The following is a 128,499-nucleotide window of genomic DNA, read 5'->3' as shown; positions in this document are numbered from 1 at the left end:
TCATGAACTTAAACATGTACTAAATACTAAATAGTACCTAGTGAACTTTTAACTATGTCATGTTATAATATTTGTTGATTTCAACCTATAATATAATATTAGATTAAAATGCCATGTGTTATATATTAATATGAATTAAGATTGTAACATATGAATTAAACTTTAATAATATGTATTTAAAAGATTAATTACATTTAAAAGTTATGAAAGAATGTGAAAAAAGTTTCTAGTAAAAAGAAACGAAATAATTTATTTTACATGAGAATATTAGATTGGAGAACATTTCGAAGAAGAGATTAGAGCCTAAAAACTTGAGCTGAAAATACAAACCAGATGATATATTGCCCAAACAGTAATTGTGGAATTTTGTGATGTGTTTTAACGTAATACGAGGGTTTGCGTATTTTGCTCTAGGCGATATGTTGCTTGGAGCTCTTTTTGCAAGAAACGTGATGAAATCGAAAGCATCGATGAGGGAAATTTCCACTTTTTATTTCAACGTTCTTCTGATCTTAAAATCTTTTCTACACGTTTGGTAAGAGCCTTGGGTGAGTAGGATTTGAATTTTAAAGTTTGGTTCCTCCTAAACACTGTAAATATGGACCTAAGGGCAAGTCGACCTTATGTTAATTTGGGTCTTAGGTAAAAATAAAAATTGGGACCCATTGAAAAAGTGAGGCTATTGACATTTGACCTCTCAACCTCTTAATTGTTAAACTAATCAAATTACTACTAGGCTACAACACATATTTAGCATTAAAAGTATTATTATTTATTTTATTACTAACTATATTTTAAATTTTTTTTTTCGAAATGGGACCCTGATCGGTAGGGGGCCTAAGGCGACTTCCTCCTTCATCTCACCTCAGGGCTAGCCCGCCCTAAGGGTTTTATTTTGAGAAAACTTGTGAGTTTCTATCATTGAGAGCACCTTACTAGAAATTAAAGGTTTGATAAATCTAAAAATCTATTTTCATTTTTCTTCTTCCCTAAGTGCTTGTGGTAAGAGAAATTTACTTGTCACTTGGTGTTTATCGTGTTAAAATTATTCTCACACATATATATATATATGAAAGCACTAATATTTCTAACATGCCAATCCTCACACACATTAGAGTTTGATTGAGAAGTCATGATGTAATTAGAAGTAATTACATAATTTGACATATTTATTTAACAATGTAAATGTAATTACACTATAAATGTGTAATTGAAGGTAATTGAGAAGTTCCATGTTGCACTCTAATTCTCATAGCCTCTACGAGAATTGAGTGTAATTATAGTATGTAATCACTAAAAAAATTTCTATTTTAAATATTAACTACTAAAAAATATTATTTTATAGTGTAATTACTAATTATTTTACTAAAAAATGTTAAAATTTTATGCAAAATAAATATTAAATTATACTTTACTCTCAAATATCATTAAACTTCACTATCCAAAATAAAAAAAAATAAATAAATAATAAATTTTTAAATTGGTAATATACAACACGTTAATTGTAAATTTAAAGGCACGTTTGAGATGCCAATTGAGTATTAAAATTGAGTATAATTGAAAGTAATTACACATTTTTGCGAGCTTGTCTGATCACATAATTACACTCTCATTATATATATTAGAGATAATTGAAAGGTTTTTATTACACTTTCTAATTCTAATACCCTATATAAATTGTGTAATTATTAAAAAATTTAAATATTAAATGCTAAAAATTATTATTTTCCAATATAATTACTAATAATTTTATCAAATAAAATATTATGAATTAATTTATCTCTAAACATATCTTATATTTTAAAATATAATTAATTACTATATTGTATAATTACTACCATAATAATTATATATTATTAAGAGAAGTAAATGTAAGACTCCATTGTTTGGCTTTGAGAAATTTTATTTTTAATGCTTAAAAAAAATACCTTCTAATAAAATTTAGACTCCTAATTAATTTATACAATTAAATGCTATTGTTTTTAATTTCTACTCAAAATACCCTCTCTTTCATTTTCCTTCTCTCTCTGTCTCTTTCTCTTCCTCACTCTCTCTTGCTTTTCCTCGCACCACCGAAACCAACCAGACTCAGGCACCGAGACCACCCAACCACCACCACCACCGAATCTCTTTTCCTCTACCACTGAACCTCCTCATCTACCCAAAAACCCAGACGAAACCCAGAGGCCCAAGACCGGTCGGACCTCCATAGCACTCAAGCATCGAAAAACCCAAAGGCCCCGAACCTCTGTCTTCGCCTTCATCTTCATCTTCGTGTTTATTTTTTTTTATTGGATTTTTTTATTAGATTTATCGATAGGTTATCGATAGTTTATCGATGGCATTTATCGATAAGTTATCGATGATTTCTGTTTGCCCTCAAAAAAGCAGTGCGCAAACAAAACCATCGATAAAACTATCGATAAAGTATCGATAACCCATCAATAATCCCATTTTGGCCAACAAATCATACCCTCCACCACCATCTAATGTCTCAAACAAATACGAATTCAATGAGCTTTTGGTTGGGGGAGGGTTAGGTGGGCGGTGGCGAATGGCGATGGTGGTTGAGAGAAGCCGAGGAGGAGGAAGAGAGAAGGATTTGGGTAGGTAAGATTTGGGGGTTGTCGGATTAAGTTTTAGTTAGATGAGGAGGTTCGGTGGTGGAGGAGAAGAGGTTCAGTGGTGGTGGTTGGTGGTCTCAGTGTCTGAGTTTGAGTGTCTCAGTGGTGTGAGAAAGAGAAAGAGAGAGTGAGGAAGAGAAAGAGAAAGAGACAAAGAGAGAAAGAAAATGAAAGGGAGGATATTTTGGGTAGAAATTGGAAATAATATTAGGAGTCTAAATTTTGTTAGAGAGTATTTTTTTAAGCATTAAAAATGAAATTTCCCTTACCTTTTATGATTTTTCTAAGATTTAATTTTTTCACAACAAGATAAAGTTTGCTTTTCAATTTTCTTAAAGTATTTATATTTTATGGGCTATCATAATTTAACTGTACATACATTTATGATAGATTATACACTTTTTTTTAATAACTTGATAGATTATACACTTGATTGGATAAATATTTTAAATTGATATATGTTCATTGTTAAAATAATAAAAATAAATGTAAGGTTTAGGTTTGTTTGTTTGCTATTTTTTTTTTTAATTTTTTGGTTAATGAAAATATTTACAACCATTTTTATCATTCAAAAGAAAATTTTTGAAAAGAAAAGTTTCAGAGGATGAGAATCGATAAGTTAATATTTGTAGAGTAAAAGCAAAGTATTTTATTCAATATATTAAAATCTAACAATTCCTAAAAGAAAAAAATATCTTTGATATTAGATACCTAACACTTATCTTCATAATAAATGAGAAGAAATTAAGTATGGAACTTCTTTATCAGAGGATAGACACTCAAGGTGTACCATAACATAGGTCACTATAATTTGAGGCTGGCAATATGGGTCAAGATATTATGGACACCAATCTTCCACAGGTAGCATTCCACAATTGATTAACGATATTTTTTATTTTCGTAAGTTATATAGGACCCGATACTTAATTATATCAATAGCGGTATGATACTGAGGAGAATGCTAGACACCGATGATACTTTTAGTAATTCTCGTCAAGATATGATAGCACAACTTGAAAATAACATGAAATAAATGAGTTTTTGACAAGTTTAATAATTGTGTCGTGTTTGTGTTTACCTCAATCGTATGTCATAATCATATTGACAGGAGATAATTATAATTTCCATAGTTTTATTAATTTTTTCTTTTTCTTCACAAAAATCGTGTTTATCTAGATAATTGTGTTATTATGTCATGTGACACACTAATTAATCGTGTCGTATTCCGTTTTTGAACTTTAATTTTTTACATACCATATAAACGTGTTGTGTTCGTATTTATCTTAATCGTATCGTATCGTATCTAAATGTGTTGATTAAGGTCGATCTTGAATTGAAATGGGCCTTAAGAACAAAAAATTGAGCACTTATTATAAGAATAAATAGTATTTTTAAAAATTATTACAAATTTTGTATATTTTTTTTAAAAATATTTTTTTTATTTAGGCCTCTAAGATTGGTGAGCCCTAAGTGCGGATCTAACCCGCTTTTATCTAGGGTTAGTATTGGTGTTAACACAAACATAACACGATAACACGAATTGTCAATCCTACTATAATTAATTGAAGTTTTTTAAATATAATCTATCTTACACTTTTTCTTTACTTTTTTCTTGTGCACTCTCTTAAATCAATAAATAACACATGTACTAATAATTTGGATGAGGTGTGTAACACCCTAACGTCTAAAGCACGTTACAATATTCTTAAATATTGTTTTACCTTTCCTAATCAAAAAATTTTTAAATTAAAAGTTCATTTAATAAATTTTATGATAATTAAAACTTTCCTTTAAACAAATACTTAGTATTGTTCCCACAATACAAAATAGTTGATATTGTGGCCAAATAGTGCAAGTAAAGAAAAAAAAGTAAGCAAGTGAAAGCATGTTTGGTATTGTTTTCTGTTTTTTGTTTTAAAAAATTGTTTTAAGAAATGAGAACAAAAAATAGTTTCTGAAGTTTTTAAAACACAAGTCATGTTTGGTTAGTGATTTTTAAAAACAATATTGACCAAAGGTGAATTAGTTTTTAGAACAGTTTTCAAAATTCTTGTTTTTTGTAACTTTGTTTTCTGAAAACTGTTTTTAAAAAACAATGCCAAACAAGCCAAATTGTTTTTATTTTCTACTTTTAAAAACAAAAAACAGTTTTTTAATTATGATGCCAAACATGCACTAATTTTTAACAATTTATAAGATGTAGGTATACAATAATAATCAAGTTTGACTATAATAGTATTGTTTCTAAGCAAAGTCCAAAGCAGTGGTACTGTAAAGTTTGGGGTAGAATTATTTGGGAAACTTATAAAAATATTGTAATTTTAGTTAATTTTTACAGAAATACTGTTACACGAAATTTTTTTCAAAAATACTGTATTTTTATAAAACAACAGTAGAACACAAAACAGAACAACTAAAAACAACAGTAGAACAACGGTTAAACTTACCACAGTACACAGTGTTTTTGAAAAAAATTTCGCCCACAGTATAAAAGTAAAAAAATTTAAAATTTCATTATGTGGTGTAATTATCCCATTTATTATTCCAAAACACATGTTTGATGTGTGAGTTAGAAGCAGAAACAACTACACATCTGTTTTTATATTACAATTATAGCAGAAAGAAGTATGGAAGCCATTTCAAATTGGCTTTGATGGAGGAGGAAAGCAAATAACTTGCTGGAGGTTCTACAAGCTGTAAAAGAAATGGAGGAAAACTAACCTCAAACAATAGGTTATTGCTATAGTAGTGGCAGCCATTAATGTTTACAATGTGTGGAAATGTCGAAATGAGTGTTTATGGAATTATTGTATACCAACATTGAAAAATACATTGATTTATAGAGTAAACAAGATGTTAGGTATAGAATTTTAAGGGTTTTGCCAAAAAAAAATTGTCTAGAATAGTGGTTTGATAGTTTGTAAAGATTACATGTTTAGTAAAATTTCTAGCCTTTATTTGGAGTGATTGTAGGATGTATAGGATGGTTAGTGAAGTTGATTTCTCAAAAAAAAAAAAAGTATAATTTGGGATACTGAAAATCTAGCTATAAGTATTTTACATCATAAGATACTAAAAGTGTCGTCTAACGATATTTACAAAAGTATGCTAGTGGTTGTCCCGAGAAGAGCATCCTCTAGGTTTAGACAACCAGACATGTTCAATCTTTACCAAGCTCCCAATTCACTACTTACTATTGTTCAACTTTAAATTTTCCTTAGCGTATACTTAGCAATATATGTGAGTCAACAGACTCAGTAAGAAAAGAATACATATAAATACAACATACATGACCTGACATGTAACTGAGATTTGAACGTTCATACATATAGTATGATTATAACCATCATACAAACCTAATGCCAGTACTCTAGCTATACTGATGTTGGTAGCATTAATCCATATTATCTGATACCCTATCAGTATCTAAGTACAACTCTATGTAAATCCATACTACTATTTCTAGTATACTAGGTAAACGGTATCATAAAACATGTATAGTTAAATATGTGCATACGTGCATCTTAATCTTAATTCTTTCTTACCTCAATTCTAAATTCAAGTGTAATGTTCAACTTGAATAGAAATATCTGTCAGTGAGTAATGGCCCTAAGTCACATTAGCAGTAAACTTAGTAAGTGTCTATTCTAAAACACTCTCTAATACATGTATACAATCTAAAGTTTTTTTTTTAATCAAACTACATGGTGAAAATACCTTAAAATAAAATACATATTTTGGCTCTTAAGTATGTACTATGTTGTAGAGCTTTTCACAAGCTTTCTAATCATATATCGAACGTCCAAAATAGACATCGCAATAAAAAGTTATATAGCTAAAATACAATAATTAGCCTTTCCCAAAACTGTGCAACCTCACTTCTAATTGTTATAGCCCTATACCAACCAGACTTTCGATTGTCTAAACAAATTTTTCTCAAAAATTTATGAATTTAAAGCTCTCAAAACCTACTCAAAACTTTTATTACTACCAAACTTTCCATAGCAGTTTTATATCATCAATACAACATATTCTATAACTTAAAACACATTTTAACACAAAGGATCAAATTCTACCATTGAAACTCTATGTTCTCAAACATAAGGCTCAAAATCTCATTCTAAAACTTGATCACAACAACTAATTCAACTAAGTTCAACTTCTTAACCCAATTCTATGACTCACATAATCGATTAAAACAAAATTATTTACATTTTATGTATCTGTTTGTAGGGGTGCACATGGGCTAGGTTAGCTGAGTTAGAGATATTTTAATAGGCCAACCCAATTATTACGGTTTGGATAAGCTATAAACCATTTAAATTTTTTTATTGTACAACTCAAGCCTACTAAATTAGTACAATAATATAGGGGGTGGGTTGGGTTCATTGGATCGAGATGAATATTTTAAACTTTAATATTTATGTTACAAACAGGATAAAATTATTTAACCTAGTGCATACACAAAAAAATAATACATATTTATGTGTGTGTGTGTGTGTGTAATATAGTGCTTTAAAAATAACTCAGGTGGTAGTGGTATCATTTTGTGAGTAGTAAAGTTAATAAGTGATTGATTCTCACATTAGGCTTGTTGGTAGAAGTAGTAAGGTAACTATAAACTACATGTTAGTGATGTGTTTTGGTTAATTCACTTTCTAAGGTTATCACAATATAATTTATTTATGTATGAAAACGTAAAATATATATTTCTATATATTTTGTGAATGTCAAATATATTTTATGTATGAAAGTTGTCTCAAATTTGAAACATCTTTCAAGAAATGAGCTGGTTTGGGTTATATAGAATTCAAATGTGTCCAACCCATAACTAATCCATAATTATATGGCTTATCACTTTTCAGCCCAATGAGTCATGACTTACTATTAACATAACTTTTTACTACAAAAAAATAAGTTGGATTGGCCGGGTTGAATGGTTTGACCCATATTTTGTGCACCCCTATCTGTTCGTATTAAGAATTGTCTTTAAGTTAGTTATATTAAAAAAAAAATAGTTGCCAAAAATTAAACTAAGGTTCTTATTTTTACCATTTTGGACAATACATGGTCTATTTTATCATTTACCAAAACAGATAGTCTAATCGATAACTTTTACAAAATACAATCCAAAATAATTTTTATCCTATAAAATTTCTTATTTATTATATTTTTTTTTTGAAAAAAAAGCATACTCTAATAGATAAAATTGGCTAAATCTCACTATCATTACATAATATATTTGTCGCAATAAAAGTTAATAGGATAACTCCAAACCTCTTGTGGGTAAATGTTCACTTAGAAATAAAAGATAAAATAAAGATCACATAATTAGAGCAAGAATAAAATTTCTTATGAGTCTTTGGAACTTTGCAAGACATAGAAACAAAGATAAAATAAAGATCACATGTAAATATATAAAGAAAGTACAACCTGAGAGAGCAGAGAGTACAAGTAGTGAGAACACGTGGAGGGGTTCAGCTGGAACAAATAAAAAACAGTGAGTCGTAAGTGGGGCCCACTCAGTTCAAAGCCAAAGTCACAATAATACAGCACAGACAGAAAAGACTCTTTACTCCCTGACAAACAACGCCACGTCAGCACACACGTGAGAGTCCCCATCCCACTCCCACTTGTATTTTTACATTAATTAATTAAATGTGAGATTTAATCTACAAAATAGATTAATTAATTAATTCATTTCTATGTTTATGGTTAACCTAATCTTTTTGTCGAATTAGGAAAGCGTTCAGAATTTTTTTCCTTTCTTTATTTCTATTTTTCTTCTTTTTTTTTTCAAAAAAAAAAAACATTTATGCTATATAAAACTATTTCAAATAATTACACTAATTTAATGTAAAATCCACTCAATTTCATTCAAGTAAAGGCGGAATAAATCATTAAAACAATATAATATATAAATTAAGAGTGTCCATCCAATCTAATCCGCACTACTTTGCTCATAGTGCATTCAATCCGCACTAATGGCATGTTTACTTAAAGGGAATGGAAATGAATGGTATGGTATTGATTCCCATACAATTGTTTACTAAATTTTGGAAATGGAGAAATTAGTGGGACCCACACAAATTATGGAGAAAACAAAAGGAAAGGTTCTCCCCCCATTTTTATAGGGAATGCCTTTCCCTTTCCTTACTTAATTTATTTTAATTATAATTTTATTAATTAAAAATGAAAAAGACAAATATACCCCTTAAAAATCTATAAACAGAAAATAATTACATGTTCTAATATGACAATTTTGTCAAATTAAAGCATTCCGATTACCTTTCCTAGTTATGTAAACAAAATAATATGATTCTGGTTTTCATTCCGGACAGTTTAGTAAACATCATAATAAAATATTGTTTCCGATTATTTTCTATTTTAAACCGATACATTTCTTCCATTGATTATTCTGATTCCAATTACAGTTTAATAAACACGCCATAAGTGCGGATTTCATTTTTTGGATCCAATTCAATCCGCATAATAACTCAAATTCAATTCAATCCAATCCGCAAAAGTGTAGATTAATTGGATCAGTTACTTTAGATTGGTTTTTTTTTTAATATTAAATTATTTAATATTTATGAAAAAATATTTTTTTTTCACATAACTAGCAACAAAATAAAACAAATTATAATCATTTTATGTCTCCAACAACACATTAATCTAAATAAAATAACAAATTTAAAGAAAGAAAAAAAAAATTACGTATAAAAAATATTTTAATTTTATTTTAAATTGTATGTTAAAAAAAATATATAAGAATAGAATATACATTTGATCTATTAAGTTTTATAATATAATTGTATTATATGTATTAGACTTTTAAATTACTATTTTCTTTACATTAAAGGCTCATTGCTTGGCAAGAGACTCTTGTTTCTCTACAGGTTGTCCTCTTCAGTTGGACGATTGTTCCTCTGAGGTGCGTTCTATTGTTTCGAACGAGTTTATTAATTAATAAATCTCCCGATTAAATAAAAAAAAAATGTTATTTGTATATATAATTTTTTTATAAATATGTGTGGATTGGATTGAATCGGTTACTTTTACATGTCAATCAATATTCAATCCGCACAAGTACAAATATCCGCACTTTGCAGATTGGATTAGATTGGATCGTGCAGATTGGATTGGATCGACTATTTTATGAATACTCCTATAAATATAACTACATATGTTTATTTAGGAGGGGCGAATTACACCTATTTTATTCTATAGAATTAATTTAATTTTAATTTTTCTTTTATACATTAAGAAAAAAAAAAAAAGAGCATATGTAAGAGCCCAACCTAATCTTTCATTGGATCTCCTACTATTGGTAAAATCTACACTAATTTAGTGTATAATTTTTTATTTTTGATATAATAACTTCAATGATTCACATCAAATATTCTACTAAATAAATATATTTTACTTAAAAAATCTCATATTTTATATTATTTATATTAATAATCAAAAATAACATATTTATGACATAATTATATCTTCACAACTATTATTAAGAATTGAAACTCTTAAAATGACTTAGTAAATAAAATATTTATTAAATCAATTAAACATTACACATTTTTTTTAAAAGAAAAAAAACAAGAAAATTTAAATAAAATCACACCTAATATTTATTAAATTATTATTTTACTTAATGTTTATTTTTATTTATATTGTTCTTTTTAGTTTCATAACTTAGTGTTATGTTAATTTTATTTAATTTAATATTAATATTATTTTTATTATTATTATTTTTCTATTTTTCAGTATGTTAGTATTTAAATCAATTATTACTTTTGTGATAAATTTTAATTTTGAGGACTAAAATGTAAGATTATTTTTTAAAATAAATTAAATTAAGGACTAGAATGCAAAAAAAAAAAGTTTAACACAAAATTGGTGTAGAGTTAAAATCCAACACCATTAATGGTGTAGAATTTAGTGTACACCAATTGGTGTGTCAGTGGAGTAAAATAGTGTAAAGATTCCACACCAATTTGGTAAAATAATGTACCGTGGAGATGCTCTAAGACCATCTCCAATGGTTACACCAATTTGGTGAGGAATCTACACCAATTTAGCATAAAATCTTTTACATTTTGGTGTTTTTTTTTTTTTTAAAAAAAAATAAACGTATTCATGCATTAAAACAAGGAAATCGTTAGACCTCACGGTCATTACAAAGTAGTTCCTCCGGTACAGAGGAGATCAAAATGGAACCGTACAACTGGTGGGTGAAAGCCCACTTAGTCACATTATGGGCAACAAAATTACAATTCCTGTTAACATTAGAATGATTCACACCAAAATTTTTACATTTTGGTGTTACAACTAAAAATTAAATTTGAGTATTTATACCAAAAATTATTCTAATAATCACTACAAAAATTTTTACTTTTAGTCACAACAAAACTTGTGACTAAAAATGAAAAAATTGTGACTAATATTATAAATCATGATTCCTATGTTGTGACTAAAAGGTCCGTGTATAAAAGTATTAGTCACAAAAATTACAATTTGTTGTGACTAAATTGTTGTGACTAAAACTAAATTAGTGACAACTTGTAACTAAATACTATGTTTTAGTCACAAGTAACATTTTGTTGTGACTAAAAGCCACATTTAGTCACAAAAAAATTATGTTGTGACTAAAAAGTTGTCACTAAAAGTAACAGTTTTTTGTAGTGAATTTTAAGAATAAATATGATTATTTTCCCTTGAATAATTATTTGTGTAGAGTTTTTTATTTTTTAAACTTAATTTTGCTTTAAAAAGAATCACATTAAAAAGCTATCTATCAAAACAAATTTTTATTTTTTTAAATAATTTATTAATGTAGCACTAATTATTGTAGTGGACTGTCACCGCTTAATCCTCATTGTTAAACTCAATTCAGTGAGCAAGAACACAAGCAATTCAAACAAACATAACTAGAATTAAAACCAGTAATAACAAAACTAAATAAACCAAAAAACTTAGCTTGAATAACAAGAGATAATAAAGTGAATTGATCACCAGCACCAATTACACCAATTTAAAAAGATGTCACTAATTAAATATAATTATGTTTTATAGTGTAAGGAGGACATTTGCAATAGTTTGTATAATTAGAGAGGATTTATTTAGACACAAATTCCAATTCTATTTCTAATAATTTTAATTAATTAAATAATATACTCACAATATGTGATTGTGATTTTTATTAGGAGGATTTGTATTATCCACATCCAAAAATACAAGACATGCTATGGGGTTTCCTAAATAAGGTAGGAGAACCTCTTTTGAAGAGTTGGCCATTGTCTAAGCTAACACAAAGGGCTCTTCATACTCTCATGCAACATATCCACCACGAAGACGAAGACACCAACTATGTCTGTGCTGGCCCTGTCAATAAGGTGACAGGCGCAAATTAATAATATTAAATATTATATATTTTATTTAGCTAAATAAATTTATAAAATTTAATATTAAATTGTATCAATAACAAATACGATAATGTGCGCAGGTACTCAACATGATTTGTTGTTGGGTTGAGAATCCAAATTCTGATGCTTACATGTTTCATCTTTCCCCAATTAAAGATTATCTTTGGCTTGCTGAAGATGGTTTGAAAATGCAGGTCATTCTCTTTATTTTATAAGCCTACCTAGTAATGTCGAATGCTTCATGAATTATGGTAACTTTAACAAATATTCTTTATTTGATCGATTATGTTTATTACTTACTAATAATAATTTCTTATGTAGTTATAAGAAGCCCATTAATTTGACTTAATGATTAAGTCTAACCTAATTATTTATTAGATTGGATCATTTTCTATCAAGATATATTTGCTTTATATAAAGAATATAATTAATGTTTGTGACTGGAGTCTTTTTATGTATATATTTCAGTATTTTAATGGGTCTCAGCTTTGGGATTGTGCTTTGGCTGTTCAAGCCATCATGGCAACCCATTTGGAGGACGAATACACTTCAATGCTTAAGAAAGCTCATTACTTCATAAAAAACACACAAGTAATTAATAATAATATATTATTATATATATATATATCTATTCTATATAAAGTGTGCCTATATAACTAAAATTCTTGTTTTTTGAGAAATTTATGGGTGACTTTTAATTTTTATTTAATAAAATAATAAAATATTATTTATATATAATAAAATAATAATAAAACAAATCTCATTAATATTTGAACTGATATTTGTGTGACTTTTAATTTTTATTTAATAAAATAATAAAATATTATTTATATATAATAAAATAATAATAAAACAAATTCCATTAATATTTGAACTGATATTTGATGCTAAATATTCGAGAATCACAACACATTTAAAAAAAAAAAAACCCGGGATTTGATACTCTGAGACTCTCAATTAAAAAAAGTAATATGCTCATCAAATTTGTATTTATTTTTAAACATGGTGAAAAAATAAATTATCTTTCATATTATTCAACAGAGTAAAACAAGTTTTATATTGCTTTACTATTCAACAACCTTGTTAAGAATTCTTGTAAGTTGTAACCACAAAATTGCCAGGTCAAACCAACACTTTCATTGCAATATTCACAGACTAACTACAAAATTATTTCATAGCATTTACAGAACCGCACACCCCCAATCATCTTTAATATGGACGTATCAGAAGCCAGATCATTAACCTAAATTGGTTAGTTCTATTATGTTTTGGAACAAATCGTCTATAATATAAAAAACCCATCATACTTGTATCTTGAAACATTCTTCAGGAACCAAGATTTTAAAACACAATTGTTACCTCCTTAAGGTCAACCCACTTCCAAGTCTCATTTGTTGTATTTATATCATAGACCAAAGCATGCCGACCCTGTAAATAATAAGAAAATCAAACGTGGTTTAAATCTCAAGGCAATAGAGCCTTTTCCGTTAAATCTCAAAGATACATAAATATACAAGATAAAAAAGCCAATCTAAGAAGTGGGTGCCACGTTAAAGCTAAGGAAACATTAAGCAACTGTTAGGCTTGTTTTACAATTTATGGTGTTTTAAAAGAACATATCGAAACAGAAACACATAAAAAAACCTCCACATCATTTAATTTTTTTAAGGTAGTGTTCAACTAGGAGATCTAACGAGTTTCGCCCCTTCGCTAATGGCTTCTAAGAGTTCAAATTCCAGTATTGTATAAATCTTCAATTTGTTCTATTTCTTATATTAAATGAAATTTTGCTACTTTTTTTTTAATTTACAACTTTATTGTTTATATATTATTAGGGACATTCATGGAAATTAGGGTTTCTTTGAAATATACAATTAATGAGCATTACTTTTTGATCATAGTGTGTTTTCCATGGCTGAAAACCTCAATAATCTCTATCATTTGATATCAAATAAAATAAAATTATCATGATGTATACATTATGGTTATTTAATGAGTAATTAGTGTGTTGAAATTGTCAAACTGATATTTATAATTGTTTATAATTGAATTGTTTCTTTGTCAAAATTAATATTAAGTATATTTATATGTTTATAAGTTTATCTATTTTCTCTTAGATCAATTATGCTCATATACATACTCATATAGACATGTTATTTTCATTTTGTAATTTAGATCTTCTTAGTCATTATTTAGTTCACTTAAACCTTTTCCGATTATGCTAACTGAAGTTTTGTTTCTTTTAGGTACTTCATTACAAAGATCTGTATTACATATATTGTTTATTTTTGACTATGAGGAGGTGGATTTCTTTATTGGGAAACATATAGCGTGACAAATTATTGTTCATATATTTAATAATTCTTTTTGATTAATGAGATTCATATATATAAATGTGTATATTGAATTCTTTATTCAAATAATTATTTTTGATTTTTACGTGATTATTTATTGTTCTTTATTCAAATAATCTCACCTAATAACTAATAATGTTTTTTCTTTAATTTTTTATTGTATCACTTTCAAATAACATAGAAAAAAACTAGCATAAAATTTAGTATACGTGCCTCGCACGTAGTTTTTGCTAGTATATATATATATATAGACATATATATATATATATATCATCATCACATGCATACCCCAGGAACGTGCCTAGAAAAATGGGGCAAAATCTTGTGTATAGACATAGAGTATTGTTATTAAGTACTAGTGGTATCTAGTACTTTCTAAACGTGCTACATGCATTACGATTCATTAGTGATACTCTATAAAAATTATTATATTAAATTATATAGGACCCGTAATTTAATTGCATCAATAACGACCAATCGGACCCATAGTCCGACCATCGGACCTGTGACCTGTGACCTGTGACCAATTTCATGATTCGATGGTCGGATCATGGGTCCGATTGGTCGGACCCCATGGTCCGACCATCGGACATGGGACCAATTTTTTTTTTTTTTTCTGCGATTTCAAAGAGAGGAAGTGGGCTTTCGGGGTGCGACTTTTGGGCGGTCCGAGAGAGTGGGGCTGGGTCGGGGTGTTGGTGCGGGTGGTCGACGGTGAGGGTCGGAGGTCGGAGGATGGAGGTCGGAGGTGGTGGTGAGAGTGGGCGGTTGGGATGTGAGATAGAGAGAGAGAGAGAGAGATGATGCAGAGAGAGAGAATTGTGAGGGGGTATTTTTGGAGTTTTGAAAAAAAAATATAGTTTTTTTAGGGTTTAGATTTTTGGTTTAATAATAAATTTTTTTAATTTTTTAAGTATATAAAATCAAATTTTTCCTTTAATTTATGTACGGATAAAAATATATTTACTATTTAAATTAAAATAATTTTTTTATTTGCGAGGCTCATAGGATGGGAGCTTTAGGTACGAGTTTACTCTGCATATCCTTAGATCCGGTCATGATGCGCATAAGTTGAGAACTACTTTTTTTTATTACACATTAATTAAATATAAATGTAAAATAATTTTAATTGATAAATATATTTTTTATAATTAAAATACTAAATACAATCTCATATAATTTATCAAAATTAGAGTTACTAACGGATATGACTTAAAAATAGGTATAAATTAAGAGTAATAAAAAAATATAAAAATAAAAATAAAAAATAAAAATGAGTATACAATCTAATTTTTTATGCAAAATAATATGTATTCTTTCTCTTTTTTTACAAAATAAATTTCAATTCCTACAATGATATGACTAATATATCATATCTTGACTGGTTCTTTATATTATGAGTTAGTTATTAATTCATACTTATGAATTGGTTTATTTTTATTTTTAAATCTAACCCTAAAAAAATTAACGAGTCCGACATTAAATATAACAATTATATTAAATCAACTGATTAATAGAACTTTTATTCAACTATATATATACAATTATTTATTTTTGTATATATATATTTAAGTAATTTTTGTATTGTTTTTAATGATGAAGATAAAATCAGAAAACAGTGGGGGTAATCCAAGTAAGTGGTATCGCCACATTTCAAAGGGAGGATGGGCTTTTTCAACTCCAGACAATAGTTGGATTGTCTCTGATTGTACTGCTGAAGCTTTGGAGGTATATATTTATACATTTATGTATGCAATTCATATAGTTTTTGTTAGATGCATGCATTTTTGTTATTAATATAACATGTACATATATACATATATGCATATATAGGCAGCAATTTTATTATCAGAGATGCCTTGTGAGATTGTGGGAGAAGGCATAGAAGAGGATCATCTTAAGGATGCTGTTCATATTCTTTTATCTTTACAAGACAACAATAATGGAGGCTTTGCATCCTATGAGCTCATAAGATCATACTCTTGGCTTGAGGTATTCAAAATTTTATATATCCTTTATATATGATATTGATGGTTCGAGAATAAATTTGTATTGATTTTGTTTAAAATAAGTGGATATGTAGTTAATAGTTTGATGATGTTGACGTTGGATGATTGGTGGGACAAGGAAGAATTATGTAGTGTTTTAATTTTTATGTGTGTAGCAAGAGAGGAGACAAGGTAGTAAGTTAGTAGTAAAAGACTTGCTTTGGCTACACAAGCTTAGTTACAATTTAGAAACTTGATGGGGTATTTATAGTTGGTTACCCTTACATTTAATTTTTAGTAGATTATTCTAGTTCTACATGATTTATAGCTTTTCTAGACTTTTCTAATTGATTTACATTCTTCGTTACTTCTAGTTTTTTAAATTTTCTAGGTTTTTCTAGTTTATTTATTTTGCTAGGTTTCTAAAGTTTTTACTAGAATATTCTAAGATACAAATATTCTAAACATGTGTAGTACATTTTAAAAGATATGATGGTATATATATGTGAAAGAGAAATATGTTAAAAGACACTTTAATGTCTTAAGTACTCACCATAAAAAAAATTGGGACTTTTAATGATAACTTTTTAATCACAATATAAATTTTTTTATGACTAAATGTAATGTTTAGTTGCAACAAAAAGTTACTTATGACTAAAACGTATATACAAGCTGTCACTAATTTAATTTTAGTCAGAACAAGTATATTGTGACTGAAAACACATTTAGTCACAACAAATTATAATTTTTGTAACTAATATCTTTAATCATAAATATTTTAATTACGAATAATATTTTATAATTACTAAATAATTGCTTTATTTAGATCAAACTTCATATAACAATATACACTAATACATATGAAATTATTGGAAAATATTATTTTACATCGGGTTAAATGTAAAAATATTAAGTCATATATAAGAATACAGAGTAATTCACTCATCACTAATTAACACTACATTAATAATATGATATGATGTGAGATATGTGATAATATACATATTACAAACTTATAGTAAAAATTAGAGCATGAAAACTCTTATATATAGTTATAATATGATGTGTATATAGATGATGAATCCATCTGAGATATTTGAGAACATCATGATCGAACACAAGTACGTAGAATGCACAGCATCAGTGATCAAAGGGCTAAAATCATTCACAGAAAAATACAAAAAGCACAAAAAGAAAGAGATCGAAGAATGTATTCGAAAGGCAACAGAGTTCATAGAGAGCAAGCAAGAAGAAGATGGCTCATGGTATGGATCATGGGGCGTTTGCTACACCTATGCCACTTACTTCGCCGTAAAGGGCTTGATCGCAGCTGGCCGCACCTACCAAACCAGCCATTCCATTCGAAAAGCTTCTACTTTCTTGCTCTCTAAGCAACTACCTTCTTCTGGTGGTTGGGGCGAAAGCTATCTTTCATGCACAAATAAGGTATTACATACGTCTATGCATTAATAAAAGATGTTTTTACATTACATACTGAAATTTCTCACTTTTTTTTCTTTTTTACTGTGGGGCGATTTTTCTTTTTTTCTTTTTTTTTTCAAAAATATTGTGGGGCGATTTTTCTTTTTGACCCTTATTTAAAAAGATGGTATTTTTTAAAATCAATCAATATAAAAATGTATAATTTTAAAAGAAAAAATTTTATTTTTGGCATTAGATAAGTGGACTCTATATAAGTCTAACCTGTTTCTATCCATGGTTAGGCCAGGATAGCTGGTACAATTTAAGATATTTATATATTTTAAAAAAGAATGTATTAATAGTGAATTTCGATTAACCTTGTCATAGGAATAATATGTTTTAATCAACTCATCATTCATTATATATATAGTGTGTGTATTATTGTTTGTTTAATTTTTTTAATAATCTAATCCCATTTTTTAAGTGTGAGCTATATATTCATTATTATCATCATATGTTTATAATATATATTTATTTCAAGGTTTACACCAACTTAAAAGGAGATAAACCATCCTTCAAAAAAAAAAAAAAAAAAAAAAGGAGATAAACCACATTTGGTAAACACTGCATGGGCCATGTTAGCTCTCATCGAAGCTGGCCAGGTACGTACATCAATATCATGAATTAACCAATTATATACATTTATATATCATACCCTCTAAATATATATATATATATAGGTGCACATATATATTGACAGATCTTTCTTTATATATATATAGGCCGAGAGAGATCCTACACCTTTGCATCATGCAGCAAAATTATTGATCAATTCACAAATGGAAAATGGAGATTTTCCACAACAAGTATGTTATTCAATATTAAATTGTATCAATATATTTACACCTCATATATATGTCTAGGAGTACTAATACAATTATATATGTATATGTTAATTTATTATTTGGAGTTTACTTATTTATAGGAATTTGTGGGAGTGACCAATGGAAGCTTGGGGCTCACCTATTCTGCCTATATAAACATATACCCTATATGGGCTCTCGGACACTACTTCAATCGGGTTTTTTTTTTTTGAATAAAGATAAACTTCATTAACTCAAGAGCAATCGCTCAAAAGTACAACTTCAAGTTCCGAAGGGATAACATCCTTCGTGAACACACGATCAGCAAACAATCGAGACTGACGTGCAACCACATGTGCAGCTCGATTAGCAGAACGTTTAACAAACCTTATCGAAACATTGTTCAAAGACTCTAACAAAGACTTACAGTCTTGAATTATCAATCGGGTTTTAGTACCTTCTTCTAACAATTAATAATGTATAATACAATTTTTTTTTTTTTGAATAAAGGTAATAATGTATAATACAATTACAAATTTACAACCCCATGGAGTATTATTTGGTAATAAATCATTGGGAATTTGTCAATTGTTCAGTTTGTTATTAATTAAGATTATATAATGAAGTTGTCTTTATATATAACTCAATTATGTGTTTTTGGATATGTTAAATTTATTGGCCATGATTAACAAAAATCTTAAATACTCTTCAAGCATTTTCAATCAAGTGCTAAAAAAGTACTTTATTGTTATATTTTAATACATTTAATAAAAAAAAAATACTATTTTAATGATGTTCTAAAAAAAAGTATGTCAAATTTAGCGTATATCAAAAGATGTGTTAAATTTGACCATAATAAATTTTATTTTTTTATTTATTATAGTGTTATTAATTATTATGATTTTTTTTTATGAATAAGGTTCTTGTATTGCTCAAACAACATTTTTTACAACTTACATTTGATTACATTCAAGCTCTTTCTCTGCCTTCCCCCTCTGTTTTTTCCCTCTATATAGGCAATTACTTAATTACAATTTCAGCAAAAAATTAGATATTCACAATCTAATTTTCATCTACATCTTTAGTTTTCCTAGGTATAACTTCTATAATCCGGAGACATCATTTCAGTTAATGTGTCAGTTTCGTATTGTTATTTTTGATCTGTTTCAAAAATTTACAAATTTCTTAACTTGTGCACCTACAAAATTTTCAATTTTCTGATTTAGCCTTGTGAATTTCTTTTAAATGTGACATTGAGCTCTCTAACCAAATAAATTATTTCTTCTATTGCCAATATTCTAACATGAGCAATTAAAACCTAATCAAACTTGTCAATAGAAATAAAAAGAATATATCATGATGAATTGCCAATATCCTCCTCGTAGCTAAAAAAAAAATATTTTTGAAGGACTAATTTGTTAATATGTATATAGTTAAAGGTTATTTATGGTATAAGAAATTTATTATGGTCGTACAATTTTGACCAGGTTCCATTTTTTATTTCTGAATAAAGATTGCGTTTTTTTTTTTGTTATACGTTATTCACTTGAAACGAGAGAGGAAGAGAGTTGGGATCTGTTTGGTTCTTCGATCGTAGACTCTATACTTCGTCTTCAACCTCTGTCAGTTTTCTTTTCCATTTCTATTCTCAATTTACCTTCCTTATTTATTTATTGTTTGCTTTCCCAGAAAGTTTTTAGTAAGAAATATAGAATTTTGCTTTGCTTAGATTATGCTGTGTTTATTGGGTAACTCTTAATTAAGAGAATTTGATTAATTATTGATTCTGGGTCGGTTTTAGTCGATTGATCAGTCAATGGGTGCTATTTCATTCTGTATATATTGAATTAAGAAAAGTTAAAAATTGGGTCTTTCAGTCTTTGTTCTTTTGTGTCTCAAACTCATGACTTGTTTTTCTGTGTTTCCTTTCTAATTGATAACTAATCTCTGGTTGTATGAGACATTTTTTATTGTTAAAATGCTTAAGAAATATCAGAACTAAAAATAAAGCTTTGGTTAATACATTGTACAGTTAGCAAATTATTTGATGTGAATTTGTGTCAAGTGTATGAGAGAGATAAAATCTAGTTGAGACTTTGATTTTAGAATTTGTAGTGTTTATGGGATAAGAAGAAAAATTGTCAAAAACACCTATTTGTGACACTTTTCAAATGATGCAACTCTCTTCATCAACCTGTTAGTACCAATGAATCTAATCAGAGGAAGGGAAAAAAAACACTACAAAGATTTCACCAAACATATCTTCTCTATGTGTAGATAAAATTTTGATTCTCACTTGTAAAAATTTGTAGATTTTTTAGGTTTAACAGTCTGTCTTTTGGAGAAGGAGAACATATGTCTCAATACTTTCTTTTGTTTTGTTAAAGATCTTTCTGAATAATGTTTTGAACAAAGTTGCTGTTTAACACATAAGTAATGTCCTGGATTTAGATGTATATGCATGCCAAATTTGTATTATAAGACAATGTAAAACTTAATGGATTGTATTTTTGCTTTTTTCACAGGAAAATTTTCTTGAAGTAATCAACACATCATTAAACTTGAGATGGATAATGATAGTGATTTCACCTTCTGTAAGGCAAGTTCAAATCTGTTTTGAGTTTTGGCTCCTTCCATGTGCTTGATATAAGTATCTTAATCTTCCCCAAACTCATAAACTGTGTTCATACTTGTAGGTTGGCCCGCCGGTTGAACCAGATGGTCTTGAGACAAGGGAGCTTGCAGTAGATATAAACAATATCAGCATTAAAGATGGATTATCAACTGTTGGTGCAAGTGCTAGTGGTCAAAATGGTGGTTTGCTGTGGAAAAGCAATGTACCAAATACTACGGTATCTCAAAAACAAGATAAGGTTGGTTCTTTAACTTTTAATGTTATTGATGCCTCGTCTCCCAAACAAGCAAGTCAACCGTCGAAACAGCGAGTTTCTGGAGATGTTGGGAAGATAAAGAAGCCTGCAGCTCGTGCCAAGGTTCCTTTTGAGAAGGGGTATAGCCAGGTCGATTGGCTTAGGCTTACTCAAACGCATCCGGATCTTGCAGGTACTTACAAAACAACATTTGATGCCAAAGTTTTGTCATGTTTTTCAACATCACTGCCTATAGCTCTCTTGGTTTGTATTCCTTTGACCAACCATGGTTCATTCATAGTCTTTCATAAGGGGACAACAATTGACTCTGCTGTGTAGTATTTCTTTTCCTTTTTTGGTTGGGGAAGTTTATGTATGTTTTCATTTTGATTTGAACTTCTTACAAATTCAATTAGTTCAGTATCATAGCTGACTTTGAAATTCAGAGATACTTTTCGGTCATCATTGCTTCGAAAACTTTGTGATAATTGAGTTTACAGCTTAATGCATGCTTGCTTTGAGTTGAAGAGATAGTAAAATTGAGTTGATAGGTGTATTGTTGTATCGTGACATTGTTTCGAATTAGCTTTAACTTCATTAAACTTGGTTCAGATTTAAAGGGGCAATCAAATAAGAGGCTTATTTCCATGAAAGAAGTTAAACAACACCAAACAGAAGGTTCAATGTGGACTGTTCTTAAAGGCCGGGTATATAATTTATCTCCTTACATGAGATTCCACCCTGGAGGTAAAGATAATATTTTATACCAATCATATTTTTTATTTTCAGTGAAACCATATCTATTATACATGTCGATTCATCGTGCTGCCTTGCTTTCAGGTGTCGATATGTTAAAGAAGGCTGTGGGGAAAGACTGTACAGCTTTGTTCAGTATCCTTTTTTCTGCTGTCATCTAATTACCGAATAGAACTATATTCTTTCGATTTTGTCATTAGTAACACTTGTGCTCCTTCTCGTTTTCAACTAATCGAAAACTACTGCTCTACTATGAATTGTTTGTGATCCTTAATATTTTTCAGATAAATACCATGCTTGGGTAAATGCTGAATTCTTAATGGAGAAGTGCCTTGTTGGGCTCTTAGATGAGAGTGAAGTGAAGCAAGCAACACTGTGATAATAAGAAGCAGTTTTCGGCTTAATAAATACGCGAAAGAAAAACAAAGAAGCAATAATAAAGCATGTTAGTTCATCAATGTAAAACCCAATTTTTTCTAGACTTAATACTAGTTGTAACTACTATTATTTATACTTTGTGGCATATCTGTTGGATGTTGTACATCTCACATCAATATATGATTATTGAACATTACAGAATATGATATTATAGATTCTCAAGAGCTGTTTTTATCTTCCAAAAGTTGTTGAGAGAAAGTAGAAAAGAAGTGAGATTGGTAAACTCTGTTTCTTAAAGTAAAAACTAAACAGCAAGGTGAGGATTGCTTTATAAGAGAATCTTAAGTTAATTCCAACTTAAGTGGTGTAGTATATGCTCTTGTGAAAATATGTTGTATATTTATAATGTCATATGATTGTGAAATGATATAGTTTTATCACATAAAATCTTCTTAAAAGTCAAAGGTGTTTGTTGCATTTGATCTATTCATGGACAACATTTGTAAACAAGAACCGAAATGACAATGTCCACCCTCTTAGTTTTGCTTCTTGAACTTTTTTTTTTATTACAAAAGTTTCATTCGAATTACACAATTGGTTGCAAATATTCCATTCTTTCATTATGTTTATTTTTATAATAATTTACTTATATAGTTATGAGTTATAGATGGGAAATTTGATTTTCTATACTTAGAAAATCAAAAAAAATTTTCCCTAAACCAAAAATTTAAAACCTAAAAAAACTATTCTTTTTTTTCAAAACCCCAAAAATACCCCCCTCACAATATTCTCTCTCTCTGCATCATCTCTCTCTCCCTCTATCTCACCCCAACCGCCCACCCTCACCCGAACCACCCTCACCCACCCACGTCAACCCCAACGCCGATCACCACCCTCACCCCCGTCGACCACGACCCCAACCCCTCCGACCCCAACCCCAACCCGAAAGAGCAACCCCAGTCTTTGAAACTTTTTTTTTTTTTTCCTGCGATTTGAGAGAGGGAAGAAGGGTCGGACCTTGGGGGTCCGATGGTCGGACCCATCGGACCCCCAAGGTCCGACCGTCTTTAATTTTTTTTTCCGCGATTTTGGAGAGAGAGGAAGAAAGGGTCTGATGGTCGGACCTTCGGTCCGATGGGTCCGATGGTCGGACCCATCGGACTTAAGGTCCGACCCGCTTTAATTTTTTTTTTTTTTTTTTTCCTGCGATTTGAGAGAGAGGAAGAGAGAGGTCCGATGGTCGGACCTTGGGGTCCGATGGGTCCGATTGGTCGGACCCCATCGGACCCCATAGTCCGACCATCTAACTTCGGGGTGTGGGATTATTGGGACCGGCTAGATAGAGAGAGAAAGAGAGATAGTTTTAGTTTGGGGGTATTTTTGGGGTTTTGAAAAAAAAGGTATAGTTTTTTTAAGGTTTAAATTATTGGTTTAGAAATCAAATTTTTTTATTTTCTAAGTATAGAAAATCAAATTTCCCTTATAGATCTAGTTATAGTACAATAATCTATTTAATAACTTCCGGTACTTAAAATCGAGTATATTAACATTAAATATACAAACATTAATTTTTATATACATATTCTCATGGATTATTATTCATACATTTTTCTGGCTCTTCAATTAAACTAAACTAAAAAGTTATTTATAACAAATTTTATTTTTTCAGAAAGAAAAATTGCAATAGAAAATAGTTTACGAGGCAAAACTAGGAGACAAATCCTATTTATTCTTCTTAAAATTTGATATTGTGGTATATATGTATTATGATTGTGAAATGATTTTAGTTTTTATCATATAAAATCTTCTTAAAAGTCAAAGGTGTTGTTGCATTTGATCTGTTCTGTTCAGGGCAACACTTGTAAACATGATCCAAAATGACAATGTTTATATGCCCACAAGAACTAATTGAAAACTGATTAAAAGTAACTAAAATTATTCAATCCCAATATTTGGATTAGGACAATGTATAATTCATTCAAATACATAATTTTTTTTTCCATTAAAAGTAACACTGTTTGAAGGAAGAACCAAATTCACTCATAAAACTATAGCAGAACACATATGGTTTTAACCTCTCACCATCATCAAAGATCTAATATACAACTCTTTTTTTTGGACTTAAAATGTTCCAAAATCTCTACAATTTCATATTACGCAAGCTGCTCAACAAGATTATATCTATCTAAGCTACAGGGGCAACCTTAACATTATCAAGAACAGGACCACAAAGTGAACCAAAGTCATCTTTCTTAGTGTGGTAATATGAGCTGAAAAATGTAATCCTGGTTCTGTCACCAATGGCTTTGAACTTCAGAATTCCAGTCTTGAAAGCACCCTTTCCTTGAGACTCATGAGTAACTTTGATTGTGTCTTTGGCTGCGAAAGCTTCGACCATCATTGAACCGTGGCAGCCATTCTTGGCATCACCAACAATGAAAGAGAGAGAATAGACCTTGTTGGGAATAGTCCTGATGACTTGAGCAATGGCGCTTTCTCTTCCTGCAACGAGCTCAACTGCATACTTTCCTGATGGGACGTTGAAGTGTTTGGAATCGATGAACTTTACAGCTTTGAGAGACTCGATGATCCATCCGGGAAGTGGGGATGTGGCGTCTTCTTGTTTAGGAGGGATGAGTACTCCATTGGAAGAGTTAAAGAGTCTGTGTGGTCCTTCCTCAAAGTCAGCATTTCTAACCAAATTATCTGCAAAATCCCACAAACTCGTATGATCAAAAGCTGAAATTTTGGTGAGCATATTCAGTGTAAAAATCATCATTATTAAAATTTGTATGATTATATTAACTTGAACCTGTGTTTTGCAAAAGCAAAAGTAAATGATTGGACTCTCTAATTTATTAAATGACATGTATTTTTCAAAATAGTACTCAATAGTACCTGAGCTGATTTTTGTTAAAATAAAACTTAATAATAACTTGATCTAAAGGTTTTATACAATAATGGTTACGTTTTTGTATCTTGACGTGTTATGATCTTATTTGTACCATTTTGAAAAATATAAAATTCATTTTGTCATTAACAAAATAGATGATCCAATCAGTAACTTTTGCAAGGTATTAATGTTGTTAGCTTGACAAATTTTCAGCATATTCATACCAACAACATACACACATTCATTATATGATCACAAGAATAGTTTTCTAAGTTACCAAACACAAGTTTTTAATGGCACAAACTAAAAGATTGGTTACCTCTTGTAGGGTAAACAGGCAAAAGCTCCTTAATAGCAACAGCATCCAAGAGTGGGCCACAAGCAGGGTCCTCCTGAACACCAGGATTGTGGAATGTTACAGTAACATCACTGGAAGTGGCTCTGAATCCCCATCCATAAACATCACCACCAAAACTGTCATAAAGAGTTTGCAATGGAAGATCACCACTCTGAGAAGGCACTGAGACCCTCAAAACCTCATCTTGGGCACAAGTTCTTGAAGCACCAAAAGTTAGAGCATAGAAAGCTCCTGCTTTAACCTTTATGGTCTGAGAAACTGAAGCCTCATTGCCAAGTCTAACTGCGTGGACGCCATGAGCTACAGGGAAGTACATACCGCCTGGTTGAGGCCCTCCAGAGATGTACTCAACAAAGCCTTTAATTTCCCATTTGGGAAGTGAGTTTTTTCCAATGAGTACAGTTTTCTTGATGTCTTTTGGATTTGGTTCTTCTTCAAAGTTGCCATTGGCCAAGAGTCCTGAAGAAAAATGAGCAAAAGGGTTGGTAAGTAATGATGTTTAGTGCTCAAAGATCCCAACTTTATAAGAACCTAAGACAGAGTTAACAAAATCTCAAAAGAACAAGATTGTTAAAATGTAACAAAACACAACAAACAAAGATAATGTCTGAATAAACAGAACACAAAGATCCCAACTTTATAAGAACCTAAGACAACAACATCTAATAGACAAAGCACAAAGATCCCTACTTTAAAAGAACCTAAGACAGACCTAACAAAATCTAGAGAAAAAGATTGTTTTGATGTATGAAAACACAACAAACAAAGATACAAGCTCAGTGGACAAAGATCTCTACTTTACAAGGACCAAATATATAGAGTTAACAAAATCCAGAGTACAAGTTGGTAAAATTCCATTAATGTACCAAACCCTTCATTACAAAGCAAAAATAAAGTTATAAACTTTCAAAAGGAAAAATTAAAAAGAGCAAAGACAAAGATCTCAACTTTAGAATAGATTTGAGTTCACAAGATCCAAATGAAAATACTGTTTTTGTTTTCTTCCAACAAATGAGCTGTTGTACTTACTAAAACTATCATTAGCAAAGGATTAAGCATAGTATAATAGATCAAGGACAAGATAGTCTACACTAACAGCCAAAAGGGTAGTTCAGATTAGAAGCATTACCTTCATAAGGCACATATTTTGCTGCAAAGGCTGAACTTACAAACAACAAAGAAACTGCAAACAAAGCTGAGTATAATGTAGCCATTTTCAGGTCTTCAGAGCTTAGAAGAAGAAGAGAGAGAGCTGAGAAATGAAAGGGGTGTAGTGTAGTGTGTGTGTGGAGAGAGAAGAAGCTTTAGTGGCTATATTTATAGCAGAAAGGACAAGGGTTTAGGTTGAGAAAGAAGAGAAAGAGTGACTAGGATATATGGAAGGAAATGAGGAAGAAAGTCTCAGAATGAGCTGAAATCACGGCCATACCAAAGAGCCACCTGGATTTGTTTTGGCAAACACCCCACGATGAGCTTTGTCTACTTGTCTCGATTATTACAAACCGTCTTTTTCTGCACAATTCATGACAGTGGCATTCTTGTAATTTTACATTTATCCAAAGGCCAAGCCATAGCCAATCTAGGAAGGTAGACCTCCACTCACACCATAGCCATTTTTTCTCTCTCTCTACTATTTTTAGTAAAAAAACAAAACTTGGGTTTTGTTAAATTTTTCAAATTAAAATTTTGTGTCTTAGATTTTATGATAATACCGTTGTAATAGTGAACACTTTTATTTATTATTCTAATTAATTATGTACTTGTGTTCATTTGAATTACAACTAATGTTTTACATTTCTTTTTTTGTAAAAATTTCATAAAACACTACTATGTAAACAAAATTATGACTTATTCACGTATGTAAACAATAATATGATTCCTTCTAATAATAAAAATGTGAACTATTGTCATTGTAATGTTGACTTTCATATCCATAAGAGTTAGTAATTATCAGTAGCTGAATGTGGATGTATTTTCAATCTCATTGACAAAACTTAAAAACTCATATCCTTTCTGAGCCAAGTTTCAAATTTGGTTATTTGCTATGAAAATGGTTTAGATAGAAAATATTAAGAGTAAGCCTGTAATTGTGTAATTATTAAAATAGTAATTATATATTAGAATGATTATACAGTGTGTTTGAATGTTAAGTAATAATTATACATGAATTTTTATTTTTATAGTTAGTAAATGAATTAGTATTTACATAATTTAATAAAATTAATTATCTAATAATGATAATATTTTAATACACCTAAGAAATTTTTATTGATGCCTGAAAATTAGAGAATATAATTGAGATTTCTCAATTACCTCTAATTACATTACTATGTATCAAAACTTATAATTACTCCAAATTACACTCAAATACAATTACATAATTACTTTCTAAATGCCACACCAATAATATTTATAATACTTTGAAACTTACTATTTAAATGTTCTTTTTAAAATATGATATCACTAATGTTGTGCAGTAACATTCTTTATATTATCATATTTGAAGTAGATTTTATGAGATTTGTCATTAAACAGAACAAAATCAATATTTTTATACCATGTGAAGATTTTGATTATTATGAAAGAAGATTGATAATTGATTAGCTTTTATTAAAATTTATTCAATTTTTGTATGAAAATTAAAAAAAAAAAATTGTTGAATCATTTATTTAAGTAAGTAGCTGGAATTACTTTTTATTTTATCATCATAATTATTAATTTGGTAAAATAGTAAATGTAAGTAGATAGAAAGTTTAGTACTTTCAATGCTAGGGGTGGGCATCATCCAATCCAATCCAACCTTTTTTTCCTCATCCGATCCAATCCAATTAGTAATTGGATTTGAAAAAATCAACAGTAAAGTTAGTTAAGAGTAAAACAGAGTAAAGGGTATTATAGAGATATAACAATTATTATTTTAGGATAATAATACAAAATATAATTAACTTATACAATAATAGCAATAATTGTAATACTTAAGCTTAAATCACGCTGAAGATTGTGATTTCTTACAATGAAGGATCTGATTTATTTGGTTATTAAGACTTAAGTAAGATAATGTCAGATTCTGTTTGTGGAAATTAATTTATTTTAATTAAAAAAAATTAAAATGAAACATCTTGGCACCATCCTTGTAATGACTCCACAAGGCTTGGAATCACCAATTTACAATGTATTTTGTTTTGTTTATTAGATTTATATTAGGGTTGCGTTATTGGTATTATACAATATAGTACAGCACTAAACATAATTAAACTTTAGGTTTTAAAGAATAATAAATAATTAAGATTGGTCTAGTAGACTAGTACCATATATAGGTTACTTAAATGAATTAGTTGAGTAATTTAGAAGAGAAAAAGACAACCCACATGAGAATAATTATTGATATATTAAATCATATAGAACCTGGTGGCCACATAATAATGATATGGTTTGAGGTTGGCCAAACTCAACCCTCATATTTAATTGAAAATTGCTAAAAAGTACTTTGCCTAACACTTTTAAGACGTGTCGCATTACTATTAGCTAGCGATACTCCCTAAAAGCTATTATATTAAACTATATATGACCTGATACTAAATTAGACCAATAGCGATATTGACACGTAGGAAGGTGCTTGGCACCACTGGTGCCTTTTAGTATTTCTCTTTCTAATACTCTCCTCAGTGTTATGTAATTAAGTATTAAGTGGCGGTTTGGTTAGAGGTAATAAAATGAAATAGAAAGGAAATGAAATAATCTTTATTTCATTCCTTTGTTTGGTTGCATATTAAAAATGTCATTTTAGTGAAATGACTTTTCCACTATTTTGGTGGATTGACAATTCTATTTTGAAATAAAAGGAAAGACCATTCCAATGCATGATGAGAAAAAATTTAAAATTTTTTTATCAATTTTTTAAGCATTTTTAAATTTTATTCCATTCCATTATTATTTCTATTTCCATTTCCATCCTCATTCTTATATTTTCATTTCTTCCAACCAAACGCCACCTTAAATCTTATATAATTTAAGAAAATAACTTTTAAGGAATATCGTTAACCAATTATAAGACTTATAGAAGATATATATTGGGCATTCACCTATTTCCTGTAGCACCATAAAAGTAAATACATGTACAAAATAGATTTTGAATTCAATTTTTCTAATATAATAACTAACCTAAAATCAATTTCTACCACGAATAAAAATGTAATTAGTCTGGTCATAGTACCTCCAGATCATGTTATATTATTAAGTTTTAATTTGACAAAAATTAAACTATAATTTGTATTGTATTTTAAAAAATACACGGTCTGAACTGAATTATCACTTAATGAAATAAAAAGTCTAATTAGTAATTTTTATAAAATATAAGATCCAAAGAGATATTTAGTACTATTTAAAATATAGAAAATTCATGTATCAACCTATGATAGAAAAAATATTTGCATGTGCATATATGTGTTAATTAATTTTTATATAACATCATAAAATATTCTTATATAATTAGTATATTTTGCATATGTGCTGTAACGTGCATGAACATAATAAACTAATAATACAACTAATTAATAATGAGTACGTACGTGCATAATATGTGAAAAAACAATAGTCTATAGCATGAAATTATATGTAAATTTAATTAGATTATTATTGTTGGAAAATAGATAATGATGAATATAAAATTGTATTGATATAATTAATTATTGAGATTGAAAAAAGGAATTATATGAATAGATTGATATTGAAAATTAATAAATTCCAAGATATGAAATGGTGACCAATTTATTTATTTATTTATTTATTACCCTTATACAAAAGTTAAATCACCCATATATTCTACCCAAACAAATATTTTTATAAAATAATTAACAGGGAGATAGTGCAGTACGTAGGGTTACTTCTTCAACCAAAAAATAATATATAAAATAAAATAAAAATAACATAAGCTAATAAATAAAGTTGATATCTTTATTTCAAAGTTCAAACATCATCATATCACATGCTTCTTCTTCTTTTACCAACAAATCTTAAAAGCCTTTGTCTCATTTTTTTACACTCTTACCTCTGCAGTTTGAGAAACTTGTACACTTAATTTTCATTTATGTTCCAAAATTCTTAGCACAAAAATGTGGCTAATGCATGAGAAATATTGTTAAAGGGCATTATAGTACAGTTTGTCATCATTTGAATTCTCTTTAGATTTTTAGTTTAATAATATTAATTATTTTAAAAAAATTGCTAAACATTCCTAAGGTAGCACGGCTACTAATAATATTAACAATAATTTGATTTTCAATTATAAATAAATTAAAATTTAATTTTTAATGATAATAATATTTAATTTATATTTTATTAAAACTTTTGTAGATAAAAAATTAAACTTAAATATTTAACTGGAAATTAAAATTACTTAATTAAATAATTAGGCTATATGCAAAATACTCAAATATATATTAGCATTATTAGTATTACTGATGTCTAGTAGTAGTAGCAGTAGTAATGCTAGTGTTATATTGGTTCTAACTAAGTCTTTATGGTATCAATTTCGTGAGACAGAATTACATTACAGGTTTGTTTTGAATGAAGTAAGGTTTTGAGGTATAGTAATTAAGTATGAACAATATACATAAGTTATAAAGTGAGATGTCCCCCAGTCCCACCACGAGCTCTGTCGGTTCAATTCATAATTATACCATGAACTTGTGATTTGAATATTCATCTCTCTCAAATTTAAGATAACAAAAAATATATATATATAAATTTGTATTGGATAATGTGAAATGATTATGTAAGTAATTAATAAAAATGTATATATCTATCTCTGCATGTATGGCAAGATTGTCATGTTGCTAAAATCCATATTTTGTGGTATTCTTAATTTGTTGGATTGGATTAAATTACATATGCATGCATGGGGTTTTGTTTTGTTAGGCTAGGCCTAGCTAGGCCCCACTTCATCATGTTTTGCCCTAATTTCATTTCATTACTATCTTTAGCCTTTTCTTTTGGAATTCTGAACAAATTATCTACTTTACACAACTACACTATCACTCTACTTAAATTTAATATTTATGTAAATTTTGTATTTTACTTAAATTTTTATGTAGTTATTTTATTATAATATAATAGTCTATTTGTTATTATTACCAACTCAAAAATTAATGTTACATTAAATGTGTAACAGTTAAAATTTTACTATAAAAATTTACGTAAGAATTTAAATGTAACAAAATAAATTATATAAAAAATTTTACCGTTGAAAAATTTAAATAGTTAGGCATTCAAATACAATAAAATGAACTTACATTAAAAATTTTGTGGCAAATATGGTATTATGCATATGGATCTGTACTATCATTATTATTAGGTAGTCTCGATAGTCTTCTCATGTTGGTGGTGATGCTAAATTTTATATTTTTTTTCTTTCCTTAATTTAAGTATTTAAGTCACTATTAAGAGTGCTCTTATATAAGTTAATGAGATACAAACAGTGTCATCCATTTCATTTTATCATCACATAATTAAGATTGAAGATGCAAAAATAAATGACTTGTTAGTGGTGTTTGAGGCCTATATAACCACTTGAGGCTAGCTCAAGTGGCCATAGGTGGGTGTATGTGTCTTGGAAGTCATGAGTTCGAGTCTCAGGTAAAACATGGTTGTAATATATAAACGATTAAATCAAAATAAAAAAAAAAAAATTAAGGGCCTATGCACGAGTCTTATTGCAAAGAGATTATTTTTTTGGGTCCCACTTCTTTAAATTAAATGGAATGAAGAAAAAGGAAGGAAAAATGAATAAAGATTTGCGGGTTGGTATTTGAATTGAGTCCAAGTGATGAGGTAGGTGCATGTGGAAGCTAGAGTAGTGTAGTGGTCCCTAAAATCTAAAGATTATTGTTGTGATTCATTAATGGAACATTTGGGTTTTGGTGGTATATATAAAGTAGATTCAAACAAGTGCTTCAATCTACAAAGTTGCCAACTAGTATTACTATTAAGATCTTTCATACACAATACACAGTAAAACAATTCAAACAAATTGAGGGTTCACTCTTCAGTTTAAGCCACATATAGTCAAGTCCAACTCTAGTGTGTGTGCAAAACAAGTATTTGTAATTTTGTAGTGTAGAAAGTGTACATATCATTACTCTTTATAAACTAAAATATATATATATAGATGCACTCTTAATGGGTATTACCCATGAATGGGTAAAATTAGAAAATTTTGAGTTTTTATGCTTAATTTTTCTATCTAATTAAAAAAATCTGTTATTTTTATATCATATGGGCTGAGATTGTTCCATCGGTAAAAAAAAAATTAAAAAAAAAAAAGTTTTTTAACAAAAAAAATAAGAAAAGAATAAATTGAATTTGAGTTAAATATTTTTGTATGAACATATTTTTGAAATAGTGTAAAAAGAGATATTTTTTAATATTTTTTTTAATTAAGTAGTTAAATTAAGCATAAAAATTTAAATTTGTGATTTCATTATTCGTTATTATATCAAAATTTGATGGTTTGATATTTTTAAAACTAATATTTATAGTTAAATTTGTTTAGTAACTATTCATGGGTAATACCCATTAAGAAGTGTTCCATATATATATATATATATATATATCTATACATACACAGCATAAAAACAAATGAGTTTTCATATATAGTAAGTACAAGAGCTTTTATGGGGCCTCTCAGGTACATTGTATGCCATGCTATATATTGTATAGGTTATAGATTTTAAAAGTTCATTAGAATTTTTACTTTAAATTTTAACATGTATTAAGCTTTTTAGACCCTTGAAAATTCTCCTTAAACTATTGAGATTGTTGAATTCAAAATTTTTTATTCAATTTTACTAACAGAAACCTAATGTAGATAAAAATTCAAGGAGCACAAATTGATATATGTCAAAATTTGGAGTATCAAAATTTGAGGCACGCGATTTAGTACATGGACAATCGTCACGTAAGTGAAATTAAACATAATTGGACAAAAGTCTTTGAATTCAATAATGCTAATAATTCAGGAAGAATTTTTAACAGCCTGAATAAATGCCATAATTTGGTACATGTCAACGTTTTGTGTAGGCAAAATTAGCCTATGGTGTGTACTAGTTTTTTCCTTCAAGTTGTAGGGAACATGCATCATGCATGCCATAATACTATACCATCCAGGTTCACATTATATTATATTAATACATTTGATGTGATGTGACATGAATGTATATCTAGTTGTTACTCAACTGATTGTCACCATTTTTGTCCCTGCAGCTTGCAGCTGAGATCAGATACATTCATTACAAAATACTAAAATGTCATAACACAAGTACATTACAAACTCAACAAGCAGGCTTAACACAATAATAATAATAATTGGACACAAGTACATAGCAATTATTAATATATAATTAGATATGACTTAATTATGAGAATAAACAACTTTAAACAAACTAGCTAAGCCACCAACTTGGAGTTCCAGAAAACAACCTTTGAGAAGCAACAACATCAACCACTTAACCCAATTCCTCCTGAATACACGAAATTTTGAAAATCAATAATCAAAACATGATGAAGCTTGCTAGGAATGTTTTATCATCCAAGAACATTAATGTTAACCTTGCTTATCATATCATGAAAATAATTCTTTAGTTCAAATATATATGTCTTCATGCTTCAAAAGAATCTATAATTTTATTTATATTTCTTATTATTAAGCAGCCACACGAATTCATTCTTAGTCTAATAATCTTTTTTATCTTTCAATCTATCTGTTTATCTATCTCACTTATTCTGTTTGTGAGCTAATCCTTCTATCTGTGTTTTAAGATTCTTCTATCATTTACTCATGAGCCTTAAATCATGATAGACAAATATATAAATGAGAATGTTATAACTTTCAAAATGTATTTGGGGCTCCTAAGGATGTTTGTGTATGGCTTTAAGGCTTCAGGAGTAGTTAGGATCAGTATACCAATTATTGGAGAACATTCTCTTACACGGATTAAATATAAAAGTACTGAGCTATATATAATAACATGGGCTACTCCACTCATCACCAATTAATTTCGAGTAGAACCCCATATTTCTTAACATGTTATCAAATCCATATCCTTAGCTGGCTTTCGATCACACCTATCTAAATGGTTAGCTAGTCGCATGAGATCTAAATTTTAGCAAATGGCATGGCTTGTAATAAGGTAATTCAAAATTGGTGAGCAAAAATAACCACCATCTTGAGAAATATTGAGCCACATATAAGAACATGGGTTACTCCACTCATCGTCAATTATTTTTTAACACCAATAAGATGATTATTAACAGTTGCATGCATTCTTGTAAATGAATGCAGCTGTTAGTGCAAATGGGTGTTTAATTATGAATGGTTGCAACTGTAGTAATACAAATTTCTGTTAAAGTTAACATTTATATTAGTATATTTTGTTAAATAAGTCGTTAATTAATACTTGAAAGAGCAGAGGAGATTAAATTATTTACTGTATAATGGATCTTTAAGCATGGTTTCGAGGTGATAAACTTGAGGGCAATCTTCAATCTCCATCTTTCTTAAAGAGGTGATGAGGCTAATTCTCTCACGCGGTATCGTCAACTTAGGACAGAGCTTGATCGAAATTGTCCTAAGAGAATTAGAGTCGCTGATCCAAGTTGGGATTTCCTCTAAACTATCACAGCGCCATATGTGGATTTGCTGCAGACTGTTGAGTTCTTTAAGTTTTTCAAGATGAACATTTATGTCAGTAAGTTGATCCAAGGGACTTCCACATTCCTGGATCACCATTGGACATATCCATGATATGTTGTGTCCTCAGTCCATAGAGAGGAGCAACTGTGGTGGAACTTGATTCTTTCGAACAAGAGCTGGTGTACTTGATGTGGAAGAAGTTAGTTTAAAAAGAGATGATCTACTACTTGGGCGAAACTGGTGCGTTGGAGAGAGGAGAATTAGATGAAAAAGATGTTGATGCTTTAAATTCAGATGTAGTATGAATTCTTCTCACTCCTTGTGCTGCCATAATTGACCGTTTGAATGGCTCCCAACTAGTGTTTTTAAGCACTAGTAGTTCTTCCAGCCATGGAAACAGAGGCATGGAAGTGAGAGAGGGGCAATCCTCAATTACCAATTTAGAAAGACAAGTAAATAATAATGTAGCATCATCACATGAGTCATCTTTACACCATCTCTTTAGTTCTGGCAAATTAGTAAGTCTCAGCTCTTTCAAGGATGAAAATGATGTTTTTGATGATATTTGATCCACCACAATGTATTGAAGATTAGACAAGTGATCAAGTGGGGGTAGGCAATGACATCTGTTGCATCTAGATAATGATAATTTCACAAGATTTTCAAGTGATGGAAGCCAACTCGAAAACTTGGTACCACCATAAGTAGATATTGACAGTTCTCTGAGATTTGGGTGTGGCTCAAGATCTTCTAGCCCCTCTTCAATGTAATGTTTTTAGTACAAGAGTTTGTAATGAGGGGCCTTTAAAGATATAAAACTCACTAATATGTTATTTGCAAAATAAGAGATAAAACAAATAACCATCTAAGAGAGTTTGGAGACCAATTCCTGAAATTTATAAGTGAAATAATTAATTACATTTGGTAAGTTATTAACCTGACTCATGATTTAGTCTTTTTGGTAATTCATGACTGCACAGTGGAAATTAGTGATGCTTGTTTGGTTTATGAATTTGGGATGGTGATGATCATTTGTTACTGAAATGATTGTGACCAATCACACAAGCATGTCAGGATAAGAAACTGCAATAATATGTTGTAACAAAAGATTGGACTTAGTTACCAATGGGGAAAAAGCATCATTATTCATTACATAATAATCATGTGCTGAAAAAACCCCAAGGCACTATCCAATTTCATACACATTCATATCAAACTATGAAATCATAATACAATAACGTCATCAGAGATAAATAAACAAACCAAACATCAACCACACAAAGCAATGAAAAAATGGAACATTAATAATTAAAACCAGGGGAAGATAATATGATGAAGCTACTTTTTATTGAGTGTACTAGTTGCCAAGAACCAATCAACAGTACCTCAAACAACAGGGGAGCTTGAATGAATTATTGGATGTAGAGAGGATCTTTAAGCATGGTTGCAACGTGAGAAACTCCAGGACAATCCTCAATCTCCAACTTTTTTGAAGTTGCAATGAGGCTAAGTCTCTCACGCGGTATTATCAACTTGGGGCATAGCTTGATCGAGAATGTCCTAAGAAAATCAGAGTTGGTGATCCAGTTTGGAATTACCACTAAGCTATCACAGCGCCATATATGGAGTTGTTGCAGGCCCCTCACTTGTCGAAGTCCTTTGAGCTGATCATTTATGTCAGTAACATGATCCAACGTCACAGAATGGAGTCTTTCAAGGTACTGCCACATATTTGGATCACCATTGGACATATCCATGATATGCAATTCTCTTAATTTGGAGAGAGGAAAATCTGTGAAAGAACACAGTCAAGATCCTCAGTTTGGAATAATAACTTTGTATAAACTTTTTGATTACTTAGCACATAAAAAAGATTGAGAGAAAAGAAGTACAAACTTGATGATGATGATGATGCTGATGCTGGTGATGTTGGTTTTGCTGCTATAGTTCGTTTGAATGGCTCCCAACTTGTGTTTTTCAGCACTAGCAGTTCTTCTAGCCATGGAAACATAGGCATGGAAGTGAGACAGGGGCAATCTTCAACCACCAATTTAGAAAGACAACTAAATGTAGCTTTTTCTTCTCCTTCTCCTTCTCCTTTTGAAGCATCCTTTTTCCACCATCCCTTTAGTTGTGGCAAATTAGTAAGTCTCAGCTCTTTCAAGGATGAAAACCATGTTGTTGTTGATGATGGTGTTTCATCCATAATGTATTCCAGATTCATCAACTCATCTACTACCAATACTTGAAGATTAGTCAACTGATCCAGCCGAGGTAGGTAATGGCATCTGTTGCATCTCGACAGTGATAATTTCACAAGATTTTTAAGCAATGGAAGCCAACTCGAAAACTTGCGACCACCATAGGTAGATATAGACAGCCTCTTCAGGTTTGGATGTGGCTCAAGATCTTCTAGTGCCTTTTCATAATCATCTTGTTGATGAACTGATGAAGCCTCAATATCCCAGATCAAAATCAAAGATAAAAGATCATTTTTCTCTTTCAAGTTTGCTGCTGCTGTCTTATCATCTTTTGGATTGGTCAAATTTTTGATTTTGAGCTCGCCTCTCAGGTAGTTTAGACTACTTAGTTCGTCGAGCTTGCCCTTTGGCTTTGAGGGAAAATCAGTAGGCTCCTTACTCAGCCCGAATTCTGATAATGTTCGAAGATTTGATAGTTGATGTAGTCCTCGCGGCATCTGAGTCAAACAATAACATGACTTGTTTTCAAGATGTCTAAGATTGAATAACTTGATAATGCCTTTGGGTAGCTTCCGGAGATTACTGCAATGGTTGAGTATCAGAGTCTGCAGAAGTTGTAGCCTGCTAATAGAGTTTGGTAATGCCTTCATATTCACATTTTGAGACAGATCCAAATAAGACAGAAACTTCAACTCACCAATAGATTTTGGTAGTATCTTGATCCCTGTGTTATGCAAATCCAACATTCCAATCCACTTGAATTTCGGAATTACATCACAAATTGACTGACTTGATCTGCTTTCTATTGCCTGTGGGTATTGCCTGTGCAAAATCAGACTCCGAATCCCTCTCAAATTGGATGATGGGATTGAAATCTGCCATGATGAATCAAAATGAAAATCCACTGATACATGAAGAGGTTCTCCTTCAAATTGGCCTTGGTTTAAGCTTAAAGTAGCATAAGCTTTCCCAGCTATGTTTTTGGCAAGATCATGCATTAAATTGTGCATTTTGCATTTTGTTATATAACCCAACTCATTTCTCTGAATTACACGAAAGAAAGATCTTTCAAGTAATTCCACCACATACTCATAGCCTAACTTCTCAAGATATTGTTCCTTGTCATCTGACCCTATAATAAACCCCTGCGACATCCACAAACTTACGAGTGTGTCTACGTCAAATTCGTAATCTTTTGGGAAAAGAGCACAATAAGCAAAACAATCTTTCAAAGCAAATGACAAGTGATCATAACTCACCCGAACCGCTGCTAAAACATGATCTTCAATTTCTATAATATCTGAAAACTCCTTATCATAGAATGACTGCCACTCTTCCTTTGTACTTTTTAAACGCAACAAGCTTCCTACTACTTTTATGACAAGAGGGTTTCCACTGCAGCGTTTCACAATCTCTTCTCGAAGATTGATCATTTCGGGGTCAGTTACATAATTTCTTTCTACTACTGTAGTCACTTGGCAGAATAGTAAAGAAGAATCCATGTACTCTAGCTCCCCCAAATCAAAAATTTGGTCTTTTTCACCTGTAATCCATGCAACACTTCTATTACGAGTAGTTACAATAACTCTGCTCCCATTTCCACCAACAAATAATATGCTTCTTAACTCATCCCATTTGTCAGAATCCTGATTCCACACATCATCAAGAATAAGGAGAAATCGCTTGTGTATTATTTCTTGAAAAATAAGATTTCGCAGTACCTCAAGTTGGTAGACATCTCGGTAAGAGTTTGCTCCTGAGTTTTTTATAGATCCAACAATCGTTTGCATAATTGTTATCACATCAAACACCTCACCCACATACACCCAGATTCTCAGATCAAAATGATCTACAACCATCTCATCGTTGTAAATGATTTGAGCAAATGTTGTTTTCCCTATTCCTCCCAAACCCACAATCGAAATTACCAATATATTATTTACATCATCTTTCTTCAACAAAAAGTCTTTCACCTGTTGTTTTTCATGAACCCTCCCCACAACAATTTCATCAAATACATAAGAGCTACTTCCCATCCTAACTGCATCTCCGGTATCTTTTCCGACACTCGGAATTGGAAGATCATGAAGTGATGGTAATGATAATGAACCTGAAGTCAGTAGTTTCACCTTATCAATGACTTGGTCCATTTTGGAGGCCATGTAGAAAAAAGTACGGAAACTATGGCGTCTTCTCAAACTCACTACCAACATTTCTCTCAGTAAATCATCAACAACACGAAGTGCCATGTCTAACTCATCACTATCATCAATCTGCTTCATCAAATCAGCTTTATTAAATAAATTTTGAACCTTCTTTAACTCTTCCTTTATCCACGACAACTTACGGCGAAAGCTCCTGAGCTTGAATATTGTAGCTGTAGCTGCAACCTCTTCAAAATCTGAAGACCGCAACAGTACTTGAATCCTACGAAGAACGCCCACCGAGTTTCGTTGAGCCATCAGATCAGACAGAGGAGCCAACCAACAATATCCAAAATACTGAAACCAAGTAAAGAAATAAAAAACAATGGAGGTGGGCTATCAACTTATGAGAGAGCTGTTGTATCAAATTAATTAATTAAACTCTAGTGGCCGGAATGAAAATTGGAGGTAAATGTTTGGTTTATTCCAAATGAGATATAAGGAAAAATATGCAATTTTCACATTCTAAAGGATTACGGGTTCCAAATGAGATATAAGGAAAAATATGCACAAAGATTACGGGATACGAATAAGTTATGAAAATGCATGGAGGTGTAGAGAGAAGACACTACATCTAGCTCGGAGAACACCTGAAGATTCATACTCGAAATTACCTGGTTACTTACACATGCCAAAATAGGGGTGAGCAACGGTCAGTTTGGTCGGTTTTTTATACAAAAAAAAAATTCGAAATTCGGTTTTCGATTTTCATGGTTATAATCCGAAAACCGACCGACCATTATACAAATGTAAAAAAAAAAACCGACCGTTTTAATCCACGGTTTGGTCGGTTTAAATCGACCAAACAGAGCATCATTTTTTTAGAAAAAAAATAAGTTTTTAATTTTTTTTTATAATTATTTTAAACTAAAAAAATTAGAGTATTATATCAAATATCATATAATTTAAGAATGAAACTTTTTTAGTTAAATAAATAATGTAAAATAATTTTTTTTAAATTTATTCAAATTATTTGTGCTACTAATATGGTAATGAGTTATATTAAAAAACTTGTATTATTTTATGAATGTGTATATAATATGTAAATCCATCAAACAATAATAAAATAAAGCCATGAATAATTGAGACTTTAAATAAAAAAGATATAACTAAAACTAGTTTAATAAAATTATATTAAATATGTACAAAAATAATATATATATTCGGTCGGTTCTCGGTTTAATCGGTCGGTTTTCCATTGACACTAAAACCGACCATGTTAAGGCGGTTTTAACCGAATGCGATTTTTTTGATTTTCGGTTTTTTCGGTGTTCGGACGGTCGTTGTATTCGGTTTGGTTAGTTTTTTGGATTTTTTGCTCACCCATATGCTAAAGTTGAGAAATCTAGGTACCATCACGGATTTTGTGGTAGAGGATGGTCGCTTTAAGTATTGTTTCTTCTCTCTGGGTCCTTGTATCTGGGGGTTTAGGTTTTGCAGACCTGTTGTATGCGCTGATGGGTCTTTCTTGAAGACTAGGTATGGTGGGCAAATGTTGTGTGCAGTGGCACTGGAAGGAGGGAGTCATATCTTTCCGATAGCTTTCGCTATAATTGACAGTGAAAACCCCAATTCTTGGACTTATTTTATGAGAAAATTGAAAGAAACGATTGGTGATGTTGAAAACTTAGCCTTTGGGTCGGATAGGCGTCAAAGCATTGTTCATGTTCCCTGATGCACACCACGGTGCATGCTACCACCACATTATTATGAACGTCAACCACAAGTTCAAGACTGACGTCTTCACGAATCACATTTACACGTGTGCCTACACGTATTCAAAATCAGAGTTTCATAGAGAATTTGAGAACATTCGGGCAATGAATGTTGTGGTTGCACAATATCTTGAGAAAATTGGATTTAAAAACTGGGTTCAGTCATACTTTCTAGGGGTACGTTACAATGTAATGACAAACAACTGAGCTGGGAGCTTCAACAACACAACTAAGGACGCAAGAGGCTTCCCGATCACTGCTGTTGTAGCATTCCTGAGCTCCAAAGTCCAACAATGGTTTGCTGCACGAAAAGAAAAAGTTGACAAGTGGACGAAGACCCCTAGCACCAGAAATGGAGGAGGACTTGACATTGCAATTTGAAAAATCTCGATATTTGAACGTTGACACATGTGGACCATGTTGCAGGTTCACCCTGGAGAAACATTTGAGACCGGTGGCATAGTGGACTTGCGAAAACAGACTTGCACTTGCGGCTTGTTCCATTGCATGAAGTTTCCTTGTCCTCATGCATGTGCTGCAGCTCAGCATTGAAGTATTAGCATGTACACACTATGTTCGTCATATTACACAACAGAATATTGGAGGAGCACATATAAAGGTACAATTATGCTTGTTGGTGACGAGGATGATTGGGAATTGCTTGATGACATAAATAAAAAATTCATTAATTTCCAATCTAAAATACAAAAGTTAAGTTCCAAAGTATATATAATATATTACATATTGTTATTTTTCATATATTATCTATGTAATAAAAATAAAATGATTAGATTTTAGGTTTTTATTTTTATTTTTAATATATTATATATGTAATAAAAATTAAAATAAAAATGAAAAGTGACCGGGTTGGCGGGTGGGTTCGGGTTCAACCCGAAACCCAGTGACCATAAAAACCAACCTGTGAACCCGTCCGAAAGTGTACCGAGTTGAACCCAACCCGCCCGAACAAACAAATTTTTTTAATTTTTCGAGTTGATAGGGTTGGGTCTGGGTGGGTTGGCCAGGTCTAGGTCAAACCCGATCAATATGTTAAGCACTAGTGGGCGGTTAGGGTGTGGGCGGCCGAGAGAGAGCAAGAGAGATGTGAGAGGAAAAGAGAGAGGGCTGATTTTGAATGAGGAGGGTAATTTAGAGATATTGGATATGTTGACATATGTTACCAATATTAAGTATTTTAGGTTTAGGGAAAAAAAATTCCCCTAATATATGCATAAAAAATCAAAATTCCCTTAAAAATATATATATATATCTATTCTATATAAAGTGTGCCTATATAACAGAATTTTTAGTTTATGAGAAATTCATGGGTGACTTTTTATTTATATTAAAAATAAAATAATTTATTAATAAAAATAAAATGGTTTATGAGAAATTCATGGATCACTTTTTATTTATATATAATAAAATAAATAAAATAAATCCTTTTAAATCAAAAAAAATACGATTGGGTTTTTGCTGTTGTACATCTACGATTGGGTTTTCTTTAATTATTTATTGTATTCCTTTTCCTATTACAATTTGAACATTCTTATGGGATCACACATAATATTTCAATCCACACTTCTCTTTTTTCTTCTTCACAACTTAATAACAAAATATATAAGTAATAATAATAAAAAAAAAGCGTGACTTTTATCAAAGTTCACAAAACTAAGCATCAATGGCGAAAAAACCCAACAAAGTTTACAACTAACAAATGATTGTAAGTGCTTGGCATATGCATTAGTTTCCAGGAGCAAAGTTTTTTTAAAGTTACGTAATAATTTACATATATGTTGCAAACACAATATACAAAAAATAAAGAAAAATATGGAAAAAAAAAGAGACCATTATTCACATCTAGAAAGGCAGTAGAGATAATAATAGAAACTTTTCATTTTTTTTCTTTTTTTTTATCAATTTTTTTTTTCTTTTTGAATAAAGATAAATATGAAATTTTAATCGTATAGAGTTTTATTTTAATAAAATATAGTATTTTAAAATAATTTAATAGTATTTTGTTATAGAATACTATCACTTTTTGTTAAACATGGTTTTCACTTTTTTGTTGACACTACCATATTTAATTTATTAACGAAAAAATGGACAATCCAAATATATGCGGACCCGGCTAGAATAAAAAGTGCAAAATACAAAAATTACACTATTGTCTTTATCGAAACAAATGAAGATTGAAATCCACTAATGACTATCATTAGTTTTCTTATCTATAATTTTTAGACAAATGCTATCTTCAATTATCAACAATTTAGAGATTGATTTTTAATTTTCTTTTTATCTTACACCCATTTAAGTAATGTTTCTTTAAGTATTGGAACATCAATTTTTAATTTATTTTTGGATTAACTTAAGAACATATTTAAATCATCAAACTTTCTTAAACACTAATATATTACATTCAGTATTTACTAATAATTCACAACATTATAAACTATAATATTTAGATACACATAATAATAATCTCACTTAATAAATAATAATATTTTTTCTTTAATTTTTAATTGTATCACTTTTAAATAACATAGAAAAAATTAGCACAAAATTTAGTATACGTGTCTCGCAGGTAGTTTTTTGCAAGTATATATTTATATAGCTTAGGATCAATGTTGGTATCTAGTCATTTTCAACTATTGGACATCATGTTCTATTATTAAAAAAAACAACACTATACTACCAAACACATGTACAATTAGTTAGGACAAAGTGACCTAAAATGACAATTAAATAATAATAATAATTGATGAATTGTTTCACTAATTTAATAAGTACGAGAACATTTTGGTCTTTGTATAAGCATAAAAATTTGGTCTTTTTTAATTATTTGATATATATATATATGTTGGCTAAGTACAAACATATAATAGGACAAAAATAACATCAACTATAATAGAAAAAAATTGAAAATTGAAAGTAACCAACCACTCAACTATAATAACATCAATAATTACTAACTGAGGAAGATCATAGGGCCGGCCCTCAGCTTAGCATAGGCGGACTAGGCCTGTGCCTATAGCCCACCTAGCTTAAAGGCTCAAAAAAAATTTAATTCCTTTTAAAATTTTACGTTTTTTTTTATCAACTTTAAAAAATATTATTTTTTTTTTTAATTGAGGGTCCAAAAATATTTTTTTTTTCTATGGCCCACTAAATTTCAGGGCCGGCCTAAAAGGAACGTGTGTGAGAGGATGTGGGTGTTCAATACATGCTCTTGCGTGAGTGTGTTAAGAAAAAAGTGCCTCAACTAGTATTGTATTCCAGTAAATGAATTGAAAATTACATAAAAATAATAGTAGGACATTTTAGCATTAATTAATGAGTATAAATACTGTAAGAGCTTATTAATGGAAGTAAAGTAAAGTTTGGAAGAGAATGAAGAAGAGAGGAGATGAGAAATGTAGAGCATATTAGTAGAGCTTTAGAAATAAAGAGTGCTACCGTCAACCTCCTGTTACAACTTCTTAGTCAATCTCTATGCCCGAAAATATATGTCGGAATATTTCTTTTCAGATTTTTTTCGGAAGTGTTCGTTATGCTTACAACATCATTCTTGTAAATTTTTGAAAAATTTCGAATAGTTTACAGTACCGAAAATACGTTTAAAGTTTTTTGAACTCGTGTGGTAAACTGAAATATCAAGAACTCTGTTTTCGATACTGTAAACTATTCGGAATTTTTAAAAAATTTATAGGGATGATACTGTAACTATAACGAATACCGCTATGAAAAAAAATTGAAAAAAAATATTTCGGCATGTGATTTCGGACGTGAAGATTGACTAAGAGATTATAATAGGAGGTTGTAATTAGTACTCCTCAAAAATAAATTGCCAAAGAAAAGCTTAAACTATTCAGTTAGCTTGAGACCTTATTTATAAGCACAATGTTCAATACAATTCATTTACAAAATTAACTAACATAACAAATGACAAAAATATTTTTCCAACTAAACAATATAACTAACTACCGAACCAATATTTCATTAGTTTACATCCTCTCTCAAACAAAATGGCAAAGAAGCCATTTGGAGTTTGCTCTTCAGATAATGGAAATGATATGTAGTTAATTGTTTTGTTAGAGAATCAACAACTTGGTCTAAGGATGGGACAAATCGAACCGAAAGCTGTTGTGCAAGAATTCGGTCTCGAGCAAAATGAAGATTAATTTTGATGTGCTTGCACCGTGCATGAAATAAAGATTAGCAGCAAGTGCAGTGGCACTTTGATTATCAACCCAAAGCATTGGAGTGTGAGAGATAAGGACTTGTAATTCAGACAATAAAGAGATAATCCATCTTATTTCTGAAGCCGTATTAGCAAGTGCCCTAAATTCACTCTCAGTACTATATCGAGCAACAACTTATTACTTCTTTGCTGGCCAAAATACTAAGTTTTGTCCTAAAAACATAAGGTATCCTCTTGTTGATCTTCTATTATCGATGCAGCTGGCCCAGTCTGCATCACTCTATCCCTGAAGACTTTAATCAGTAGTTGGTTTAAGCCATAAGTATTCTATTAATGTGCCTTTGAGATATATGAGTAACCTCTTGCATGCTTCCCAATATTTGACAATTGGAGCACGTAGAAACTAACTGAGCTTGTTAGTGATGAAAGCAACATCAGGTCTTGTGAGGCTTAGATACTGAAGTACCCCTAGTGTGCTATCTTCAAAAGGATCACCATCAAGTAAGCTCAGTTTAGAAATAGAACTTGTTGGGTTTGAACAACTCTTTGCACCTTCCATATGCAATCTTAGAAGTAAGTCAATTATGTACTTGCTTTGACTCAAGTACATCCCATTTGCATCTTTGTATGTCTCCACTCCTAGGAAATAATGAACTGGTCTCAAATCTTGTAATATAAACTCATTATGAAATCCTGATTGACCAAGGATAAATTTGGACTTATTATTAGAATATCATCTACATACACAAGTAGATAGATCAAGTTGTACCTGCTGTAATCATCCAAAAAGTTAACACGATACTTGTAGCCTTGTTTTGATTGAACATGGGAAGGTTCCCATAAATCAGTGTGAATAAGGACCAAAGGTTGAGTGGCACATGTATTGGATGTTGGAAAGGGAAGCGTGTGACTTTTTCCTTGCTGACATGAAGTACAAAATTGGAGGTCTTTGTTAGGACTTAATTAGTATTATTTTTAAGTAGATTTTTAAAGTTTTTTTTAGTATGTTTTAGTTGTGTTTTGTGCAATTTTACACTTGTGGTTGTTAATATTTTTCAGGTTTAGTAGTAAAAATGAAGAGAAAAAATTTGAGGAAAATTGTTAAAGAAATGATGAATTAAATAAAGTCTTGTCACTAAAGCATAATGAGATGAATTCAAAAAAAAAAAAACTTCAATAGATTCGGTGCGATTGAAGCTTTTAATGTTAAAGAATTGGAAAATGTAAAGTAGCACCTCGACATGGAAATCTAATGTCAGGGTGCTAAAAGGTAAAAATTTGGCAAAAATGTCGTGATTTGGAAGTCTATAGGAAGGCCTCAACATTGGGATTCAATGTTGAGGCAGAAGGCCCTCAAAATTTGGAGCTTGCGACATGCCCTTGCAGTGTCGTGGCTCGCCTCTTGTGTTTGGAAAACCCTGGGCGTGTTAAAAATAAGGGTGTACGTTGGTCGGTTTATGCTACATTTTATTCAACTCAATGTAAAGATTGGGTTGCAAAAATCTAAGTGAACCTAAAAAAACAAAAATTGTAACCTGCCCAATGAAATTAGTCGATTTGGTCGGGTTAACTTGTCCAGACCAACCACAAGTATTTTTTTTTATTTTTACAATAATTATTATATTTTAGTTAATTGTAATAATGAGATAAATATGTTTAGATTGAATTTAAAGTTGAAATCAACCACCATAAAAAATATATTAGTTTCAACTTTATATTTAATATATTTTTTAAATAGTCATATAAATTATATGGTATATAAATATCTATCATAAAAATATATAAATATATAAAAAAAAACCCCTTAAGTGGGTTGGTTAGGTTAGTTCGGGTAGATTGGGCGGTTTGGTATTATTTCAATCCGCCCAATCCCGCCTAATATAAAGATTAGGCGAGTTATATTTTGGTTGGGTTTTTCGGTTTGTATTTTTCGTGGGGTATCTCGGTTTGGTTTGAGCGGATTATTTGGATTGGGCAGTTTATAAAAGTTTATGTACATCCCTAGTTAAAAAGACACGGGTCACAACATGCTTTTGTAGTGTCGCAGCCCGCTTGCATAATCTGGCAAAAATTAGGGTTTGTGGCCCTTGTGTCAGCAAACCAAAGCATGTCATCACCAGAATCAAGCAAGACAGTGGTCAGTGGCGATTGATACCATATCAATGGCAGTAAAGTTTGGAAGAGAAAGAAGAGAAATGCATAGCACATTAGCAAAGCTTTAGAAATGAATTGTCAAAGAAAAGCTTATCCTATTCGGTTAGCTTGACACCTTATTTATAAGCACAATGTTCAATATAATTCAGTTACAAAGTTAACTAACATAACAGAATACAAAAACAGTTTTCTAACTAAACAATATAACTAACTACCTAACCAATCTTTCATTGGTTAACAAATACTAATAATGAGGTGACATGGGTTCTTCCTCAAATGACTGTGACCATCTTTGTTCCAGCATGGTGTTCTTGCTCGACAAATTGGGTTCCCAAACCCAAATGGTTCATTAGCAGCCATGTGAATGTCAAGAGCTCTCCTCCTTTACTAAGCTGTTTAGCATGAACGAATGGCGTGCAATTAATGGCTGCATATGACAACATTTCCACCCAAACTTGGCTCATAATCTTCCACTGTGATTCCTCATTTTGTAATTGTTGCGCAAGAATACAAGCATCAAAGAACACAGATTTGCTTCTCTCGCCTTTCATAGCTGTCGATTTAATCTTCGGTTTCACAGATAGAATCTTCTCACACACCTTACCATGACGCGAAAGCTTATGCTTTTCGAAAAATCTATTGGCATCTGCACAAGTATCTCCAAACACTATGTTCCAGTTGCCCATAATTGGTGCTAACATCACTGATTTGTTTACTAGAAGATAGAACATGTAATTCGAAATGAGCTTACAAATATTTCTATGATCACTTACACTTGATTGGTGATCATCTTGGTGACCTTGACAAACGCATGTGCGACAACAACGTTCAGCAAAGAGTTTCCAACATGACTTATCTTCTTCTGAAGTACTTGAATTGGCCTGATCATTGTAGCAAAGCTCAGTAGCTAAGTGCCAAAGAAGAAGGCTCTCAGCATATTGGAACTCACCTATGCTCCATTTCAGTTTGATATAGCTTGAAGGATTCTGTAACAGAGCAGCCTCTCCTCTTTGTGAACATGCCTCCATTGCTTCTCTCAAATTAATTGCCTTCTTGGATTTATCTTTCAGCTCTTCAAAAATTAATTTCTTAAGATGATTATCCACTGGTTTCCAGTAAGAAAAGTTGTACAGAATCCTTTTCATGACCTCAAACTCCCCATACTTGTTTAGATAAACAAACATGTCTTTGAATTCCATCTTAGGTGCCAAACAATGACTAATTATGTCCTTTTGATTAACTGATTTGGACCATCTTTTTCTCTGCATTATAGCTTTTGGAATAAATAATCTACTGATGAAATTACCCATAGGTCCCATGAGGACAAAATCTGAGAAAAAAAGCTTAAGAGCAGAAAGAGTGTCAAGGACAATGGCTCCAATGAATAGTACATAAGTAACATCAGTATCTAACTTATTAAAGCCATGCTTTCCAATGAAACGAAAAACCAAGAAGCCTAAAACCGTGAAGCAAATAGTAATGAAGCGAAGGGAGTAACCGATTATTCCATGTATAACAACTGCCTTGGTGTGTAGAACTTGGTACATGAAGCTGAGCTCGTACTCAACCAGTCTAAATGCGCGAGCAGCGTTTTCATGGAGAAAATAACTTCGACTCGATTCTCTGTCTTTGGAGCTGAGAAGGAAGCCAACAATAAGCCCCTTGAAAGTTTCATAGTGGGCATATGCTACTTTGAGTAGTTTCAACTCTTGTAAATTTTGTGAAGATTGTTGGTTATTGTCTGAAATGTGTTGAGTATGGCCATAATTGCTTACACCACCAGACATGGTTGATGCCATCATCTCTGTTATGGTACTTTTGACATGGACAGTTCTCATTGTTGAGTAGACTTGTTGAGCTTCTTGGTAATCAGGACCAGGATTTGGATCAGGCAAATTGGTCTCTCCAAATTTTTTCAGGCTTGCCAAGCGCAAAGCCCAAGTTCTCTCTCCAAACTTGATGACTCCTACAATGAAAACTAAGATATTAGGCCACAACAGCCTGTTTTTTGTTCCTCTCCTGTAGAGAGTAAAAACAGCTGAGATAACTTGCAAAATGAGGCCAAAGAGGTGTCTGATCCACAGCTCGTTGTCTTCTAAAGACAATGAAGTAATGGTATCAGGGCCACCAAGATGCATCAATAGAAACGATGCCCACAACGAGTAATGATCGTCTTGGTTGTTTTTGGTGTCGTCGCCTTTGACAATGCTCTTGATGATTTGTCCAATAATTGTGGCAGCAATCCAGTCTGCTACCAAGTAAAATGCCCAGACAAACCTTGCTATGAAGTTGCTTCTTGACCATTTTCGAACAGGTGCCAAAACTAACAAGAAAGCTTGCAGTGAGAGGCTTACCAACATGGTCACCTTCAGTAACTTCTCCACAGTAGAATTGATGACTGAAGACATTGATCAAACCTTGTGTTGCTGTTGTCAAAACAGAATTAGCACATAATTATATAGCAAATTAAAATGGTCAATTAACTAATTAAACCAGTACTAGTGTTCAACTTACCAGACAGATTTTAGCTTCGATCCAATTTCTAATGTAGTATATTAATAGATATGTTGAATATGTCTATGGCAAGTTTTATATAAATTAAGAGCGTGTTTGTTTTATTTGTTAGCTATAGGATTAGGTGGAGAAATCATTAGTATAATAATACATAATATATTATTGCTGCTGTACACTTTGAGTTGTGTATTTATATTTTATATTCTCCAACAGTATGTAGGGGACAATAATTATCAATATTTTTAGGGTAGGTTTGGTATGCTATGTTAAAAGGTCGTATTCTATAGAACAATGTTTGGACTTTGATAGAATTTTGTATTACATTAATACAATATGAATTATTTAATACATAATAAATAATTCGGATTGAGCTAATGTTCGGGATCTGGGGCTAGGACCAAAGCCAAGGTCTAGACGGATGGTAGGGTCGATTCGCACTATTTGTTATAGTGCATTCAATTTACATTAAGTGCGGATTTCATATTTTAGATCCAAACTAGTTCGCACAATAATTTAAATTTAATCGAATCTAATTTATAAAAGTGTAGATTGAATTAATTATATATATTTTTTTGAATTAAGTTTTTATTTATTACAATATATAATTTGGAATTCGAATTTAAGACTTTCAATATACACATTTAAACTAACCTCAAGTCATTTTCAATTAATTATATTAGATTAGTCACTTTTTGTTGTTGTATTATTTTTTGAGCATTGCTATTTGTTATAGTGGGGCCTAATACCTTCTTGACATGTTGCGTTGTAATTAATTAGCGATACTCCCTAAAAGTTATTATATTAAATTATATAAAAATCTACGAGAATGCTCTAGTGTCTTTTAGCAATTCTCTATTATTTTTTTCGTACAAAAAAAAATAAATTATTATTGTTTTATTAGTATTCCACATAGCTAGTTAGTTTTGCAAATTTCACATTTTTTTTCCCTTTTATTTGGACTATACTTTGACTAGTGCCCTGTGCTCTTCTGATCATTCCTACCTCACTTTGGTGTGAGTCTGAGTCTGAAGCTTAAAGCTTTGAGCTTATTCCCTTCTCTCTCTTTCCAAATGGGTTTCTTCTTCATTGGAGGAGTTTATCTTTATAATGGTTCAACTTCGATTTCCCTTCCTCCTTTATATAATATATATATTAAAAAGCTTACCTTTATACTTTATCAAAAAGAAAAGAGAAAATGGAAAAACGCTCACCTTTATAAAAATCAAAGTTTGATAACAACGCAGAAAATTTTACCCCATTATGGTTTTCCAAGAAATAAACCCTAGACCTGCAATGTTGCACCTCCGCCCTCGCTGGGGTTCCACTTCTGCCACCACTAAATGGCAGAACAAGGTAATTGATTGGGTTTTCCTCCGATAAGCCTTTTTTTTTTAATCATCAAGAAATGCCATTTGGTTTTATTTTGGTTATTGAGTTTAAATTTGGCAATGTTTGTGTTTGTGGTATTTTATTTTATTTTATTTTTGGTAGTTTGAGGAGAATTTAGAGCAGTGGCCGCATATTAAGGAGTTGGTTAAGTGTTATAGTGCTGATTGGGTTAAGGATGAGAATAAGTATGGTCACTATGAGAGTGTTGCTCCTGTGTCGTTTCAGAACCACATTTATGAAGGCCCTGATACTGATAATGAGACAGGTAAAAAGATTCCTTCTTTGACTCTCTACTAAATTACTACAGTTAGCTTGTTGCTAAAGTAAGGAATAACTTAATTAGTTTAGATGAAATTGTAAGAATCCTGACTATCACTTGTGTTCTAGTGGAACATGTGATTAACAGTACACTTGATAAGCTGTAAGGTAGAGTGGATAGTTTCTGCTCCATGAATTTATTCAGTTGATGGTTTTATTCTAGAGTTCTAAATTAGTAATGATTACAAATAGAAACACACCATAGCTTTTTTTACAAAATGGTATTAGGATTTGTTTAATTTATTTGTACCTTAGAAGTGTTATTTTTGCAAATGCAGAATTAAATAATGATGGTGTATGTATTGTATGGTAGTGCTACTGCTGCAGAACTTATGGAGTAACTTAAATATAATGGTTTTTCTGCGACCGTTGGCTGATTAGTCTCACAATTTAAATAAAAGGGGAAGCATTGAGTGCCAATGCGGAATCAGTTTATTAACTTCCGATTTATAATAAATTTCTTCAACCCCTTTACAGAAATGCGTCTTGCTAATGCAAGACAAAGCAAGACTGAAGACCCCACTGATGATGATGTGCCAAGTGCCTCAGGACTGCAGTTTACTGAGGCTAGTACTTCTTCTGACCCATCACTATCAAATACTTTAAAGGTTTTGCTGGCTCAGATCTTATTTCTACTGGATCATTGTAGCAATTATCATACGTGTAGCTTCATTCTAGTGTACTTCAGGATTGATGAGTTGTTAAACAAAAAAAATATTTGCAGCATTTTGGTCAATCCCCACTACCAGCTTATGAACCGGCTTTTGACTGGGAAAACGAAAGATCACTGATATTTGGTCAAAGGATTCCAAAAACTCCTGTATCTCAGTATGGAATTACTAAAATATTGTTGCTTAGTAGAAATTTTTGGTCCTTTTATACTTTTTTCCATACTGATCTGTTTCATCCCTTTTCTCACTCTTTTGGTTGTTTCAGTGGATTGAAGATTTCTGTGAAAGTTCTATCCTTGTCATTCCAAGCTGGACTAGTTGGTAAGCAGTTTACTCATGTATTGGTGCTATTGTTTTGAGTTGCATGTGGTAAATTCTGATCTCTGTTTCTCTCTTTCTCTATACATATGTTTATATATTTTATAGAGCCATTTTCCGGTACAATTTGCTTATACAATTGTGATAGAAGAGATAAGTTGTCTGAAGACTTCCATTTTCTTGTGCTACCCAGTGAAATGCAAGATGTAAGTTGTAAGGACGTTGTAGAAACTTCTATTCTTATTCCCTCTCCTCACCCACGTCTATTTATTTTTGCCATTCCTGCAACATCTGAACATTCAAGATGTGGTATTTTCCAGGCAAATGCTCCATCTGAGTCTCGTGGAATCTTTCATTTAGATGCTCCATCAGCATCAGTCTGTCTGCTAATTCAGTTAGAGAGGCATGCTTCTGAAGATGGTGGGGTTATGCCTTCAGTCTATTCTCGCAAAGAGCCAGTATGTGAATGTCCATGTACTTCTACTTTTAGTTTTTTATTACCCTACGAGTCTCAGTGCATGGAATTTGGCTATGCACATGCTAAGGTTTTCTTTCCAATAAAAAAGAATTTGACGCCATAAGACATGTTGCTGCAACTTTTATCTTCAAAGCTTGAATGGTCATTAAGACATGAAAATATCATTTATAATGTTGAGTTGTTATCCAATATAACTCTCATGAAACTTGTCTAATTATACTAAGGAAGAAAGAAAGCTTTGCTTTATCATTCATTTGTCTAACAATGTTGATAGGCTATCTATCACAAAAAATTGAGTGATCGGAATCTATAGTAAATTGTGGAGAGTGGAGACAGACAATGTATGACAACTAAAACTAACTCTCTTTCATTTTCAGCTGAAATAGACAATTATGCTATATTTTATTTGGGTGGGGTCAGCTCATGTGTAGTATCCATGTTCTAATTTGGTCTCATTTATATAACTAACAACTTAAATCCACCCAAATAGGTTCACTTGACTGAGAGAGAGAAGCAAAAATTGCAGGTGTGGTCCCAAATAATGCCTTACAAAGAGTCCTTTGCCTGGGCTATTGTTCCATTATTTGATAACAGCATTACTGCAGCTTCTGGTGGGTCTGATTCTCCAAGCAGCCAACTTGCTCCAAGTGTGTTTGGATCAAGTTCTAATGCGGGTGTTTTTGAGCCTAGTGCAAAGGTTACACTAGATGGGAAGCTGGGTTATTCAACTGGAAGCTCTGTTATAGTGGAGATATCAAACTTAAATAAAGTCAAAGAGAGCTACACTGAAGACTCACTCCAGGTACAGCAGGCATCAACTCATGTAGTTTTATTTTCTTATTAGTGTAATGTTTAATCCTAGTTCTTATTAGCTTGGGCAAATAAAATTTAAATGAAGCTATTATCTAGTTTTATAGTGAAATGCTTAAGGGCATCTATGGTGCCTAGCGCCCTCTATGAAGTGTCATAAGCTATTGGTGCAATTTAATATCGAATCCCACTTATTTTACTTTTAATAATGATTATAGAAAACCAATAATTATTTATAGGGTGCTACCTCATAGACTCATAGTAGTACTAAAAGCCATGGTACTTAATATCAATACTTATTTTTATATTATGTGGACTAAAATTAAATAAAAATTTAAAGTATAAAATAATACACAATTGTGACATCCTTAACCTTTAAATATACCTTTACCACTACACCAAACAATTATATTAAGTACTATTTGAGCAGATTGGTATTTGTATAAAGGCCCAAAAATATTTAGAATTGAGTCAAATTTCAGATGGGGCGGCTGCCTTACTTGGGCTCTATGTGGCTTCGCCCATGTATTAATGTATAATATTCATTATTTTGTATGGTTTTCCTTTGATGTGTAGGATCCTAAACGCAAAATACACAAACCTGTAAAAGGTGTTTTGAGACTGGAGGTCGAGAAGCACCACATTGATCATGCTGACTTAGAAATCATATCAGAAACTGGTAGTCTAACCACAGATGATCCTGTTGATCGCGTTGCTGATTCTGCATATGGAAAGCATAGCAGTAATGGTTCAGATGGGCTTCATTGTAGCAACTCTAAGAGGAATTCTTTTGAAGCTAAAGAAATTTCTGGAAATGGATCAAATGCTCAAATAAATCAGGAATTTGGTTCTGATGATGTAAGTATGAAGCTGTTGCTCTGTTTTTTTACCCCTTGAACTGAAACCATCACTTGCTATAAGACAGATCTCTGTGTATCTACTATCTGCTTATTTATTTTTGATTCTCAATCTTATTACTATTATTTGCATCCTATTTATGATTATAACACTTTGTGTCTACATCTATTATGATGAATGCCATTTTAGGTCTCCATTACATTTTATGTACTGTTTTTCTATTCCCGTGAAACTAAATGATTGTATCGGTTGGCTTACAGTTCCAAGCTTTCGACTTTTGTACTACAACAAGAAACGAGCCTTTTTTGCAGCCTTTTCATTTTCTCTATGTATATCCCTTGACTGTTAGTTTAAGTTGGAAGAGGAATTTGTTTGTGCGGGTTGAACTTAGAGCGGATGACGCTGACATTCGTAGACAACCATTAGAGGTAAATATAATGACTTGTTTTTACAAAAATCAGTTTTCCTTTCAACAACATTTAACTTAGTTTTACAACACATGTGAGTAGGCGATGTATCCAAAGGAGCACGGGGCAACACTTCAGAGGTGCACTCATACTCAAGTTGCTGTTAGTGCTAGGGTGGCTAGTTTCCACGATGAGATTAAACTGTCCCTCCCAGCTACCTGGACACCAACTCATCATCTTTTGTTCACTTTTTTCCATGTGGACCTTCAAACAAAATTGGAAGCACCAAAGCCTGTAAGATTCAACATCTATAGCATTACATAATTTTTTGTAGCTATGTGTTATTTCATCTTCCTTCTTCTACAGTTAACTTTGTTTCAGTTTCATTTAAATGGTTATGTTTCCCATGCATTTTCCAGGTAGTAATTGGATATGCAGCGCTACCATTATCCACACACGCTCAGTATGTCTATACCTTGTTGATTTTATTTCTTGTTCTTCATTCTTTCCTTCCGAACACTGGAACATGAAAATAAACTTATGTTTACGATGCACTTTCTTCCCTCTTCTATCATTGAGTTAACATTGACTATCATACATTTTGCGTCAAAGATAGTTATCATTGTTAAGAGTCAACCTAGATCATTACGGGTGGTGAGTGTTTGCAATGTGGTGGGTATAGCTTTAAGTGGCCACTTTGGTTACTTCAGTCAGATGTGCTTTAGTTTATACATGTTTGAAACTGGAAACTCACCAGGGCATGATCATAGCTGTTGAAATCTGCATGGGATCCTATCGATTAAATAATTAGTGTGTTTGACTCTCTCTTTCTCTGTTTTATGATCTCTCAATAGTACTATAATGTTTATGGCTTTGGTCAGGTTGCGATCTGAGATTTCTTTGCCAATTATGGAAGAGTTGGTTCCATATTATCTCCAGGATACTGGCAGGGTATGCTTGAGATACTGTTTGAGCTTCTGATGTATTACACTTTTTATGTTTTTAGTTAATGAGTTTCTGGATTGGTTTATTTTATTACCCATTTTCTCCATTGTAGGAGAGACTTCATTATTTGGAGGATGGAAGGAATGTCTTTAGATTACGCTTAAGACTTTGTTCATCATTATATCCCATCAATGAACGCATTAGAGATTTTTTTCTTGAGTATGATGGGTATACTCTTCGAACAAGGCCACCGTGGGGTTCTGAACTCCTTGAGGTATTTTTTTTTATCAAACTATTGTTTTCCATTTTTCTTTACTCTTTTATCTTCACAACATTTACCGTGTTGAGAAAAAAAAAGCTGTCTTCAAGAATTGGTCGCTGTAGAACAAAGGTCAGTTCTAGGTACCAAGGTTCAAACTTGTGAATATTCTGCTCAAGACGTTAATTATAGTTATAGACTATAAGTCTTGTTAATTATAGACTTACACTATAGTATTCTCCAGCAATGTAATTCGAGTGCCATAAAAGTCGTTGACTATGCTGATTTCTCTGAATCCATTTTCTTGTTCTAATTAATGCAGATTTCATCTCACATGTTAATTTTGATTGCAGGCTATGAACTTTTTAAAGCATGTTGATTCTACTGCTTTGCTTCAATTTCTTCATCCTATTTTGAATATGCTTCTCCATGTTATGGTCATTGGTGGAGAAACACTCCAGGTTTGTCATTTATCGGTGCTCTACTAAATTCAGGGTGTCTCAGGACTCAGTTTTTTAGTTACGAATAAATGGTGTAATAGTAATATATTAAGAGATTACAAAGCCGAAGGAAAACAAACCATAAACTAGCCTAGCCTAAGAACTTCGAAATTGTTAATTTTTATACTCTTCAATGCTTTTAGCCTAAGTGCTACCCAAAAATTTCTGAAGATGTCAAGTCTTTGACTCTTCGGGGGTCGCTTTTAAAGTTGATTTAATGACGTTGGTTTCATTAGCATTTACTTAGAAGTTTGATTGAGCTCAACAATGATCAAAGACATTTTCTTCTTCTTTAAATTATTTATATTGGGTGTTGTACTTGTAGATTGCTATAATAAATTTCCCACTCTTTTCAGATTGCATCTTTCAGAACCATGGTTATTATTGTTACCAGGTGTGTTATTTGGTTTTATTATGCCTTTGCATTGCTCCGAACACATTATAAACACACACTAATGTCTTCTGCAAGGAATATACTGGTGTACCTGCCTGACACAGATTGAAGTTTCTGACAATCAGATGTAGTTAAGATGCAGAGAAATATATGCATACATGTATTGTTATATTTTCTTGTTCGTATTATGCTCAAATTATTTTTGTTGATTTTGGATTCATTTGACTTTGTATGGAGGATTTTTTGTAGGGTGCAGCAGGATTCAGTTGATAATGCTGGAAGAAACCATTTTCTGGTCAGCTATGTTGATTATGTGTTTGATGACTTTGGGGGTCGTCAGCCTCCTGTATATCATGGTTTATCCGTTGTCTGGGGAAGTTTGGCTAGAGCTAAGGTGACACTAGTTCTTCATTTTGTCAGTTGGTTTTAGCATGTCCTTTTCTTGATTATCACTGATAAAATTTCCTTTGTACTTTCTGTTCTCCTATGCTCAAGTAGGCCCAAATCCTAGTTTAAAAAACTTAGGTCCTTTACTCGACTGGTTCTGTTGACTAATTTATCTTTCAGTATAAGTGTTGTGAAAATTAATGTGCAAGTGTCACAGTTCGAACAAGCAATAAAGTAATAAGTAATAATAAGTATAGAATATGTCTCCACAGGGATTGCAAGGAAAATTTAGTGTAAAACCAATTATTTAAGAAAATAAATTGATTGGAGGTTGTGAACTAAAATAAAATAAACAAAATGAAAATATGCTTAAAAGTGACCACGATTGCTAGAGAAATGACAACAAGAAAGAGTTATCAATAGAAAACTGGACTTGAAGAGCTAAAATCCTCCTATGTCTAAAAATGTGCAGAATGCTATAGCAACACTTCAACAAAATACACAAAGTTAACTAGAATTCACAAAAAGCTCATGAGATTTTTTCGAAACTCATGGATAAAGCTCTTCCACCTAGTTAAATATATTCTTATATCAAATCGGAATTGATAACACAATTCAAAGTACCAATTCTCAAAAGTTATGGAAGGTAAGTGTGACAGTCAGTAGTCCCGTGATCCGTAAGGGGAAATACTGGGTAAGCTGTGCAATCCCACAACGCCTGGGGAAGGTCAAGTGGGATGATTCTGAGACTGTGTAGGTATGGGACTACACAGTTGAAGAGAGCTTAAATGGATTGATTGGTACTACCTATATCAACAAGGTGCATCTTGTTTTTCGGTAGCCCATCATGAAAGAACTCCACAGTTAAGCGTGCTTGACCTGGGGCAATTTCAGGATGGGTGACCTTCTGGGAAGTTTTCCCAGGAAGCGTGCGAGTGAGGACAAAGCACGCTGGAAACACTCGTGTTGGTCTGTAGGGTCAGTTATCAGTCCAGGAAGCAGTCAGAGTGGCGTACCCGTGTGTAAGAGCCATTAGTCCGTGAATGTAAGGGCCCAATAGAGGCTTGAAGCGGGGACGTTACAGTAAGTAAAATATTCCTATTCTACTCACTAATAACAACCTAGAAAATGAGTATTCTCTTGCATCATTTAAGTACTAACTACTAAATCTAACCTTTCTACTTTTCTAATATTGAATCTAGCTTAAAAAATTGCCATTGTTGGCCAAACAACAAAAATTAATAATCATGAAGACACTTGAATGAATAACGATGATTTAGCTTAAGTAATGTATTTAAACTTGAAAAAACATTACGATGGGTTCTTTAACCATTCAAGTCTCAAAAGCTTAGCTCATAGCTAAATTAGCAAACATAACCAAAATAGAAAATTAATATCCACGAATACTAGAATAGCTATGCAAAATGAAAAAATACAAAATAAAGAAGAAAAGAGAACAAATCCTAGATTAATGATTTTGTAGGTGGAATCTTCTTGTCCTTACCTTCGTCTTTCAAATTCTTGTGTTTTCTTTTTTTTCTTCTTCTTCTTCATACGCCTTTGATAAGCCAAACACTCTTTCTTTTCATGTTAGCTCTCTTTTATATAGCTAGGGTATACAGTAGCTTCATTCCCAAATTAGAAAGGGTATACAATATCTTTTCTCCTCCTTGGCCCACTTAATTGGATCACTTTTCAGTCCAAAATATCTCCATCTGGCACCACTTATGGATACATTCTGCCTAGGCACGAATTATGGACATGAATCTTAGCAATCTAGGAAATTTCAGCTTTTGTTTCTTTTCCCACTTCTGTCTGTCCCTTTTCATTCAATTTGCCAATGGTTCACTTAAATCCTTTTTCACACAAAAAACTATATCAAAATAATTATTTAATTTCAATTAGCTTCTAAAACACTTAAAACTCCAAATTTGAATTACTAACTTCAAAAATACACATTAACTTTAAATTAAATAACTAAAACCACAAATCATCACTATTTTTCATACAAAATTAAGTCTAAAGGTGTAATAAATAACTCTATATTGTTCCACAACACAGTTATGACGTCAGGCTAATAGTTAAACTCCTCTTTATAGAGATTGTAATCTCTTGTCTGAAATCACTAGTAGTATGGATGTGCCTCTGATATTCTACTTGTTCAATGTTTCATCCTATATAAAAAAAATTGAAAATGAAAAGAGATATTGATGAATAATAATTAAGCGAAAAGATCTTCGTTTTTTTAATCCTGGCTCTTTGATGTAATTTTTCCATCTCTTTCTGTATGTTGTGATGACCAGTTCTATATGCGTGCAGGAATTATTACTATATTACTCTTACCATTGCATATGTTTTTTCTTTTAATTTGTTGGATGTGGTTTTTCAGCTGGCTAAAGGTTATTGTGTTGGACCAGTATATGATGATGTTTTAGCCATGGCTTGGTTTTTTCTTGAGCTTGTCGTCAAGTCCATGGCATTGGAAAAGACTCGTCTTTTCTATCGCAGTCTTCCATTAGGTAAGTTACTTGCAATGAAAATATGTGTCGTAGGAGCGGATGTGTGGGAGAAAGTTAAATTTTGGACAGCTACTTGGGTCTTTAGAACCAAACATTTTGAGGATTTGTCTTTTTTAGATTTATGTAGAGAATGGAAAACAATTTTATAAGGGCAGTAGTGGCTCTGATTAGTTTTTTTAGTCCCCTCCTGGGGAAGCTCTGGAGAGTGATTTTGTCTTAGGACTTTTTGCTTGATGTCATTTGTAACCATGGTTTTCTTCCGCCACAACCGAGGCTTTTTAATATATAACGAGGAGGATCCTGTCTAAGACAAGTGGATCTCTTCTCTTTTTCAAAAAAGAAAATATGTGTCTTAGGAAATTCCTTCTTGTCTCTTATTTCTTCAATATGTAAATTTCACAATGCAGGTGAACACATCCCACCTATGCAACTTAATGAAAAATTATTCAGATGCATTATGCAGTTGTATGATTGCTTGCTGACAGAAGTACACGACGGTTGTAAGAAGAGGTTACTTTTAGCAAAACGCTTGAACAGTAGTTTGGCCTTCTTCTGTTATGATCTTCTATTGATTATTGAACCTTGCCAGGCTTTTGAATTGGTATGGGTGTTTTTCCTTTTATAATGGAAGCTGCATTTTGTTCCCGCATTAGAGCCACATGATTGCATTATAGGATGTACCAAATTATTGCTTGTTATTTCTGCTGTTGTTGTGTGGAGTGAGTTGGATTAAACCTAGAAAGTCGGGTAAGGGAAGAGAGAATGTAATGAGAAAAATTATATGCTATTTGCTGCATGTGTGAGGTGCTAAGATATTTTACATTTTCTAATCACTGCAGGTGTCGTTGTACCTGGACAAGTTTTCTGGAGCTCGCCAACCTCCTCTGCATGATTGTAAGCTCTCATTTTTGCAGATCATATGCAGTCACGATCTTTTAGTTAAAATGCCTGGGAGAGACCCTTCACATAGGTACTTCATATACCCCTCCACAACTACCTTGCAGTTGCACCAAACTCCAGAACTCCAAATAATTTTGGGGTCTTAATGTAGTAATCAAAGTCATATCTTGGCAATTCGTTGATTTTTAATGTTTTGATAACAATGTTTGTGTTTTAGGAACTACCTCTCATCTGTCCTAATTCAAGAACTTTTCCTAACTTGGGATCATGATGACTTGTCTCTTCGAGCAAAGGTAAAGACAGTTTAATGGATAATGTGGGAGGATGAATGCGTATACTAACATAGTTTTGTTTCTTTTGTAACCTGTAATCATATAATTCTGTCCGTGTAGGCTGCTAGAATTCTGGTGGTCCTTATGTGCAAGCACGAATTTGATGCTCGATACCAGAAGCCTGAAGATAAACTGTATATTGCGCAACTGTATTTTTCTCTTATTGGCCAGGTAAATAGTGCTATTGAATCTATTTCAGCATAATATTTTTGGACTGTTAACTGATCTAGCTAAACTTTCTCTATTGAACAGTAAATGATTTATGATACTACCATATATTATCAGTGTTCAATTATTTTACTGATTATTGATGTCGGCTATGCAGATCTTGGATGGAATGGATGTTTTTTACAACCTTAGTGCTGTTGAAAAGCGTGAAGTTCTCATAGTTATTTTGCAAATTGTGCGCAATCTTGATGATGCATCAGTTGTGAAGGTGTGGCAGCAGAGCATTGCACGGACTAGATTATTTTTCAAACTCATGGAGGAATGCCTAAGTCTTTTCGAGGTTCATTGATATTTCTCTTTTATCTTAATCATATGATTGACTGTTACTGTCATTTAGTTTACTTGTTTAGGTTCTATAAACATAAACCATGCATACATATCATCTTTCTGACCTCCAAATGCTGTAAGGCCACATCCGGAATTTTTTTTGCCTTAATTTTATTTAATTGAGACACGAGTAATAATATAAGCCACTTGGTAATGAAAATTGACATACTTGGAATGAAAAAAGTTTGCTTGTCCTTATTCTTTAAATGCACATCCTTTGTCTGTAAATTAACTTTTTTTGTTATGCACTATACGTGGTGGGGATTTAATAGATATCCATTAGTTTTTTCTTAAAGCAACAAATGCGTCCCTTTTTGTTTGAGAATTCTCCTGAAATATTCATTTTTTTGTAATGGTTTTCATATTATATTTATTTAGTACACATATAAGTCTATTATTATATGATATGAGCTTAAAAATGAAAAAAAAATGATAAGATACTGTAGACCAATTGAAAGGGATGTAGTGCAGCTCGGTAGCTCGTTTGTTTTGGGTACAAAATGTCACAGGTTCAAATCCTGTCAACCCTACTTATTTTGAATCCTATCAATAATTCAGCTGGAATGATAAAGGAAAAACTTGTTACCATGGGGCCATTTATTGCGTTGAAGATTTCCCAGAAGTATACCCTTTAACCGTGGTATTAATTATTAAAATGGAAGTTAATTATTCCAAGAATATGATAGCAATGTACAGTAATCTATTTATTGTAGATTCTCACTCTTTCTTTAACTATAGCTTGTGACACTGATTTTGTAATATTCACTTTTACAGCACAGGTCTGCTGATGGCATGTTTATGGGTTCTAGTTCTCGTAGTCCTGTTGGGGATGTACCTGCAGCGTCCCCCAAGTACTCTGATAGACTTTCTCCGGCAATCAACAATTATCTGTCTGAGGCATCAAAACAAGAGGTCAGAGTGAGTTGGTTTATTGTGGTCTTAAATCAAGAAATTGATGCTTCCAGTGTTTTGTCTTTGATTATGCTTTTCTTAGTTACTTATTTGTTGTTTTAAGGTCATCTGCTCATCATAATATTGTTAAGCGTTTGGTAGTTACTCATTTTTATGCATAACACTTATGTTGAATCTCTCTCATGCAGCCTCAAGGAACACCCGAAAATGGATATTTGTGGCAAAGAGTAAATTCTCAGTTAAGTTCTCCGAGCCCATTGAGAGAAGATCTCTCTCAGGCACAATCTTCTCCAATTGAAGCTTCTGCCCAGGCTCTTAGACAATCCTTGCACCCATTATTGAGGCAAAAACTGGTATGTTTACTTCATCATATATTATTTTTGATTGCTGCAATGGCAGATTGTGTAAGTAGCACAGTATTTAACCCCGTTCTGAATTTGTTCAGTCGTGTATTACTTTTAGGTTGCTAATAACTTTACCATTTTCAGGAGCTCTGGGAAGAAAACTTGAGTGCTTCTGTTAGTCTTCAGGTTTTAGAAATTACTGAGAAATTTTCCACTATGGCTGCTTCCCATAGTGTTGCTACCGACTACAGCAAACTCGATTGTGTCACAGCTATATTTATGAGCTTCATCTCTCGAAATCAACCACTTGCTTTCTGGAAAGCTTATGTACCTATTTTCAACAGTGTATTCAACCTTCATGGTGCGACTCTGATGGCGAGAGAGAACGATGGTTTCTTAAAACAAGTTGTTTTCCATCTTCTTCGACTTGCAGTTTTCCTGAACGACAACATTAGAATAAGGGCTGTTGTTGGGCTCCAAATACTTGTTAGGGTAGGTTCTTCACATTGGAGCACTTCTTATGATCAGCTTTTTGGACAAAATTAACTTCCGCCACCTTTTTTTTTTTGCAGAGTTCTTTCTATTACTCTATGCAAACAGCCAGGTTGAGAGTTATGCTTATCATTACATTGTCAGAACTTATGTCTGATGTGCAAGTGACTCAGATGAATCCTGATGGGACACTAGAAGAGAGCAGTGAAACTCGGCGTCTTAGAAAATCATTGGAAGAAATGTCAGATGAAGATAAGAGCCCCGGTCTGTTGAGGGAGTGTGGTCTTTCTGAGAGTGCTCTATTGGCTCTCCCAGAAAAGATGACAGAGAGTAAGTGGTCCTGGCCAAATGTGAAATATCTGTCAGAAAGTCTTCCTCTTGTCCTTGATTGTAATTTGGAACATTCACTTTTGGTAAGTACACTTAGCGACGTCTGCATTGATTGAGGCATGTGTTTGTAGTTGGATTTGCTTTAAATTTAGTTATACAATTCCACCCTTTATGATGTATCATTGAATAAACCTTTTATGAACTATTACTGTAGAACTAAATTGGTTTCAACCTTTTTCAGGGATCTATGATCACTATGGACAGATATGCAGCTGCTGAAAGCTTTTATAAATTTGCTATGGCATTTGCCTCTGTTCCTGATCTTCACATAATGTGGTTACTTCGTTTATGTGATGCACATCAGGAGATTCAATCTTGGGCTGAAGCTGCCCAATGTGCTGTGGCTGTTGCTGGGGTTGTAATTAAGGTAAGGACACATTATATCTTGTAATGTTAGATCTTGTATGTTGCTAGCTTAGCCTCTAATGGTGATTTTTTACAAATAACTTGAATTTTGTTACATTTTGTTACTTAGGGAGAAAACGAAAGGAAGAACTTTTTAGCTTTTTGGTAGTGGCATGGTCCAATCGTTTTTACCGTTCCTAGTAGTTTGATATTTGAACTTTGAGCTATATCATTGTTCTTTTCAATGGGGATTGATCTCTTGCTTTCTGATTAATTTGGTCATATCATATTTCTAAAACAACTTTTAATTTTTTTAGGCCCTTGTGGCTAGAAATGATGGTGTGTGGAGCAAGGATCATATAACTGCTCTTTGTAAAATATGCCCAATGATTAGTAGTGAGATCTCTTCCGAGGCCACTGCAGCTGAGTTAGACGGATATGGTACTTCAAAGCTCACAGTTGACTCTGCCGTGAAATATCTACAACTTGCGAGTAAGCTTTTCTCTCGAGCTGAGCTCTTTCATTTCAGTGCAAGCATTTGGGAACTGGTCATTCCTTTTCATAAAAGCAGGAGGGCGTATGGTCAGCTTGCCAATTGTCTCAATGTACTTGCGAGTATCTATAAATCGATTCCCGAGCAGGAATCAAGTCCAATTGCATTCGCTGATGCTACCTACTATAGGGTGGGATTTTATGGTGATAGATTTGGGAAGCTGGACAGAAAGGAATATGTATGCAGAGAGCCTCGTGATGTGCGGTTAGGTGACATGATGAAGAAGCTAAGCCGTATTTATGAGTCTAGGATGGATGGGAACCACACCCTGCATATAATTTCAGATTCTAGGCAAGTTAAGGCCAATGAGTTGCAGCCTGGAGTTTGCTATCTTCAAATAACTGCTGTTGATGCAGTTTCGGAGGATGAAGATTTGGCTAGCAGAAGGGAGAGAATCTTCTCTCTTTCTACAGCAAGTGTCCGAGATGGTGTCTTTGATCGTTTCTTGTTTGACACACCATTTACCAAAAATGGAAAGACTCAAGGTGGGTTGAAAGACCAGTGGAAGAGGCGAACTGTTCTGCAGACAGAAGGCTCTTTCCCTGCACTTGTTAATAGGCTCTTGGTGACCAAATCAGAGTTGCTCGAGTTCTCCCCAGTAGAAATTGCAATTGGAATGATTGAAACTCGAACAGCTGCATTAAGGAATGAACTCGACAAGCCTCGTGGTTCTGAAGAGCACCGACTCCCACGTCTGCGAAGCCTTCAGAGAATTCTTCAAGGCAGTATGGCTGTCCAGGTTAGTTGCGCTCAATTCATGTAATCTAGTTTCTTAGCCAACAATGGTGTTGATAAGTTTGTGTGTGTCTATGCACAGGTGAACAGTGGGGTATTAAGTGTATGCACTGCATTCTTGTCCGGTGAGCCTACAACGAAGCTGCAGTCTGAGGAACTAGAGCAGCTCAGTGCTGCGGTCCTTGAATTCAAGAATGTTTGTGAGCGTGCCATCGGTGTACATTTTAGATTGATTGGAGAGGAGGACCAAGAATTCCACACACAGCTTGTGAATGGATTTCAATCATTAACTGCCGAGTTGTCCCATTACCAATTCCCACCATTTTGTCAGAGCTGTGATGTGTGAGTGTATGGCAGCTTGAAATGTGTTCATATCTTTTGTATCTCATAATTTCCTCATATGTTTTTTGGTGTTATGTTTGTTCATATCTATCTTTCATCCTTGTTATGAAAATTAACTAGAAGAGTAGTTTGTGACATATTTTCTTACCTGCTAATATTCAAGTTCTACGATGAAATTCAACTCTACTACATTCCTTGGTGTTTGATCATTAACCAAAATTATTCACCCACTTCATCAAAGTTGATATTGATGAATACTCATTTTATGAGAATGAAATGAGCTGACAGCAAATATCAATGTACCTTTAACAATAACTTTAGGGTCCATTTAGTACATAGTGTAATATTAATTTGTATTATATGTCATATTTTTATAGGGATATGATTTTGTCCCGTTATTGTACTTTCAACGATTATGTCAAGTGATGTACGGCAATGACGAATGAGGGAGTTATTTGATCTGACGGCTGAGATTGATCTAGGGGTAATTAGGGTTAAAAATTAAAAACGTACCCTGACACTCATTTAAATGTACCCTGAGACCCATCTAATGTACCACGGAATACAATCCGTGAAAGTACATCACGGGACAAAATCATATCCCTATTTTTATATAGTATTAATTATGTTTGATATTATTTTGTATGTGTATATCATAATTTAATATAATATTATACAATATGATAATATATTGTATAATTAGAGCAAACAGAAGCAATAACACAAACAGAAGTAGTCGATTGATATTTGATGGATGTGTGTGTGACAGCTGAGAAGTGAGAAGGTCTTTCTGTTTCCAAACCATGTAGTAATTTACATCAAGGCAATCAACTGAGAAGGTCTTTTTGTTTCCAATATTTGTCAGAGTTGTTCCATAAATAAATATATAAGAAGACATTCTGTGACGAAGGTGTGGGGACTTTACTACAAGTCCTTGACAGTTAAATGGCTCTAAATGAAAATTGGATATCAAATGCTTAAATAGATACATACATACATACATTTGATCACATATAACCAAACCATGTAGTAATTTACATCAAGGCAATCAACTGCAAATTTGAGAATTAAAGAACATTTCCATGCACACCATGCTTGTCCATTCTTACTAAAAATTACTCCTACTTTTAGTTCCAGCTTTCTTGCATTATAGCAGAAAAGAATGTTCTCCTCTCATACTCGGTTGACATGCATGAAGAATATAATTTACGCATTTTGTAATGATCAGTATAGTTTTTTGGTAATATTAATCACATATTTCTGTACAGAGGACTAAGTCTCTCCTTTTGGTTAATCTCACAATACTATTGTTTTTTAAGAATGTTTTTAAATAAATGAAATACTTGAAACAAACTTTTAAAGTGATTATGATGACCAATTACAAATTGGGGATTGAATACTGTAGAACCAATCAGAATACAGCTCATTGTCATTGAGTTAGTCTGAGTAAGAAACTGCAATATATTATGTAATAAAAGGGTGGACTTACTTATAAGGGGAAAAAGCATCATAAGATAATCATATGCTGAAAAAACCCCAAACTAAAGCAGTATCCCACACTTAATACTTTCATTCATCAAACTATGAAATCATAACATCAGAAATAAAAACACAACGAAACAATACCAATGACATTTACAAACTCAACAACACAACCAAATCACAAGGAACGAAACCACCAACTTGGAGAGACCGGAAAAATTAACAAGCCTGAGAAGCAACAACATCAACCACCCAACACAGCAACACAATTCTTCCTGAATATTACAAAAAAAATTGAAAATCAATTATCAAAATTAGAGGAAGATAATATGATGAAAGCTATAGGCATGTTTTATCATCCGTAAAACAACTATTTTTATATAACTGATGCTAGACAACTTTGTTAAAGAAAATGTAATAAGCAAGAGAGAACAACAGATAACTGATAGGGAAGAACTAATCAACAATACCTGATACACCAGAGGAGCTTGAATTATTGAGTGTACAGAGGATCTTTAAGCATGGTTTCGATGTGAGAAACTCGAGGACAATCCTCAATCTCCACCTTTTTTGAAGTGGAAATGAGGCTAAGTCTCTCCCGCGGTATTGTCAAGTTGGGGCATAGCTTGATTGAAACTGTCCTAAGCGAATCAGAGTTGCTGATCCACCTCGGAATTTCCATTAAACTATCACACCCCCGTATGTGGAGTCCCTGCAGAGTAGTCAGTTCTTGAAGTTTTTGAAGCTGAACATTTATGTCAGCAACATGATCCAATGTCACAGAACGGAGGCTGTGAAGGGACTGCCACATATTTGGATCACAATTGGACATATCCATGATATGTAGTTCTCTCAATTTGGAGAGAGGAGAACCTGTGAAATGACACAATCAAGATCCTCAGTTTGGAATAACAATTTAATGATTACTTAGCACATAAGAAATGATTTGAGAGAAATAGAAGTACAAACTTGATGATGATGATGATGATGATGATGATGCTTCTTGTGTTGGTGTTGCTGGCAATGCCATAGTCCGTTTGAATGGCTCCCAACTTGTGTTTTTGAGCACTAGTAGTTCTTCTAGCCATGGAAACAAAGGCATGGAAGTGAGAAAGGGGCAATCCTCAACCACCAATTTAGAAACACAACTAAATGTAGCATTTTTTGAAGCATCTTTCCACCACCCCTTTAGCTTTGGCAAATTACTAAGTCTCAGCTCTTTCAATGATGAAAACCATGTTCTCCATCGGTTCTTTGATGCCTTTTCCACAATATATTCAAGCTCTATCAACTCATCTACTACCAATACTTGAAGATTAATCAACTTATCCAGCCGCGGTAGGCAATGGCATCTGTTGCATCTCGATAATGATAATTTCACAAGATTCTTAAGCAATGGAAGCCAGCTCGAAAACTTGCTACCACCATAAGTAGATATACACAGCTCTTTCAGGCTTGGATGTGGCTTAAGATCTTCTAGTGCGTCTTCATAATCAGCTTCATTAGCACAAGCATCAATATCCCAAATCAAAATCAAAGATAAAAGATCTTTTTTCTCTTCCAAGTTTGCAGCTGCTGTCTTATCATCTTTTGGATTTGTCAAATTTTTTATTTTGAGCTCGCCTTTCAGGTAGTTTAGACTACTTAGTTCGTCGAGCTTGCCCTTTGGCTTTGAGGGAAAATCAGTAGGCTCCTTACTCAGCCCGAATTCTGATAATGTTCGAAGATTTGATAGTTCACTTAGTCCTCTTGGCATCTGAGTCAAACGATAACATGACTTGTTTTCAAGATGTCTAAGATTTAACAACACAATAATGCCTTTAGGCAGCTTCCTAAGATTACTGCAACGGTTGAGTTTCAAAGTCTCCAGAAAATATAGCCCACAAATAGAATTTGGCAATTTCTTGATATTCACATTATGAGAAAGATCCAAATAACTCAAAAGCTTCAACTCACCAATAGAACTTGTTAATTTCTTGATGCCAGAATTATGCAAATCCAACATTCGAATCCACTTCAATTTCCGAATCACATCACAAATTGATTGGCTTGATCTTCCTTCAATTGCCCTTACATATTGTCTAGGCAAAATCAAACTCCTAATCTTCCCTAACTCAGATGATGGGATTGAAACATGCCATGATGAATCCAAATGAAAATCAAACGATACATGTCTACGACCACATTGATCCTCCTTCAAACTTAGAGTAGCATAAGTTTTCTGAGTCACTTTCCTCACAACTTCATGCATTGAATTAGGCACCTTACATTTCTTAATCTTACCATACTCATCTTTCTTAGTTTCTTGTAAAAGCGATCTTCGAATTAAATCCCTCAAATATCCATAACCCAATTCCTCCACATCTTCATCTGATTGTATAAACCCCAAAGACATCCACATAGATACGAGTGTGTCTACATCAATTTCATAATCTTTAGGAAAAATTGCACAGAAAGCAAAACAATCTTTCAAAACAGATGGTAAATGATCATAACTCAAAGAAAGCACTACAACAACTTCAGATTCACTTCTATTTTCCAGTTCTAATGAAGAATTTAAAACGTTTCGACTTAGCTCCCGATCAAATTCTTCCCACTCTATTCGTGTATGTTTGGAAGACAATATTCCTCCTACTGCTCTAATCACAGAAGGGATTCCACCACACTTTTCAACAATCTTTTCTCCAATTTCATCAAACTCAGAATTGTTTGCTAAATGCAGCAATAGTTTCAGAGAATCTTTTCGATTCAACACATCCAATTCATATTCTTGTTTCTTCATATTACTACCAGTAATCTGTGCAACCCTTATATGACGAGTTGTAACAATAACTCTGCTCCCATTTCCACCCTTTAGTAATATCTCAAGTACCACCTTCCATCTCTCTTCATCCACTTCCTTCACATCATCAAGAACCAGTAAAAATCGCCTGTGTCTAATTTCTTTAACTATAAGAGTTTTCAATTCATTAAACACATACAAATCTCGATCATCATCATTATTAGCTGTTATAGACCCAACGATTTTCTTCATAACTGATATCTGATTAAAGGCATCACCACCATCATAAACCCAAATTCTTAGATGAAAATGGTTTGCAACCATCTCATCATTGTAAACAGATTTAGCCAGTGTTGTTTTCCCTACTCCTCCCCTACCGTAAATGGGGATTACTAATACATTCTCTTCAAGATCTTTCTGCAACAACAACTCTTTCACTTCTTCTTGTTCCTTTTTCCTCCCAACAACTCCTTCTCCGTCAAATCCAGATGAAAAAGAAGAAGAGTGAGCTTCCCTCGGCCTCGGTACAACGTCTTCAACATCTCTTGTTGCAAGTTCATGAAGTGATAATGATGATTGTCTGTCTAGTTTGACAATTTTCATACTCATGATCTTGTCAATTTTGGAGAGTAGGTTTGAGATTGAGGATGATGAGTTGAGAGTAGTGAATAGTATGTTTTTGGTTGAAGACATATGGCGTCTTCTCAAACACACAGCCAACATTTCTCTCAACAAATCATCAACATCATAAAGTGCATTGTCTAATAACTCTGCACCACCATCATCATCATAAAATGAAGGTGGGATCGTCTTCATCAACTCTGCATCATCAAATGAAGCTCGGATCATCTGAAACTCATTCTCCATCGCACTCAACTTATGATTATACTTGAAAATTGTAGCATCCTTGAAATGTGAACACCCCAACACTCTTAGAATCCTATCAACAGCTCCTACCCAGTTTCGTTCAGCCATATCACACACACACACACACTAAATTGCTTCGAATATCTTTCTTCCTTCTCTTTTCTTTTCTTTTAGTACAGGTAGTAAAAAAAGAATTAGAACCAGTTGATAGGAGTCTTAGAACATTTTCAGTGGAAGATGCAAAAACTATTTTATATTTAGTAAAAAAAAAATCACCTTGTATACCACTTTTTAACTTTTTTTTTTTTTTTTTAAAAATTTTTAAATTTTATTTTTATGGTCTTGATTGCTTCGGTGATTGTTATTGCTACGTGAGTTGCAATGTGGATTTGGATGACGATTTGGGTTGCTCTATTGGTTTCAGGTCTGATATAGGTCCGGTGCTTTTGTATTGTTAAAATGAGTAAAGGTTGAAGACATAGATCCGATAGTGACCTTATACTACCTATTTTTTTTATGGTATTATTGTTCATAAGAATATGGATAGCATTAGGCCACCATCGGACTTACGTCTTCAACTTTTACTCATTTCAACAGCAAAAAGGCATCAGATCTGCATTGGAGCACTATTGGACCTTCATCCCTAACCTCTAAAATACACTACTATTGTACGCACTATCGAATCTCATCGTACCATATCCAAAAAAAAAATCATAGAAAATACAATTTCACCAAAATTCAATTTTTTACTAAATAATAAACAAAACATACAAAGAAGTCACATATCATTTATCTGTCTGTTTGACGGTGGTGGTTGTGGGTCATCGACCGCACATCAGATAGAACCATAGAAAGGGAGGATCGCGTGGGTCTCAGTCACACAACAAAGAGAACTAGAGAGAGGGAGGGTCGCGGGTGCATGTGGTGGTCACTGAAGTTTGACGATAGTTTTGGTAATGGAATTTGGTAAGAACCAAAGACCGTAAAATAAAACTCAAGTGAGATATCGTAATGAACTATTGTCTGTGTGAATGAGCGGAATTTTATACATAAAATTTCACATTTTACAAATTAAAATACAAAACGCAAGTGATTTTTTTTTTAATATTATTTAATTTTTAAATTATAATAAATACTTAGTCTTTTTTAGAAATAATAAATAATAGTGGAAATTTAATATAATAATTGATTGTTTATATTCACGTGTTTTAAAATTAAAATGTATTTGAAAATTATTGTGAAATTATTAATTATTTGACAAAAAATATCTTAACTCCTAGTTGAATTAAGTAATTTGAACGAAGTAGCACTACATGACTAGCAAATACTTAAAAATATTTACAATATTTATTTTACATTTAATTTAATTTTTTTTATATAAAATAATTATATAATTTTTATTTTTAAATATATATAATAATATTATAAAATTAATAAAAAATATTTAGTTAAATAATTATATATTTTGTTAAAATTAATTTAAAAAGTAAAAATTTATCGTTTGACCAAAAATTTTATTACATAGATACATTTTATATAAAATAAATATTTAGTGTTTAAAAATAAAAATAAAAAAATTGACAGACATCACATGATAGCCATTTAACCTATTTTTTAAGCATTAAAAAAAAGACAGCATATGACAACATCATTTGAAGAATTATAAATGTGAAATTAAGGTTGTGTATTTATGTTTTTATATTCGTTCACATTCACATTTTCTATGCGCGTGGCATGGGAGAAAGTATGAGAATCCTAATATATTTTTTTAGGAGCATTGCTATTAGGCACAATAGTACCTAGCACCTTCTCGACATATCACGTTGCGATTTGCTAGCGATATTTTTTAAAAGCTATTATATTAAACTATGTGGGACCTGATACTTAGTTAGACCAATAGCGATATTGACACGTAGAAAGGTGCTAATTTAAGATAATAATTTTTAGAGAATATTACTAATCAATTATAAGACATTCTTATAGAAATTATTTAACAATACTGGTACCCAATAATAATGCTCGAGAAAATATACATAAATAAAAGTATTATTATTAGATACTACTAGTGGTGGCTAATACTTTTATAGGTGACACACTAATAAATTTTTGAGCATTGCTATTAATTGAGCATTAGTGGTACTTGATACTTTTCAAAGGTGATATTTTACAATTAGTTTGTAATATTTCCTAGAAATTATTATATTAAATTATATAAGATCTAATACTTAATTGCACAACTAGCAATATAATACTTAAAGAGAGTGTTAAGTACTAATAGTACATTTTAGTATTTCTTTAAATTATATGAAACTTAATACTAAATACCACTAATATTTTTAACATTTTTCAATAAATTTTGGGTTCACACTTCTCTAGTATTAGGAGTGTGTGTACTAATATCATAATAAACTCTACTATTATCTAAATCTCTATATTAAATATGTATATAAGCTAAGTGGGTTTATGTTCATATATCAATAGTGGTGTAGAATGGAATGTTTATTCGGTGGAATAGATTTTCCCACACCTCGATTTGATCTAATTTTTTTTTATCTTTGTTTTGTAGATTTAAGGATATTTCAAATCATATTAATGATAGAAAACTACTTTTGGTTGGTCATAAAGAAAAAGTAATGTATATCTTTATATATTAAAAGTGTCTATCTAACGGCAATTCTTGGTTTAACAGAATATTCTTAAAAATAAAAAGAATATTCTGTTAAATTTAACGATTAGGTTTGATCTCCCGTTAACAAATAAACCCAATAATTAAACCCAAAAAATTAAACAATCTTTTAAATATTAATAATCTTTTTTTAAATGAAAAAAATCATTTTACCCACATATCTCTCTAACAAACCTATTTTGGGAGAATATTAATATTTTTTTATTTATTTTTTAAAAAAGAAAAATCTTTATATATTAAAGTTAACATTACGTTATCTAATATTTTCTCTGGATAAGCATAGGAAGCAGAAATACCACTTCTATCTTTGTGTGATTGCAGATATACCACTTCTGTCATTGACCCACTTTTTAGCTTTATAAATGGAGATGTTCATATAATATTAACACTTTACAGAATATTTATAAATATAAACTTACATTACAATGTTATGTTAAAAAAAGAACTAAATAGAATAATCTACTACTCCAATAATAAATTTATTTACAATTTTATAATTACACTAATATTATTTTTAATACATTATTAAATAATATTTCAAATATAAATATTTAATTTTTTCAAACAAAAAATTTGTAATCTTTAAAAATAAAATACATTCAAAATCTTAAAAATACCAAAATCTTAAATAAAACTAGCAATACGTGGCTCGGCACGTACATTCACCTAGTTATAATATAAACTACGTACGGTGGAGTGGAGACATCATCTGAATCCAAGAATATAAATGTACATGTTTTATATTTTATACATCTAATCAATATTCGGTTCTCACTTCTTTAATTTGTTTGGATTTAATTTTCTTTCCCACTCTCATTTTCTTTCTTTACTCTTTAATTAAGGATGTTTATTACATATCTCAAACTAATTAAATATATGGTGATGATTGCAACGAGTTAAGGAGTAATAATAGATGTTCCTTACTATAATTCAATATTATTATTGGTCAATAGTGCATAATATTATTATTATTGGTCACCATTGACTAACAATATTTCTTAAAAGAACCTAACATACTTAATTACATTAATAACAAGATAACAATAAAAACAATATTAAATTTACATACTTTTTAGTATTTCTCTTGTTGGGAATTATGGAGTTCCACATCTCAAAACCAATAGGCTGGAATAGCCATGTTCTTATAACATGTTGGGAATCATGGGTTTCATCTCAAAACCAATTGACAATGAGTGGAGCAGCCCATGTTCTTATATATGGCTCAATACTTTCACATTTAATCCATGTAGGACAATATTCTCCAACATCTCTTATAAATTAAGTTGAGTGGTCGGTTTAATTATATACATTTTTTTAATAATATTTTTGAAAATAATACAAAATTATAACTGAAAAAAAGTAAATATAATATATATATATTTTTGAAATGGTGAATAAACATTCATTATTTCGTACTTAAAAAAACTCAAATTTGATTAATATAGCCAAATCGTCATCAATTAAGTAATTAACATAGAATTATGTAATTAATTAGTTTCTCAAATGACTCTGCTCATCTTTGTTCCAGCATGGTGATCTTGCTCGGCAAATTGAGTTCCCAAGCCCAAGTGGTTCATTAGCAGCCATGTGAAACTCAAGAGCTCTCCTCCTTTACTAAGCTGTTTAGCATGAACAAATGGCGTACAATTAATGGCAGCATATGCCAACATTTCCACCCAAACTCCACTCATAATCTTCCACTGTGATTCCTCATTCTGTAATTGTTGTGCAAGAATACATGCATCAAAGAACACAGATTTGCTCCTCTTACCTTTCACAGCTGTCGATTTAATTTTCGGGTTCACAGATAGAATCTTCTCACACACCTTACCATGGCGCGAAAGCTTGTACTTTTCGAAAAATCTGTTGGCATCTGCACAAGTATCTCCAAAAACCATGTTCCAATTTCCCTTAACTGGTGCCAACATCACTGGCTTGGTGACTAGAAGATAGAACATGTAATTCGAAATGAGCTTGCAAATATTCTTATAATCACTTTCACTTGATTGGTCATCATCTTTGTGGTCTAGAGAAACACATGTGCGGCAACAACGTTCAGCAAAGAGTTGCCAGAATGATTGATCTTCTTCTCTTGAATTGGCCTGATCATAGTAGCAGAGCTCAGTAGCTAAGTGCCAAAGAAGAAGGCTCTCAGCATATTGGAACTCACCTATGCTCCATTTCAGTTTGATATAGCTTGAAGGATTCTGTAACAGAGCAGCTTCTCCTCTTTGTGAACATGCCTCCATTGCTTCTCTCAAATTAATTGCCTTCTTGGATTTATCTTTCAGCTCATCAAAAATTAATTTCTTAAGATGATTATCCACTGGTTTCCAGTAAGAAAAATTGTACACAATCCTTTTGATAACCTCAAACTCCCCATACTTGTTTAGATAACTAAACAGGTCTTTAAATTCCATCTTTGGTGCCAGACAGTGACTAATTATGTCCTTTTGAGAAACTGTTTTAGACCATCTTTTCCTCTGCATTATAGCTTTTGTAACAAATAATCTACTGATGAAATTTCCCATAGGTCCCATGAGGACAAAATCTGAGAAGAAAAGCTTAAAAGCAGAAAGAGTGTCAAGGACAATGGCTCCAATGAATAGTACATAAGTAACATCAGTATCTATCTTATTAAAACCATGCTTTCCAGTGAAATGAAAAACCAAGAAGCCTGAAACCGTTAAGCAAATAGTAATGACGCGAAGGGAGTAACCGATTTTTCCATGAATAACAACTGCCTTGGTGTGGAGAACTTGGTACATGAAGCTGAGCTCATACTCAACCAATCTAAAAGCTTGAATAGCACTCTTTTGCAGAAAATAACTTCTACTTGACTCTCTATCTTTGGAGCTTAGAAGGAAACCAACAACAAGTCCCTTAAAAGTTTCATAGTGGGCATATGCTACTTTGAGTAGTTTCAGCTCTTGTAGATTTTGTGAAGATTGTTCTTCATTATTGTCTGAAATGTGTTGAGTATGGCCATAATTGCTTACACCACTAGACATGGTTGATTCCAATGCCATCATTTCTGTTATGGTACGTTTGACATGGACAGTTCTCATTGTTGAGTAGACTTGTTCTGCTTCTTGGTAATCAGGACCAGGATTTGGATCTGGTGAATTGGTCTCTCCAAAGTGGTCCAAGCTTGCAAGACGCAAAGCCCAAGTTCTCTCTCCAAACTTGATGACTCCTACAATGAAAACTAAGATATTAGGCCACAACAGCCTGTTTTTTGTTCCTCTCTTGTAGAGAGTAAAAACAGCTGAGAGAACTTGCAAAATGAGGCCAAAGAGGTGTCTGATCCACAACTCATTGTCCTCCAAAGACAGAGAAGTAATGGTATCAGGGCCACCAAGATGCATCAAAAGAAAAGATGCCCACAATGAGTAATGATCGCCTTGGTTGTTTTCGGTGTCGTCGCCTTTGCCAAGGCTCTTGATGATTTGTCCAATAATTGTAGCAGCAATCCAGTCTGCTAACAAGTAAAATGCCCAGACAGACCTTGCTATGAGGTTGCTTCTTGACCATTTTCTGATAGGTGCCAATGATAAGAGTGAAGTTTGTACTGAGAGGCTTACCAACATGGACACCTTCAGTAACTTGCGCACACTAGAATTGATGAATGAAGACATTGATCAAATCTGTCTGTTGGTGTTGTCAAACCAGAATTAGTTTCATACAGATATGAATATTCACAACACACAATGGTCATGTAGTAATTAAAAGCAGCTGTAGTGTTAAATATTAACTCAACTTAATTGTTACCATCTTGAAGTTTACAGTGACACTTTATAATTAGTTAGCGATATTTTATTAAAATTATTATATTAAATTATATGATACCCGATATTTAATTACAATTATCTTATCTTGTTACCACATTTCTCTATATTAAAAGATTTATGAGATTTGTCAGAAATTCAAAGGCTCATTTTGGTCATATGTTTAGATAAAATAAGACTTAGCCAGGTCATCTTCTATGGAAAGTTGTGTATTTATGTATAATATTCTCCCACATTTTTGATGTGGGGACAATTAATACACTTTTAATAATAGTATATAATGAGTGTTTCAATTGTCTATTTTAATTCGATTAGATTTAATATTTCCTCTTTATTTTTTTGTTTGTTTATTTATTAATTTATTAAGTTATGTATACTTTTTTTGTTTGAAATGTTCTTCTCATACTTTTTTAGATAATATATAATAAGAACACTTTTGAAATGAAAAGGAGCACTAGAAAAAAATTATTAACTTTATTAATATAAATAATTTTTTAGTTAAATAATATAATATGGTATTCATTTTTTTATTATTGAATTATATTATTGTTTAACTAAAAGATTATTTGTATTATATTATATTATCTTATTATTTTTTTTGTTTAAATAAAAGCGTAATATTATAAATCGAGATAGTTACACCTCACAGTCATTACAAAATAAATTCTCCGGAAGGTGGAAATCGGAATAGAGCCGTACAAATAGTGGGTAAAAGTTCACTTAACTACGTTATGGACAACAAAATTACAAGACTTACTAATATTAATAAAATTACAACTAATAAAAGAGGGATAAGACTTAGTACAAAATGAGACATAGTTCTCAAGAGCCTAATAGGACTCCTTCCCATTGACAGCACTGATAACTAACCTCGAGTCACTCTCCACTATTACAAACTTAAATCCTAGTTCCAATGCCACCGAGACGGCCAAACAGCAAGCCGCAGTCTCTCCACAGAGTGCATTCGAGAAATCCAACCGAGCCGAGTGGATTAGAATCACCCTACCAAGGTTATTTCTTGCTACAAACACATATTATCTTCTTACTTAATTGTTTATAATATATTTGAGAACTTTTTTTTTGGAAAAATAAAAACTTGGGGATTATTTTTAATATTTTTAAATATTAATTTTTAGTACTACAGATTAATAATATATTTGGGGTAAATTTTTGTACTTACTATTTGAAAAATCGTGTTTTTGCAAATGTCAATTATATATACGAAAATATAAAACTGTATGCGTCTGCAGAAGCAGAAAGTAATTCTGTTACTATAGAAACCAGTTTTGTAGTGACAAAACAGAACAGACAGAATATAAAAATATTTGCAGAAAAATAAATAACTTGACACAAGAGATTTATACGTAGTATTAGTGTTCTCCCGAACACTCCTAGTCCACGGGGCCACGCCCAGAGAATGAAATCAATTAATAAAGTATCAAAATTACAAAGACAATTGACTTAAACAAGTTTAGACTCCCTCTAAAGTATTGCCGCAATCCTTTGTAATCCACTTTATGAATCTGACTTCTTGAAACACCTTCAAGCCCGAACTCTGTTAGGTTATTTTTAGTATTAATTTTAGATTAAGTTTAGTATATTTTTAATTAAGTTTTAATCGTGTTTGGAGCATTTTTACGCTTGTTATCTTTTATTTTTGCAGATTTAAAATAGAAGAAGATTAAAAAAATATCAGAGAAAAAGATGGGAAAAAGATAAAAATATCATGATATTTAAAATAGAGAAAATTGTGCAAGCTGAAACTTCAAGCCTAAATTTGACTGTCTTCTGATTGGATTTTGGAAAAAGTCAAAACATAAAAGTTCTAGATCTCTCTTTTATCTTTCCGGAACATCTTGAATCGTCCAATTCCGAGCAATATTGAGAGAGTTATGACCAAAATACTATCAGTCGACGCAGCAGAAAAATCACTTCCAACACGGGCCGCGGCATGGCTTTAGCATGCCGCGGCCCGCCTCCCTAAATAGCACAAAAATCGTATTTTTATCTCACGTGGGTGTTGGGGGTTTCCTAGTTCGAATGGACATTTAACATGTGCGTTTTTCCATCTTTTTAGGCCCTGAATGCCTATATAAAGAGCAGAAGAGAGTTGATTTCATGAAGCAATTTTAGAGAGAAAAACAGAGAGAATACAGATGCAAAGTGGAGAGATCAACTGCAATATTGGAGGCATTCTTCAGAGGGTTTTCAGCATTCTTCTCTTCTCTATTTTTATCTCTTTTCTTAAAGTTAATATGTGTGATTGTTTTCATGAACATGTGTAGCTAAACACTTTAATTAGGGTTAGATGGATATTGTTTAACATTGTTTATGGTTTTAATATGATTAATTTTCCCCCTAATTTCTATGTATTCTATTTTATTTGTGCTTAATTACTTTTAATTGCCTGATCACCAATTAACTGTCTATGATTTTGATGCGAGATCTGAGAAGTGATTGTCAAATATGCTATAGTAGAATAGAACTGAATTTCGATATAGGACGAGAATACCTATATGGTTTAGATAGCTTATAGGGTTTCTGTGTTTAATGCCTGTTGCATGTTAAATTTATCACGAGAGTAGAAAGTTTGCATGTAATTGAGATTTATATATCTGAGAAGACTATAAATTACCTTAGTAAACCTGCTATTGCATAGAAATTAATATTAGGAAAATAATCATATTAGGCCATATTCAATAGAAACAATTGAAATCGGAGCCCTAGTTTTTATTAACTTTCAATTTTCTTGTATAATTGTTTCTTACTTCTTAATTCTTTCTTTATTTTTTATTTAACCAAAAAGAAGTAAAAGTTTAGTTTTAACGTACTTAACTACACTCTCTGTGGGATCGACCTCACTCCTAGTGAGTCTACTACTTTAAACGATACGTACACTTGCGTGTGCAAAAATATCGCAACAAACTCCCTTCGTCTTTAAAGTGTGAGTGCTTACTTCCTCCCGAAGTAAGGCTTCAACAAGTCTTCTCCCGAAGACCAAGTGCTTACTTCCTCCCGAAGTAAGACTTTATCAAGTCTTCTCCCGAAGACCAATCTCTTGTTCAATCAAGTAGTTCTTCACAATCTCTAGGACAAAGTAAGAACAGAAATAAACAACTAGAACCTAGATGAACAACTAGGCTCTCACAAAACAAATAAACTCTCTTTTCTCAAATAAGATAAGTGCAAAAAATGAATAATGGAAGAGCTCATTCGAATGGCTGCTCTCTAGGCTCTATTTATAGAACATAAGAACCTTAGAGACAGTCACAAGATCGAATCTACAGCTGTACAAAAACTTTCCTAAGAAAACACGATCTGCAGCATCAGATTCGGATGCTGACACAGCAGATCAGACCAGAAACGGGAAACTTGCTATAATCGGGTCTGATCCTCTATTAATGCTTGATTTCTGCCAAAAACAGATTAGATATTCTGATTGTATCAAGATACAATCGAAATCAATAAGGAAAAGACAATAATCAAAGTTTCCTTAAAAAAGACAACTTTTCATAAGAGAATTGCTTCTCTTATAAGAAGTTTCCAAACAAAAGAAAGACAGCTGAAAAGTGCAACTTTTCTAAGAAAGAATAGAGCAACTAAAAATTGAAAATACAAGTAAGAAATCGGGTATGCATGCAAAACAATCTTACCATAAAAGAAAAAATATTTTGTCAACTAACTTGCCAAAAAAAAAACTTTACACTATTATTCTAGAAAAAAAAAGATGTGAAAAATATTTTAGAGAAAAAAAATGTCATATGTAAGAAGAAAATAGTGAAGTATAATAAGTTAGTAACAGTGTGTAGAGCATGTGTATAAAGAGAATTAGTATTAATGCTCTATATTCTCCCACATTTCTTATGTGGGGACAGTTAATACTTTTGATTACTATAGGCATCTCAGTCTCACCTGTCACCACTACTAAGTCTTTCTTTTATTTTGTTTCCTAGCTTTAAGGCTATTTCTTTACATATACTACCAAAAGCTTGTCATAAAGGTATTCATATGTACTTGGGATACAGATCCTTCGGGATAGATCTAAAGGTATTCTTCGGTTGTCTCAAAGAACTTATATTGATCGGATTTTGAAAAGATTCAATATGCATACTTGTTCACCTGGAAAGGCACCAATAGTGAAAGGTGACAAATTCTCAAAGGGCCAATGTCCACAAAATGATAAAGAGAGAGATGAAATGAAAGTGGTTCCTTATGCGTCAGTAGTGGGTAGCCTGATGTACGCTCAAGTATGCACACGCCCTGATATTGCTTTTGTTGTTGGCGTGTTGGGTAGATACTTGAGTGATCCTGGACTTAGCCATTGGAAAGCGGCTAAGAAGGTCATGCGGTATCTTCAGGGTACCAAGGATCATATGTTGACTTATCGGCGAGCTGACACTCTTGATATAGTTGGGTTTAGTGACGCCGATTATGCAGGATGCGTGGATGATAAGAAATCCACATCAGGCTACATTTTCATGATGGCTGGAGGAGCTGTTTCGTGGAAAAGTGTCAAACAGACACTCACAGCATCCTCAACAATGGAGGCAGAGTATATGGCGTGTTATGAGGCTACTTGTCAGGCAATATGGCTGCGGAACTTCATTTCAGCATTGGGTATTATGGACTCTATCTCGAGGCCGCTGAAATTGTATTGTGATAATTCCGCAGCAGTAGCTTTCTCTAGAAATGTTAGAAGTACTTCTCGTTCTAAACACATTGACATTAAGTACTATTTTGTTAAAGAGAAAGTTACAGAGTCTCTTATTTCCATTGAATACACGCCCAGTACTGGCATGTTAGCAGACCCACTAACGAAAGGCTTACCCATATGTGTATTTTTAGAGCATGTTGCTCGAATGGGATTGTTAGGAGCCTAGCTTGTTGAGCTCAGTGGGAGTTTTATTATTATGTATCGGACATGTTAGTATCTTGTATGGAATGCTTATGATTTATGTTTTGAACATGCATAATGATATTGTAGTCACTTCTAGTTATTGTTGACATATGTGTGCATATATGTGTTATTCATCGAAGTGACAGGTACAAAAGGAGATGAATGCGCATAGTCTCAATTTTTGTTGTACCTCATGCATGTTTGGTTTGATTGTTAATGATTGTTATTGAATTAAAATGTCTTCAAGGTCAACTCATACATAATATATGTATCCCGTCGATATGATATTATGTACGTTTTTATTGGTTACCTTATGTGTGGTAGACAATATTATGGTGGTTAATTATATTGTCCAAGTGGGAGAATGTTAGAATTATTTATTTGTGGACTAATATAATACCATAATCACAATCATTAACTATGTGCCCAATATTTATTCACTACCATAATGGGATGGTTAATAATTAATAAATGTATTAGAGGCACATGGGAGCACCCTAAAACTATAATTGGCCCATTAAATTATAGTCCACCACTAATGATACTCATTACCCCAATAAGCCTAATATAACCCCTTAGGGTTAAGTATTGTATATAAAAAGGGTAATATGTGTTTAGTATGAAAATAGAGAGGGTGTGTGGTGAAAAGAAAAGGGTTGCTCTCATAGGTTCTCTTCTACCAATTTGGTGTTCATTCTCATTGAAGGTTTTGGTGTCTTAGCAACAAAATGGAGAATAGCAATATGGGAGGTATGTGTTTTACATTTGTGATGCTCTAAATAAAGTATTGATTTTGGTTTTAATGATTATGAACAATGATGTTTAATGTATATTTAGATAGTTCATAATCTATGTGAAGTTTTAACAATTGGTATCAAGAGCTAGAATACTTGATTTTAGAGCTCCAAAATATTTGAAATAACCCATTAATTTATTTTTTTCCAAATCTGAATTTTTTTTATTTTCGGATAAAATGAGTTTAAATATTTTAGAATGGGTTTATCTTGTCCCTTGGATGATTATTGCATGATTTATTGTAAGATTGCAAGTTTTTCATTGAGTTTATCAATGGTGGAAACTTATTTTCGGATTTGTGTGTTTATGGGTAAAGTTTATTTTTTTTTGTGAAAAATGGATGAAATAGATATTAAAAATTGATAGAAGGTTAGAAATGGAAGAAAACCCCCACAAAATCCGACGAAAACGGTGGTCGGATGAGTCGTTTTCAGGCGGGTCCGATTTCGGGTCCTGTCGACCCGGTTCGTCGACCCGCGCGCCCGGTTCCAAGGTCAGGGATGACCCGCGCCAAACGACATGTCGTTTATGCTGGGTTTCGTCGTTTTTGGTTGGATGAAACGACACGTCGTTTGGAATAAACGACATGTCGTTCGAAAAAATTGGTTCAGCCCCATCCGAGAAAACGACGGGTCGTTTGGACCCTGTGGCATGTCGTACGACACAAGAAAAAAAAAACAAGAAAAAAAAAAAGAAAAAAAAAAAAAAAAAAAGGCAGACGCGTGGGGGCGCGTGCATAGCCCTTTTTGGGCCTTTTTTTCACCATTTTGTTCCATTTTTAATTTCTCTATCATTTACTTGCATGCACAATACTAATTCATGAATTTTATTCATATTTGGTCATTAATTTTTTGTATTGTGGCATAAACTTTATTTATTTTTCTAACAATTAGCGCTTATTTTCTTACCTATCGTAAGATTAAGCATGGAATTGTTTGGTCATGAGGAACATTTAAATATTAACTTATTTAAATTTTGTAATTTCCTCCAAAAATTTCATTAAGATCCTTATAAGTATTTAATTATCCTATCGATAATAATTGCTTGCTAAGGATGCTTAATATTGTGAAGAAAATTTATTAAATATTATGAATCACAATTTATCTATCCTTTCGATAGAAAATTAATGTATTTGATTATAATATTTAATAGATTGTTCTTACATGTGTATGAGTTCTATTTTATTGTTTTGTCTAAAGAACTCTAGCATACATGATGATCATTTGTTATTTTGCGATCATTCATTTATGAGAAAAGAGTACAAATGACATGTTTTTTTGTTATAACATGCATTTAATAGTTATTGCTCTTGTTTCTCATTCAGCTTTAAGCGTTCCAAGAAACTCTGCCATGTTGACGCTAAATGGAACCAACCACAAGCAGTGGGTTGAATCCCTCATGCTAAATTTGACTCTTATGAGAGTGGACTTGGCCTTGAGAATGGATGCACCTCCTAAACCTGCTGATGATGCCACTGAAAAGGATAAGAAATCCTATGAGGATTGGGAGCATTCCAATCGTTGTTGTTTGATGCTTATGAGGTATCACATGGATGAGTCCATTCGTGATAGTATTCCTCAGATTGAAAATGCAAAGGATTTTCTTGCTGCCATTAAGGAAAAGTACAAAAAGTTCTCAAAGAATGAGAAAAATGAGTGCTTGACTTTGTTCCATCGCACTAATTATGCTGATACGGGTGATATTAGAGGCCACATTGACAAGCTCATGGGTTGTTACCAAAAGCTCAAGGGCATGGGATTGGATCTTGGTGAGGATTACATGGTGTGGTTTGTAATGGAAACCATTCCTTCTCAATTTGATTCAATCAGATCAAGCTACAATGCTCAAAAGGAGCAGTGGACCATTGAGGAGATGACTGCTATTCTTGCCAAAGAAGAAGAGGACATGAAAAAGGGGAGAGCAAGAAGTATCTCCATGGTGACCAATCCAAACAATTCTCACAAGAGAAAGTTCACTCCCAACAACTCTAGTGACCAAAGGTTTTATAAGAAGAGAGCCACCAATCCTAAGGGAAATGGACAAGCAAGCTCTTCTTCAACTGGTCATAAGAATGAGTTTTTCAAAGGGAAGTGCAACTTTTGTCAATGCTTCGGGCATAAGAAAGCTGATTGCCGAAAGCTCAAAGCTCACTTAGAAGAAAGGTAATTGTCTTGTGATGGTTTGTTTGGAATCCAATATTATTGATGTGCCCTCAAACACTTGGTGGTTAGATACTGGTGCTACAATTCATGTTACGAATTCTTTGCAGGCAGTGACAAGTCGAAGAAGGCCGAGTAGGTTGGAGGAGTATGTGTACATGGGAGACGATACTAAAGTCAGAGTTGAATTTTTTGGGACTGTTAATCTGCAGCTGAATACTGGGCATTTTTTGGAGTTGCATGATGTTGCTTATTTACCCTCTATTAGGAGGAATTTGATTTCTGTATCTATTTTGGATAGACTAGGTTATAGTCTTCATTTTGGAACTGGAAAACTGACTTTGTATCGTGACTCTATGTTGATTGGAAATGGAACTTTGTGTGGAAACTTATATAAGCTTGATTTGCTTGATGTTGTTCCTGTTACTTCTCCCTCTTGTCCTTCTTCTTCTTCTCTTAATGCTGTTGTTGGTTCTAAACGTGCAAGATCAGATTTGAAATCTTCCATGCTTTGGCACAAACGTTTAGGCCATATTTCTAGAGATAGAATGGAGAGATTGGTGAAAGATGGTGTGCTTCAGGATCTTGATTTTTCTGACTTTACTGCCTGTGTTGATTGTATAAAAGGAAAGTTGACTGCTAAGGTTAGAAAGAGTAAGTCAGACAGGTCTGCAAATGTGTTAGAGCTTATTCATACTGATATCTGTGGGCCTTTTGTTCCACCTGCTATGGGTGGATATAAATACTTTATCACTTTCATTGATGATTTTTCCCGATATGGTCATGTTGAGCTCATTCGTGAAAAATCTGAATCTTTAGATGCTTTCAAGATTTTCAAGACGAATGTTGAGCTTCAAAAGGGAAAGAAGATTAAAGCTGTCAATTCGGATAGAGGTGGAGAGTATTATGGGCGTTATGATGAGACTGGAAGGAACCCCGGGCCTTTTGCCAAATACTTGCTGGAATGTGGCATTGATGCAAGATATACAATGCCAGGGACACCCCAACAAAATGGAATTGCTGAAAGAAGGAATCGCACACTTCTTGACATGGTACGTTGTATGTTGATTCATTCTAGCTTGCCAGAATTTTTATGGGGTGAGGCATTAAGAACTGCTGCTTATATCTTGAATCAAGTGCCTAGCAAGTCCATCCCAAAGACACCATACGAATTGTGGTCAGGCAAGAAACCGAGCTTGCGTCATTTTCATGTTTGGGGATGTAAAGCTGAAGTAAGGCCCTATAACCCACAATCTAAGAAGCTTGATCCCAAGACTATCAGCGGCTATTTTGTAGGCTACACTATTGGTTCGAGGGGTTCTAGATTCTATTGTCCTTCTCACACCACCAGGGTGATAGAATCAGATAGAGCTGTCTATTTTGAAGATGAATTTGGTTCAAGTCAAGGGTCAAGAGAAATTGTGTTCAGGGAAGAACGTATTTATGTCCCTGTACCTGTTGCTTCCGCTTCCGCTCCTACTATTGATCCTGTGATTGAACAAATCCCCACAGAAGCTCATGATGAACCTCAGAATCATATGCACGATGAAAATCCTGATATTGAGGGTGGTGAAGTTGTATTGAGAAGATCTGAGAGAGCTCGCAAACCTGCTATTCATGATGACTACCTTGTCTATTTGCAAGAACATGATTATGTTGTGGGAGACGCTTCTGAACCAGTTACTTATCAAGAAGCCATGAGAAGTCCTCAATCTAAGTTATGGTTGAATGCAATGACAGATGAGTCAAGTTCCATGTCGCGAAACAAAGTATGGAACTTAGTTGTTCTACCGAAAGGTTGCAGACCTATTGGGTGCAAATGGGTTTACAAGATCAAATATGATTCAAGTGGACAACCAGTGAAGTATAAGGCTAGACTTGTTGCTAAAGGATATAGCCAGAGAGAAGGTATTGATTACAAAGAAACATTCTCACCTGTCTCTACCAAAGATTCTTTGCGAATCATCATGGCTATGGTTGCTCATTTTGATTTGGAACTTGAACAAATGGATGTGAAAACTGCCTTTCTAAATGGAGATTTATATGAAGATATCTACATGACTCAACCTGTTGGTTTTGAGGAGCCTGGCAAGGAGCATATGGTTTGCAAGCTCAATAAGTCTATTTATGGACTTAAACAAGCATCAAGACAGTGGTATCTCAAGTTTGATGCAGTTGTCACTGCAAATGGTTTCATTGAAAACAAAGTTGATCAATGTATATACATGAAGGTCAGTGGGAGCAGCTTCATCTTCCTGGTACTGTATGTTGATGATATTTTGCTTGCTTCTAATGATAAAAATCTATTGTCTGAGACAAAGCAATTGTTATCTGATCATTTTGATATGAAAGATCTTGGTGAGGCTTCATATGTACTTGGGATACAGATCCTTCGGGATAGATCTAAAGGTATTCTTCGGTTGTCTCAAAGAACTTATATTGATCGGATTTTGAAAAGATTCAATATGCATACTTGTTCACCTGGAAAGGCACCAATAGTGAAAGGTGACAAATTCTCAAAGGGCCAATGTCCACAAAATGATAAAGAGAGAGATGAAATGAAAGTGGTTCCTTATGCGTCAGTAGTGGGTAGCCCGATGTACGCTCAAGTATGCACACGCCACGATATTGCTTTTGTTGTTGGCGTGTTGGGTAGATACTTGAGTGATCCCGGACTTAGCCATTGGAAAGCGGCTAAGAAGGTCATGCGGTATCTTCCGGGTACCAAGGATCATATGTTGACTTATCGGCGAGCTGACACTCTTGATATAGTTGGGTTTAGTGGCCGCCGATTATGCAGGATGCGTGGATGATAAGAAATCCACATCAGGCTACATTTTCATGATGGCTGGAGGAGCTGTTTCGTGGAAAAGTGTCAAACAGACACTCACAGCATCCTCAACAATGGAGGCAGAGTATATGGCGTGTTATGAGGCTACTTGTCAGGCAATATGGCTGCGGAACTTCATTTCAGCATTGGGTATTATGGACTCTATCTCGAGGCCGCTGAAATTGTATTGTGATAATTCCGCAAAGCGGTAGCTTTCTCTAGAAATGTTAGAAGTACTTCTCGTTCTAAACACATTGACATTAAGTACTATTTTGTTAAAGAGAAAGTTACAGAGTCTCTTATTTCCATTGAATACACGCCCAGTACTGGCATGTTAGCAGACCCACTAACGAAAGGCTTACCCATATGTGTATTTTTAGAGCATGTTGCTCGAATGGGATTGTTAGGAGCCTAGCTTGTTGAGCTCAGTGGGAGTTTTATTATTATGTATCGGACATGCTAGTATCTTGTATGGAATGCTTATGATTTATGTTTTGAACATGCATAATGATATTGTAGTCACTTCTAGTTATTGTTGACATATGTGTGCATATATGTGTTATTCATCGAAGTGACAGGTACAAAAGAAGATGAATGCGCATAGTCTCAATTTTTGTTGTACCTCATGCATGTTTGGTTTGATTGTTAATGATTGTTATTGAATTAAAATGTCTTCAAGGTCAACTCATACATAATATATGTATCCCGTCGATATGATATTATGTACGTTTTTATTGGTTACCTTATGTGTGGTAGACAATATTATGGTGGTTAATTATATTGTCCAAGTGGGAGAATGTTAGAATTATTTATTTGTGGACTAATATAATACCATAATCACAATCATTAACTATGTGCCCAATATTTATTCACTACCATAATGGGATGGTTAATAATTAATAAATGTATTAGAGGCACATGGGAGCACCCTAAAACTATAATTGGCCCATTAAATTATAGTCCACCACTAATGATACTCATTACCCCAATAAGCCTAATATAACCCCTTAGGGTTAAGTATTGTATATAAAAAGGGTAATATGTGTTTAGTATGAAAATAGAGAGGGTGTGTGGTGAAAAGAAAAGGGTTGCTCTCATAGGTTCTCTTCTACCAATTTGGTGTTCATTCTCATTGAAGGTTTTGGTGTCTTAGCAACAAAATGGAGAATAGCAATATGGGAGGTATGTGTTTTACATTTGTGATGCTCTAAATAAAGTATTGATTTTGGTTTTAATGATTATGAACAATGATGTTTAATGTATATTTAGATAGTTCATAATCTATGTGAAGTTTTAACAGTAATAGCTTGAGCATTGTTATTATTAGGTATAAATGGTGCTTTTTGCAAATTGTTTAACAGTTAATTTATAACAATTATTAGATTAAGATATAGAATACTAGTCTCCAAGATCATTACTCAGCGAAATGACATTGTATATTATTAGGTTCTATGTAGTGTTAGAATTGTAAGATTTAGGTTCACGTAGTTTTATTTTAAAATTAATTGATAATAAAAGGAGCAGTCCATATATTTTATATATGATATTATTATTTCATAAATTAGTGTTAACTCTATAATATAAGTTATTTTTCATCATTAATTTTTGAGATTATTTTACAAATACAAAAAAATTGTTGGAACTGTCGTTGTTCTTAGAAAGTCTTCAGAGTTAGACATCAAAAGTAACACTTTCAACTTTCTTTCTACTCCTTGTACTTCTTGTAAAATCTTTGCAAATGTCTAGACTTTCTACAGAAGTAACACTTTCGACTTTCTTTCTATCTGGACTTCGATATTGATTGAAAGTAATGTTGTTTACTCTTCGAACTTATTACTTTATTGGGTGATCTTCCTCTTGCCAGATACACTTTTTCTTTCTTACTTCTTATTATTTTTTCTCCAAAATCCCATCCGAATTCGCAACGAAACCCATGGGTTTATAAAACCCTAGAACTCGAGGTTCAGAACACAAAGCAATATTCGTAATTCCTTTCTCCAAAAGCTCATCCACGAGTCTTTCCATCACCGCGATACAACAAAAAGTATAATTCACGTCGGTTTCTAAGTGTCATTTAAAGAGTTTATGTCGGTTTAAAAAACTAACGTATATATCATAGTCGCAAATAATTGCGTTGAAAATGTCATCTCTAGTGGCTCTGGCGAACGCGAATAGTCGTCAAGTCTTCTCCTAATCGATTTTCATGAATTGCAGTTATGACCTGTTGTTTCCGCAAATATTGTTGTTGAAGTACATGATTGTTGAAGAATTGAAGTTCTTCAATCTGTTCAAAGGTGACTTGAATTGTTCCTTGAGTTTGGTGCTATTCCATGGCCGGACACTAGAGCAACATTAGCCATTAATGGCGGAAAGTCCCACTCTGATACCATGTTAAAATTCTTCGACATATTTGAAGCTAGAAAAGAAAAAAAGACAAGAAAAGTTAAAAAGAGAGAGAAAGAAAGAGACAAAGATTGAAAGAATTGGAGAAGAAGAACTCAATTCTGATGTTGTATATATAAACAAGAGTTTGATCAAGAAACAGACTAACAAATTCTTAGCTGGATCTTAAGCTAACTTGTAACTAACTTTACAACCAACAAACTAAGTGACTTTAGTCATTATATCAATCAATGTTGGTATTTAGTCATTTTCAATTATTGGACATGTTAATAAGACGCACAAACACATGTACAGTCATTTTCAGTGTTGCTATAATATAATATACACCACCAAACACATATACATAATACATGTACATGTACAGTTGACTTTACGAAAAAAACACGTGTACAGTTGTACACAAAGTAAATAAAAATGAAATAATAGTAATATTGGCCAATAATATATACACAAGAACATATAAAATTTTGTTCTTAGTACGTATAAGCATAAAAAAAAAAATTGGTCTTTTTTAATTATTTGATAGATTAAGTTAGTCTAAACAAACCATGCAAATAGGACAAACATCCACTTATAAAGAAAAATATTTGAAAAAAATAAAAAAAATACTCAACTAATTATCAAATCTCTTTCTTGCTTATGTATGAAAAAATTGATCATTTTGTTGGAATGTTCAATAAAAAATATTTAATCTCAAACGTAAACTCAAGTGGAAGATTTGATTAAATAGTTGACTTTCTAAGCCTTATTAGTTTGGCCTAAACACATTAAGATTTGATTCCAGTCTTTCAGGTAATCATATTTTTGAATATGAACATTTCTTTTGTACTTCTTGTTACAGTATGTAACTCATATGATATGAACTAATTTAATAAAAGGGTTATTGCAGATATAAGATAATGGGAGATGAACAATCACAATCACAAAGCTTGGGAGATGAGCTATGGGATTCATGGAATCTTCGGGCTTGTCTTATAATAAGCCTCTCCCTACAATTCTTTCTGTTGTTTGCAGCTTCATTGAGGAAAATATGCAAATCCAACTTCATACACTTGTTCATATGGCTTGCCTACACCCTATCAAATTGGATTGCTGCTTATGGTCTTGGTCAAACTGTCAGAAAGCCAACTAGAAATCTCCTTGATCCAAACAAAAGTGGAGACCTTTACATGTTTTGGGCACAGTTTCTTTTGTTGCATCTTGCTGGTCCTGATAGTATTACAACTTTTTCAACTGGGGATAGTGGAGTCTGCTTAAAGTCACTCACTGGACTCATTTCTCAAGTTTTGGCAACTATTTATAGCTTCATTCTCGTTGCAATTTCTAGAAAGGATAAGCTATGGTTCCCAACAATCCTAGTGTTTGGGGTTGGACTTATCAAGTCATGGGAGAGGGTTATAGCTCTGCTCAATGCAGGGTTTGATCAATTTGGAGAAACTCTTTTACCAAAACCAGATCCAGGTTGTGACTATGAAGAGGCTGTCTCAACTTACTCAGCAACAAGGGGTGTACAAGTTGAAATGGAACCAGAAAAAAAGATAGCCTCACATTATAACAATGAGCAAGAAATTTTGCTAGGCTGTGATGAGAAAATAGATGAGTTGAAAGTACTAAAATCTGCACATTATTTCTTTGAGAAGTTTAAGATACTCTTTACTGGCTCATTTTTGAGCTACCAAACTCGAGAAACAAGCCGCGATTATTTTCTTCGGTGTAGAAATTCAACTGTTGCTTTTAGATTGATTGAGTATGAACTCAGCTTCTTGCATGATCTTATGCACACCAAAATGTCTGTGTTACAGAACATGTTTGGATACATTCTTAGGATTGTTTGTTTCTCCTCTGTTTCGGTTGCATCTGTGTTGTTTCTCTTAACAGATAAACGCGGATATACTGGGTTTGATGTTGGACTTACTGAAGCTTTGCTCTTGGGAACCATTCTCTTTGATGTCATCTCTATAATTATGCTCCTATTTTCTGAATGGGGCATCCTTAGAATCTCATTGGTTAGATATCTTACTCCATCATGTATTTGGAGAAGAAAGAGATGGTCAAGGTCAGTTTTCCAATACAACATGCTCAACTACAGCTCATCGAACTGGTTTACACAACTGGTCTATAAAGTTTCTAGATTTTTGTTGACATTAACAGGATCCGTTGAAAAAATGAGAGCAATGATGTCTTCCTCCTTAGTGACTGTCACCAAAGAAAAGGAAGACTTCATTTTCAACAAGCTTAAGATGTTATCTTCAAAAGTAAAGGATTTAAAAGTTGCTAAAGAAGCTTGTTCACAAAGAGGCCTTTTGGCCCTTTTGCAGCATAGTAGAAGCTATTCTAAACTTGAATGGAGTATTAGAGAATTCCAATATTTGGAGAGCCTTCTTCTATGGCACTTAGCTACTGAGCTTTGCTATCATAATCTTAGTGAGGAAGAGCAGAAGAGAAATGAGTATGTTGGTATTTCTCAGCTTCTCTCAAATTACATGTTTTATCAACTTGTTGTCCAGCCTACTTTGCTATCCCAAGAAATGGGAAATTTCTGCATAGTACTACAAGACACTCAGGCAGAGACAAGAAAGTTTTTTAAGAAACACTCGATTTCAAATCATAAGGAAGCTTGTGAAAAGTTGAGGCTAGTAAAAACGCCATACAGAGCGGCTGTTGTGAAGGGAACCAAGAGCAAATCTCTGTTGTTTGATGCGTGCATTCTCTCGAAAGAGCTTCGAAATCTGGAGGAGCAGCAGTGGGAGTTGATGGCTCAAGTGTGGGTTGAGTTGATGTCTTATGCGGCCATTAATTGCAGCCCGGCCACACATGCGCAGCAGCCTAGTAAAGGCGGGGAGCTTTTGAGTTTTACTTGGTTACTCATGTATCATTTGGGTTTAGGAACACAATTTTCTGACCAGGTACCACATGGTTAAGGAAGGCATGTTACTCAAAATTTGCTAGTTTTAATTACTGCTCTTGTATTCTATCAATTAGATGTGTATTGTTTTCTTATGTTTTGAATGAATATTATTAATCATTTAAGCTTTCACTTGTTTAAAACGTTCTCCAAGTTCTTTTAAATTTCTTTTACACTATATTACAAATTTCTTTAACAATAAGTAAATAATGAAATATTTGTATGAAAATTTCAGCCACTAACAACATTTCCAAACCGAACAATTTTAATCTAGGTGTTTGCTATTAATTTTAATATTAAATTTAGTTTGATTGCTTTTAAATTAATATTATCTTAGTGTAAACTCAACAATTTAATTAGACTTGAATCAGTCTAACTACAGTTAACCAATCTAATTCAATTACCAAACACCATATTTTAATGTCTTTATTAATTATTGTTGACTTATCCTTTTCATAAATTACATATATAATATAGGGAAACTGTGTTTGTTTTCGTCGTATTTGCATGATTCATGTGTATTTATTCTCAAAATAATATGTTTTTATTAGTTTTTTTTTTTGGGTCTATTTTAGTAATAATTCGTTCAGTTTGCATGGATTATTGTGCTTAACTAAAAAAACCAAAGTTTTACTAAAGAGAAAAAAAGTACCAATCACTCTGATGGCGGAAGGAAACCTTGTGGGCGTTGTTGATCGGATTCAACGATTGTTGGAGTGTTTAGATTTGAAGGATATTACAGAAAAACAGAGACTTGATGAGATTAAGAAAGATTTCTCAATGCTACGAGGTTCATTTGATGATGCAGAGTTGAAGAAGAAGCTTTATAGTGATAAGTTACTATTAAAAGATTCACTTGCTGATGTTGATGACTTACTCACAAAAATGTTGGCACTCACTTGGAGAACACGCCACGTGTCAGCACCCAAAAAGCTAATCATGATGATGAAGATGATGATGAATACCACCACTGCTTTCTTCAACTCAATCTCTTCCAAAATGGACAACGCCATGCAAATCGTGAGACAGCTACAAAACTCATCGGTTCCAGAGGCAGAGGCAGAGGCAGAGGAAGAGCAGAGAGGAAATGTTGGTGGAGAAATTATAGTTGTGGGAAGGGATCATCACCTAGCACAAATCACAGAAAAGTTGTTGAAGAAGGATGATGATGATGTTGAAGACAAGAATTTAATGGTGATTCCAATTGTGGGTATTGGAGGAGTAGGCAAAACAATAATTGCTATGCTCATTTGTGATGACCAAAGGGTAAAATCACATTTTGATCTTACAATTTGGGTGTCTCTTGGTGTTGCCTTTGATGTAAAAGCCATTATGAAACAAATTATTTCATTTATAACACATAATTACCCAACTATCTCTGATTTTAAGGAATTGCAAGCTCTTGTTTTTTCAGAAATAAGGCGAAAGCGATTTCTCCTTGTTCTTGATGATGTCCCGCCCAATGTTGATGAACAATCATGGAAGGTACTGTTACATATTTGACTCAAATTAATTTTAATTAATTTATGTGTCAAATATTTTTGTTAGCCAAATTTTGAAAAATCTTATTATTATTATGAAAAAGCTTTGGAATGTCTTGGTGCCCAAGTTTTTTTATTCTAGGTGGGACATAAAAATACCATGAGAATCAGGGACGGACCCATTAAGAGTGATGGGGGGCTATAGCCCCTACGAACAAAAATATTGTCTTTTAAAAAATTAAATGTAAATTTTTTAATTTAATAATTATAGGCCAAAATAGTAGAAAAGCCCCCATTAAATTAGATAAATTTAGTAAGAGTGATTATAATGTAGCTATAAATATTTTTTTATGATAAATAAGCCCCCATAAAATAAAAATCCTAGGTCCGTCACTGATGAGAATTATGGGGGTTCTATCTCAAAACGAATTGGTGATGAGTAGAGTAGTCCATGTTCTTATATGTATGGTTCAATACTTTACAATTTATTCCATGTGGGACAATATTCATAATACTATGGTGTTCTTGTATGTGTGTGAGAGAGAGAGGAGTGTGTGGTCAGTGGGTGTGTGAAAAAAGAGTGAGTGTGAGTGTAGTGTAATCAGAGTAAGGAAGAAGTAAATTGAGATAGTGTATACTGAGTAAAATTTATTTATTTCACTTTTTTATTATTTTGCTGCGCTTAAAGTTTATTATTTTTCCGAACAGGTGCTAACAAGTGAGATACTATCAGTTGGTACAAATGGAAGTAGAATTATTGTAACTACTCGTCATACAAAGGTTGCAGAGATTACTGGTAAAAACCAACTATATCACTTAGAGGAGTGATTCGATGTGGTTGGGCGGAGGGTGCGAGCTTGGTGGTGCGAAGGTGAACTGGTGCGATCTTTGGTGATCCGAATGGTGGGTTGTGACTGAGGTTGAGTAGTATGCGGATGGGAGTGGTCTGTGCAGGGGTGAATGGTGCGGCTGGGTTCGAGCTTGGAGAGTAACTGGGGTGAAGCAATGGTGGACGGCTAGGGTTCTGCTTGCTGAAAATGATGGGCTGATTTGGGGCTTTCTTCTTCTTGTTTTTTTTTTTTTTTTTTGTTTTGTTTTTTTTGTTTTTTTTTTCATATATTAAAAAGACATTTATTACTATATTATACTTATATAATACATAGCAAGAGAAGGTTAATTGAAAGTTCATACTCATATACTTTGTGAGCTAATTCCCCCACCCCAAACTTACAACCCAACATTGTCCCCAATGTGGCTAAAAATATGACCTTGAATTAGCTCGCCACAAGTTACACTCACCGCACTCACCCCAAACTTAATGTGAAACTTGGCTCTTGACAAGTGAGTAATTAAGTTAGGACATATGTGGAAATGCAAATTAAGATTGGCGTTATAATTTCGTATTCAAAACTAAGTACAAACAACAACAACCAAGAGAAAAATAGAGAAGATTATCAAGAAAGGGTAAAAGAAAATTCAAACACTAGGCATTAGGGGTGTTCAATAAAATTTACAAACCGCCCAACCCGAATAAACGGCCCAAACCAAACCGAATAAACCGATAAAAAATACAACCCGAAATAATACAATAAAAATCCAAACCGCCCAATGAATATATTGGGTGGTTTACAAATTATTCTAAACCGCCCAATTAACCCGAATAAACCGAATTAAACCGATTTATATATTTTTTTTATAAAAGTTATATATTATATCACATAAATTACATTTATTAGTTAAACTATTTTGTATTTAAAGTTTAAACATTTTAGTGTTTAACTTAAACTTAGACTTTATAGTTAATAGTTTTTATTGTATTTGGATATTGAAGTTAAAGTTTAAAATCTCTACCATATTTTATTACTTTTTTTATTCAATTATTTTATGTTTACTCAATTATATTTATCTTATATTAAGGTTTTTAAAATTAATTTAAACTATAATATTTTTTAACTTGAAATATAAATAATATATTTTTATTTTTTAAAAAATCTAATTATTTGAATAGTAGAAACTAACAATAATAATTATAAAAAAAAAGTGAAGAACGGTTTGGACGGGTTAACCCGACCAAACCGACGAAATCATTGGGCGGGTTGAACTTTCTCTAATTTTTGATTGGGCGGGTTATGGTTAAATATTTGCAACCCGATATTTATATTGGGTTGATAAAAATATGCTATAACCCGACTAAACCGACCGACGTACACCCCTACTAGGCATGGTCCCCTCTTCTTTCTTCTTCGTGTACTTGCTGCTGCCCAAAAACTCCTGCTGAAAATTGCAGCTGCTCAAGTACTCCAAATTGATGAAGATGACTCCCCACGTACTTGCTTCTTTCCTTTTCTTTTTCATGTTGGGTTTTTAGGGTACCAACCTCCTCACCCAAAATAGAAGCCCAACTTTTCCACTTTGGCCCACTAGGGTGAGACTCCTTTCTTCCATGTCAGCTAGCTGATGCAATTTGAGTGATTGGACCGAAATTGATGAGGTGGATGAGTGAAATTCGTGATTCTACGTCACTGCCAGGATGCTGAATTCACTTCAGCATTGCTTTAGCACCGCTTCAGCAATCAACCCAGTTCCAGCTTGTATTCTTTTTTCCTTCCTTGCTTCTTTCTCTTTTACCTGTCAATTTAGTTCCTCATTTTTCAACAAAATAAGCACAGTTAATTGGAAAAACACACCCAACAATATCAATATTTACAAAACTTAAAGGTTAGATTACTAAATAGAAAATAACATTAAAACTAATTAAAGTTAAGCAAAATAGACACATTTTCATTACTCTCCTCACAATATTCTAGTTTAAAAGCATAAAAATTAACTCTATAACATAGAGTTATCAAGGAGCTACATGAAAAGGAAGCTTGGTTACTATTCCAAAAAGTGGCTGTGAGAGAAGAAGAAGAACTAACTGACCCGGAAATGACTGAGATTGGACAAGGAATTGCAAAAAGATGCCGCGGAATCCCTTTCCTCATAACAGCAATAGGAAGCTTATTGCGTATTAAGAAAACAAAACAAGAGTGGAAATCGTTTTTCCATGAGTTTTCAATGATAATAGAGACTGAAAATAATGCTTTGGCAATTCTTCAGTTGAGCTATGATCATTTACCATTTGCTTTGAAAGATTGTTTTGCTTATTGTGCAATTTTCCCAAAAGATTATGAGATTGATGTAGACACACTCATAACTTTGTGGATGTCACAGGGGTTTATTGTTATTACAGAGTCAGATCAAGATCAGGACAATAATGAACAACAAGATCTTGAGAGATTGGGTTATAAGTATTTTGTTGATTTACATGGAAGATGTTTCTTTCATGAAATTGAGCAAGATGAGTTGGGTTACATAAAAAAATGCAGAATGCCTAACTTAATGCATGATCTTGCTAAGCAAATAGCTGGGAAAGCTTATGCTACTTTAATCTTAAAGGAAGATAGCATTGATGATGCAACACTTGTTCGACATGTATCATTTGATTTTCATTTAGATTCATCATGGCAGATTTCAATCCCATCTTCGGACTTGAAAAGGATTCGAAGTCTGTTTTTGCCTTGGCAATATCAGCGGGCAATTGAAGGCGGATCAAGTCAGTCTATTTGTGATGTAATTCCAAAATTCGAGTGGCTTCGAATGTTGGATTTGCATAACACAGGCATCAAGAAATTACCTGATTCTATTAGTGAGTTGAAGCTTTTGTGTTATTTGGATCTGTCTCAAAATGGTGATATCAAGGCATTGCCAAAGTCTATTTGTGGGCTATATTTTCTGCAGACTTTGAAACTCAACCATTGCAGTAATCTTCAAACACTTCCCAGAGGCATTACGAGGTTATTTAATCTGAGACATCTCGAAAACAAGTCATGTCATTGTTTAACTCAGATGCCAAGAGGACTAAGTCAACTATCAAATCTTCGAACATTGTCAGAATTCGGGCTGAGTAAGGACAACCCCTCAAAGCCAAAAGGAAAGCTCGACGAACTAAGTTGTCTAAACTACTTGAGAGGAGAGATCAAAATAAAAAATTTGAGAAATCCCAAAGATGATAAGACAGCAGCAGCAAACATGAAAGGGAAAAAAGATGTTTTATCTTTGATTTTGATTTGGGATATTAACTCTTCTGTTAATGAAGCTGATTGTGAAGAAGCACTAGAAGATCTTGAGCCACATCCAAACTTGAGAGAGCTGTCAATATCTACTTATGGTGGTAGCAAGTTTTCGAGTTGGCTTCCATTGCTTAAAAATCTAGTGAAATTATCAATATCGAGATGCAACAGATGCCATTGCCTACCGCGGCTGGATCAGTTGACTAATCTTCAAGTATTGGTAGTAGATGAGTTGATGAATCTGGAATACATTATGGATGAAACATCAACAAAAACAACATTGTTTTCAACCTTGAAAGAGCTGAGGCTTACTAATTTGCCAAAACTAAAGGGATGGTGTAAAGATAATTCATGTGAAAATGCTACATTTAGTTGTCTTTCTAGATTGGTGGTTGAGGATTGTCCTTGTCTCATTTCCATGCCTCTGTTTCCATGTTTAGAAGAATTACTAGTGCTCAAAAACACAAGTTGGAAGCCATTCAAACGAACTGTGACAACAGCAACAGAAGAGAAAAGAGCTCTAACATCTCAATTGGAAGTGTCATCATCATCACCATCTAGTACTCTCACCAAGAGCAAGTCGCGGAGAAGCCCTCGCCGAACAAAGTCATTAAATATGAAACCAAAATCACCTTCTTTTAAAAAAGTTTCTCGACCAAAACCAGTTTCTTCCACAGTTGCTCTTGACTCCACATTGAAGACACCAGTTCCAGCTCCACAGAATATTTCATCAACAGCAATAGTCACTCCTCTCTCGAAATTGAGGACACTACATATCATTGACATGCCCAATTCTGATCCAAATATGTGGAAGTCCCTTCACAGCCTCCGCTCTGTGACATTGGATAATGTTGCTGACATAAATGATTATCTTAAAGGAGGGCTTAGACAAGTAACCAGCCTGCAACAACTCCATATTTTGCGCTGTTATAATTTAGTGGAAATCGAAAGTTGGATCGATGACTTCAAAACTCTCAGCAAAATTTCAATCAAATTATGTCCCCAGTTAAGAATACCACATGATAGAATTGATCTCATCACTTCCTCAAATGTGAAGGTTGAGCACTGCCCTCGAGTTACTCACATTGAAAGAGTACTTCAAGATCAGTTACACATGGTAGTTTGATTAATTCACATTTTTCTCATTTTCTTTTAATTTTTTATTTACAACTATGTTTTTGCTTATTAAGGTGAGACAGCCTGGAGTAATGGAGAAGCTTCTCCTGCTAGAGAGAAATAGATGTCTGAGTTTGTATTACTATAGTCTATAGCCTCCTTGTACTGTAAATTCTAGTATTCATTGTTTTCTAATAATAAAATTGAGAACTCATATCATATAATTTTTATAAATAATACTTATTCTTGAGATTATGGAATGCCTTATTGCAGCTTCTAACATCATTTATATAAATCCCTTATCAGACTTTTAGATTTTGGTTGTGTTGTGGGGTGGTTTGTAATTTTATTTCTGGTGACATTGTATATAGATTATGATTTCATAGTTTGAACAAATTCCTGATTACATTTCAAAAGTAGCTTCATACATGGAAATGATAACTAAATGAGTTGTTCTAGTATAAAAGGGTGGACTTAATTACCAAGGGGAAAAAGCATCATAAAATAATCATATGCTGAAAAAACCCCAAGGCACTATCCATACATTCATTCATCAAACCATGAAATCATAATACAATAATGTCATCAGAAATAAAAAAACACAAACCAAACAAAACCACACAACACAATAATGACATTATTACAAACTCAACAGAAGGCTCTCTACACAAACCTCATACTACCAAAAAAGCAAACATAAAGATATTACTAAACAACCAATGAGAGAATCCAAGAAAGAATCATGTGAAGCAAGAACACCAACCGAGGAATTCCTCCTGAAAATATATGAGGAAAAAAAAATTAAACATCACTATTAGAAATCAGTTGAAGATAAATGAAGCTATAAGCATGTTTCAACAACACTAAATGAAGTTATAAGAATGAGTATTTTCCATGTTTGCCAATTGAAGTTTCTGGTATTCTTTAGCAAACAATCTGTAATATTTGTGGTAAGTTTTTTCTTTAAAGTTAAACTTCAAATAAAATTTAAAAGAGATCATATAACTGATGCTAACAGAGGCATTCCAAAATGTGAAAGAACAATCTAATAAGTAACATTGTGTACCTGAGTGAGTGAGTGAGTGGATCATTTGTCATAAATCCTACCCAAACACAGATTTTTGATCAAACAAATCTTTTCCCAATCTGCACCAATATCCTTTTCGCATCTCCTTAATAACTTGTCACACTCTTCAATCTGTAGTGTCTCTAGAAGTTTAAGCTCCCGAATCGATTCAGGTAGCGATTTCAAATTAGGACACAAGCAAATCATGAGTTTGCTTAAATTATGGAGTTTGCCTATCCATTCAGGGATTTCCTCAGTACCACAGCGCCAGAGTTGGAATTCTTTCAAGCTGACTACATGTTGAAGCCCCTCAGGAAGACTCACCAAGTTTGGAAGACAATCAAATCTCAAGAATTCTAAGCTTTTTAAAGTTCTCCACTCAATTTCATTACCATAGAAGTTTTCAATGCCTACAATCCGGAGAGCCTTCAAGTTGGAGAGTGGTGGAGATGATGATGAGGACGACGAGGATGATGCTTCTTGGGGTGCAGTTTTCTTGTTTAAGGTGAGTTGAAATGGCTTCCAGCAAGTTGAGTCTAGAGCTAGACCTTCCTCCAGAGTTGGGAATAGAGGAATGGAAGTCAGTTTGGGACAATCTTCAATAACCAATTTGGAAAGACAAGGGAATGAAGGCAACACATTAACATTCATGACTTCATTTCTCCACCAACTCTGTAGCTTAGGCAGTTCTGTGAGCCATAGTTCTTTCAGGGAAGGAAAGAAGGGTGTGGCTACTGAAGAAGCATTCTTATTCTTCGAAATATATTCGAGTTTGATAAGTTCATCCAATACAAGTACCTTAAGATTCCACAACTCTTCAAGTGCTGGTAGGCTTCTGCAGTTAACACATTTGCGCAATGAAAGTTTGACCAAATTGTTTGGACAGTTAGCAGAGAATAAGATGTTTCCCCTAAAACCAAGCAGAGTCAATTCTTCAAGAGCTAACAACAACTCACTCTGTAGTGGCGTTTTGTGCTCATCGGTCTCAGGAGCATTACTTCCCCATTCCAAAGACAATGATTGAACCCCTGACACCACATTCAAATACCTGCTCATATCAAACTTTTCATGCCCCAAATTTTGGATATCAACCTCTTTGGTAAATGTATTAAATCCAATATTCGGAGAGGTGCCCTGATCACTTACTTCAAGTTGAGATAATATCTGAAGATTGGGCAGTTGATGAATGCCTCGAGGAAGACTAGTCAAATTGTAGCAGCCATCAATCTCAAGATGCCTGAGATTGATCAGATTCTCAAACCCTCTTCTTGGCAACCTCTTAAGCCCATAACATGATGAGAGTTTCAAAGTCTGCAAGTTTAGAAGCTTGGTGATTGAATGAGGCAGTTGGGTTATATTCTCATTTTGAGAAAGATCAAAATACTTCAAAAGCTTCAACTCTTTAATAGAAGATGGTACTCTGCTTATCCCCAAACCATGCATATCTAGTGTCCGTATAAATTCAAATCTAGACACTACAGCATGAACAAGTTGATTACCTCGTGTCATATCATGTTCAAATGGCACAACAATCGATCGTACATTACATTCACGAAATCCTAGAAATTTGGGCTCACCCCATAATTGGTAAGTTGGACGATCCGTTGGTAGATTGATGAAGTCATTATCAATCGAGAAATGGTAACGTGGACTCTGCGTTGATACAACCCTTGCAAGATCATGCATGGAATGATGTATGTGAAATTTGATGACCCTTTCTCTTATTGCGTCGAGTTGAGATGCTTGGAAGAAACCTCTTGCGAGTAATTCCATAACATAATCATAACCAGCATCCTCTAGAGATTGAGATTGAGATTGATCAATAAAGCCTTGTGACATCCACAACTTTACAACTGTTTCTACATCATACTCGTGATAACGGAATGGGAATAAGGTACAGTAAGCGAAACAATGTTTTAAAGGTGAAGGGAGATGCTTGTAACACAGTTTCGAAAGTTCATAATCGAAAAACATAAAGCTGTTTATGGTCTTTAACTCATTTTCATAGAATGATAGCCACTCTTCTTCTGAACTACTTGATTTTGTTCTTAAAAGGCTTCCTAACATCTTTATAACAACAGGGTTTCCTTGGCACAATTTTACAATCTTCTTTCCCACTTGTATTTGGTAAGAACTTTCTTCTTTTTCTTCTTCTTTAAAAGCCAATGTTCTAAATAAATCCCAAGACATTTTTTCCGAAAGCATGCCTATCATATACGGTGGCAAGGTGCCTGCAACTCTACCAACAGTCTCAACATATTGGGTGGTTACAATTATTTTGCTTCCTTTTCCACCAACATCGAAAATCTTTCTTAGCATATCCCATTCGAGACAGTCTGCAGTCCAAAGGCCATCCAATACAATAAGGTACAACTTTCCTTTCAAAGCCTTTGCAACTTGGCTTGACACAGCTCCAAATTCAAGATTCTTAACGACTCGGTGGTTAGTTTCAAATATTTCAAGTATAGCTCTCAAATTTGTAATACCATTATGGATGTTTTCACCATAACTTAACCAAATTCTTAAGTTGAAATGAACTCTCACCATCTCATCATCGAACAACTCTTTCGCAAGCTTGGTGTTTTCACTTTCTTCTTCGCCAACTATGGGAAGAACTTCAACATTGATAGGCTGATGATTTGTATTCGGGTTCAACAAAATCTCTCTGAGTCTTGCTTTGTCGCCTCTAAAAAGGTCTTCTTCTTTGAGTAGTGCAGCATGTTTGTCTGGTTTCATGGTACCAACTTGTGTCTCACTAAGCTTTTCAAGATTGAAATCTCTTCCCTCAACAGCAAGTTTCTCTAGTCTCCTTCTAACTCTATTGATCTCCTCATTAAACATCTTGTTGGGAATATGTGTATGTGATGAGATGAAACAATTACTAATAAACTGATGATTCGACCACTCAATCATATCTACCAAGTTCTCTGCATCACACAGTGCATCTTCAAGCTCATTCATCCAATGACAGAATCGAATGTCGTAGTCCTTCTGCAAACACTTGTTCTTTGCATGAAGAAGTACAAGAGCATGCTCTTCAATGATCTCCTTTAGCCCCATCAACATTTCATTCTCTACAATATGCTCTTCTTCAGAACTCAGCAATTTCAGGATCCGACCAGCAACAACGGTGAGATTAAATTTTGCTGCAGCCATTGATATTAGTTTTGGAGAAAATAGTACTTGAGTTGAGATTATGTGATCCCTTGGATTGGATTTACTTCAACCATATTAATTAGTAAAGTAATTTGCGCATAAACTAGCTTTAATTTTTATATACTTAACTTAACTCTCTTGTTTATATTTTTTGTGGCAAAACTCTTTTATGTTTCGTTTTTTGTTTTACAAATTTGAGACGTCAATTAGATATAATCGTTAAATACCAACTGAATTACTACTGTATTAGTTTCGAGATTTTACTATCACATATACATAGGTATATACAGTAGTTATTTAGTTGATATTTAATGATGAAATCTAATTAATGGCTCAAATTTACAAATAAAATAAAATAAAATAAATTATAGAGGATTTTGCCACTAAAAATAAAAATAAAAAAAATTAAATATATAAAAATTAAAACGAGATTTCACTGTAAATTACTCTAATTAGTATGAAATCTTTTATTCCAAATTAAATGTCTTTTAACATTTCACTTTTTCTTTTGAACTAATAAGTCAAAAGATGACAAAAGGCAAGTATGCATGCTAAGAAACATAGAATTAGATTCCCATAGACAATGGCGGAGCCAGCGTAACATTTTAGTGGGGGCAAAATTCTTTTTTTTTTTTTTTGGAAGTATTAATAAATATAGTGAGAATAAAAGTGAAAAATATAAATTTTATAAGGATAAATATAAAAATATATATAAATTAAAGTGAAACAAAATTATTTTTATGGGGTCAAATTATAAAATACCCTAAAAATTATATACAAAATTTATATAAATAAAAAATTAAGGGGGGCAAATGACCCCACATGCCCCTCTTCCCTCCGCCTATGATCATAGACCATAATTTGTTAAACTATAAAATGTAATATATTATTTTGAGTAGGGTGTTTATTATATCACATTTAATGTTTTTAAATTTATTTAGATTTTGTTTAATTATATATTGAATGATAGATTTTACTATCCGATCTGATCCAATTAATTTCAGTCATTCAATCGATCTAACATCCATTGGATGTTGGATTGGATCAGTTCTTTCCATTAGATGTATTTCATGTAAATCTATTGGTTTAATTTAGGTTTATCTAATATTTTAGAGCTAATATTTATTAGATCAGATCGGATCCATCCAAATTTTAAATCTAGTATCTATCGGATTAAATTAGATCTATCTTATTCAAAAAAAAAAAATAATATTAATTTTTATATAAATATATATATTTTTTTTTACATATAACAATATAAAATTTAATTAGTCATTTAAACTAAATAGAAATATTAATTAGTTCGATTGGATGTTAGATGTATTAGATTTTTTGACACCGCATCCAATATTCGATCCGATCCGATTAGATTTTCAAAAATAATATTCAATCTGATCCGATTACAATTGGATATTCAATGTTTGGCGGCCGACATGTAATTGAATCAGTCGGTTATTATTAGATTAGATCGATTTATATACACTCCCTACTCTCGAGCCACTTGTGGTGTGACGTGAGACAAGAAATTTAGACAAATAAAGCTATAACAAAACCAAATAATATGCCAAACTTATTAACATACACAAAGATATATTCTATTTTGGTTTTATTTAGAGTATTTCTATAGTATTTTACACCTTTTAGAAGTGTGTTTTGCGATTGACTAGTGATATATTCTAAAAAAGTATTACACTAAATTATATGAGACCTGATACTTAATTATATCAATAACAATATTAACAGAAAAATGCTAAACACCATTAATACATTTTAATATTTCTCTTTTATTTATTAGCAAAGAAAGTATTAATAACAAAGTACAAACACATAACTTTTTCTATTTCTATTCACTTTACTTTATTACTTTTTCTTGTTTGGAACAAGTCTTTCCTTCTTTACCAGTTTACCTCATTGCTTTATTATTTATTTTTTTCTAAAGAAAAAAGAAAAAGAGTGGCATATCGAAGGGAAATTGCTAAGATTTTTTGAAGTAATTTAATCAAAATTAAACTAATGTTTAAAACGAACTCAACAATCTTACAAAAATTTCATAATAAGTTATTAGCGGTAAAACTCTCCTATTTCTACCTAAGTGACACCTTAACTTCTCAATCTAAAAATTGGTGGCCAAATTTTTTGAATGTATTTTTATGTTATATTCTTGTTAATTTGTTGTTATATATATGTTAGTTTTTTGGTTGTTGTTAGTATATCATTTTCTTATTACTTTTATATAGTTTTTTTTGTTGTTTTCGTATTGTTTTTATAAAAGATCGTAAAAAAAATATATATATATAAAATCTTTAAACATAAAAATGTAATTTTTTGTATAAAAAATATTGCTTTATGTAATTATCGCTTGTAAGAATGTATAAGATTATGAGAAGTATGTGAGTTTTCATATCATTGTCATGATAATCAAGAATTAATGTTTGAATAAAAAATAGAAGCAAAAGATTTATGTTTATTTTTTGAAAAGGAAAGATTTATTTTCATTTGCTCTTGCAATTATCAATCATTTTCCACACACAAAAAATAAAAATAAAATAATAATAATAAAAAAGCAATGGACAATCAAAGTAAATTAATAATGAAAGTACTGAAAAGTTAAAGTTAAGCTGTTTCCAAATGAGAATATAAAATATCAAAATATTCTAAACTGATGGAAAAAGTAACAAACAAATTAAGCGTTTTTTGCTCTCTACTTCACACTATTTCTTTTCATCAAACTAAATTATCAGATTTCCAACTAAAGTCTCGCATTGGCTAAAAAAAATCATAAGTACATAAAAATGAACAATAACATATGAAGATTTACGCCCAAAGCGCACAATAATATCATATTAACGTCCCAACATAAACTCTCTTGACCGCGACTAGGAGACTCCAAATACTGACTCGTGAGCTAGAGCAAACACTTACACAATATATTAATCTGTGAAATCTTCACATCCTGCAACCAAAATGAGAATAAACTAATATCAAAATATTGTAGCTATATATGCCACTCTAAATTGTTATAAAAAAAAGAAATTTAACAAACAAACAAACATACCATATTTATTGGGGATGGAGTTATTTCCATCTCTAAGTTGTAATATAGATATTGGGAATGTGAGCAATGACTGGCCAGTCCTCCCCTGTCTCCCTCTCGACTCGTCGTGTTAGCAATTTACAAATCTGAATGTGTAGATGAGAAAGAGAAGCTGGTAATTCTTTAGGCAAGCATTGGAGTTTTTCACAGCCATAAATTACCAATTTCTCAAGAAAAATGAGTCTCTGAAAGGCTCCCTCATCTAAGTACTTGAGATTGTCACAACATTTAATTTCAATGCTCTTTAAACTCAAAGGCAACCCCCCTTCTAGAAAGCATTCTTGACCTCCACAATCAAACATTTTCAACTTCTCAAGATTAGGAAATGGGGTGTGAGCAGCACTTCCAGCTAGTAAATTAGGCAATAGTTGCTCACATCCTCTAATCACAAGCTTTCTAAGCAATGGAAAATGATCTGGAAACAATGATACTTTGAGTCTTCTACATCTATCGAAATAAAGTTTCTTGAGACTTGGAAAAACTCCACCTTCAATAAATGACCACTCTTGGAGACTATCCAAACCTTCAAATCTCAAGGTCTCCAAAGATCTAAAGAATGGCTTTTTTGTTTGTATTTGTATTGTAGTAGAAGTAGGATAATAAAACTCTGAACCTATTCTCACCACATTTTTTAAATTCTCAATGACTAGGTGTTTTAGAGAAGGAAGTTGTCCCAATGATGGCAAGAAGCTACAATTAGGGCAATAGTCCAATGTTAACAATACTAAAGAAGATAGCAATTGATGATCTCCAATCCAATTTGGAAAACTGTTGCCTTTGTAGCCAAAAATTTCAAGTACTTTTAGGCTTGGATGAGGTTCCAAGGCACCCAATATCTCTCTTTTTTTATCCAAGTCATGATCATTATCACCTTCCCATACCAAAGATAGCTTGTTAAGAAACTTCTTACTCTTTAATGATGCATCTGAAACTTCCTCAACATTACTAACATTTTGTATTCCTTGAATCCGAAGACTCCCGTGTAGATCTTGAAGATCTTTCAACAGCTCAAGGCCACCAGAATGTTTATTTTCTCCCACTGAAAAGATATTAAGTGTTTGAAGATTTTGTAGCTTACCAAATTGCAATGACATCTCTTTTATAAATAAGTGAACACGAAGATGTCGCAACTTTGTTAAATTTCCTATATCAGTTGGTAATCGAGTAATATGACGACACTCCTTCAACAATAATGTCTCCAAATTGTACAAATTACAAATTGTATTAGGTATCTCTTTAATACCATAACAATCTAACTTCAAGTATCTTAAGTACTTCAAATTTCCTATTGAATCAGGAAGCTTGGTGATAAAATTCATCTTTATAGATAGTACTCTTAAGCGTGGGAATGATTCATGCAAATGCTCTAATTTGGACAACCAATCTTGCTCAACAATTTCTGATACATATCGGTGTAATAATAAGGTGCGCAAGAAGCAGTTGGCTTTAAATAACTCCTCAAAGTTCTTATGCTCATTAGCTTCTTCACCATGTTGTGATGAGTCCCAAAGATGGCGAACCTTAGGAGAAACCTCACCGGACACAAACATTGCTAGATCATGTATAAGATCGTGCATGAAAAAAATCGATTCATTCGCACTTGATTGCTGAAAAAATGACCTTGAAATTAGATCTTGGAAGTACCCGTCTCCAACTTCTTCAACACTCTTTTTGTTTTGAGAATGTAAAAGACCTTCAGCCATCCATAACAAGATTATCTCCTTTTTTTTGAATTCATAATCTTTAGGAAATCGAGCACAATAAGCAAAACAAGGCTTTAAATTAGAAGGTAGATAAAAGTAACTCAACCACAAAGCTGGAAGAACACCATCATTTTTTCTTTCATACAATCCCCATATATCATCACTAAGAATGTTCTCCCATTCCTCCTTATTATGTTTCCCTCTTAAGAGATTGGCAATTGACTTTATTGCGAGAGGAAGACCATTGCACTTATCAACAATTCTTCTTCCAATCTCTTGAAGATCAACAATATCATTTTCCTTTGAGTCTACATCAATTGAGGCATGTTTAGAAAATAGCTGCCATCCAACAACCTCAGATATCCCCTTTAATTGATAAATTGACTCTGTTCTCACAATTGATGCAACAATCGTGCTACGTGTTGTCACAATGATCTTACTTCCATGCAATCCTGATTTGAAAGAATTGTTTAGAACATCCCACTTGGTTGGATCCTCATCCCATACATCATCAACAACAAATAGAAATTTCTTCATACTCAGAGCCTTCTGTACTTCATCTTGAAGATCGTACGGTTCCTCAATTTCACATTTCTTAGAAGTGAGTTTCTCAACAATTAATCTCATCACTTTCATGCAATCAAGTTTATCATCTCCAACAGTAATCCATACTTTGGTATCAAACTTCTCGTCGACCCTGTCATCCCTGTATGCAAGTTGAGCAAGAGTAGTCTTACCAATCCCGCCCATCCCCACAATGGGGATCACAGATAGCTTGTCACCACCATCCCCAATCTTATCATCCGAAAGAATCAACTTCATAATCTCTTCTTTATCAGCATCCCTTCCAAAAATACTAGATTCTTCTAACAAAGGAGCACATGCTCTAACTGGAAGCTTATACTTTTTCAAACGCTCTAAACTAACATCTTTATTCTCTAAAAGAAGTTTCAATTTCCTTAGAGTCTCCTCCATCTCAAATTTTATGTCTTTATCAAAAGAAGTTAAAGGAGTTGTTGATAAGATGAGTTTCATGAGTACCTTACTACTAGTACAACTGCAGCCGCGACCATCATGAGATTCACCTTCCTGTTGATTTCGCCATGATTCAGTCTCGATCATGTAAACCAAATCGTCTGCATCATAAATGATGTCCTTGAGATCATCAAGCCACTTCTTCACAGCCTCTTCTTTGATGAGCTTCTCCTCAGCATCAATGAGCAGCAAATCAGCTGTGGACAACAATGTTTTGAGCTCCTTCAACAGCTTGAGAATCACATATTTTCCTTTGAAGAAGTCCTTCATCTCTGTAGTTAACTTGTTCACCAAAGGATTAAGGAAAGCAGAGAGAAGCGCCCCACCAACTACTTCAGCCATATCAGATCTTTCACAAAAGAAAAAATTGCAAAGAGAGAAAGATTATCAGTGTAGCAAACAGTGCATATAGTAGAATGGTTTTTTTAAGTATAAAATTTAATTTTGCATAATGTATGTACTGAACATTTGTTTAATGTTCTTGTTAATGTTAATTTATATATTAATATTATACGCGTGCAGTAAAAGACTAAAAAATTGGTCACATAACTACAAAATTTTTAGAATCTATTGATAAAATAATACAAATTGAGTTGCTTTACAGTAATTGTATATTAATTTAGTTTTTGGTAGACTGTGTTGCACATGTGGGTATGGTTAATTTTTAGTTTTAAATAAATGTGAGAAAATTAATGGAAAACACAGCTCAAAAAACAGATCATGGTTGTCTTATTATATTATAAGAATAATTCATGCATATTATACTGAAACTAATCGTTATTTAAAAAACAAAAAAACCATAACAAAAAATGACTGCCAAATTCGGTGATGACGTAAAAACAAAAATTTAGTTACGGTCTCGTCAGTTTCAATTTTTCGATTTTTATGAACACCAAGACCTTAATTGAAGCACCTTTGGGAAAATTTCAGATCGAGCAAAAGGATGATAGAGACTCAAAGAGACCGTAGTGGTTTGCTCTACTGCAACTTGTATTATTGCCTCAATCTCCATCTTTTCGAGGGGCTTCTCCATGAGCATGGTTAATTTCTTAATTTTGATTTTGATGAAGGGTGGAATAAAGAAGGGATAAGTTGAAAAGTACTACTTTTATTAATCAATTAATTAAATTTATCTTTAATTTTATATTTAATTGAAACATACCTCTTTTTATATGTATTATACTCAAAATACCCTAATATAAGAGAGTTACATGGAGACATGAAGAGTATCTTGAAGTGACAGGGACAAAATTGGTACAATATTTAAAAAAAGAGGTAAAAATGATACATATTTTTTTAATAATTTTTAAAAGTAGTGAAAATGGTAAAACCACATATGTAACACTTTGTTCACCAATCCAAGTACATAAACTTTCATACGACAATTCAATCAAAATTTTCTAATCATCCATATCCTCTTTGGTGAAGGTTTTTGAAACCATATTATTCCATATAAATAATAATGGTACGTGTGTCTATAATAATACTAAATTGATTGTTGTGTCAAACTAGAATAGAGAAAAAATGGATGCATGCATTGAGAATATTCATCATGCCAATAAAAAATCATAGCAATTGAGTGAATGATCAAAACTGGGTTTCATATTAAAATGAAGATTAAGGATCCAAATGATCGAGAGCAAAGATTATTTCTAATAAAATCTTTAATGAAAGACTCTATTTAATAATAACCTCGATAATTAGTTATACATTTTATAAATCTAGTATTAAGAAAGTATAGAATAATTATATCTTCATAAAATATATATAATTTATAAATTTATTTAGGCTAATTAGTAATTTTTCATGACAGAATGCACAACTCTTTGACTAGGATGACCTAATCGATTGTGCCACAAGTCAAAACTAGACAAAGAAGTGTCATTACAGGGAGAAGTTGTGCTACTGGTAGACTCTTTGTGACAATCAACAGAAGTGGCAATATAGGCATGGTTCGATCTTGGAGATGGAGCCAATGGACGGATTGAGGGAGGTTGGGGAAGCACTTGGGCGACGAATCAAAAGTATATAGGCCATTGTGGAGTGTCCCGGTCGGGAGTAAAGTTTTGGTCCTCGGATCCTTAACATAGCAAACAAGAGGGTGAAATTCAAAGAAAACATTATTGTCCATAGCAAACTTTGACACACTTAACGGATTCTTAGTTATTTACGGTATATGCGGTAAATTTTTGAGAATGAAAGGCTTATCGAGTGTGGAGATTTAAACAAAGTAGAGCCGGTGTGTTGAATGGTCAAACTCGATCCATTGCCAACATAGAGTCTCTCGACCATTATAATCACTGCTTCCGCACCGGATTAGTCACATCACATGCAATGATTGGTAGCACCCGAATCGGGATACCATCTTGTGTCGGCACGAAGCCGTTTTGGTGAGTGTGCTTGCATGGTTTTGGTGCCATCGAAGTGGGAAGAACCCCGGTATAGCTCTTATCAAATCGGTAGAAGCATTCAAAGCTAAATGGCCATGTGTGCTGAAATTTTCCCGTATGCAGGCGGTGAAATTCCCTCGTCAATATTAATATATGATCCACCTCGAGAATTGAATCCGGTGTTAGCTCTCTATTATACCGGTATCCGGAAAATTGAATGAAGAGTAAGGAGGAGAATTGAAGAGGAAATCGAGAGGGATTTGGCCCTCCGAAATTTCGATTGTAGTGTGCAAGAAGGGCTTCATATGAGGGATGAGTTTCAGTATCCGGATTAAGTGGAGATCAACTTCGATTCTCGATCTCGACTCGGATGCCCCTTGGATGAGATGATGAATGTATCGTACTCGCTTTGATCCCTTAAACTTTGATCATGTTAGAATTTTTTTACTAAAATTAGACAAAAGTCCTTAAATTTAACAATCTTAATAGTTCAGAGGAATTTTTAACGGCCAAAAAAGTTCAGGGGCACAATACATGTCAAAGTTATTAGAATGTTAAAAACAACGATTATAACTAACTGTCCTGACCATATTGTTCCATATAAATAATAATGGTACGTATGTCAATAATAATACTAAATTGATTGTTGTGTCAAACTAGAATAGAGGAAAAAATGGATGCATGCATTGAGAATATTCATCATGCCAATAAAAAATCATAGCAATTGAGTGAATGATCGAAACTGGTTTCATATTAAAATGTAGATTAAGGATCCAAATGATCGAGAGCAAAGATTATTGAGCAAATTACACCATATATCCTTTTTCTTTTCTTTTCTTATATTGGTTCATTCACTTTTGAAAGGCCTTAACAAGTAGTGATCAAAGGGTGAACTAGACAATTGTCTATTATTGTTACTTTGAGAGATCCAATGATGACAATTGTCTCAACTTATTAGATTACAAGACCTCAAAAGCTGGACTCTCACTCATAGCACTGAGAATTTGAGATCACAAAAACTAGTAGAATTTGGGTCATTAAAATGAACATAAAGTGAAATAGCTCAATTCTCAAGCTAAGAAACTTTTTTTATTATTAATTTTCTAACATTAATCACAGTCAAAGCTTTTTAGTTTTTCTGATATAACCAATGACTAAGCCAGAGAAAAACGTTAAGGGGGGCAAAAATACAACTGATGAAAAAGAAAAAAAAAACAGAGCAAAGAGGCCACTAAATCATATAGATAATCTTCACATTATTTATTTATAACTAACCAAATAAACAAAAGTCAACAATATAACAAAAGTCAACAATAAAACTAAACAAAACATGCTTAATTAATTGATCAATTAACTAATCAAAGCTCATAAGTCATTCCTACTTTGACCATTCTTTTGTGAGGAATATCAAAAGAATGATTACTACTCTGCCTCAAATTTCTCACCAAAAAATCATAAGCATAATCAATCAATATTTTCTTACCCAAATTAGCTCCTTCACCAGCAAACACTTGGCTTTCTCCCATCAAATGAACAACACCATGATCATTAAAAGCTTTGTCAATCCTTTCAATCTCATCCTCATTATCACTACTTATGATTCCTTCACTATTCTTAATCATTATAAACTCTTTTAATTTTTCAACCAACATTTTCTCAAAGGGTTCACTTTCCTTATGCGAATCCCTATAACCATACCTCGCGACACAACGAAACATGTTCAACTCCTTAGGCTCAAGTCTGCGAAACAAAAATCGCTCCTCTGGTGAAACTTTACTAATTGGTAACGATTTTCTTGAGACGAAAATGAGTGTTGAGTGTAACGCGGGCATATTTTGCACGTAATGCTTGAAAATTGGAGGAATTCCTTGAACGAGCTCTGAATAGAATAGGGCGATTCCGGGCATTCGAGTAATTCTTATGTTGTTCATGATATCTTTGACCATTTGTGGTGAAACTTTATTGTTTGATTCGTACTTGTACTTTCTTAAGTACACATTGTGCCAAACAAACATGATTGTGACTAATATTGTGGCAAAAGCAAGAGGAAGGTAACCTCCTTGGTCAAATTTGTAGAGAACTGAGGTTAAGTACATAAATTCCATTGTACCAATTGTAACAATGTATAAGAGTATGAGAAGTATGTGAGTTTTCCATATCATTGTCATGATGATCACTAGGAAAGATGATGTTATTATCATTACAAACACCACTGCTAACCCTGCATATATAAATGGTATGAGATATTATAATAATAATGTTGTGATTATTAATACAAACTAATGAGAAACATATACAATCATATATAGTATATAAATATTATGTAATTTTTTTTAGAATAATTAATTAGCAATTTTGCTTCTTGAATTTATTGTATTAACTTGGTCATTCCATCATATTATATTTAATTTTTTTGTAAAATAAGTGATACACATGATAGTAGTTTTTATTTTGTTATAATAATTAATAATTTTTATTTTTAGTTTTTTAATTATTAAGGTATAAAAGTTGAAAAGTACATAATTTGCATCTATTTATCAACTACTACTTATTGTATTACTCATTTCACAAAAAAAAAAATTAAATAGAATGTAATGAAAAAGACTATGTTAATATAAAAATTACATTTCAAAAGATATTATTAACAAGCCCTAAAAATATAGCTTACAAAAACTAATTATTAGAAGCACAACTTAATAGTGTAAAAAATTTACGGAACAAAAATATTAATTATTTATTTAATTTTTCTTTTAATTAGCAACCCTAAAAATAGCTTACAAAAACTAAGTTAAACTATACAAATTTGTGTCAATCAAATATATACTATGTATAAAATTGTGTTAGACACTCACTACTCTTATCTCTTAGCAATGTTCAAATATATTTTAGAGTAGGGTAAATACTATTTTGGACCCTGTGTTTTGTAAAAGTTACAGATTAGACCCTGTGTTTTGTTAAATGACAAAATGGACCCTGTAATTTCTAAAATAGTAAAAATAGGATGAGCTTAATTTTTGACAACTTTTTTTTTAATACAACCAACTTGAAGATAATGCTTAATACGAAAAAAATGTAAACAGTTTTGTCATAGCACTTTTAGATCGGATTATAATTAAACTTTATTTTGACAAAAAATCAATTCAGGGTCCTATTTGTACTATTTTAGAAAATACAGGGTCCATTTTGTCATTTAACAAAACACAAGGTCCAATTGGTAACTTTTGTGAAACAGGAGGTCCAAAATGGTATTTACCCTTTAAAGTACTAATAGAAAATATATATATTGTGCATTAATAATAGAGCATTTATAAGTAGTACCGTATGCATTGCCGAGTTGTACACCAGTTTTGAAGCCTAAAGTAACAGCAACACAAGCCAGCATGAGAAGATAATTAACTTCTGGAATATAAACTTGTCCTTTATGAGTAGCTGAAGTATGAACAATCTTCACACGTGGAAAACATCCCATAGAAAGTGATTGTTGTACTATAGAAAATGTTCCAGAAATCAATGATTGACTAGCTATGATTGCTGCTAATATAGCTGTTACAAACATTGGCCAATACATAGGACCTAACAAAAACATATCATTATTAATAAAATTATAGAATATTATATATGTACAACACAATTTTAATTATTAATTGTTCAGTAGTAAAATTAAGAAAGAAAAAAAAACCTGGGATTGACTTGAAAAAAATATCTGAAACAAGATCTGGATTCTTTCGAAGAAAAGCAGATTGTCCAGCATAGGCTAAAATTATAGCTGGGTAAGTTATAAAACAAGTGCTTAATCGAATGGACCTCACTGTGAAATGTCCCACATCGGCAAATAAAGCTTCAGCTCCTGCATTTATATATGGTAAAATATTATATTAAATGATTCTAATGTTAAAACTATTAACAATAATTTTTTAGTTAATTTTTTCGCGTTAAAAAACACATTGTAGAATATATTTTTTTCAATTTTTTTCTTCATATCCTCCCTCTAAATTTTTTAAAAATTCTAAGTAGTAGTTTACAGTAATGAAAACAAAGTTCTTAATATTCTAGTTTACCATACCATTTTAAAAAATTTTAAATTTATTTTCGACACTTTTAAAAGACTGTTTGGTTGTGTTTTTAGTTTTTAGTTTTTAGTTTTTAGAATTGTGTTTTCAAAAGTGAGAACAGAAAACTATCTTTTATTATTTTAAAAATTTAATGGTGTTTGACCCAGGCTTTTTAAAACTATTTTTAGATATTTTCAAAAAATCAGTATTCTACACTATACCATGATATGAACCCATCCAACCTCGAACCTAGACCCGAACCCAAACCCCGACTTGAACCCAGACCCGAACTCTCTAGGTCCTGGGCCAAGGTTTAGGTCTGATTTCGAGGTCCAAGTAGAGGGTTGAGGTTCGGCGTCCACAACCTGGTCTGAGTCGGGCCGAGGTCCGGTCGGAGTCTGGGTCGGGTAACAAAAATTGACTAAAAAATTATAATAGGAAGTTGACAATAAGAATCTATTTTATTTTATAATTTTTTTTGATAATTATTATAATTTTTAATATGTGTACCTGTAATGGATAGTACTGTGCCACAAAGAGATAGCCAAGCATCTTTTTTATTTCTGATGAAATAAGTTACTATGTAAGCTGGATTAATGGCTCTGATGACTGTCCAATCAAACTTGATGAAATTATAGAGTCCAATGCTACTAATAAGTGCAAACCATAGTAAGAGTAATGGAGAAAATGTGTAACCCACTTTGTCAGTTCCAAATCTTTGAACCATAAATAGCATAATCAAGATTGCTACTGAGAACCAAACAATTTTATCTGTTAAGAAACAAAAAAAAGATTGAATCAATTAATCCTACTATATATTATTAATTGAGATTATTATGATATTATATTTACTTAATTACCTTGTGTCATACTAGGTGCAGCTTCCTTAATACCTCCAACAGCTGATAAAACTGCCATTAACAAAAGGTGAATTTAATCTTGATTAGTGTGTTGTATTATACCAATTAATTAATTTTCATCTATATTTGGATAATTATTATTTTTGAATTTTTATATACTTAAAAAGGAAAAAAAATATTGGGAGTCAAGGTCGTCTCTCAACTAAGTAACCTTGCCTCGGTTAACAAGGGTAAAATGCAAGCAAGTCAAACCTGCCTTATTTCTAAAGGCATTATAAAAAATTTTACTTTTAATCACAATAAAATTTGTGACTAAAAGTGAAAAAATTGTGACTAATTATAAATCATCATTCTTATGTTGTAGTAAAATCACAATTTGTTGTGACTAAATATATTTTTAGTCACAGTACTTGTTGTGAGTAAAACTAAATCAGTGACAATGTGTATCTAAATATTATGTTTTATGTTATCAAAAAAAAAATATTATGTTTTAGTCACAAGTAATTTTTTGTTGTTACTAAAAGTCAAATTTAGTCAAAAAAAAAATTATTTCTAGGTTAATAAGGGTGAGTCAAACCTGACTTATTTCCAGGCCTAGTCTTGGACTAAGGTGGGTTAGGCCCGTACTTAGGATCCACTCAAACCGCCCAAAATTTTTATATAGTACATACTTTTTTACATTTTTGTAAAAAGAGACTCAAAATACTCACATTTTACTTTAGAGCCGGCCCTGCTTATTTCTAAAGGTTCAGGGTAAGGTACCTTGTCCCTTCCCCACCACAAAATTTGGTTGAGTACTGAATGGAATGAGTCAAATTAACTTGTTGTATTTATATCTCGGTACCTGAAATGCATGGAGTGAAGATACCGTCGCCAATCAACATGGAAGTTCCAAGAAAGGTGACAATTAATAGGAAGTATTTGGAGATGTCGCTTTTCTCTAGACGAGATTTAACCCATGTTGCTAGTTTCATGCGTTTAGTGGGCAACTCAAGCTTAAAATTTGAGATGTTGGTGTCCTCAGCTTGCTCACTTGGGGTCAATCCAACTTTAGCATATCGACATATTAGAGAATACAATGCAAATGTCCCTCCTACATACATTACAACAATTAATATTCATACATAAGATATAAAACCCAAATGTCTATTTAAAATAGATAACAGAAAAAGAATTAATCTCCAAATTAGAAGTTAAATCTACCAATATTGAAAACCTAATTAATTTACTTTTAACACTTAAAACAATGGAAACACTAAAGTTGTATTAATTTTAAAATATTAGAATGTCATTTTAATATGAAAAATGCTAAAATACAATACTGGTATAACTAAATGCATCACTTATAAAAAGTACTGGTACCCAATAACAATGCTCTTTTAATATTCTCGGTAACCCTTTTTCCATTATTTTAATACAATAACTATTCCATGTTGAAAATAAAAGGAAGACCATTCAATTTTTTTATTAATTATTATACAATTTAAATATTTTCTATTCTATTTTTATTCGTGTTTTTATAGTTCTCATTATTATTGGGGTTTCATTCTTCCAAACTAAACATATATACCATATTATACATATATACATACGCATCAATCATATTGACTAATTAATTTCTTATTCGTACACACTGATATGTAATCCAAATATATCTAAACATATAATATAGAAATTAATAAGGTAATATTTTATACAATGTAGTTAATTAGGGTTAGAGAAAATTAATGAATAAAGAAAATGGAGAATATATACATATAAATTAAATATAAATAATGTATATATACATACCATCACCATTGTCAGTTGCCCTTAAAACGATGAAGACATACTTAACCAAAGTGCTTAATGTGATTGTATAAAAGATAATTGAAAAAGCACCCAAAATATCATCTTCATGTTTGATCCCATTTGGAAATGTACTTGCATACACATACAATGGTGATGTTCCAATATCACCATAAACAATTCCAATGCTTTGAAATGCTAAGTGTAATACCGTTGACCATTTCATAACCTAATTCATAATCATATCCATCCAACAAAAATAAATTATTATTTTTATTTAATAGTAAAATATCGAAATAAAAAGAAGAAGAGAAAATAATTTTAATGTACCTTCGAGCTGCCATGGCTTCCGTGACCTAAATAGGTACGAGATTCGATATCGAAAGAGTCGAATCTCTTTATAGTTTTATGTGAAGAAGATTGTTCTTCTGCCATTGTTGTAACATTTGCTGTTGTGGAATCTTGTTCTTCTTCTTCGGCCATTATTACTAGAGATCTTTTTCAATTACTATACTATATATCTTTTTATTTTGTTGTTTTTACATTTCAAAATTAAATTTTACTAAGTCTTTTTATGTACTAGAATTTGTGAATAAGAAAAAATTGAAGCAAATTGGTTGTTACACGTATGTTATTTTTTTATTTATTTTTTTTTAAAAAAAATCTCTATACGCGTTATTACTGGACCAATATTATAGCTTGGCTGTAACAAACTTTCCTATAAAAACTTATTATATATATAATTACTATGTAATTATTATCTCATTTTTTGTAACTTGATTTATAACTAATTTTATTAATTTATGTAACATTCTTTCCATATATTTTGACTAAAAAGAGTACTGTTTGGTATTCATGTTTTTTATGGCTAATGTGACTTTTTGATTTTTGTAAGGTAATATATCTCTATTCTATAGTTTTGTAAATGTTTGTAATGGCTAGTTTTGTTTTGTATGACTTATATGTGGCTAATTAGTTTTGTAAGGACAAATATAACTAATTTTGATTTTGTATGGCTAAATTTTACATCAAAAAATTTTATTATGTGACAATATTTATATAAAATTTCATATTTTATATATTAAATATTTGTTATATATATTAATTTTTTTTTTATTTTGTAAGTATTTTATTGGTGGGTCAATTTTTATATATAGCTAGATGGAAAAAAAATCTTCGTTTCATAATTTTGTTCCTCTGTTATTTTCCTTAAAAAAATACAGCAGAAGAAGAAATTTCGATTTTTATTCTTTTTTAACTTAATAATAAAAGAGTAGTAGACTTTGCCACAGTCAAATAGTATCAAAATCAATGTTAATGCAGCACTATTTAACCATGGTGATAGCTACGGTTTTGGTTTGGTTGCTAGGGACGAGAATGGTTTCTTGGTTGAAGGGTGCACGTTTTTCTACAATGGCATAGTTGAGCCTTTGCTAGCTGAAGCGCTTTGAGTGTAAGGGAAGCTTTAAATTGGATCAAAGACTGACAATGAAGCCAAGTAACTGTTGAAATAGATTGTTTTGGTATTGTTCAAGCTTCACGTTAAAGCTTTGATTTCTATTTTGAGAAGTGTTTTTGTTGTCTTTGTTAAACGATCAGTTAATAAAGTAGCTCATAGTTTTGCTAGAGTCTATATTTTTATATCATGGTCATCATTTCAATACGGAGTCTGCTCCAACTGATTTGTTACGGTAACCAAAATGAATGGTTAATAAAGTGTAATTTTTCATAAAAAAACTTAATTATAATACTATGAAAATAACAAACGTAATTAAACTGGTGTTATTTACAAGTTTTTACTATTCTTGTTATTTTTTAATAAATTTATGAATTTGATTATATGTGTTACTAATATTATACCTGTCTAGCAACTAAGTTGGCGGAAGTATTTTTTTTTTTTACTTTTATTTATTATATATATTTATTAATAATAAAAACACTTTAGTGACATGTCTTTTAGTCATGAACATAATTTTTTTGTGACTAAATGTGACTTTTAGTAACAATAAAAAGTTACGTGACTAAAATATAATATTTAGATACAAGTTTGTTACTAATTTAGTTTTAGCCATAACAAGTATTGTGAATTGTAATTTTTATAACTAATACCTTTAGTCACGAACTATTTAGCCACAACATAAGAATGATATTTATAATTAGTGACAATTTTTTTACTTTTAGTCATAAATTTTATTGTGATAAAAAGTAAAAAAAATTTAAAGTAGCACCAAATTAACTGTTTTAGGACAATACAACAAGTTTGCCTATTTAAACAGTTTGTAAAACGAACCAAAATTATTTAAAATCAGCCCTAAGAGAAATCCAACAAGTATACGACATTGGTTGCCAGCACATCTGAAAGCCAAAGCTAGTGTGATTATTAGTGTTCCTATTGGGTGTGATTCTATAATATATAAAATAAAAATTACTATTACCATTATAATTACATTCTATTAAACCAAACACTATCTTTCTACTTATCTATATGTATTGAAAATATCAAAAATACCCATATATATTTTTAATTGCATATATATAAGAGCAAAAAGATCTATGGTGTAAGGGTCTTGAGTACTCTTGAGTTGTGAGTTTTTAAGATATTGAGAAAATAATGAGTAGTGAAGGAAATAAGGTAGTGTGTGTAAGTGGAGCAACAGGTTTCATAGCTTCATGGCTTGTGAAACTCTTATTACAACATGGATACACTGTCAAAGCCTCGATTCGTAACCCAAGTTAGTCTATATACTTTGTTTTTTTTCTTTATATATTCTTTCACTAATAAATTATATCATATAGTTTTCATTTGTAGTTATAAATTCTATAACATATACATATATTGGGTGAAGTAGATGATTCAAAGAAGATAGAACACTTGGTTTCATTAGATGGAGCTAAAGAAAGACTTCATCTAATTAAAGCAAATTTAATAGAAGATGGATCTTTTGATGAAGTGGTTGATGGATGTGAAGGTGTTTTTCACACAGCTTCACCTGTTTTGTTTTCATCTACTGACCCAAAGGTAAAAATACGAGCATTGTTATTAGGTATCTTAAAATATAATATTATACTGATGTGATACGTTATGGATAGTTAGAGGTTTTTCATATTGTTCATCAAATCAAAATGTGCGAAGAGAAGTTCTACTGTCAACCTCCTACTACAATCTTTGAGTCAATCTCTGTGCCCGAAAACGTACATACTGGAATGTTTTTTTTCAACTTTTTTTCATAGAGGTGTTCGTTATACTCACAACATTATCTCTGTAAATTTTTCAAAAATTTCAAATAGTTTACAGTGTTGAAAATAAGTTTGAAGTTTTTTGAACACGTGTGGTAAACTGGAATATCAAAAGTTCTGTTTTCGGTATTGTAAACTATATATTCAGATTTTTCAAAAATTTATAGAGAGATATTATAACTATAACGAATACACCACCATAAAAAAATTTGAAAAAAATATTCCAATATGTGATTTCGAACGTAAAAGTCGACTAAGAAGTTATAATAGGTGGTTATATATATAATTAGCACTCCTCAATGTGCAAAATCTAATATTATTGAATTACAGACCTCTTATATATACTCCATATGTGTGTGTTCAGAAAGAACTACTTGATCCAGCAGTGAAGGGAACACTTAACATTCTGAGATCATGTGTGAAACTTGGATGTGTGAAGAGGGTGGTTCTAACATCTTCCATGGCTGCAGTTATGTATAATGGAAAATCTTTGAATAACCCTAATGTAGTTCTTGATGAAACATGGTTTTCAGATCCTCTCTATTGTGAGGAGTTGAAGGTATGTACATCAATTATTACCCTAAAGAAAATGTCTTTACATTATTGACAACATAGTCAAAGTGGGGTAGCTTAATTTATACCTACTACTGATTTTCTTTGAATTAGAAGAGGAAAAACAAATTGAAGAAATTTTTACATATAATATAATATAATATAAAATTTTGTAATATTTTATATATTGTACATTATTATATATATTATATCATTACCCTTTTACTCATTTTTGTCATTTATAAAAGTGAAATTTTGGGTCCCTCTTTCTGTACATTTTGTCATTATATATGTTACATATCCTCTTAAGTTGTGCTAAATAATTAGTTGTGTGTATTATATTTTAATTTTTTTTATTTCTATGATTATGTGCTAAAATTAGTACCAGATTTACAAAAAATAAATAATTAATCATTTTTTATTTATATTTTTGCAATAAATTAGTATAAACCAGTTATCTCTTAAGGTATCCAGTTATCTTACTTGTATTATAAAACTTTTTTTTAAAAAAAATACATAATAATGCCATAAAATAATTTATTTTTGAAAAAAAAAATTGAAAACTTATACTTTAAAAACCATAAATATGAAAATTCCCCCAATTTTATTTTCTTAAATAAATTTACATACACATTATTAGAACACAATTAAAATAATGTATCAAATATATAATTTATCTATTTTTGTGCTAATAATTTGTCACTTAATTAGTTGTATCTTCCATTAAGGATGGTGTTAAATTTATATGTATATTTTTTTATTATTTCTTTTCGATAGAGTTGGTATGCTCTTTCAAAAATATTGGCAGAAAAGGCTGCTTGGGAATTTGCAAAGGAAAACAAAATTGACTTGGTCACATTACTTCCAACCTTTGTTATTGGTCCAGCCTTATCACCCACTCTTTGTCAAAGTGTAGAGATGATTTTGAATCAAATAAAGGGTAGGTTTATTATAATCCTGTGTTATAGTTAATTATTAGGATATTTTGTAAAATTTAAAAAAAAAATAAATAAAAAATTAACACACTAAAAGCATAATTCAAAAAGTCTATTATATGCATGTAAAATAGTTATTAGAACACAACTTTCTATATTGTAAATTATTATAAATTTCTTAAAGTCTTACAAAATATTTTAAATAATTATAACGACTATAAAAAAAAAAATTAGACTACAAATTTTTTCAAGATGCCGAACAAATAGAGAGTGCATTGTAGAAGCACTCGATGATTTTAATTTAGGTTAATTAGTAATTTTTTCCCCCCGAATTTTGACATGTACTAAATCGTGCCCCTTGAATTTTTTTGGCCGTTAGAAATTCCCCCGAACTATTGAGATTGTTAAATTTAAGGACTTTTGTCTAATTTCATTTAATTTTACTTTTTCAGTGATTGTTTATGTACTAAATCATGCTCCTCAGACTTTGATATCTACCAAATCATGTCCCTCAAACTTTGATATGTACTAAATCAAGCCCCTTGAACTTTCATCTATGTTAGAATTTTTTTACTAAAATTAGACAAAAGTCCTTAAATTTAACAATCTCAATAGTTCGGAGAGAATTTTTAACGGCGAAAAAAATTCAAGGGGCACGATTTAGTACATGTCAAAGTTCGGGAGAAAAAATTACTAATTAGCCTTTAATTGTATATATGTTATCCAAAAAAAAAATAAGTAGTTGAGTGAGACTTTTCATTTTGTGTATTGGAGCAGCTCAAACATTCCCCAATAGAGTTTATAGCTATGTTGATGTGAGAGATGTTGCATTGGCACATCTTCAAGCATTTGAAGTTGCTTCAGCTAATGGAAGATACTGTTTAGTTGGACATACTCTCCACATTTCTAAGGTTATGAAGATTTTAAAAGAGCTCTATCCGGCTTTAACCATTCCCGAAAAGTAAGTTTTCGTTACCAAAAATTTCGGCTATTTTGATATTATTTTCTGTTATTGGTTTTTAAAATCGCGTTTTCAGCAATGATAACACAAAATAATTTTTATAGTTTTCACAATTTTAAATAATAATAATAAAGTTATTAGTGTTTTATTATCAAAAAGAAATAAAGTTAGTGTTTTTAATAATTGACAGATGTGAAGATGATATGCCTCTCATAACATCATGCCAAATATCAAATGAGAAAGTAATGAATTTGGTCAAAAATTTCATTCCTTTAGAAGTGAGTCTACATGACACTATTGAAGACCTCAAGGCAAAAGGATTATTTCATTAACTTAAGCTTTCCAAGTAATATTTAACAATGAAAAGGGATATCATATACATATGCATATAAATGTATATGTTTATATATAATTATATATATATATATATATATATATATTTATCTAGATTGAATAAAAGTTACTGAAAAATAAGGCATCCTTCTTCTCATCATTTTTCTTTATGAACACTTTTGACTTTTGTTAATACCTTCTTTGTGGCATTCAAATTAAGAAGCTTGATTAGCTATTGATGATTTTAAGTAGATTTGTTTTGAAGATGTGAAACCACCTTTTACTCAGCTATTCAAATTCACCTTTTACCCTACACTAGTATTAAAGTTTATCTCACATTGGTAATGTACGGAAATAAATTGTGATATATAAGATGAATGGACTACTCCTCTCATTGCCAATTAGTTTTGAGATGGAACCCCATTCATTTTATTTCCCAAATTGTAACAACTAGTATTGTTGCTTGTATAGTGTGCACCACACTAAGGGATTATTTCACAAATATATAAAAATAACAAAGAAATTATAAAAATATGGTGGTACGAAATTTTAAATATTTTTACGATTTTTGTAATTTTAATTACAAAAAATACGACTTTTTTATGTTATACTCTTATTAATTTATTGTTTATTTTTTTTGTTATATGTATCTTATTTTTTGTTGTTATTTTAATGTTATTTAGACGTTATCCCACATTGTAATGCAACCAAATGGATCACGATACTCTTACTATGTAGGTGATCTGGACACTAGAAGATCTCAATTTGAATTTACATTCCATGGATGTACCGACTAGAAATCAAAATTGCAATAATATTGGGGCGGGAGAGCAAAGTACCAAAAAAAAATTAAGGGGGGCTAAATGTAAATTTTCTAAAGAAAACTAATAAAAGTTTTGAAAAATACAATAAAAAAAAAAATTGGGAGGAGCCCAGACTCCTTTCCATTGCCATGGATTTGTGTCGACCTTTTTTACTACTAAAGAAGAATACATAGCATGTACAGAAATTGTGATCAAGGAAGCTTTATGGCTAGAAAGAATCACATGAGAGCGAGTTGATCAAGGTGCACACTTCAGGAACAAAGTATTTTATAATATTTCATGAAAGGACTAAGCATATCGATTTAAGAATTTACACATATATAATCTCAAGTGGCAAAGTTAGTCTCAACAGAAGAAAATGTTGCAAATATCCTCACCAAACTTTGCCATTGCCTCAAGATACTTAATGTAGCCGAAGATAATACTGTCATCTATAACTATAATATTCTACCTAGTATTCAAGTTAAGATGGAAAATTGTTATATGTTGATGACTAGGATTCTGCTTAAGTGTTATTTATATAAATATATACTGAATAAATTATGCAATTTTATATTACTAGCAATCAGTTAAAATAATAGCATACAATCCAATCAAAGTATTTCTCCGTTAGAGACACGACCAGGACTAGAATTAGAAAAACATATCAAATAATCACCCGCCTAAGTCCCAGATTGTTTGACAAAAAAAACTAAAAATAAAATAAGATAAAAAAGATTGCAGCATCACAATTAATCTTAAGAACACTTATTTTCAGTTTTATCTACCGCTCAGAAGACACAATAGTAGAAATTGTTGCAGCATATTCATTCAACCTTGTTGCTTGAGCACTCAATACTATTGTACTAGGTAAGTAACTATACTACTAACAACCCCTTCAGTCACATAAATTCTTTTTCAAATCACCTCATACTTCCACCTTTCTAGACTCGAAAGCTGAAAATTGGAACAAAAAGTGCAGTTATAGAGAAACTAAAGGCTTGAAAATCTATATGAGAATACACTTCTTTAATCTTAACTTTTGTTTGAACAACACTTTTCTAATACCAACTTGCATCAAGGTGGGACTTGATAATCCCACCAGTCTTGATACTTTATATAGACCTCATTCACCCATTTAACCCAAATATTGTCCTTTTTTCAAGAAATAGCCCATACATGTTTTCCAATAGTACACATGTACCATAAATCAATATCTATGAAGCCCAACCCCCCTTCTTTCTTGGACTTACAAGTATCACTCCAAGAGACACAACCAAGATCATTACTCATTTTTGTCCCTTTCCAAAGGAAGGCTTGACAAATTTGAGCCCAGTAAGAATTGATTGATAACAAAATCAAACTAATAAGAATAATTCTCCCTCCAAGGAAACTTGCTCTTTTAATAACCAAACATGTCTACCATTCTATCTACAGTAATAGAATCCATACCTATTCCATAAACGACTA

General features: G+C 32.2%; 16 protein-coding genes and 1 pseudogene across 18 annotated transcripts; 8 read left to right on the top strand and 9 right to left on the bottom strand.

Moving 5' to 3' along the window:
- Positions 1-11,370: 11,370 nt before the first annotated feature.
- On the top strand, positions 11,371-19,740 carry LOC115709505 (lanosterol synthase-like). The gene is made up of 9 exons (XM_061111456.1): positions 11,371-12,243; positions 12,518-12,640; positions 16,006-16,131; positions 16,237-16,395; positions 17,466-17,837; positions 18,355-18,368; positions 18,409-18,475; positions 18,596-18,679; positions 18,799-19,740. Exons 1-9 carry the CDS (start codon positions 12,139-12,141, stop codon positions 18,907-18,909), a joined length of 1,161 nt encoding a protein of 386 aa, XP_060967439.1. The 5' UTR covers positions 11,371-12,138; the 3' UTR covers positions 18,910-19,740.
- Positions 19,741-20,143: 403 nt separating this feature from the next.
- On the top strand, positions 20,144-22,916 carry LOC115711508 (cytochrome b5 domain-containing protein RLF). The gene is made up of 6 exons (XM_030639854.2): positions 20,144-20,298; positions 21,202-21,275; positions 21,373-21,739; positions 22,159-22,293; positions 22,387-22,437; positions 22,587-22,916. Exons 2-6 carry the CDS (start codon positions 21,243-21,245, stop codon positions 22,679-22,681), a joined length of 681 nt encoding a protein of 226 aa, XP_030495714.2. The 5' UTR covers positions 20,144-20,298; positions 21,202-21,242; the 3' UTR covers positions 22,682-22,916.
- A 1,702-nt stretch (positions 22,917-24,618) lies between these two features.
- LOC115709668 (protein DUF642 L-GALACTONO-1,4-LACTONE-RESPONSIVE GENE 2) lies at positions 24,619-27,845 on the bottom strand. Its single transcript, XM_030637828.2, has 3 exons — positions 27,061-27,845; positions 25,893-26,390; positions 24,619-25,386 (listed from the first exon to the last, which is right to left on the bottom strand). The coding sequence occupies exons 1-3, from the start codon at positions 27,143-27,145 to the stop codon at positions 24,866-24,868; spliced, it is 1,104 nt and encodes a 367-aa protein (XP_030493688.2). The 5' UTR covers positions 27,146-27,845; the 3' UTR covers positions 24,619-24,865.
- Positions 27,846-34,068: 6,223 nt separating this feature from the next.
- Positions 34,069-36,510, bottom strand: LOC133035566 (uncharacterized). Its single transcript, XM_061111455.1, has 2 exons — positions 35,415-36,510; positions 34,069-34,447 (listed from the first exon to the last, which is right to left on the bottom strand). The coding sequence occupies exons 1-2, from the start codon at positions 35,713-35,715 to the stop codon at positions 34,425-34,427; spliced, it is 324 nt and encodes a 107-aa protein (XP_060967438.1). The 5' UTR covers positions 35,716-36,510; the 3' UTR covers positions 34,069-34,424.
- A 205-nt stretch (positions 36,511-36,715) lies between these two features.
- Positions 36,716-40,549, bottom strand: LOC115708724 (putative disease resistance protein RGA4). 2 transcript variants are annotated; one of them, XM_030636723.2, is made up of 3 exons: positions 39,542-40,549; positions 37,516-39,466; positions 36,716-37,411 (listed from the first exon to the last, which is right to left on the bottom strand). In XM_030636723.2, the coding sequence occupies exons 1-3, from the start codon at positions 40,280-40,282 to the stop codon at positions 37,032-37,034; spliced, it is 3,072 nt and encodes a 1,023-aa protein (XP_030492583.2). In that variant the 5' UTR covers positions 40,283-40,549; the 3' UTR covers positions 36,716-37,031. The 2 variants fall into 2 exon arrangements, with proteins under 2 accessions (XP_030492583.2, XP_030492582.2); XM_030636722.2 differs by having other exon boundaries at positions 37,516-40,548.
- An 802-nt stretch (positions 40,550-41,351) lies between these two features.
- LOC133035529 (uncharacterized) lies at positions 41,352-41,699 on the top strand. Its single transcript, XM_061111371.1, has one exon. The coding sequence runs from the start codon at positions 41,352-41,354 to the stop codon at positions 41,697-41,699; it is 348 nt and encodes a 115-aa protein (XP_060967354.1).
- Positions 41,700-48,205: 6,506 nt separating this feature from the next.
- Positions 48,206-50,635, bottom strand: LOC133035394 (uncharacterized). Its single transcript, XM_061111268.1, has 2 exons — positions 50,609-50,635; positions 48,206-50,520 (listed from the first exon to the last, which is right to left on the bottom strand). Exon 2 carries the CDS (start codon positions 50,500-50,502, stop codon positions 48,367-48,369), a length of 2,136 nt encoding a protein of 711 aa, XP_060967251.1. The 5' UTR covers positions 50,503-50,520; positions 50,609-50,635; the 3' UTR covers positions 48,206-48,366.
- A 938-nt stretch (positions 50,636-51,573) lies between these two features.
- Positions 51,574-66,937, top strand: LOC115708721 (guanine nucleotide exchange factor SPIKE 1-like; annotated as a pseudogene).
- Positions 66,938-68,230: 1,293 nt separating this feature from the next.
- Positions 68,231-72,138, bottom strand: LOC115708722 (putative disease resistance protein RGA4). Its single transcript, XM_030636721.2, has 3 exons — positions 69,213-72,138; positions 68,714-69,116; positions 68,231-68,518 (listed from the first exon to the last, which is right to left on the bottom strand). The coding sequence occupies exons 1-2, from the start codon at positions 71,998-72,000 to the stop codon at positions 68,737-68,739; spliced, it is 3,168 nt and encodes a 1,055-aa protein (XP_030492581.2). The 5' UTR covers positions 72,001-72,138; the 3' UTR covers positions 68,231-68,518; positions 68,714-68,736.
- A 3,939-nt stretch (positions 72,139-76,077) lies between these two features.
- Positions 76,078-78,216, bottom strand: LOC115709503 (uncharacterized). Its single transcript, XM_030637618.2, has one exon. The coding sequence runs from the start codon at positions 78,214-78,216 to the stop codon at positions 76,078-76,080; it is 2,139 nt and encodes a 712-aa protein (XP_030493478.2).
- A 14,133-nt stretch (positions 78,217-92,349) lies between these two features.
- On the top strand, positions 92,350-94,371 carry LOC133035528 (uncharacterized). The gene has a single exon (XM_061111370.1). The coding sequence runs from the start codon at positions 92,350-92,352 to the stop codon at positions 94,369-94,371; it is 2,022 nt and encodes a 673-aa protein (XP_060967353.1).
- Positions 94,372-95,018: 647 nt separating this feature from the next.
- On the top strand, positions 95,019-96,664 carry LOC133035527 (putative disease resistance protein RGA4). The gene is made up of 2 exons (XM_061111368.1): positions 95,019-95,840; positions 96,545-96,664. The coding sequence occupies exons 1-2, from the start codon at positions 95,019-95,021 to the stop codon at positions 96,662-96,664; spliced, it is 942 nt and encodes a 313-aa protein (XP_060967351.1).
- A 2,100-nt stretch (positions 96,665-98,764) lies between these two features.
- On the top strand, positions 98,765-101,074 carry LOC133035526 (putative disease resistance protein RGA4). Its single transcript, XM_061111367.1, has one exon. The coding sequence runs from the start codon at positions 98,765-98,767 to the stop codon at positions 101,072-101,074; it is 2,310 nt and encodes a 769-aa protein (XP_060967350.1).
- A 1,072-nt stretch (positions 101,075-102,146) lies between these two features.
- On the bottom strand, positions 102,147-105,314 carry LOC115709980 (putative disease resistance protein RGA4). Its single transcript, XM_061111425.1, has one exon. The coding sequence runs from the start codon at positions 105,284-105,286 to the stop codon at positions 102,152-102,154; it is 3,135 nt and encodes a 1,044-aa protein (XP_060967408.1). The 5' UTR covers positions 105,287-105,314; the 3' UTR covers positions 102,147-102,151.
- A 2,479-nt stretch (positions 105,315-107,793) lies between these two features.
- LOC115709979 (putative disease resistance RPP13-like protein 1) lies at positions 107,794-111,513 on the bottom strand. Its single transcript, XM_030638259.2, has 2 exons — positions 108,342-111,513; positions 107,794-108,239 (listed from the first exon to the last, which is right to left on the bottom strand). The coding sequence occupies exon 1, from the start codon at positions 111,458-111,460 to the stop codon at positions 108,374-108,376; it is 3,087 nt and encodes a 1,028-aa protein (XP_030494119.2). The 5' UTR covers positions 111,461-111,513; the 3' UTR covers positions 107,794-108,239; positions 108,342-108,373.
- A 3,254-nt stretch (positions 111,514-114,767) lies between these two features.
- On the bottom strand, positions 114,768-120,688 carry LOC115709981 (potassium transporter 5-like). Its single transcript, XM_030638264.2, has 8 exons — positions 120,539-120,688; positions 120,212-120,437; positions 119,265-119,513; positions 118,421-118,471; positions 118,071-118,331; positions 117,188-117,355; positions 116,827-117,081; positions 114,768-115,729 (listed from the first exon to the last, which is right to left on the bottom strand). Exons 1-8 carry the CDS (start codon positions 120,641-120,643, stop codon positions 114,867-114,869), a joined length of 2,178 nt encoding a protein of 725 aa, XP_030494124.2. The 5' UTR covers positions 120,644-120,688; the 3' UTR covers positions 114,768-114,866.
- Positions 120,689-122,721: 2,033 nt separating this feature from the next.
- LOC115709984 (phenylacetaldehyde reductase) lies at positions 122,722-126,473 on the top strand. 2 transcript variants are annotated; one of them, XM_030638267.2, is made up of 6 exons: positions 122,722-122,940; positions 123,055-123,227; positions 123,810-124,004; positions 124,775-124,937; positions 125,710-125,893; positions 126,084-126,473. In XM_030638267.2, exons 1-6 carry the CDS (start codon positions 122,820-122,822, stop codon positions 126,223-126,225), a joined length of 978 nt encoding a protein of 325 aa, XP_030494127.2. In that variant the 5' UTR covers positions 122,722-122,819; the 3' UTR covers positions 126,226-126,473. The 2 variants fall into 2 exon arrangements, with proteins under 2 accessions (XP_030494127.2, XP_030494128.2); XM_030638268.2 differs by having other exon boundaries at positions 122,725-122,940; positions 123,058-123,227.
- Positions 126,474-128,499: the final 2,026 nt, after the last annotated feature.

Source organism: Cannabis sativa, chromosome 3, assembly GCF_029168945.1.
Source record: "Cannabis sativa cultivar Pink pepper isolate KNU-18-1 chromosome 3, ASM2916894v1, whole genome shotgun sequence".
NCBI lineage: Eukaryota > Viridiplantae > Streptophyta > Magnoliopsida > Rosales > Cannabaceae > Cannabis > Cannabis sativa.
The sequence above is the reverse complement of the archived record's forward strand: the minus strand, read 5'-3'. Positions and strand labels throughout refer to the sequence as shown.

What these genes read in the sequence shown, in the direction of transcription:
- LOC115709505 (XM_061111456.1), top strand. Translation starts at nt 12,139, where the DNA reads ATGATTTGTTGTTGGGTTGAGAATCCAAATTCTGATGCTTACATGTTT. An exon ending in CTCTCATCGAAGCTGGCCAG is followed by an intron (nt 18,476 to 18,595) that starts GTACGTACATCA and finishes ATATATATATAG; the next exon opens with GCCGAGAGAGATCCTACACC. An exon ending in ATGGAGATTTTCCACAACAA is followed by an intron (nt 18,680 to 18,798) that starts GTATGTTATTCA and finishes ACTTATTTATAG; the next exon opens with GAATTTGTGGGAGTGACCAA.
- LOC115711508 (XM_030639854.2), top strand. Translation starts at nt 21,243, where the DNA reads ATGGATAATGATAGTGATTTCACCTTCTGTAAG. An exon ending in CATGAGATTCCACCCTGGAG is followed by an intron (nt 22,294 to 22,386) that starts GTAAAGATAATA and finishes CCTTGCTTTCAG; the next exon opens with GTGTCGATATGTTAAAGAAG. An exon ending in AGACTGTACAGCTTTGTTCA is followed by an intron (nt 22,438 to 22,586) that starts GTATCCTTTTTT and finishes AATATTTTTCAG; the next exon opens with ATAAATACCATGCTTGGGTA.
- LOC115709668 (XM_030637828.2), bottom strand. Translation starts at nt 27,145, where the DNA reads ATGGCTACATTATACTCAGCTTTGTTTGCAGTTTCTTTGTTGTTTGTA. An exon ending in AAAATATGTGCCTTATGAAG is followed by an intron (nt 26,391 to 27,060) that starts GTAATGCTTCTA and finishes ATTTTTCTTCAG; the next exon opens with GACTCTTGGCCAATGGCAAC. An exon ending in GCCTGTTTACCCTACAAGAG is followed by an intron (nt 25,387 to 25,892) that starts GTAACCAATCTT and finishes GGGATTTTGCAG; the next exon opens with ATAATTTGGTTAGAAATGCT.
- LOC133035566 (XM_061111455.1), bottom strand. Translation starts at nt 35,715, where the DNA reads ATGGTGATCCAGGAATGTGGAAGTCCCTTGGATCAACTTACTGACATA. An exon ending in GCTTAAAGATCCATTATACA is followed by an intron (nt 34,448 to 35,414) that starts GTAAATAATTTA and finishes TCGTGTATTCAG; the next exon opens with GAGGAATTGGGTTAAGTGGT.
- LOC115708724 (XM_030636722.2), bottom strand. Translation starts at nt 40,282, where the DNA reads ATGGCTCAACGAAACTCGGTGGGCGTTCTTCGTAGGATTCAAGTACTG. An exon ending in AGCATCATCATCATCATCAA is followed by an intron (nt 37,412 to 37,515) that starts GTTTGTACTTCT and finishes GTTCTTTCACAG; the next exon opens with ATTTTCCTCTCTCCAAATTA.
- LOC133035529 (XM_061111371.1), top strand. Translation starts at nt 41,352, where the DNA reads ATGCTAAAGTTGAGAAATCTAGGTACCATCACGGATTTTGTGGTAGAG.
- LOC133035394 (XM_061111268.1), bottom strand. Translation starts at nt 50,502, where the DNA reads ATGTCTTCAGTCATCAATTCTACTGTGGAGAAGTTACTGAAGGTGACC.
- LOC115708722 (XM_030636721.2), bottom strand. Translation starts at nt 72,000, where the DNA reads ATGGCTGAACGAAACTGGGTAGGAGCTGTTGATAGGATTCTAAGAGTG. An exon ending in ATCATCATCATCATCATCAA is followed by an intron (nt 69,117 to 69,212) that starts GTTTGTACTTCT and finishes GTCATTTCACAG; the next exon opens with GTTCTCCTCTCTCCAAATTG.
- LOC115709503 (XM_030637618.2), bottom strand. Translation starts at nt 78,216, where the DNA reads ATGTCTTCATTCATCAATTCTAGTGTGCGCAAGTTACTGAAGGTGTCC.
- LOC133035528 (XM_061111370.1), top strand. Translation starts at nt 92,350, where the DNA reads ATGGGAGATGAACAATCACAATCACAAAGCTTGGGAGATGAGCTATGG.
- LOC133035527 (XM_061111368.1), top strand. Translation starts at nt 95,019, where the DNA reads ATGGCGGAAGGAAACCTTGTGGGCGTTGTTGATCGGATTCAACGATTG. An exon ending in TTGATGAACAATCATGGAAG is followed by an intron (nt 95,841 to 96,544) that starts GTACTGTTACAT and finishes TTTTCCGAACAG; the next exon opens with GTGCTAACAAGTGAGATACT.
- LOC133035526 (XM_061111367.1), top strand. Translation starts at nt 98,765, where the DNA reads ATGACTGAGATTGGACAAGGAATTGCAAAAAGATGCCGCGGAATCCCT.
- LOC115709980 (XM_061111425.1), bottom strand. Translation starts at nt 105,286, where the DNA reads ATGGCTGCAGCAAAATTTAATCTCACCGTTGTTGCTGGTCGGATCCTG.
- LOC115709979 (XM_030638259.2), bottom strand. Translation starts at nt 111,460, where the DNA reads ATGGCTGAAGTAGTTGGTGGGGCGCTTCTCTCTGCTTTCCTTAATCCT.
- LOC115709981 (XM_030638264.2), bottom strand. Translation starts at nt 120,643, where the DNA reads ATGGCAGAAGAACAATCTTCTTCACATAAAACTATAAAGAGATTCGAC. An exon ending in CTTCACTCCATGCATTTCAG is followed by an intron (nt 118,472 to 119,264) that starts GTACCGAGATAT and finishes TGTTAATGGCAG; the next exon opens with TTTTATCAGCTGTTGGAGGT. An exon ending in TGCACCTAGTATGACACAAG is followed by an intron (nt 118,332 to 118,420) that starts GTAATTAAGTAA and finishes GTTTCTTAACAG; the next exon opens with ATAAAATTGTTTGGTTCTCA.
- LOC115709984 (XM_030638267.2), top strand. Translation starts at nt 122,820, where the DNA reads ATGAGTAGTGAAGGAAATAAGGTAGTGTGTGTAAGTGGAGCAACAGGT. An exon ending in GATTTTGAATCAAATAAAGG is followed by an intron (nt 124,938 to 125,709) that starts GTAGGTTTATTA and finishes GTATTGGAGCAG; the next exon opens with CTCAAACATTCCCCAATAGA. An exon ending in GCTTTAACCATTCCCGAAAA is followed by an intron (nt 125,894 to 126,083) that starts GTAAGTTTTCGT and finishes AATAATTGACAG; the next exon opens with ATGTGAAGATGATATGCCTC.